The sequence below is a fragment of the Hyla sarda genome, chromosome 9, assembly GCF_029499605.1.
Source record: "Hyla sarda isolate aHylSar1 chromosome 9, aHylSar1.hap1, whole genome shotgun sequence".
Classification (NCBI taxonomy): domain Eukaryota; kingdom Metazoa; phylum Chordata; class Amphibia; order Anura; family Hylidae; genus Hyla; species Hyla sarda.
Window position 1 is genome coordinate 19,703,398 of NC_079197.1, and position 144,179 is coordinate 19,847,576.

General features: G+C 44.9%; 2 protein-coding genes across 8 annotated transcripts in view; one reads left to right on the top strand and one right to left on the bottom strand.

Moving 5' to 3' along the window:
* The first annotated feature begins 7,129 nt into the window (after positions 1–7,129).
* Positions 7,130–58,599, top strand: ADAMTSL2 (ADAMTS like 2). Of its 7 annotated transcripts, none has more exons than XR_008847887.1 (20): positions 7,130–7,381; positions 12,101–12,219; positions 12,907–13,049; positions 16,572–16,647; positions 17,865–17,967; positions 19,962–20,107; positions 20,223–20,346; positions 21,270–21,350; positions 21,449–21,624; positions 23,246–23,576; positions 24,196–24,541; positions 32,719–32,822; positions 37,842–37,968; positions 39,547–39,760; positions 48,429–48,584; positions 51,134–51,304; positions 52,061–52,237; positions 53,865–54,009; positions 55,816–55,985; positions 58,054–58,599. XR_008847887.1 is itself a non-coding variant. In XM_056539996.1 (19 exons), the coding sequence occupies exons 2-19, from the start codon at positions 12,103–12,105 to the stop codon at positions 55,932–55,934; spliced, it is 2,856 nt and encodes a 951-aa protein (XP_056395971.1). In that variant the 5' UTR covers positions 11,547–11,851; positions 12,101–12,102; the 3' UTR covers positions 55,935–56,430. The 7 variants fall into 7 exon arrangements, 1 of the variants encoding a protein (XP_056395971.1); XR_008847886.1 differs by lacking the exon at positions 7,130–7,381 and adding an exon at positions 11,547–11,851; XR_008847888.1 differs by lacking the exons at positions 7,130–7,381; positions 20,223–20,346 and adding an exon at positions 11,547–11,851 and having other exon boundaries at positions 19,962–20,102.
* A 12,263-nt stretch (positions 58,600–70,862) lies between these two features.
* FAM163B (family with sequence similarity 163 member B) overlaps positions 70,863–144,179 on the bottom strand; it is a 73,675-nt gene continuing 358 nt past the window's right edge. The window contains exons 1-3 of the mRNA XM_056538871.1: positions 143,248–144,179; positions 73,645–73,760; positions 70,863–72,965 (exon numbers count right to left, since the gene is read on the bottom strand). The exon at positions 143,248–144,179 is cut by the window's right edge and continues 358 nt beyond it. Coding sequence (XP_056394846.1) covers positions 72,579–72,965; positions 73,645–73,737 — 480 coding nt within the window. The 5' untranslated portion in view covers positions 73,738–73,760; positions 143,248–144,179 and the 3' untranslated portion in view covers positions 70,863–72,578. The remainder of the gene's footprint in view (positions 72,966–73,644; positions 73,761–143,247) is intronic.

Below are 144,179 nucleotides of genomic sequence, written 5' to 3' on the forward strand. Positions count from 1 at the left end.
ATTTATTGCAATACCCTCAATGTCACGCTTTACCCAGGAATCTGAGATGTATGGCCCTCAACATGTTTCGCTGTAACCACTGCATCATCAGGGGGCTGGAGAGGTAATGGACATTCATTGCCTCTCTAGCCTCATGATGACGCTGTGGTTATAGAGAAACATGTCGAGGAGGGAATGATAACATATTAATATCAGTTTAATCTGTATGTTCAGTGATGGAGGACTGCAGCTTCCGCTCACTAATTTAGACATATTTAACCCCTTGTCATACATTAATACAAACTTAATACTAATCTGAATATTGGGTTGAAATTTTTTCTTTTTGGAGATCACCTTATAAATGTGATTTATTTTGATGTAGTATAATTAGGGTTTTTTGACCCCAAGATTTAGGCCTAGGGGTTTGAGGTTTGTTTCCTGTAACTTACCATCCCTCTGGGGGTCAAGAAAATTTTTAAACTAGAGACAGCTACAGCAGGTGCACAATGTGAACCCCCCCAAAACGCAGCCGTTCAATTGTCAATTTTTCTACTCTTGTGAGGGTGTCAAAATAGGGTGGGATATTTAAGAGGAGGCAATCCTTGTCCACTCGTGTACCAAAATAGTGGCCAAAAAATTCTGACAAGTGCCTACAAATGGAGAGTGAGGGGGTTGGGGGAAATTTTACTTTTCGTCATTTTGTAATATTAAGTTGATGGCTGCTTGCACCCTATAGATGCCAAGTATATGGCACATTTACTATGGGCACTGTATAAACCAGCATTTATTAGGTATATAAGGAACTATAGTACACCTGTAAATTCTGGATGGCCTTGAAAGTACTGTATCTAGTATCATTTAACGGGGTACTCCGGTGAAAAATTTTTTTTTTTTTTTTTTAAATCAACTGGTGCCAGAAAGTTAAACAGATTTGTAAATTACTTCTATTAAAATTTTTTAATCCTTCCTGTACTTATTAGCTGCTGAATACTACAGTGGAAATTCTTTTCCGTTTGAAACACAGAGCTGTCTGCTGACATCACAAGCACAGTGCTCTCTGCTGACATCTCTGTCCATTTTAGGAACTGACCAGAGTAAAAGGAAATCCCCATAGCAAACATATGCTGTTCTGGACAGTTCCTAAAATGGACAGAGATGTCAGCAGAGAGCACTGTGCTCATGATGTCAGCAGACAGCTCTGTGTTTCAAAAGGAAAAGAATTTCCGCTGTAGTATTCAGCAGCTAATAAGTACAGGAAGGATTAAGATTTTTTAATAGAAGTAATTTACAAATCTGTTTAACTTTCTGGCACAAGTTGATAAAAAAAAAAAAAAAAAATTTTTCACCGGAGTACCCCTTTAAGGGGTGTTGGGATAAAGGTTTACTGTGTAAGGTTACGTTCAGACGAGCGGATTTACAGCGTATTTTATGCTACAGATCCGCCGCTGAAGGACTTCTGTATGGTGGCTTTACATGTGCCTGCTCGGAGAGGCAATACGCCGCTACGTGCAGACACACTGAAGCAATGTGCGAGTCGCCGCGCATGCGCGGTGTACTCACACACATCGCAGCTGCTCCCCCTGCTCTATGAGCTAGGCCGAGAGCTGACGCGAAGTGTGAGTACACTGCGCATGCGCGCGCTGACTCGCACATCACAGTGTGTCTGTTCGTAGTAGCGGATTGCGGACTGCTTCGAGCAGGGGCATGTAACGGCAGCATACAGAGGTCCTTCAGTGGCGGATCCGCAGCGAAATACGCGCTGTAAATCCGCTCGTCTGAACGTACCTTTAGGGTAGGTTCTCATGTAACCAATCAGCTGTGGATTTTGAGACTATTTGACTTCAATGGGTCCGCTGAAAACCAGTGGCAGATTTGTGGATTTTCAGTGGACCCATTGAAGTCAATGGTATCAAAATCTGCCACAGATTAGTTATGGGAATGTACCTTAAGGGCTTGTTCACACGGGTGGATTTGATTGGCTTCCCCCATTAAAACTTGCAGCGGGAAACAGCCCATGTAAAAGTTAAACAGATTTGTACATTACTTCTAATAAAAAATCTTAATCCTTCCAGTACTTATCAGCTGCTGTATGCTCCAGAGGAAGTTATTTTCTTTTTTAATTTATTTTCTGTCTGACCACAGTGCTCTCTGCTGACACATCTGTCCCTGCCAGGAACTGTCCAGAGATGAAGCAAATCCCCATAGCAAACCTCTTCTGCTCTGGACAGTTCCTGACATGGAAAAAGGGGTCAGCAGAGTGCACTGTGGTCAGACTGAAAAGAAATTTAAAAAAGAACTTCTTGTGGAGCATACAGCAGCTGATAAGTACTGGAAGGATTAAGATTTTTTTTATAGAAGTAATTTACAGATATGTTTAACTTTCTGCCACCAGTTGATTTAAAAAATGTTTTCCACTGGAGTACCCCTTTAAAGGGGTACTCCGCCCCTGGCATCTTATCCCCTATCCAAAGGATAGGGGATAAGATGTTAGATCGCCGCGGTCCCGCTGCTGGGGACCCCAGGGATCACCGCTGCGGCACCCCGCCATCATTTCTGCACAGAGCGAGTTCGCTCTGTGCGTAATGACGGGCGAAACAGGTGCCGGAGCAGAGTGACGTCATGGCTCCGCCCCTCATGACATCACGGCCCGTCCCCTTAATGCAAGTCTATGGCGGGGGCGTGACGACCGCCACGCCCCCTCCCATAGACTTGTATTGACGGGGCGGGCCGTGGCATCACGAGGGGCGGAGCCATGACGTAACGATGCTCCGGCCCCTGTATTGCCCGTCATTACGTGCAGAGTGATCTCGCTCTGCGCAGTAATGATAGCGGGGCGCTGCAGCAGCGATCCCCGGGGTCCCCAGCAGCAGGACCCCGGCGATCTGACATCTTATCCCCTATCCTTTGGATAGGGGATAAGATGTCTAGGGGCGGAGTACCCCTTTAAGGGGTTTTCTAAGGCTTTGTGTTTGATGGCCTAGCCTCAGTATAGGCCATCAATACCTCATTGGTGCAGACAAGTGGCAACTAGAGATGAGCGAACTTACAGTAAATTCGATTCGTCACAAACTTCTCGGCTCGGCAGTTGATAACTTATCCTGCGTAAATTAGTTCAGCTTTCCGATGCTCGGGCGGGCTGGAAAAGGTGTATACATTCCTAGGAAAGAGTCTCCTAGGACTGTATCCACCTTTTCCAGCCCACGGGAGCACCTGAAAGCTGAACTAATTTATGCAGGAAAAGTCATCAACTGCCGAGCCGAGAAGTTTGTGACGAATCGAATTTACTGTAAGTTCGCTCATCTCTAGTGGCAACCATACTGATCAGCTGAGTCGGCAGCCCATTAATCAAATGTTGGGGGCCCATCCTGAGAACGAGCCAACAATATCAAAGTCTCAGTAAACCCTTTTTAAAACTCAGTCTCACTACAGGTATCCTTATAATCTTCTTCCCGGACACTCATAGGGGGCAAGGAAACTGAGATAAGAGCAGCTGATCCGCAATATCTTCAAACTATGTGGAGACGAGTAGTCACTGGAGAGCCCCTTCCTTCTCTGAATCCTTGGTGTGGTCCATGGTCAGAATTTTTGGCTGGCCATATACATTAGATAGCAGTCGACTAATAGCTCGTAAGACTGACGGCTATTCCTCTTGGACACAAGGGCGTACGTACCATAGTGGGAGACTATGTGGCTGCTATGGGGCCCTTGGAAAGAGGGGGCCCCATCCTGGTTGTTTTCACTCATTGGTAAGAAACTACATGACTCCTTTCCCCAGAGAACTGCATTGTCAGCAAATTAATGGGGGGGGGGGGGGGTGTATTGATTAATGGGTCATGGGAAGAAACCTCGAAATGAACACCGGACCTGTCTTGGGGGGCAAGATCAGACGTCACTTTGATGTTTGCTATGGGTTCCAATAATTTTTTCCCCAACATCTGCTGTCAGTAAGAGTGGGGACACCCACGAACACTTTAGATCAGTGGTCTTCAACCTGCGGACCTCCAGATGTTGCAAAACTACAACTCCCAGCATGCCCGGACAGCCGTTGGCTGTCCGGGCATGCTGGGAATTGTAGTTTTGCAACATCTGAAGGTCCGCAGGTTGGAGACGACTGCTTTAGATGGTCAACTGATTTCGAGGATATTGGCCGGTTTAGCCAAAATTCTTCTAATGTATATGGCCACATTTACTGATCAGAATTTGGTAGAGGTGTGTATGCCGGCGTTGTCATACTCACAAGATATCAGGGTGCTCTTTGGTAAACCATTTAGGAGCTGCTTTAGCTGGGCCTGTTTGTGACAGGGTGGGGACCCCGTTGTCATTAGAGGTTTTACGGGTACGTTCGCACTAAGCAAATCAAGAGGAATTCAAAAAATTTAAGGGCGGAAAAAAGAATTTTCTTTTCGCACGAAATTTGCGCAGAATTGCGCATGGAAATGGGGGAGAAAGAAGTGAAGGGTTTTTCAGCCATTTCTGCGCGAATTCCGCACAAATTCTGCGTGAAAACGATGTCGGGTGGAATTTTTTTTTACCATTGACTTCTATTGATTTCTGCTCGCGGATTCCGCTTGAAGAATGGACATGTTCTTTCTTCAAGCGGAAAGGAATTCAGCGTCGGAATTCCACTAGCAGAATTTCCGATGTGTGAACAGGACAGCGGAAAAAACATTAAAGTCAATGGGCAGAGGAGAATTCAAGAGGAATTACTCAGTGTGAATGCACCCTTATAGGGGTACTCCGGTGAAAAGCTTTATTTATTTTTTATTTTTTTTAAATCAACTGGTGCCAGAAAGTTAAACAGATTTGTAAATTACTTCTATTAAAAAAAATCTTAATCCTTCCTGTACTTATTAGCTGCTTAATACTACAGAGGAAATTCTATTCTTTTTGAAACACAGAGCTGTCTGCTGACATCACGAGCACAGTGCTCTCTGCTGACATCTCTGTCCATTTTAGGAACTGTCCAGAGTAAAAGGAAATCCCCATAGCAAACATATGCTGCTCTGGACAGTTCCTAAAATTGACAGCAGAGGTCAGCAGAGAGCACTGTGGTCGTGACAGAAGAGAAATCCAAAAAGAAAAGCATTTCCTGAAAAGTACTGGAAGGATTAAGATTTTTTAATAGAAGTCATTTACAAATCTGTTTAACTTTCTGGCACCAGCTGATTTAAAAAGTTTTTCACCGGAGTACCCCTTTAATACAGTTTTCCAACTTGCATATGATTCTGCCGCAACACGTTGCAATTTTGATTTATAATACAAATTTTAAAAAATTCTAAATTCAGATAAATCATGTGATAAGATTTGAAATAGAAAACTGGTCATGATTTAATACAGTTTTCCAGCCAGGTGCCCCCAGCTGTTGCAAACCTACAAGTCCCAGCATGCCTGGACAGCCGAAGGCTGTGCGAGCATGTTGAGAGTTGTAGTTTTACATCAGCTGGAGGCACCCGGATCGGGCAACACTGATTTACTCTATGCTTATGTGCCACTGAATGCATTCAGATGGTTGCTTGGCAACAAGGCCTATGGCTATCTGCGTTTTTTTTTTGGGCAACATGGCGCACAAATTCTTAGCATAAAGGGGAGATTTATAAAAACCTGTCCAGAGGAAAAGTTGCTGAGTTGCCCATAGCAACCAATCAGATCGCTTCTTCCATTTTTGAAAAGGCCTCTGAAAAATCTGAGTGGTTGCTATGGGCAACTCAGCAACTTTTCCTCTGGACAGGTTTTGATAAATCTTCCCCATAGTGTGTTTCAGATGGCCAAAATTTTCTATGAGGAAAATGGCTAAATTCCAGCTAATTGTACAGTGCAACATCACGTTGCCATTTGGAGCACGAAACTGCGCACCTGGCGGGCGGGCTACATCTTCCAAGGTGAGCGATACCGCCGAAAAACAAGCAAAATTATGGAAAGTGACTGTGGGTAGGAGACTTTGCAAACTGGAGATGGGGGGAGATTTATCAAAACCTGTCCAGAGGAAACGTTGTCCAGTTGCCCATAGCAACCAATCAGATCGCTTCTTTCACTTTTGAAAAGGCCTCTGAAAAATGAAAGAAGGGATCTGATTGGTTGCTATGGGCAACTGGGCAACTTTTCCTCTGGACTGGTTTTGATAAATTTCCCCCCTGGGTGTTGAAGCCCATGGCTAAAGCACCAATGGCTCCAACCAGTGTGAACATGTGACCCATAGAATGAAGTTGGACATGAATCCTCCTTTTAGACTGTGTTCACACTTGGTGTTTAATGAACAGAAAATAGCAGTAAAATGGCGGCAGTAACTATCTTGACAGCCTTGGATAGGGGATCACTCCTTTAAAGTTAAAGTTGCGGACATATGGAATAGTCAATGATAAAGTGGCAACTCAAACCAAAAGTCGCAGGTTCCCTTAGTTAGCAGGGTTGTTCACTTTAAAGTAAAGTAGTGGCGTGGGTTTTACACAATTACAGGCGCGCGCGTACCTTAGTAATTGTCCCCCAAAATGCCTAACATCCACAGTCTTTTTAAGGAGGTTGTCAGGGAGCAAGTCCCTAGCAACCAGTCTCGCTTATATCAGTCAGGTCAGTTGGGGGAAGACATTGCCTTTCTCTAACTATTGTTGCAATAGTAATATATATATATATATATATATATATATATATATATATATATATATATACACATTTATTTATTAAGATCTCCTTTAATTATTACTTGAAGGAATAATTTGCTTTCTTTTAGGATAGGGTCACAGAAGGCACACAGGTGTCACACAGGTGTATTTGACACTGCAGATGAGAGTGAGCTCCCTGCTGCAGCTGGCTAGCTCTGTGTGTCGGCTCGTGACTGCCTGCGGGAAATTCGCCGCTATGAGCGGGCACACAGAGCTGCAGGAAGCTCCCTCTGCAGTCACTCTGTGACTGCCTGCAGCGTCAGATATACGCTGCGAATGCGCTGTGTGTTGCGCTATCCTTAAGGGGATGCCCAAATTAAGCTGATCATAGTTAGTAATGTGTGCTGTGTGTGTGCTGTGGTTTAACCAGGCCATAAGGGCATGCCTAAAATGTGCGCAATGTCTGCACAGAAAAGACGGTTGGACATCCTGCACATTTGAATAATCCAGGGGGCGTCAGGAGCGCTGAGAAATGCAATGTCTCATAGACCGAACCGAACCAACCGAAATCTGCAGATAGTCTATTCTCTTTACAGATGCCGTATCGTGTCGGGATTTCCGCAGCAACATCTGCCTCGGAAGTTCCACCGTGTGAACAGTGCAGCAGAATCCCATTGAAATCAATTGGACTCTGCAGCAACGGAATGTCCATGCAGAATATTCTGGCGGAATTCCACACGGACATTCCGCTGTGTGAACATACCCTCCCTGCAACTTCCCTGCAGCATCCCCAGAGGGAAAATGAGGTATTACACCATAGTGACTGAAATCAATAGCCAGTCCGTGTGTAAGCATGGATTTGCCATTTGTCTTTGTTGCTTCTTTCTGCTGGGGCTTATAGATGAGGGTTCTGACCCCTTCCCACTCAGACTACCCCCTAATAATATGTGAAAATGGGATTTCTAAACCAGACAAGCCCTAGAAGTGTTAGTGATGTTTTTATGACCCTTTGATGTATAACATGATAGATTTGTGAGGGAGCGCTGTCAATGTTCTGGATGTGACCCTTTAGATTTTCTTTCTGACCCCTGTCCTACATGGGACCACCCTAGAAGTTCACTATATGACTTCATCATTTTAATAGGTTCCAACACGTTTCGCTTCGAGCAGCACGCTCCAAGAAGAAGAAAATTGGACAGCGCTCCCCTAGAATAATATAGGAGCAGAGTCTTCAGCCATTCCAAGATTTTTTGCTTCACACTTAATAAATTGTCTGAAGGATCCCCACTTAATGGCCCTACAACAATATATTGTTAACAACATTGAATGGTTGTTCTTTTATAGGTTCTATCCCCACTAGTTAATCCGTGTGTATACTGTTCCTTCGGTGGAGGTTGCAGCCAGCTCCTTAAACTGTGGCTGCTCAATTCTCACTCTTTCCTCCTTGAAAGTTCATGTTAGACATCGCACTAAGCAGTGTTTCTTGGCCCCGTCCCAGATATGTCTGGAAGACCTAATGAAAAGCAAGTGTGGGAAGACACTGAGACACCTGTCCGCTGAGGAAGCGGCCAAAACCTCTGGGCTGAAGTTCATCAATGAATTAGTGTGCTTCTCAAACAATCACTTAGGAAAAAAGACGCAATAAGGGGCTACGGTGGTTTAATGCTGACTGATGGCGAAATGTTTGCTGGTTTTATGGGCTAGTGGAAAGAGGGGTATTAGTTTTAAAGGAACACTGGAGCACAGAGACTGTGGGGCAGATTTGACTGGATGTGCACCAGATTTTCAGAAATGGCGAATAGCTGGTTGTGAATTTGGCGCAATACACTATTGTGGTAGAGGGCGTGATGCAGGGCAGATGGAACTACCCTAGGGGCAGATGGCATCAACCTCTTGTATTTGTGACGCCAGGGCATGGTTTATCCTTAATACCACCTGAAGGTATACTGCTGGATCCTGGGCTAGGCACGGGGGGCAATAATGACTCCGACGCCAAGTTACGGACAACGGTAGCTTTACTGAGTGACAGATGGAACAGTCTATACAGTTCAACCAGGCCCACGGAGGTGACCAGTGATATCAGAGACCGTAATGGCTTGCTGGGACTTGCAGAAGATTTGGACAATTTTAGTGCAGGCCACTCTGACTTGACAATAGATGACTGTGACTGACTTGACTTGAGACTGACTAAGCTGTGACTGTAATTTACTTGTAGACTTGAAGGCTTGTGGCTGCAGGACGGACTTGAGGCCTCCTATGGACTCCAGACAGACTCTAGGACTTGACTGCACTGGATCTCAGCAAAGACTTAACTGGAAAATCAGGAGCATAAGGGATAGAGCTCCACCCAGGGCTTATATAGATAGGGGAGACTAGGAGGGGTCCCATAGGTCACCCTTAGGTCACATGGTCACTGATACCTCACAGGGTTACACTCACATGACAACTGGTGATCACATGTTAACATTTCTTAAAGCAATAACACTCATATACATTTTACAGTATAACACATGGCAGAAAGTATATATACACATAAGGGGACAGGTGTCGGGGGCCCAGGGGACACTGCAGGGAGGCTGCCTGATAGGGCAGCAAGGGTACAGGGGTATAACTCCTGTACTGGGCCACCACACTATAATAAAAAGGGGTGTCATGTAGGAGGATGAAGTTCGCTGCTCCGGACCTTCCTCTGTTAGCCAGAGAGCTAAGAATAAGTGGCATCTGCCACGGCCATGTACATTTTTGTCCCACATTCAATTAATTGGGCATCATGCGGGGAAACTTTCCTTAGCAACATTGCTAACACAGTATGTCTGATGCCTTTTGAGCTCTATAGGTCAGCATCAATCTACTGTCAGACAGGGGTGTAGCTATAAAGGGTACAGAGGTAGCAGTCGCACCGGGGCCCCAAAGCACATCTTCCCTATAAGATACCAGTAATATAATTAACACACGAGGCCCTGTTGCAAATTTTGCATTGGGATCCAGAAGCTACAAGTTACGCCTTTGCTGTCAGGTCAGGCACCAGCCCCTTCAGCCTTACACCGGGCATAACACAGTGTATCAGTTTTCCTCCTCCTGGCAGCACAGTGCCCTTTGTTAGGTCCACCACTAATGGCACCACTAGTGCCCATTCTCGGCCAGCCAACTAAATTTTGAATAGGAGACCCTAAAAATTCCAACCTCTCTCCAAACAGGGATCAATCCAGTTAATGCTTATTCTAATGACATGAAAGCTTTTTTTTCGAGGAACACTTGAAGAATGACCATTTGTTCTGATGATTCGGGGTATTTCATGGGTGGAGGCGACGCTTCACACCGCGAGATGATCCTAATGCGCACATGTTTGTTTGCTTGTTTTGAGAGCTGATGTACGGAAGTGCTTGTCCCATGACACCACCTCCCGACTGAATGCAGTCTGTGTTAAGGCTGGCCTCGACTCCTCCATGTAATAGTAGGATTTGTTTCCTAGTCAAACATGCTGTGGCCGGAGATGAAAAAGTGACCCCAGGGCTTTTTACCTCAGCTGGGTGTTCTATGCCAAAGGAACAGATTATTGCACATCTGGCCTAGATCTTTCCTAAAATCTACAAGTGTTTCTAGGTTGTCGTTGATGATTGTCTAGTTCCCTATTATTTTTTTATTTCTTACACTTTTTATTTTATTTTTTAAAGTAAAATAAAAACAAAACAAGAAAAATTCAAGATCTGCTCCTTGGACTTGGACACTTAAAAAGTACCTGTCACCAAATAAACTGTTCTCAACCACCTCAGGCTATGTTCCCTAACTACTCCAAACTCCAAAAAGCTGTGTATCTTACCTTTCTTCTTGCTCGCATAGTGATATCTTCCAGCAGGAGAAAGTGGGCGTTTCCCAGCAGTCATGACATCACTGAAGCCTGCTGGGGGACAACTTCTGCCTTCATATGGTTGCAGTACTGTGATGAATAGAAGACCTCAGGCTCTGTGCATGTTTTAGTATGTGCAGATTTCATTGAGGCTCTCCTTCAGCTGTCAGTCTGTGTGGCTTTTGTGAGAATCTGTGGAGCTTTCACTTTCTGTGCAGCTGTCAATCAAGCTCAGTGCAGAGAAACACTTCCTGAGTTTGGACTGAGACCAAACTCACTGTATTAATTGTGGCAGGGAAAAGAACAGAGCCACCCAGTGGCCATTTTTTCTATTACATTTTAAACATATTTAGGTTGATAATTTTTAAAAGCAAGTGAATAGGAACACTATATTAAAAGTTTTATTTGATGACAAATTATTTACTTTGTCAAGGGATGGGTCACTGCTCTGTTCTCAATGGGAGTGGAGTGGTACCCAGCACCCTGGTTATCTAGGCCTTCATAGCTAGGTATTGGCAGGGCTTAGAAAAAAAAATAGGTTTAAAGTTTTAGGGGGGTGTATGGGGGTGGCCAGTTGTCTAATTTTAAGTGTGGCTGATGTTCAAGGAGTTGTCTGGGCACTGGTTGGTGGGTTATGTCTGTTGGCTAGTGACTGGCTTAGTGGGCAGTTCCAGCAGGGTAAGCAGGTCATCAGAATCAGAGATCACTGGGCACAGGAACACCATTGTCTGGGGACAGGTTGGTGGGTTATCTCTGTGGCTAGTGACTGGCTTAGTGGGCAGTTCCAGCAGGGTAAGCAGGTCATCAGAATCAGAGATCACCGGGCACAGGAACACCATTGTCTGGGCACTGGTTGGTGGGTTATCTCTGTGGCTAGTGACTGGCTTAGTGGGCAGTTCCAGCAGGGTAAGCAGGTCATCAGAATCAGAGATCACCGGGCACAGGAACACCATTGTCTGGGGACTGGTTGGTGGGTTATCTCTGTGGCTAGTGACTGGCTTAGTGGGCAGTTCCAGCAGGGTAAGCAAGTCATCAGAATCAGAGATCACCGGGCACAGGAACACCATTGTCTGGGGACTGGTTGGTGGGTTATCTCTGTGGCTAGTGACTGGCTTAGTGGGCAGTTCCAGCAGGGTAAGCAGGTCATCAGAATCAGAGATCACCGGGCACAGGAACACCATTGTCTGGGGACTGGTTGGTGGGTTATCTCTGTGGCTAGTGACTGGCTTAGTGGGCAGTTCCAGCAGGGTAAGCAGGTCATCAGAATCAGAGATCACCGGGCACAGGAACACCATTGTCTGGGCACTGGTTGGTGGGTTATCTCTGTGGCTAGTGACTGGCTTAGTGGGCAGTTCCAGCAGGGTAAGCAGGTCATCAGAATCAGAGATCACCGGGCACAGGAACACCATTGGATAGGTGTATCAGGCAGGTATTTGCTTTAAAATATATTTTTGCAGCACCCGGGGTCCTTTCTAATAAGAGTATTTGTGGAACCTTAAAGAGGGAAGAGTTGTTTAAAAGTTTCTATCTGACTAGAGCCCAAGTATTGCTGAAATATTTCTTATTGGCCCTATCTGAGATCCAGTATAATTGGGGAAAACAAAGATACAATATATAACGGACAACTATACTGATATCACTTGAAATAGTCTCACCAATTCTTTTTGTTTTCTTCTAGAAATGATCTTTACCTATAGGAACCTGCAACCCGTCCTATTTATTACCAGTCAAAGCCTGAGCAAAGCATGGATCCCTGTTCTTATTCTTCTAGGAAACGTCACATTTTCTATCACACAAGTGAGTATATCTCCTAGACCCCTTAAAAACGGCCTCAATATGTGCATGGCCACGGCCTGATAGTCCTGGATTGAATACTTTAAGTTCAATAGCATTCGGTATTTCCTGGTGGCTTACTGGAAATGAAACAATGGGCTTATGCTCATATACAGGAGCTGATCTGAACAAGCAGAGCTATACTGAGGGTAAAGAAAGCATCGTAAGCCTCTGACATCTTCAGAAAAGTTGTACAAAGTGGAGTTTTGACTAAGAAGAACTCCAATAGTCATGTTGGGTTAGCTGGAGTTATTTATTACTGTCTTATGGTAATTAAACCAAGCTAAAACATTCCATTTGGGCAAATGCATCACGATGAATGCTCAAGGTCTAAGGACTATACAAGGTATATGTTAGCTCAAGGTACATCACTATTGATGGTGTCATTGGCCTTTAAGGCCAGATCTGTCCCACTGTGGAACAGGGGCTGCACATGATGCAGCTACATCCCCAACTGTTATGTAGAACACTGTCCGACAGTGTTATTTGTGTATTCTATGGTATGGTTATTGGTTACATTGTTTCATTGTATTATTTGACCACTTTATGGCACATCAAGGGGGCAATCGATAGCACTGCACAGGGCACCGTTTAACCTCCTGCTTTCTTCTTTTCTCTTTTCCTTATACTTTGGACCCAAATGCCCATCAGGACATTGCTCAGGCATCTAATAGCCTGGAGGATGGGACAGACGTGACAACGTTCTGGTGGGGAGAGTGGACGAAATGGACTGCTTGTACTAGAACCTGCGGAGGAGGTGTAAAGTCTCAAGAAAGGCATTGCCTTAGACAAAGGTACGGAGGCTTAAAGGAGTTTTCCAGTTACTAAAGATGATCTTTCTCTTAACTTAGTAAATATTGAACTAAATTATTTCAAATAGCAAAATCCACGGCTTCTCATAGATCCAGTGACAGTGACAAATGGACGGAAGTTCTATTAAGGCACCAACCATGCTAGTTATAGGTGCTGAATACGCTTGGGGGTTGCTGGGGGCAAGACTGGATGAAGTTAATATTGGGGGGGGGGGGTCTTCATGAACTGTTTGAGGTCACAATTGAATGAGGTCAAAACTGTTTGAGGCCCTGGGGATTTTATTTGCCCCCATCCACCTCCAGAAAGGCATGCTAGATTCTACTCCTTTTCTCCCTGACATTGGGAAATTGACATGCTTCGCAGAGGATATGCCAAAATTTATGGCCTTGTCACAGGGTGATTTGCAAAAAGTAATAAAACTGTCTTATTTTGGTGCCATGACAAGGCACAAAACAAATGTATCTTTTTCCATTTAAAAATCATAATTTCTCACTGACAATTGAAGTAGCCCATAAATACCAACCATTACCTATCAACAATTTACTGTGGCTTACTACTAGTCATGAATAGAAAAGGTTCAGAGAGAATTGGTCAGATAGAAGACACTGCCATTAACACTTTCTAGGACAACACAGCAATTGTACATTTCTTATGGAACAAGAAAAGACCATGTATCACTTACAAAAAGTTGGCTCTGCCAAAGAGGGAGGGTAGAATACTATTACCTTTCATCCGAAGCTATAGCCTCGCTACATTATTCTGTTATATTAAGGATTGGCTTCATATCACAAACCATTAGTCCAACTTACCCTTGTAACAAGAACTGGCAGCTCCATGGGGTCCAAAAATTGTTTTACACATGAAATATTCACATTTCCCTAGACACATTAACTGGAAAGCTGTCAAATAATGTATATACAATTGCATTACAGTAAATTCCTGCTTTTGCTCTGGGCTGACAAACTAAGTTATTTGGACAATGGAGACAGATAGGAATACAGTAGTAAAACAACCACAAAAAGGAGCCACAGGCCTGGCACAAATCCAGTTTGTAGTTTGACTTGAGCAGATAAAAGGTTCAATCTTTATAAGGCTTTTGATTTTAGTAGTCTTGAAATCCAACGCGTTTCAGGTAATAAAACTTCTGCTTTATCGGGTACAGAAAAAAATAAAAATAAAATAAATATGTATATATACTGTGTATATATATATATATATATATATATATATATATATATATACAGGGTGTACCATTTATATGGATACATCTTAATAAAATGGAAAAAAAGAGATGTTTCCAGCACGGACTTGGTGTATGAGTAAGGCTAGTTTGTCTGGCTGAAACGCGTCACTTTATCCTGTTCTTGTTGGTACCTGAATAAAGAAGTTCATATTTGCACAAAGTCCGCACTGGATACATCTCTTTTTTCCATTTGGTCTCTTCTGGTGCTGGGTCGCACCTGTCCGTGCACGGACTGGAAGCATATCAGGGGTTCTTTTCACCTTAATAAAATGGGAATGGTTGGTGATATTAACTTCTTGTTTGTGGCACATTAGTATATATGACGGGGGAAACTTTTCAAGAAGGGTGGTGACCATGGCAACCACTTTAAAGCCAGACATTTTGAATCCAACTTTTGTTTTTTCAATAGGAAGAGGGTCATGTGACACATCAAACTTATTGGGAATTTCACAAGAAAAACATTGATGTGCTTGGTTTTAATGTTACTTTATTATTTCATGAGTTATTTACAAGTTTCTGACCACTTATAAAATGTGTTCAATGTGCTGCCCATTGTGTTGGATTGTCAATGTAACCCTCTTCTCCCGCTCTTCACACACTGATAGCAACACCGCAGGAGAAATGCTAGCACAGGCTTCCAGTATCCGTATACACTGCTATATACTACTATATACTCCACAGGAGAAATGGTATCACAGGCTTCCAGTATCCGTATACACTGCTATATACTACTATATACTCCACAGGAGAAATGGTAGCACAGGCTTCCAGTATCCGTAGTTTCAGATGCTGCATATCTCGTATCTTCACAGCATAGACAATTGCCTTCAGATGACCCCAAAGATAAAAGTCTAAGGGGGTCAGATCGGGAAACCTTGGGGGCCATTCAACTGGCCCACGAACGACCAATCCACTTTCCAGGAAACTGTTCATCTAGGAATGCTCGGACCTGACACCCATAATGTGGTGGTCACCATCTTGCTGGAAAAACTCAGGGAAAGTGCCAGCTTCAGTGCATAAAGAGGGAAACACATCATCATGTAGCAATTTCGCATATCCAGTGGCCTACATGATGATGTGTTTCCCTCTTTATGGACTGAAGCTGCACGTTCCCTGAGTTTTTTCAGCAAGATGGTGACCACCACATTAAAGGTGTCAGGTCCGAGCATTCCTAGATGAACAGTTTCCTGGAAAGTGGATTGGTCGTCGTGGGCCAGTTGAATGGCCCCCAAGGTCTCCCGATCTGACCCCCTTAGACTTTTATCTTTGGGGTCATCTGAAGGCAATTGTCTATGCTGTGAAGATACAAGACGTGCAGCACCTGAAACTACAGATACTGGAAGCCTGTGCTAGCATTTCTCCTGCGGTGTATATAGTTGTATATAGCAGTCTATACGGATACTGGAAGCATGTGCTAGCATTTCTCCTGCGGTGTTGCTATCAGTGGGAAAAGTGGGAGAAGAGGGTTGCATTGACAATCCAACACAATGGGCAGCACATTGAACACATTTTATAAGTGGTCAGAAACTTGTAAATAACTCATGAAACAATAAAGTTATGTTAAAACCAAGCACATCATTGTTTTTCTTGTGAAATTCCCAATGAGTTTGATGTGTCACATGACCCTCTTCCTATTGAAAAAACAAAAGTTGGATTCAAAATGGCCAACTTCAAAATGGCCACCATGGTTACCACCCATCTTGAAAAGTCTCCCCCCTCACATATACTAATGTGCCACAATCAGGAAGTAAATATCACCAACCATTCCCATTTTATTAAGGTGTATCCATATAAATGGCCCACCCTGTATATATATTATAGGGCAAATAAATGCCAAAAACAAATAAAATATTACAAGTTATATATAAATTTATGGGGATAGTACGTGATCCATGGATTTATTCTGATGCCATATTTTGAGTCAGAAAGCAATTCTTCCCCCGGTATGGGGCAATAGACATCAGCCTCATTAGTTTTTTTTTGCCTTCCTCTGGATCAACACAATAGGGGCACAATAGGGTTTCAGGTTGAACTTGACTCTTGTCTTTTTTCACTGAACTACGTAACTATGTAAATGTGTGTGTATTTTAAGAGTTTTTGGTGTTTTCTTTGCCTTTTAAAACCAACACCTGATGTTCATTTTATCAAGCACTGCTGCCATATTCCATACAGAGTGTTGCGATGTATTTCTACTCTTTAAAAAAAAAATGTAAAAGAAAAACAATGGACCATACCTGATATCACATTTTTATATTTCCAGGCGGAAATCTCTCAGTTCACTCGGGAATAAGAACTGCACCGGGACATCCAAAAGATATCAGCTCTGTAAAGTCCAGGTAAAGAGCTAAATATCTCCACAAGTAATGATGATGTTGAGTACAGCGCCACTCTTGCCAATAGGCTGTTTCTGGTATAGCAGCTCGGCCCTCGTTTAAGTAAAGCACCACACACAGCCCATGGACAAGGGTGGCCCTGTTCCATCCAATGTTGCATGTAGCAGGATAGTAGTTTCTCTTAGCTTTAAGCTGCTCACATTAGACGGTGGGCAGCGAGACCTAACCAGCCTGTCTAACCAGCAGCTATTCCTCAGAACTGCCCTGGCTCGGCTGAGCATGGATATGGGGAGTAAGCTGCTGCCAGACTTCTCCGGCCAGGACTTAGCTCACCTTGGAACAAAAGGATCAGGCTTGTTCAAATTCAACAGCCCAGTCCTTTGTTTCTGCTAAAAAATTCAGACACCCCCTTTACACATTAGATAGTTGGTTAGTCCTGGTTAAATTGGTGGGTTCAGACGACATTAAAGGGGAACTCTGGTACATAACATCTTATCTTCAACCCTTTAGAAAGGGGATTAGTGTCTGATCGCAGGGGGTCCAACCATTGGGACCCCCACGATCTCCTGCCGGCGCCCCAGTTTTTCTCGTGCACACAGCGATCTCCACTCCATGCAAAGACACTGTCAACCACCGCACAAAGCTGTGGTCAGCCCATCCCCTCCATGTATCTCTATGGGAGAGCCAGAGATACACAAGCGCTGTAGACAGGGGTTCAGAACACAGTAGTTCCACAGTATTTACTAAGGTTTCCCTACATTTTGCTTTTTTTTTACACATGTTCTGATCTGTCTGGTTTTCCTCAGCTCAAATCCACTCCATTTTTTGTGGAAACCTTAATAAATATGTTGGGTTTTTGTGAAAATTTTGGGGACACGCCCCCTTTTCCTACAGCTTCGCCCCTTTCCCAATGACCACGCCCCTTTTCTGGGTTTTCTCAGTAAAATGGAGAGTAAGTCATTTTTTTCCCCCAATTCTGGCGCAGACGAATTTTTGGCGCAATGCGACAGAATCTGGCGCACAACCCGACAAAACAGGGCCAATGTGTTGTGTCCAGTACAGACCCATAGGGGAGGAAGATGAAACAGGAGTTAAAAGAACGAGCCACAGGGTCATCCTCCGCTCCCTTAGACATTAGGAATGACCCAGTTTTTTAGCCTGGCGTGTTCCTTTAAGAGAATGATGAAACTTGGTGATCTCCGGAGTGTATTTCATTGCAGGAATGTCTGAGTAACAGCAGGAGTTTCCGAGAAGAACAGTGTACATCTTTCAATTCTCACGTGTATAATGGAAAAACCTATCAATGGAAACCACTCTATCCCGGTGAGTGTCGCTGCGTCTGTGATTTAAAAGAGGAAAGCCATGAAATTACCAGGTCCTCTGTACATACTGCATGGAGGGACTCCAAGTCTGAAGAAGCCATTTACCTCGGCCCTGTTAAACCAATGACCTCATTACAGTGCACATTTCCATATGGGAAAATCCCAGTCCCATTTTAATGACATTTAATGCGATTTTAATGCCTTTACACACTTCTGTGGTGAGGACTGTACACACACTTAAGCACGTGGTGCTGAAGGCAAGAAACACTCATTGACTCTGCTGAATCTGTCCGGTGGCTTTTAATAGTGTTTGCTTTTGTCGAAAAAAAATAAAAAAAATCCTATTAATTTAGCTTCCATCATGCCTTAAGGTAAAACCAAAATTTTAATTCTGGGAGGAGCATTCTGTTTGCCCAGACACCCACCGGATGACAACTTTTTGGCATATATTTCATGCTTAGAAAATTAGCTGCCAGTTTTCAGCCTCACTCAACCACCGGTCTGTAAAGAAGTATAGTCTTGTTGACGTTAAAGGGGTACTCCACTGGCCAGCATTCGAAACTTAATGTTCCGAATACTGTTTTTGCGTGGCCGGGGTCAGCCACACCCCTCAATGCAAGTCTATGGGAGGGGGCGTGACGGTATTCACGCGCCCACCCATAGACTCGCATTCATGGGGCGTGGTGAACCCCGGCAGCGCAGCACCTGCTCTTGACAGTTCCTGACATGGACAGAGGTGTCAGCAGAGAGAACTGTGGTCCTGACAGAAAAGAAATCCAAAAATAAAAGAATTTCCTCTGTAGTATACAGCAGCTGATAAGTACTGGAAGGATTAAGATTTTTTTTAATATATGTAATTTACAAATCTGTATAACTTTCTGGCATCAGTTGATTTTAAAAAAATCAACTGGAGTACCCCTTTAATACTGCCACACCTTGACCACCACTACCATTGCCACTGACTAATGACTGACTAGTACTGCTATACTGAATACAATCTACTATATAAAGGACAATATTCCCAGGTATAGTGAGAGACCAACAGGCAGATGGGTAGCAATGTTCTTTTTGGAGAGCAGCTGCTTTCTTCTTGTAATCCTGCCATGCACACCCTTGTTGTTCAGTGTCCTCCTGACGATGGACCCATGAACATTAGATAAAGAGAGAAAGGCATTAAAGGGGTAGTCCAGTGCTGAAACACTTATCCCCTAATCTAAGGATAGGGGATAAATTTCAGATCGCGGTGGTCCGACCAATGGGGCCCCCCGCGATCTCCTGTACGGGGCCCCGGCTCGCTGGCCAGATAGCGGGTGTCGACCACTGCACGAAGCGGCGGCTGACACGGCCCCTCAATACATCTCTATGGCCGAGTCGGAGATTGCCAAAGGCAGTGCTCCGGCTCTGCCATAGAGTTGTATTGAGGGGGCGTGTCAGCCGCCGCTTTGTGCGGTGGTCAACACGCCTCCTTCCCGCGGGCTACCTGAGCCCCGTACAGGAAATCGCAGGGGGGGGGGCACCGCTTGAGACCCCTGTGATCTCAGCTGCGGCACCCCAGACATCCGGTGCACAGAGCAAACTTTGCTCCATGCCGGATAACTTGCAATGCGGGGCGGAGGCTCGTGACGTCACCGCCAGGCATTGCTCGTGACATCACGGCCACACACCCTCAATGCAAGTCTATGGGAGGGGCGTGACAGCCTTAGACTTGAATTGAGAGGGCGTGGCCATAATGTTACGAGCAGTGCATGGCCGTGATGTCACAAGCCTCCGATGCTGCACCCGACGCTCTAAACGAACACCGATAAGACATCTTATCTTATCGCTGTCCTTTGAATAGGGGATAAGATGTCTACGGGTGGAATACCCCTCTAAAGTAAGAGAATGATAACCAGTTCATATGTAGAACCAGAGGCTCTAGTCCATACTTGAGTAGTTGATAAAGCTTATATGTTGTTGTGACCCTGTTTGGACTTATCTAAAGATGGTGTGTTCTAGATGACTATGTGCACATCTCCAGCAAACCCTGTGACCTGCAGTGCACTACGGTTGATGGCCAGAGACAACTCATGGTCCAGGCTCGGGATGGGACATCCTGCAAATACAGTGACTATCGAGGGGTTTGCGTGTCTGGAAAATGTGAGGTTTGTTGAAACATTACCACAGAACAGTGGCCAATTTTTTTCTTTTTTGAAGCTTTCAACAGATGCACTTTGTGCTGCTCGGTCCATATTGTGTTTACCGTTCCTCTCTCCCCAGCCAATTGGATGTGACGGGGTTTTGTTCTCCACCCACACCCTGGATAAATGTGGTGTCTGCCAGGGAGATGGGAGCAGCTGTGTCCACGTCACTGGGAATTACAGGAAAGGAGCTTCCCATCTTGGTAAATGGTTGGAGGTTATCAGCATGCATGCTTCTGTTTCTCCTTCTCAGATATTGATGTAGAAACATTTTGGAAACACTTTGGGAACCTTCAATCTCAGGTTCCTATTTCTGCCCTCATGGGGCAACGGGAGTGGGCCTGGGAGAAAAAGAAGTAAAAAGAGGCAATGGTCACAGATCTAATCGATAGCTATGGTTTTGTAACGGGACAACTGGGACCACGGTAACATGGCTTGTGCCAAGAGAAGGCTTAAAGTACTCCGCCCCTAGACATCTTATCCCCTATCCAAAAGATAGGGGATAAGGTGTCTGATTGCAGGGGCCCCGCCGCTGGGGACCCCCACGATCTGCCTGCTCCACCCGGTGTTTGTTTAGAGCATCGGGTGGAGCGTTGGAGGCTTGTGATGTTGCAGGCATGCCCACTCATGACATCCCGGCCATGCCCCCTCAATGTAAGTCTATGGGAGGGGGCGGGATGTCTGTCACGCCCCCTGCCACAGGCTTGCATTGAGGTGGCGTAGCTGTAACATCACAAGCGGGCATGGCCGCGACGTCACAAACCTCAGCCCCGCATCGCCAGTCATCCGGCATGGAGCGAAGTTCTCTCTGTTCACCAGATGTCTGGGGTACCACAGCTGAGATCGCCACGATCAGACATCTTATCCCCTATCCTTTGGATAGGGGATAAGATGTCTAGGGGTGGAATACCCATTAAAGGAAGAGGGTTTGAGAACTACAGTTGCCTATTGTATATTGTACTACAGACAGTGTAAACATTGACTGACCAAGATTTCCATTGATTTCTATTGGAGTGATGGTGCTGTTAAATGTCTCATTGGTCAGAGAAATCATGGAACTCATTCCTTTGACCACTTTGAGCTCCCAGAAACACTCGAACCCAATATCAAATTTTGTTCCTTTTAGGCTATGCCCTAGTGACATACATCCCCATTGGTGCAAGGGATATCCAGATAGTCGAACGCAAGAAATCTGCAGATGTCTTAGGTCAGTAAAAATTCTGAATATGCAGCATGTGGACCTGTATATCGAGGTCTATTAAGTGTTTATGTTTTTTGGGTCATCAAACAACTTTGTGTCTCAAGCTGTTGCAGATGAATCTGGATATTACTACTTTAATGGCAACTTCAAGGTTGACACCCCGAAAAATTTTAATATTGCCGGCACTGTGTTTAAATACCGAAGACCTATGGATGTGTATGAGACCGGAATAGAATATATAGTAGCTCAAGGACCGACCAACCAAGGCTTGAACATCATGGTAGGTCATGTACAGTATGTGTTGTGCTGTGTCCCACCTCTGTTGTCGTTGTCAAATGGAATAGTTGGAAGATGACCACAGACAGGTCCTATTGTGTCATGTAAGAGGAGACTTTTTGGATCTTGAAACATTTACATTTCCTGCAATACAGCGTGATTCCTGCTGTGCTGCTTAGGGATATGGAATGTATTGACAATACTAATACCTTGTCTATGTCCCTTCCTGTGGTCACGTGCAGCCATGACATCATCAAGTTTGGCAATGTTCAGCCAAGTCTTGATGTTTTTACAGAAGTCAGAAAACATGGTAGAAATACCACATGACCAACTCTATTTCCCTCTATTAATACACATAAAATCCACATTTATGAGTCTTACACAAGTTAAAAAGTTATTTGGGAATCTCCCTTACAGAGACTTTGTTCTTGTCGGCGGTCAGATTGTCAGACTGGGTGTGGCGTTATGTCCGATCCTTCTCGCATGACTGTACCCCTTGCCCCTTGAAATTGATCCCTATAGACATCTTAGAGGACAACATTGCAAACTTAGATCTCTCTACTTGGAGGTCCTGAGGGATAAAAACGTTTCACGATTTATATGATGCCCCTCAGTCCCTCCATTTTGATCACTTGAAATGTCAATATACGGTCCCCAACTCGGACTACTATGAATTTTCCGTGATTAGGACTAGACCCCTATGTAAGCAAAAGGGAATCTCTTTCTATTACTTGCTACTAGGTTATAAGGCGGTGTTCTCCAATACGGCTGTATACCAAAAGTGGTCATCAGAGCTCCCCTCCGAAATCACCCAATGGCAATGGCTTTGGGCCCTCGCAGATATATACAAGCTGTTCAAAAGCACACACCACCAAGAGGCAAAGCTAAGACCTTTTTAAGGTGGTACTGCACCTCTTCTAGACTCCACCGTGTCTTCCCAAACTGCCCTTCGCTATGTTGGAGGGGCTGCGGACAGGAGGGTACCCTTCTACACATTCTCTTGTAGTGCCCGACACTGAAGACACTTTGGCACAATGTAGGTTCCTCCTTGTTCTGCTCCCCAGTCACCCTACAACTCCACCTGGCCCTTGCAATGCCATAACATTTCTAAGTTCTCTAAAGTGTGGGATACTTGGCTCACTAGTAATCACTGAAGATGTTGACCAACCCTACCCTCCCATACTATTTTACCCTTTCAATTCATACTTGAATTCATGTGTGTCCTACTCACCCCTCACTTCCAATGCTACGGTATGGTCCTACACCATACAAAGTTTCCATTCTGTACTAATAATAAGCTGTTCACCTGGACAGCCGCATACTTGCTATGTTATGTTTTTCTTTTTCTTTTTTCTTGCTGTTTACATGGTATTTTACTGCTCCACCTGTCAAGCTGACTCTATTAGTTACCTGGTGAGCTAACCTGGGTTTCCTGTGGCCGATAATATTGTGCTTCTCTTAGCTCAATGTCTACCCTTGACAGCTTGGTTGTGTTTTCTTATTGTTATCATTGAATATTTCTGTGACTTATCTTGTGATGATAAAATGAAAAATGACTTCAATAAAAATGTATTGAATAAAAAGTTATTTGGGACCATAATTAACCCTTCTGTATCTCTGCACAGGTATGGAACCAAAATGGCAAAAATCCTTCAATCACTTTCCAATATACCCTCCTCAGGAGGCCACATTCTCGGGTCACTCAGCCAATCTATTACCCCTTCTCAGACTCTGAGAGTGAAGAAAGTAAAGAGTTTGACGAGGACTTTACATCTCAGAACAGAAGTATCAGCAGTAATGTGCAGAAAGGAAGAACTAAAGCGGAAACTCCAACCTTTGGAATACCAAATTCAGGGGAAAATGCAAGCCCGGTCAATGAGCAGCACACAAATGAAGTGTATGAAGCAGGAGAAGCCATGGACTGTGAGAAGAAGGCAAAATGCAAAGCAATAAAAGGTAGTTATTTTATTTGAATGGGTTGTATGCTTTAAAATGGGTACTGTCATTAAAATTTTTTTTGCTGTTTCACCCCTTGGTAATGAAAAATGGTAAATGAAAAATCTTTCTAATGTACTTTGTTTAAAAAAAAGTTTTCTATGTTTTATTTGTGTTTAAAAAATCTGCCACTAGGTGTCTCCCTACTTGTTCAGAGCACATGTCCCCCATCTCTTGCACAGAATTTGGACTTCTGCTGGCCTGGCAAAAGTCCAAAATCAGTAAATGCAGTCTGGAGTGCTGAGGGGGGTTCAGCCTTAGCGAATCATAGCTCATCTCACACACTAAACTGCTCTGGGCTGTGTGCAGCAGAGTGAGGGAGGAAGTTCTCCCCTGCATGGCTTCAGATGATGTCACGCCTGCTGGGGAATGCCCCTTCCCAGTCTGTGAATCTGACTGAGCAGAAAATACAGAGCAATATCAATGTAGAAAACTAAAAAATAATAAAAATAAAGGCAGGGGGTGATTTATCGTGATGGGACAGTGAACTAGGAGGATTATAAAATTTAACAAGATCATGACAGGTACTCTTTAAGAGTTCTACATGGCATTTACATGATCTGTTCCCTTCTTCATATAGATTTGAGCACAAACAAGACTACTTACATCACAGACACTGGAGACCAAGACTCCTCGCACAGATTTAGCTCCAAGGAGTTTCTCCCTGGTAATGTCATTGCCAAGAAGATTTCCAGCAAAGCCTCAGGATCCAGGGAGACTTTCCATCACCTCAACAAAAGTCTTGGAGAACCTTTGAACTCTGTGGAGGCCAACCTGGACAATCTGTATCCTGATTATGAGGAAAATGAGGAAATGGCTACATTCGACTTGAACGTCACCTTCTTGGAGTTGAGCATCAACACCTCAGCTGAGACCCAATTGACCAACGCAACAGTTCCTTCTACAAATCGTACCCAAAAAGTGAGGTAGGTGAGCTCAAGATTCTGTTGAGATTCTTTTTATCCTCTCATTCTGTGTCATCATTTTGTAAGTCTAGGAACCTCCACTGAGCATACTATACAGGTGTGGCCTACATTGTCCTACTTTATGTAAAAAATTTAAAGAGTTGAGTCTACAGCAGCTTTACATGGAGACGGTCTATGGTCTTCATACTAGAGAAGCTGGCCTGAGGGCCGGTTCTGCCTGTAGGCAAAATAGGCAGCCTCCTAGTGTGCCGTCTTGATGGGGGGGGGGGGGGGGGGCGCCGCTTTGCCTGCCACAAGAAAGTTAGACAACCAGCATCCGAACCACTCGCTCAGCCAGCATGGGGCGTGTCAATTTTGGCCAATGGGTGGAGTCAAGAGGGCGGCAAAATTAGTTTTTGCCTAGGGTGGCAAAAATCCTTGTACAAGCCCTGGCTGGCCTAGTAGTCCATGTGCCTCATGAAATGACATGGATGAACCAACGTGGTAATTGGTGGCAAAAAGTGGCTTATTGGGGTCGAAATGTTAATTATTTCAACCTGTTCCCCCCAAAGAGCTCCTATTTTGTTAGCCAATGAATAAAAGTCCCACTGCGAGTTCTGCAAGGTCAGCTGAAGCCTCTGTATAGAGGAAAATACACACATTTGGAGGGAATTATCCTTCAACTGGGAAATTTAGAAACTTACTGGGTTCATTATATATACACATATATATTGAAATTGGTATAATGTTGTTGATAAATCTTAGAACATAAGTGAAAACTGATTTCTATTTTGTGACTTACAATTTAGTACGTGATATAAAAATCCATAATGCACGAGAGACTGTTCACTAAACCGTTTACTAAAAATTAGACCATTATCTCGGAGAGGCAACTCTTTAGTTTGCCGCCACTTACTGTACCTCACATAATAGCCGGGATAATTCTTTCCCCCAAGTTACAAAGAGGCTTCTGTGCAGCAAGACAGTCTAGACAGGACATTATTAGGCTGATTTTTTTTTTTTTACATTTAAATAGCAAGTTACGTTCCTCGTGGAATGCAAGGCATAGGTGTCCCGCTTAAGAATGTGAGACTGTTTGTCATTTCTTAAATAAAACATGAGACATGAGAGACGCAGAAATGCCCGGCAATATATATGCCGCGCGGAAACCGACAATAACCATATGCTGCCTCAAAGTTCTAAAGACCCTAAGGGCCTGGTGTCATTCATAACACATCAGAAGACGCCTTGTTGCGAGACAGGATTCTATCAGCAATGGATATTTGAGATTGCACTGAATAGGGGCCCCATATAAAATCATGATGGGTCCTCATGAGTTGTGCTGGTTCATGACACTACACTCTCCATCCCAGGCTGAGGGGGCCTATAAATAATCATGAAGGGTCCTCATGAGTAGTGCTGGTTCATGACATTACACTCTCCATCCCAGGCTGAGGGGGGGGCCTATAAATAATCATGAAGGGTCCTCATGAGTAGTGCTGGTTCATGACACTACACTCTCCATCCCAGGCTGAGGGGGGGGCCTATAAATAATCATGAAGGGTCCTCATGAGTAGTGCTGGTTCATGACACTACACTCTCCATCCCAGGCTGAGGGGGGGCCTATAAATAATCATGAAGGGTCCTCATGAGTAGTGCTGGTTCATGACACTACACTCTCCATCCCAGGCTGAGGGGGGCCTATAAATAATCATGAAGGGTCCTCATGAGTATTGCTGGTTCATGACATTACACTCTCCATCCCAGGCTGAGGGGGGGGCCTATAAATAATCATGAAGGGTCCTCATGAGTAGTGCTGGTTCATGACACTACACTCTCCATCCCAGGTTGAGGGGGGTCCTATATATAATCATGAAGGGTCCTCATGAGTAGTGCTGGTTCATGACATTACACTCTCCATCCCAGGCTGAGGGGGGCCCTATATATAATCATGAAGGGTCCTCATGAGTAGTGCTGGTTCATGACACTACACTCTCCATCCCAGGCTGAGGGGGGCCCTATATATAATAATGAAGGGTCCTCATGAGTAGTGCTGGTTCATGGCACTACACTCTCCATCCCAGGCTGAGGGGGGCCCCTATATATAATCATGAAGGGTCCTCATGAGTAGTGCTGGTTCATGACATTACACTCTCCATCCCAGGCTGAGGGGGGCCCTATATATAATCATGAAGGGTCCTCATGAGTAGTGCTTGTTCATGACATTACACTCTCCATCCCAGGCTGAGGGGGTCCCTATATATAATCATGAAGGATCCTCATGAGTAGTGCTTGTTCATGACATTACACTCTCCATCCCAGGCTGAGGGGGTCCTTATATATAATCATGAAGGGTCCTCATGAGTAGTGCTGGTTCATGACATTACACTCTCCATCCCAGGCTGAGGGGGGCCCTATATATAATCATGAAGCGTCATCATGAGTAGTGCTGGTTCATGACACTACACTCTCCATCCCAGGCTGAGGGGGGGTCCTATATAAAATCATGAAAGGTCCTCATGAGTAGTGCTGGTTCATGACACTACATTCTCCATCCCATCCTGAGGGGGGCCCTATATATAATCATGAAGGGTCCTCATGAGTAGTGCTGGTTCATGACACTACACTCTCCATCCAAGGCTGAGGGGGTCCCTATATATAATCATGAAGGGTCCTCATGAGTAGTGCTGGTTCATGGCACTACACTCTCCATCCCAGGCTGAGGGGGTCCCTATATATAATCATGAAGGGTCCTCATGAGTAGTGCTGGTTCATGGCACTACACTCTCCATCCCAGGCTGAGGGGGTCCCTATATATAATCATGAAGGGTCCTCATGAGTAGTGCTGGTTCATGGCACTACACTCTCCATCCCAGGCTGAGGGGGTCCCTATATATAATCATGAAGGGTCCTCATGAGTAGTGCTGGTTCATGGCACTACACTCTCCATCCCAGGCTGAGGGGAGCCCTATATATAATCATGAAGGGTCCTCATGAGTAGTGCTGGTTCATGACATTACACTCTCCATCCCAGGCAGAGGGGGGCTCTATATAAAATCATGCTGGTTCATGATACTACACTATATCATATTCGTATATGGGCACAATGAAGTTATGGGGCCCAGTGCAGCTTTCCCCAATGACTAGAAGTTTTATTGTATCTTTTTTCATAGTCTCTGAAAACCAGACCAAAGGAGAATTTCACCTACCAAAAGGATAGTAGTTTGATCGGTGAACAAACATTGGGCACACTTGACCTAAATGAAGGGCATGTGATAGCATGTGCCAACTAATGGAAGGGGCCAGGTTGTTGAAGACTTTCTACATGGCTTTTGGGTGAGACTGAAACTTGTAGTACCCTCATTATGGACAAGCTTAATTTAAGCCTTTATTGCCCTATAACTGTAGGACCATTAGTAAGAAATAGACAGATGCTGGAAACCCCAGAACTTGTCTCTGGCCTGAATCCACAAAGTGCACTTCTTTTTTAGGATTCTATCTGTGTTAATGACAGATTCAGTGGGACACAGCTTATTTTTGGAGTCCCTCAGACGGGGTACACTGTACAGGGAACCGTGGTTTCTTTATATGAAAGCTTTCAGGAGACCCAAATTCAAATAGTCTAACTAATAATTTCATGACGTATGTAGACCGAGCACCATTCATGAAAACCTGCAGAGCGCCCGGACCCGAGGATTACAGGCTGCTCTCTGTAGGTCATTTTTATTGGCCCGTGGTTTTAACCACACTGTAAAAATAACAAAGGTGAACTTGTCCAAAACTGCGAACCTACTGAGGCATGGAAACACGTGATCCTACATATGTGGGATGAAATATACTGTACATACACTGTCTCTGAAGGACAAGGACACAATGGGCAATTCTGCTGGGCCTCCATTCTCTAATGGGGTGGGATGGACCCCCAAGAGCAACCGGACAGCTCCAGCTCCACACTGAGTGGTTTTCCAACAATAACGAAAATTGAGCAGTCATAGGGGTTCTCCAGGATTATAATATTTAGTGTCTGTTCTCTATTTTTAGGACAGTCCATCATTGGCAGTCTGCACCCCAGTCGATTGGCACAGTGAAAGGCCCCAAGTGTTTATGCAAACTGCTGTGCCTGGTACTAAAGATCACCTAAATTGTTTGAATGGTATGAGTGGCACTGCTAGGCACAGCTGCTAATACCGACAAACCATTTAGCCAAAACAATAAATAGGACATAACACTAGCAGAAGCATCATGGCTCCTTTATTGTTAGGAATGATGGGGGTCCATGAGGTTGGCGCCTCAAAGATCAAACATTGAGAGCCTATCCCCCACCATGTCCTCTCTCCCTACCCCCACTCTAACTATTCTCTTCACCTGCCTACCAGACAGTTAAATTATACTTTACCATGACATAGGTCTGGCAGCAGGATGCTTAAAACTCCTGGGAAATCTCTGCAGCTTGAGAGTAACACAATCAGGAGGTGTACCGGAAGTGCCATAGCATTACCCTTGGGCTGTGGAGAAGTGCAATGGGAAATGCAGGGAGTGCAGGGGCTTCAGGACACTGGAAAAGCTGGATGGCATGCAGATTGGGCAGTGCTGGGTACTCAGCTATATATATATATATATATCATAGCCAATGCTAAATAAAAATTGAGGATGCAATTTCGCTTACTATAAGGCCCTATACAAAGAGACAGGAAAGTAGGTTTACCACATATGCCATTTCCTTTTGTGAGCCCATGCAGCCAAGCAAAAGACCAGAGAAGAGTCATATGAGACATTTACCTGAGCAATGGAGGGAATGTAATGTATGAAGTCTAACCTCCTGACTATATATCAATACACACATGATAATACCTTACGAACTCCCAATGCAAGAGAATAGGATATTTATAATTTTCTTAAGATGTCAGTCATAAGGAAAAAACTAATGTTTAAGTGTATATCACTAAACTTAGGTGCACAGACTGTTAATCTCTAGAGTCCCCAGCATTATACTTTGCTTCAAACACCGTCTTCAAGTCAGGCAGCCAAAACAACACTTGACTCCAGGCCCGCACCTGCTTGCCAAAAAATTTTTTTTTTCGTTCTCTTCCCTTTTTGGCATCAACTAGTCCAGTAAAACACTGCGGGATCAATCCAGAGGGAAAGAATAGGTTTTGTTTTATAAAGCTGGTAATTTTACTGAAATACAAGTGCACACCCGCCTAGGGCCAGATGGGACAGAGAAAAAAAAAATACATGAAAGTCTTCTGCAAAAATGATGTTTCCTCAAGGAGACAGAACAAGAACGAGGATGAGGGTCCAGCTGCTCCAAGTGTCCATTCTGTTGCTGGTGTTATGACTGGTTACGTCACACCCAGGTCTGGATTTACAGTCACTTCACGTCTCTTAAAGGAACACTCCTGGCAAAACTGTTAAGCCTCATGCAGGGCCTAAGAGGGTGGAGCATGCCGCCATCTTAGGCCCAAAGAGAATATCCATGTGCCACACACCACTCTCTTAGTCCTGCATGAGACATAAGGTAGTTGAGTGTTCCTCTAAAGGAGGTGTCTGGTATGAAAACCTTTAAAGATTTTCTGAGTTAAGATAGAGAAGTACTTCATTCTGCACCATCACTGGCTGGCTGGAAAAAAGAAGAGTTATAAAGAGGGTGAAGGAAGAAAACAAAATGATCCAGCACTTGACGAAATCCACAGCTTTATTCAATCCTCCATAAAAACAGCATGGCAACACACAATTCACAAGGTATGTGCAATCTTGACGCGTTTCGAGCGCATGCGCTCGAAACGCGTCAAGATTGCACATACCTTGTGAATTGTGTGTTGCCATGCTGTTTTTACGGAGGATTGAATAAAGCTGTGGATTTCGTCAAGTGCTGGACCATTTTGTTTTCTTCCTTCATTGTTGGACACACGGAGCCTGGGTGAGGACCCGCGCACGACATTAGGAGGGTGAGCTGGATTTTCCTTTACTTTCTTATAAAGAGGGTATCTGGAGAACTGAATACTTTATGCAAGGTTACTCCTCAGATTTCAGCTGATCACTGTGATCGTGTCAAGTTTTCAACAAAAAAATCTAACAGTAACAAGAAAGGGAGGGAGGAGGGAAGGGAGGATAGAAAGAAGAAGAATGAGGGTGGGGGGGGGGGACAAAGGTGAGGCATCAGTACAGTGATAATACATAAAAAGGACATTTAGCCTCCAAAACATACCACTCCAAGCAATAGATCATATAAACAGGTAGTCCAAAGAAATAAAGGTGTACCATAACACAAGATGCAAAACAAGATGTAAAAGAACATTTCCATAATATAGAGAGACGGATGTCCAGCCTCCGGTCTACGGAAAAACGGTAGCTTAGATGTATGATGACAATAGACAATAACATGTTCACCTTGCTGGGTCACAGAGATCCAAACCTGGAATCAAACTGAGGTTAAAAAAAAAAAAAAAAAGGGATAGGGGGATCCCGGGGACCTGGGGTAGTATAAGCAAATAAGGTTCTCATCATATAATGGTTACAATATACAATGTCGTCCTGGGACCAAATTATATTGTAACTTGATAGATCACTCTACTTGATAATCCAAATACGGTCATGTTTTAAGTTGTACTCTATTTAAAAAATGCATCATGTATATCGACTGATCCAATATGGTGGAATACACCTGGACATATGGGAGTACAGTATGGACTCATAGATCTACAGTAGACTTATGTTCTCCATTTATAAGTTCATGAGACAAGATGGAACAGTCTCACTAGTCATCCAGTTTCTTCAACCGGTTCCCCCGGTCAACCAGATCAGTCTAGACAAACCTATAATACCAATGGAAGAATAAGAAAAATTTCTAAAAATGTTGTCTTTCAGGATTGGGCTTTTCGAGGTTGTACATTTCTGTAATTTGTTTTCCTGTGTTGTATCCACATATATATATTTTTTTCTCATTTCTCTTAAAAGCCTGCCTCTCCCCCCAATCAGAATGTGGGGTTCTCCCTTTAGAAGACCATCCACACCCCCTTGGTATTGGTAAGGGTGGGATGTTGAATTGAAAGGCCCTTAGCGCCTGGTAAGAAATAAGACATTGCGAAAGCATCATTGGTAACAACAGGCTGTGGTCATTGGGGGTAAATATTGTAGCCTGTGAAGATATAAAATCTTATTGATAGGGGGTCTATATAGTGGGCTTTTATACCTCTGTATAGGAAGTTCTGCATGTTATGACTACATTTGTCTGGTAAACGCAGACAGAAACTGCATGAACGGTGCAAAAATCCTTCACATAATAATAGGCTTAAAGGGTGGTTCCATTTTGGGAAACGCTCCTTAAATAAAAATCTCCCCTCCCTGTACTTGAATAACAGGGCATTTTTCCCATAAACTCTGGGACTCTCTCCTCCTGCGCTGCAGGGGCCCTTGAAGACATTGAGCCTCTACAAAGGAGACGCGATGTCATTTCAATGTCCCAGCGCTGCTCGTCTCTGCGCTGAGATGATGAAATCCCATTGCGTAGAAGAAATGAAACAGTAACCTAAAGGGGGAAATGGGCCAGCAGAATGGCCCACTGTGCTTATTTTTGGATGTCCTCTTTTTCCTTTGTGGAGGCTCAATTTCTTCAGGGGTCTCCTGCGACACAGTGGGGAGGGACCCCTGTTATACAAGTATGGGGAAGGGAGGTGCTTATTTTAAAGGACAGTGTTTTTAAAAAACAAATGTCCTTTAAAACCCTCAAAATGTATCTGTAGAATGCAGATAAGACAAGCATACGTTCATTCGGTTTCTGTTCATTCACAGCGGCCAGTCGTGGCTCCAAGTTCTTATGAGTCACTCGTCCCTGTTTGACCGATAAAGTGACGAAAGCAGCCATTTTTGTTATATTCTGATCTGTTTCTCTACTGGGTCTTTTTATCCCATTCTCTCTTTTTAGACTTTGGAAGCTCTGCTTCTAACCAGGCTGGGGATTCTACTTGGGGAACAGGACAGGTATGTTTTGAATACCCAAAACCAAACACCCTGAGCACACCCCTCAATAAGCTATATGTCTGTATAATGTATCTCTGTATGTACCTATAACCAATAAACCCAACCAGTAACCAAGTGACCGTGAAGCTAAAACTGTAAACGTACTGTCTGTGTCTTTAAGAGTGGTGACCTTTTCATGGTACCAGAAGCTTATATTCCTCTGTTTTATCTGTCGATAGAAAAGGGCCAAAGTTACTGAGGAAGGTTCAGGGGATAAGCGCAGTGGACATGTACCGATGGAAGCTGTCTTCTCACGAGCCATGCAGTGCCACGTGTACCACAGGTTTGTAGCACATAAATATCTTGTACTACCCATTTATTTGTGTGGTGGCACTGTTGGGAAACTGAACAGTTGTTACCAGGCTCCTCCTACCCAGATCATTGATTGTCGGTGATCCCAGAAGCAGGATGAGCCTATCATTCAGGGACCTTGCTAACGAAAAAAGATTGTCCAAAGAGGAATCACTGCATAACTGGGTATCCAAAAGTCCATAAAGTGTCCCAGTTATTTAGAAAAACCTTCGACATTTCAGACAGAAATGCCTAAAGTTTTCAACGCTTGGGGTCTGAGTGTTCAGTTGATAATAATAATTTGCATACATGGACATATCCTATACATATATATTAGGGTGTCATCTTTTCCATAAACTTAACTTTAGATTGGAACAAAAAAAAAAATGACCAGACAATAATGCTGTGTAAGAAGAATTCAGTCTACAGCTGCTTGGCACAGCGCCCCCTTGTGCCTGTAGGGTGAAATAACTTACACAGAGTTGGCTTAGGGTGCATAAATACACACTACCTGTTCCCAGCTACTTGGCTTCCAGTGCCCTGTGGTAAGATAGGCTCAGCAATATTTCCACTGGCAGAGCGGTAGGAGGGCACAGCCTGTGACTTCAGACAAGGCTCTTTTGTGAGTATCAGACCTGAAGACACTTCATGTGACTCCCCGTCTGCAGGAAGGCTGCTCACTCAGTGCCATGTCCTGTCCTCCTGAGTGCAGACTTATACCGTATAGTAAAAAAAAAAAAAAAAAGCTGACTATGAAGACAGACACTTTCCACCACTTTCCAGACACTTTCCCACTACCTTCTACTGCCCTATAAAACCCTCATTTTGGAAAGGCACAGTGTGCTGAATTTCAGGAATTATTGGATTTTTTTCAACAATTGAGAGCCAAGAACCGTCCAGGATTATTCTCATTATCCCCATCACATAGTGTGTTGTGCTGAGCGACTGTGTGTGCAGTGTCACGCTATAGCACATGTCTGACAGTCCAGTATCTGAATCAGCAGGGAGTTTATATTTTACATCCACTATTTATTAGCTACAAACACCCCAATGGTGTCTCTTCCACTTTGGAGGACCTGGCCTGTAATTCTCCATTTTCCCTGTGGTGGCACTGCAGTGAAATGAAACACTTGCTGCCAGGTTTCCACTGGCCTATTCCACTTACAACTTGTAGGCTCAGTGATCAAAATCTAGGCCTCACGGCCTTCTGGGTCAACCAAGTAGACTCTATTATAATTCTCTGTGAATGAACAGATATTAGAGCCCAAGTTGAATTTTTAATAGTACTGTTTCCCATTTGCGTCTAATCTCTCGTCCATAGAGGGCAGCATAATCATAGTCAGTGCTTGTAGGGTAAAGATACTCCAATATATTGCCACTGACATCCAGGCCCAGAAATATACATAAAGAAACTGTATCACCAAGACTTTTTGTTTTACTGTTTAGAGGCAGATACTGAAACATGTTCTTTTTTTTTGTTTCTAATCTGTTTCTGTTTTCTGATTTTTTTTTTACATTTTTGGTGCATTATTATGGAGTCCTCTTGCCTGAGTTTTTAACAGCATTTACCATAGAGATATGCTTTACAACAATCCCCACCCATAAACATAGGCAACAATAGACAGGGGTTGTCCTATTCACATAAATAGGAAATGTTACTGTGCATACTCAGTGACCTTTGCAAAGGTCATTCTACAGGGAGGGGAGGCTGAGTTCCTACTGTCTTCTTTTTACACTGGTGTCATACAGATCACTTTACAGCAGCCTTCTCCTTATATTCACAGACAAAACAGAAAGTCTCATCTTGGTTTTAGGCCTAGTGGTGAGAATGTAAACTGCTACATTTCAGGATTCTTTCTACTATAGATAGTACCACTAGAAGAGCAGTGCAGGAGAACCACTGTACAATACGTATGAGGTGGTATAAAATACCGTAATGGCTCTTCACATATAAACTATCCACCTCTAGCTTATGTTGGTGCTCAACAAAGGAGTGAGTTCTACAGGTCATATCTGGTGGTCGTGCCCCCTGATGATACAAGATGCAAGAGGATCTGTTGGAAATGATGTCCACTGATTTCATCTTAGTTATGGATATGGTTACTTTGGGTAGACCTTCACACATTTCCGACCTGCTAAATCTAATTTCCGCTAAGAAGTTGCTCCCCTCGAGATGGAAGCCTATAACACCTCAGACTTTCCGAGTGGATCAACGAGATAAATATGCAGATTCAAGGAAATAGTCATGATAAATAACGGCAGGTGTGGTCTCCATGGAGGACTTTGAAACACTATGGGGGAGATTTATCAAAACCTGTGCAAAGGAAAAGATGCCCAGTTGCCCATAGCAACCAATCAGATCGCTTCTTTCATTTTTGAAAAGACCTCTGAAAAAATTTAAGAAACGATCTGATTGGTTGCTATGGGCAACTGGCCAACTTTTGCACATATTTTGATAAATCTCCCCCCTTTGTTTCTAATCAGGCGTAGGAATTTAGATAGAGGCCGATGTAAGGAGAGTAGAAAAAGAAACAAAGGCGCTCCATAGTAACACAACACAGAAAATGGTTGGTTGTGTAACCACATCAACCACCACAATGATAATCACGTGTAGAGGCAAATGTAATCCGGTCCTGCACAGATAATGCACAAAAACTGGAAAGACTTCACAAGGAATAGCAGGTCTGGAGCGGCGCTGACTGGAACCACCACATCAGAATAAGTAAAACGATTTTTATGTCTCCATAATACAACACATTTCTACGCATATATGCGGCTTCATCAGGCATGACAAAGGGAGTTGCAATGTACATTATATAGCAAGATAATAACCCTATCAAAAACAACAAATGACCAGATATGCAAAGTACATTAAAGAAAGATGCAGGCATGCAAAACAAAAAACGCACACCTGCATTCACACCTGTACAATGAACACTAAAAAATATATACCGGTATATACATTTTCAACAAGTAACCTTAAACACACCATTATGCACATTTAAAACAGACATATAATATCCACATAGAGGTAACTTATTTGTCTCCTCACATAAAAAATATATAATAAATATGAAAAAAAATATCAATATATATTTATTATTTTTTATTATTATTTTTTTTATTTTATATTATTTATAATAAAAAATATTATTTAGTATTTGATTCTGATGTGGTGGTTTCATTCTGCAAGTCCTTGTGAAGTCCTTCCTGTTGATGTATAAAAACAAGAGAGAGCGCTCCATAGCGTAAAACCACCCGGCTGAACGTGGCAAAAAGATTGCTTTTAATAAGCCTCACACAATGGTCAATGTGGGTGAGTAATATGGTCCGGTCTGCAGCCTCCCAACCAAGTAGACAACAAATGGGGATCGACTTCCAGAGGATGACGGGTCTCCATGGCGCTGACCAAGGACGAACACGTCAGGTGAGTAAAAAGGGATTTTATTGGGATAATGCAATTCGTTTCCCTGCCCGAGCGCAAGCGCCTCGAAACGCGTTGCATTATCCCAATAACATCCCTTTTTACTCACCTGACGTGTTCGTCCTTGGTCAGCACTGTGGAGACCCGTCATCCTCGGGTAGTCGATCCCCATTTCCTGTTGATGTAAGGAGTGAGCTATCCTATCTGGTCCTCTTCCCCCCCAGAATCATTATATATACCACAGGTTCATTACAATAGAAGAATCATGAAGAGACGGTACACTCACCACGTAGCGTAGAAAGATGACTTTAATCTTGCAGTCAGCAACAGTTCATTACACAACGAGGCAGAGGGGGGGGGGGGGACGCTCCGGAGGAACGCTGGGTCAGAGGAGCATCAACGATCGTTTCGGTCTGGGTTGGACCTTCTTCCGGACCGTTTCGGTCCGGGTTGGGTCTTCTTCCGGCCTCCTCAGGAGGCCGGAAGAAGGTCCAACCCGGACCGAAACGGTCGTTGATCCTCCTCTGACCCAGCGTTCCTCCGGAGCGCCCCCCCCCCTCTGCCTCGTTGTGTAATGAACTGTTGCTGACTGAAAGATTAAAGTCATCTTTCTACGCTACGTGGTGAGTGTACCGTCTCTTCATGATTCTTCTATTGTAATGAATGGACATTGTTGCTTCTATGACGTAGAGACTCCCACAGCGTACACACAACACTTAAGAGCAGAGGTATAGTCCGGCGGCATAAAGTTGTGCTTCACATATTGGATAGGTAGTGCCTGGTGCCCCTCTATAGACTGTATATATACCACAGGTTTTGCATAAATTAATGTTGTTCAAATGCCAAATTTAATCCCATTTTACCTCTAGCAAGTTATTGTGGATGTTATGGTGGGTTGTTGGGAGTGTTACTCTATCCTTAGTTTTTTTGTTGATTTGTTGAAAAAAGAGAAAGGTCATGAGACTCCCCTTGGAGAGGAGCCCAAGTCTTGGTTGGCCTCACCAGCTTTCATCTCAGTTGGAGAATGTCTGTATCTGCATTTTAGCAAAGAAAACAATGGGGGAGTTGTAAAGGAAAGCAAATTTAGGCTCTTCTGTCCTTGACTGTCCTTGACTCAAGGGGGACCTGGATGCTTTTCTGGAAAAACATAATATTACAGGTTATAAATACTAGATTTATGGGGATAGAGCGTTGATCCAGGGATTTATTCTGATGCCATATTGGAGTCGGGAGGGAATTTTTTCCTCTGTCATGGGAAAATTGGCATCAGCCTCATTGGGGTTTTTGCCTTCCTCTGGATCAACATAGTAAGGTTTTAGATTGTACTCGGTGGACTCTTGTCTTTTTTCAACCTTACAAACTATATTACTATATTACTGTAAGACCCAACACTATGGACCCATTGTGTTCTTTTTTACCATGCCTGCAATATATAAAAAAAAAAAGATAAAACACACACACACACATATATATATATATATATATATATATATATATATAGTTTTTTTTATCTAGAAATCAAAAAAAATATTTTGTTACATTTAAATTTTTTTGGTTTGTTTATTCCTGATTGTTTTCCCATCATAGGCGTGATGTCAAACTACGCCATGTGCGTGCGATACGATGGAGTAGAAGTGGACGACTCACACTGTGACGCATTGACCCGTCCCGAGCCCGTGCACGAGTTCTGTGCCGGGCGGGAATGTCAGCCAAGGTACACACTGTAGTAAACACTCATTTGCAGATTGCTTCGGCTGCCACGTTCCAGGACCAACCTTCTCACAACTTCCAGATGGAGGCGGCCAAAAATATCATCACTGCATTTTTGAAGGCTTCTGGTAGAAATGTACTGAGTCATTTGGTGATGTGATGGATACCGAGTCATGACTCTACAACACATTGCTGCTTTATGTCAGGGCACTATCTGATTTTCCAATGTAGCAGAATTAAAAATAAGGTGTTTTTTTTTTTTCTTCCCTGAAATAGAAAAAACTAAAATATTCCATGTCCTAAAAATAATACTCCACCCACATTACACAATTCTCTACTTGTTGTTTGTTATTTTATCCAAAATTAATAGATGAAGTCATTTCAAAATGTTATGTGTGACAACCACTCTCAATGACTGACAAGCTGTCTAAGCCATTGATACAAAAACATCTGACTACTACATATTTTTGTTTGGTTAGTTTCCTTTGAAATGTATCACAAGATGACCATGACTGAGGTAGACAACTAGTTATACCATACTAGATATGCCATTCACCTCCTGTTCTTGAAGGCTCTGACCACTGGGATCGCTGGTCCTGAGAACAAGAGGGACGGTCTTGGGACTGGTCACGCACCATCATTCCCCAAACTTAAAGTGTACCCATCATATCACTCAGTACCTAATCCTGACCATGTACATCAAATTTTTATGTGTCTAGCACCTTTATTTATTTTGTTTATTACACTTTTAATTTAGCTCACTAGTCTGAATTCCTCTCAAAGGGAGGGGGTGTGGCCTCACTGTGCAGGTCTCCGCCCCCTACCTCAGTATGCTGTCTGCTCACATCTCCCCTAGCATTATCAAAACTACAACTCCCAGCTTGTCCTCACTGACAGTAGCGGGACACACGCTGACAGTGGGAGGATTTTTCCCCCAGGTGTGTGCCCTGCACTCACAGCTGTCAATCAAGGAAGTGTGTCCATGACATAGGTGATGACGCATGGACACAGCAGGATTAGTATGTGTCCAAGCAGGCAGGGGGGGGCAGTTGTTTGACTGGCTTTTCCTGTATGAAATACTGAAAATTTTCAAATGAAAGTAATTGCAAAGTCTATTGGTTATACATGCTTTACAACATATCAAAAGTGTTTGTATCTGACGGTGCCCATTTAAGTTCTTGGGACTCATTTGATACATTTGGACATGTATCAGACTTTTGTGGCTTACATAGTCGATTGGAACAGGGAATGGATAACAAGGTTGATGCATTCATCACCCATAGACCTTTGGCCCCCACTATAGGAACACTTTGAGAGCATCAACATTTTGTTGGGTATTACGCTCTTGAAGTTCAGGAACAGAAACATTTTAGTTTTTATGGCCTTTGATTTGCATGATATTCATGGTCAATTTTAGGCATGCAAACTGGGCAAATTGCCTAGTGCCTTCTTGTTCTGGGCGCCTTGAAGAAGCAAAGGAGCCTCTTAGTACCATATAGCATTGTAGGTGGAATTATTTGGAAGTTGAATGGAATTCTGTGTTCATGTTGACCAGAGTAATGTAGTTCTCCATTGTTTTTAGGTGGGAGACAAGTAGCTGGAGTGAATGTTCGCGGACGTGTGGTGAGGGCTACCAGTTCCGAATTGTCAGATGCTGGAAAATGATCTCTCCTGGGTTTGATAGCTCAGTGTACAGCGACTTATGTGATTCTGCCGATATCACTAAACCAGATGACAAGAAAGTGTGTAGAAACCCAACATGTGGACCCCAATGGGAAATGTCAGAATGGTCTGAGGTAAACGTTATCGCCACATTACTACAATTATAGTGTTTATTTTTTAAATTAACTGTAAAGGGTATTCCCATTGCATAATGTTATGGCCTATTGCTAGGATAGGCCATAACATTAAGATCACTTGTGTTCCAACCTCTGGGAATTTTGAAGATGCCAAGAACGAAGAGGTAGCCTCATGGTCATCTACTGTAGCGGGAACTGAAACACTGCTCTATTCAATTCCCTCCATGGTAGGTGGATTCAACACTAAGCTAATACTGTGACTCCTTCATTCTGAGGATTTGGGGGGTCCCAGGAGATAGATTCTCACCGAGTGATGGCATCTCAGTGAGTAGTGGGAAACCCCTTGAATTGTAGACATGTTGTCTTTAAAGGGGTACTCTGATCGCTGGGGACCACTGCGATCTCCCTGCTGCACCCAGCGTTCGTTTAGAGCATCGGATGCAGCGCTGGAGGCTCGTGAGGTCACGACCGCGCCCCTCAATGCAAGTCTATGGTAGGGGGCGTGACGTCCGTCACGCCCCCTCCCATAGACTTGCATTGAGGGGCGTGACCATGACCTCACGAGCCTCCGCCCCGCATCACCAGTCATCCGGCACTGGATGTCTATGGTGCCGCAGCCGAGATCACAGGGGTCCCGCCTTTGGATAGGGTATAAGATGTCTAGGAACGGAGTACCCCTTTAATACAGGATTACAGTAAATGTCTATGATTATTACTACAAAAACATTCATCCTCACTTCAATGCACATTAAAAGCATGTACATCATGTACGGTGAGTATGCTTTTGAGAAAACATTAAGCGTAGGGTCACATGTGCCGTGTTTTGCTGCGTATTTGCTATTGCACATTTTCCTACCTATTGAAGTCAATGGTTAGCAAAATATGCAGCTGATTTTGCTTCTCATTGACTTCAATGGGTAAGAAAATACACAGCAGCAAATACGTAACAAAATACGGCACGTGTGACCCTACCCTAAACGGTTATTGCCATCTTGGCCTATCATCATTAGGATGATCAGAGAAGATCTGACCTCCAGGACCCCCACTTACATAGCTACATAGTACGGTTGAAAAAAAGACATGTCCATGAAGTTCAACCAAGGATTTCACAGGTTTCTACATATGCATTAATGTTATTTTGTTCTAAGAATGTATCTAAGCCTGTATTTAAGCCCTCAATTATTCCTGCTGTGACCAGTTCCTGAGGTAGACTGTTCCACAAATACAAAGCTCTTATGGTAAAGAAGGCTTGTCCAGGGGTCAAGTCCTTGCGAAGAAAAAGTGTGGGAACTCACCGATGATTTCAACTCAAGGGCTAGTCCTGCTAATGGAAACAGTGTTCCTGCTGTGGAAAAAGTTCAGGAACTCAGGTCCCACGCGTTTCATGCAGGACTTGAACCCCGCTTGTCACCCCTGGAGACAAACCTTTTTTTCTTCAGATGGAGGGCTGTACAGTATCTGTGCAAAAGACAGCAGAACACACTGAGTGCTGAATGCAGTAATGAGGTGGTTATGCTCACCTTTTGGGATTGTGTGTTAGACCAACCACCTCTTATAGCGTATAGACACGGTGCAGCCACCGGGTATCGGCGATGAGGAAACCCACGCCGATCAAAGGATACAATGGTAGAAGAAACTTCAAAAAAGGATCCGGGTTTCAACGGCGCAATCAGTGTTCAAAGATTTCACAGTACACGTAGAATTGTGAGACTGTTCATTTATTAAGCCAACAAACAAACGCGTTTCGAGACTAGCACTATCTCTTTCTCAATGTTAAAATGGCCATTTTAACATTGAGAAAGTGACAGTTCTAGTCTCGAAACGCGTTTGTTTGTTGGCTTAATAAATGAACAGTCTCACAATTCTATGTGTACTGTGAAATCTTTGAAAACGAATTGCGCCGTTGAAACCCGGATCCTTTTTTGATGTTTCTTCTACCATTGTTTCTTCAGATGGAGGGAGTGCCCCCTTGTCTTTTGAGTGGGGTTTACCTGGAGCAGTTTTTCCCCATATTTTTGTATGAGCCATTTATATACTTAAATAGGTTGATCATTTCCCCCCTTAAAAATTTGAAAAGATTTTCTAAAAATTGCAGCAATACCTTTATATATCATTGTGACTTTCCCGCATTTTCTGCTTACTTTTCCATAACATCACAAGAACAATTACCTTCAAAAGAAGTTTACAGCGCCCGGACTGCACAGTCAGCACTTTCTGCACTCCTGCCAGCTCCATTTCTTCTCCCGCCAGCTGCAGATGCATGAATCCGAGGGACTCCTGCCAGCTCCCCAAAGGGATGAGAGCGGGTATTACTCTGTGCCCTCGTATAATTGCAGCCTGGCCTGCCTAATAATATTGAGTTCAGAACACAGCCTTGTACAGGTGACCGCTGTGTTTGATCTGTATAAGGTGCAACTGTGCGTCTCCCATGGCGAATAAGACTTGCACGCATTCCTTTAGCCACTGGGCACCATTACCAGCTAAACTAATCTCATTTTTGATCAGTCTGAAGCTCGGTGCCAACTGGCAGAGCATGAAACAAGCTATTACAGAGTGATCTGAACAGCATTAAAGGCCGTGTGAAGTGTTTGAGAAACGCGTCGGTCACACGCTGCCCTGTTACAGAGCCTAACACCAATGTGTTCTCCCCAGGAGATGATGTCTTTCTTATACAATTGCAGTCTATGCCCATGCTGGTGTCGGTTTGGGTGGCAGCTATGCAACATCTTGGCTAAGTACAAGGAAGAATAGGTCTTTCTAGGCTTCATTCACACCACGTTTTTGCAATGCAGTTCCCGTATACGTTTTCAATTTGAAAACCGTACAGAACCGTATTGAAAACCGTATGCCAAACGATGCATCCGGGTGCATCCGTTTTGCGTCTTGTACGGTTTTGTCAGTTTTTTTCCCTTACCCAAAACTGGGTAAAAAAAACATATTGAAACCGTATACACTTTTTTTTTAACATGGGGGTCAATGGGAACCGTACAGAACCATATGTGCGTACGGTTCCATCTGGTTTTTACCATACGGTTTTTGACTTCGCACAGTTTTTTTTTTTTGGAATTTCAATCAAACAAGTGAAACTTTATTCATAATGGAGTGAAAAGTTTTTCTTATACAGTGATCCCTCAACTTACAATAGTTTCAACATACAATGGTCTTTTCTGGACCATCGTAACTTGAAACCCTACTCAACATACAATGTACGGACAGTCAGGATCTGTGAAACGTGTCACAACTGGAGGAACCGACCAATCAGAATGGGCATTCACTGGTAAATCACCTGTATTACTGAAGTGCATGCACCGACTGGCGGTCTGGTAGCGCCCCCCGCAGTACAGGGAGGAACTACAAGTTCTGTACTACTCCTTACCTGTGCCAGGGTTAGCTGCTCTTTTGGACACGAAGTAAGGACGGCTCCATTTAGGACACTGTGTGTACTGTATAGGACCCTGAAAAAGCTCCTGTCCTCTACATAAACCATTGTTTCCCAACCAGGGTGCCTCCAGCTGTTGCAAAACTACTACTCCCAGCATGCCCGGACAGCCAGTCAGTTACCTGAAATGACAGGTACGCTATAAGAAAAGTGCACAAAAGTGCCGCACTATAGTCATTTCATAAAGCACTGGAGGAACACTTTAAATAACAGATACTTGAGCATTTTGCGAAGTGATCTCACACCTTAAACCAGATGTCTTGGCGGAGGATAAGTATGGGGCGGCTCGGCTGTCTTTTCTTCTGGAGACTAATTGTACTTGTAGGTAACATTAGGAGGGAACGTTGTCTGGAGGTACAAGGCAACCCACAGGCAGGACGCCATGTTTTCAGGTAATGGGTGTCTCTCCCAGTAAACCTTGCCTTAGTTTTTCCTCCTTCTCATCTTTCCAGAGAATCCTTCTATCCTTCTACACGTACTAAAAACTCCGCCAGACGCTGCACCCACCTCCAGAACTGATTGTTCTGCACGTACGGCCGGGAATGTCTTGTTTCTTAAAGTGCACCTTGTTGAAATAAAAATAAAAAAGCAGCATAGCCTCTCATAAGGCAATATAGTAGTATGAAGAGTTGCTGTAAATAATGTATGTATGAACCTCATGTGGGGAACTGCGATGTGTACAAGACACAACCACATATTAAGGCCTCCGGATGATAAGTGCCGCAGCCCTCCTGGTATCGGCAAGTGGGTAGACACATTGGGGGAGACTTATCAAAACCTGTCCAGAGGAAAATTGGCTGAGTTGCCCATAGCAACCAATCAGATCGCTTCTTTCATTTTTGAAAAGGCCTCTGCAAAATGAAAGAAGCGATCTGATTGGTTACTATGGGCAACTGGGCAACTATTCCTCTGGACAGGTTTTTTATAAATCTCCCCTTATTGACTTACAGATAGACCCGCGGCACAATCCACTAGATAGTGCTTGAACGAACAGTGATCCCTCAACTTACAATGGCCTCAACATACAATAGTTTCAACATACAACGGTCTTTTCTGGTCCATTGTAAGTTGAAACCAGATTCAACATACAATGTTATGGACAGTCCAGATCTGTGATACCTGTCAATGAACTGACCAATCAGAATGGGCATTCACTGGTAAAACTCCTGTATTACTGAAGCGTATGCACTGACTGGTGTCTGGTAGTGCCCCCTACAGTACAGGGAGGTATTACATGTTCTGTACTCTTTACCTGTATTACTGAAGTGTATGCACTGACTGGTGTCTGGTAGCGCCCCCTACAGTACAGGGAGGTATTACATGTTCTGTACTCTTTACCTGTACCAGGGTTAGCTGCTCCTTTGGACACCAGGTGAGGACGGCTCCATGTTACTTTTTTAGGACATTGCGTGCACTGTACAGGACCCCGAAGAAGCTCCTGTCCTCTAAATAGACCAGTGCTTCCCAAGCAGGGTGCCCCAAGCTGTTGCAAAACTACAACTCCCAGCATGCCCGGACAGCCTTTGGCTGTCCGGGCATGCTAGGAGTTGTAGTTTTGCAACAGCTGGAGGCTCCCTGCTTGTGCAAACATTGACATAGACAGTGATTTCCAGCTCCCAGCAGATCTTTATTACTTTTATATGTAAGGATTTGCTTTATCTATATTAGTTATCTACTTATTTTTCTTTAATTCTCACTTTTTCCTATTTTTGGATGACATTTTGGTGACTTCAGAACCAATTACCAGGTTTCCATAGAGTTCTGGTCTCAACATACAATGGTTTCAACATACAATGGTCGTCCCAGAACCAATTAATATTGTAACTTGAGGGACCACTGTACTCCCATTGGTTATATGCAACTTAATTTTATTGTAATACACTATACACATATCAAAACCTGTCCAGAGCAAAAGCTGCTGAGTTTTCCATAGCAACCAATCACATCGCTTCAGCCGTTGGCTGTCCGTGCATGCTGGGAGTTGAAGTTTTGCAACATCTAGAGGGCCACAGTTTGAGCCCACTGTTCTAGATGGTGGCCATGGACCACACCATGCTCTCCGTGAGGGCCACAGTTTGAGACCACTGTTCTAGATGGTGGCCATGGACCACACCATGCTCTCCGTGAGGGCCACAGTTTGAGACCACTGTTCTAGATGGTGGCCATGGACCACACCATGCTCTCCGTGAGGGCCACAGTTTGAGACTACTGTTCTAGATGGTGGCCATGGACCACACCATGCTCTCCGTGAGGGCCACAGTTTGAGACCACTGTTCTAGATTGTGGCCATGGACCACACCATGCTCTCCGTGAGGGCCACAGTTTGAGACTACTGTTCTAGATGGTGGCCATGGACCACACCATGCTCTCCGTGAGGGCCACAGTTTGAGACTACTGTTCTAGATGGTGGCCATGGACCACACCATGCTCTCCGTGAGGGCCACAGTTTGAGACCACTGTTCTAGATGGTGGCCATGGACCACACCATGCTCTCCGTGAGGGCCACAGTTTGAGACCACTGTTCTAGATGGTGGCCATGGACCACACCATGCTCTCCGTGAGGGCCACAGTTTGAGACCACTGTTCTAGATGGTGGCCATGGACCACACCATGCTCTCCGTGAGGGCCACAGTTTGAGACCACTGTTCTAGATGGTGGCCATGGACCACACCATGCTCTCCGTGAGGGCCACAGTTTGAGACCACTGTTCTAGATGGTGGCCATGGACCACACCATGCTCTCCGTGAGGGCCACAGTTTGAGACTACTGTTCTAGATGGTGGCCATGGACCACACCATGCTCTCCGTGAGGGCCACAGTTTGAGACCACTGTTCTAGATTGTGGCCATGGACCACACCATGCTCTCCGTGAGGGCCACAGTTTGAGACCACTGTTCTAGATGGTGGCCATGGACCACACCATGCTCTCCGTGAGGGCCACAGTTTGAGACCACTGTTCTAGATGGTGGCCATGGACCACACCATGCTCTCCGTGAGGGCCACAGTTTGAGACCACTGTTCTAGATGGTGGCCATGGACCACACCATGCTCTCCGTGAGGGCCACAGTTTGAGACCACTGTTCTAGATGGTGGCCATGGACCACACCATGCTCTCCGTGAGGGCCACAGTTTGAGACCACTGATCTAGAATCTTCATCCTGTTTTCTTATCATCCCTTGCAGAATGGCTGCTGCATATATTTTTTTCTTTCCTATTTGCGCTACTATTTGGATATCAGAAGACATGAGAGCCCTGAGCATATCCCCCTGTCTGATTATTTCCTCGTCTTGAATTAATTTGCACCATACTCAACAACCGGCTCCTCAGAAGATACGGAGCCCGAAAAGCCGGCCAATTACTTCTCATAATATTTTAGTTTTTTAAGTGGTAAAGTTTACGGGCTACAAAACCTTTCAAGCCTCCAGTTCCTTTGATATGCACTTCCTTATTTTTAATGGTATAGATCAGTGTATCTTAAGTCATTCTTGAAGATACCATTATATGCATTCATGTAAATAAATATTTGAATTGCAGTTTGTTAAAGGGGTACTCCGGTGGAAAACATTTTTTTATTTTTATTTTTTTTAAATCAACTGTTGCCAGAAAGTTAAACAGATTTGTAAATGACTTCTATTAAAAAAAATTTACCCTTCCAATACTCTTTAGCAGCTGTATGCTGCAGAGGAAATTATTTTCTTTTTGAATTTCTTTTTTTGTCTTGTCCACAGTGCTCTCTGCTGACACCTGATGCCCGTATCAGGAACTGTCCAGAGCAGGAGAAAATCCCCATAGCAAACCTATGCTGCTCTGGACAGTTCCTGACACGGACAGAGGTGTCAGCAGAGAGCACTGTGGACAAGACAAAAAAGAAATTAAAAAAGATAAGAATTTCCTCTGTAGCATACAGCTGCTAATAAGTAATTGAAAGGATTAATATTTTTAAATAGAAGTCAATAGAAGGAGTACCCCTTTAAAGGGTTATTCCGCCCCTGGCATCTTATCCCCTATCCAAAGGATAGGGGATAAGATGTTAGATTGCCGCGGTCCCGGTGCTGGGGACCCCGGGGATCACCGTTGCGGCACCCCGCCATCATTAATGCACAGAGCAAGTTCGCTCTGTGCGTAATGACGGGCGATACAGGGGCCGGAGCAGCGTGACGTCATGGCTCCGCCCCTCATGACATCACAGCCCGTCCCCTTAATGCAAGTCTATGGCAGGGGGCGTGACGACCGCCACGCCCCCTCCCATAGACTTGTATTGACGGGGCGGGCCGTGACGTCACGAGGGTCGGAGCCTTGACGTAACGATGCTCCGGCCCCTGTATTGCCCGTCATTACGTGCAGAGCGAACTCGCTCTGCGCAGTAATGATAGCGGGGTGCTGCAGGAGCGATCTGACATCTTATCCCCTATCCTTTGGATAGGGGATAAGATGTCTAGGGGCGGAGTACTCCTTTAAGTAGAGTCGGATCAGGGTTCCTTCAAAAAAAAAAAAAAGTTAACACTTTTTGAGAAAAAGATCTATGGTGGAACTAGAGTACATAGGTGTCTCATGAGCAACCAGAGAATGAAGCGGCACTCCAAGAAGGATTCAATACAAAATGGTGTTTTATTCACCCATAAAGTACAGATGCAACATTTCGGTCCACAATCCGGACCTTTCCCAAGCATGCGAAAGGTCCGGATTGTGGACCGAAAAATTGAATCAGTACTTTATGGGCGAATAAAACACCACTTTGGATTGAATCCTTCTTGGAGTGCCGCTTCATTCTCTGCTTGCTTGAATTTTGGAACTGAGAGCCCTGCACTCTGCCTATCCATCATTGTTTATACTTCTAGGTGTCTTATGAGGAGGCGAGACCATTTCATGTGGCACCATTGGGGAGGGTTCACAATATTTTGGTGCCTATGGTGAAGGGTGGTTATCCGGCCAAGAGCTCATCTGACCAATAAAATCATCATCTACTCACTGAAGGCCACGTTTCACACCCCATGCATATGGTCCCCAAAGTCAACAAAAGGTTGCGAACCACTGTCACTAAATAGATGACAGATATCTATATGGTTAATATATTATCGGTTGTTGTCACCTAAGTTTACCGGATATGGGTTTTATTTTCCAATCAAATATTGACTTGACCCGATGTTGTTAGGATCCATTAACGTAAACTCCGGGTCAATTCTAGAGGGATCCAAAATATTTAAAACCTTTTTGGTCTATTTTTCAGTGTACAGCAAAATGTGGGGAGCGCAGCATTGTCACCCGAGACGTGCGCTGTTCAGAAGATGAAAAACTCTGCGACCCGAACACCAAGCCACCTTCAGAGAAGAACTGCACGGGACCTTCCTGTGACCGCCAATGGACCGTATCAGACTGGGGACCTGTGAGTGCTGACAGCTTAACCAATTTTTACCTAAATTACATTAAGTTGCATGGGTTAAAGTTCAACCTTGTTACCACAGGCATACACATAGTGAGACAGTATAATACCATCCATAAATAAATAAAGAAAAAACATTTAAAGGGTACTCCGCTGCCCCAGCGTTCGGAATATTTTGTTCTGAATGCTGGGTGCGGGCTGCGGGGGTCGTAACGTGACAGCCACGCCCCTCGGATGTCACACCGCGCCCCTCAATGCAAGTCTATGGGAGGGGGCTTGGCCTCCTCCCATAGACTTGCATTGAGGGGGCGTGCATGACGTTACGAGGGCGTGGCTGTGTCATCATGACCCCTGCAGCCCGCACCCAGCATTCGGAACAAAATGTTCCGAATGCTGGGGCAATGGAGTACCCCTTTAAAGTAGTTCTTCCAAGGTCGTAATGGTAACCTGTATCCATACCTTGATGTGTTGATGGCCACCGCTAGTGGTTTAAGATATTTTATGCCTTAGCAGGATCTCATATGCCCTGTTTTGGATCTGCCCTACTATGGCATTATATCACTCCTTGAGGATCCTCCTTATATTAATAGGTAGTCGGGATCGACCGATATCGATCTTTTAGGGCCAATACCGATACTTTGTGGACTTTAAGGCTGATAGCCGATAACTTATACCGATTTTCCGGTATAAGTTATCGGCTATCTCAGCATATCCCCCTGACCCCATCCCTTAGTCACACCACTGCACCCCCCCCACCGCACCGCCCTGGCCAGAGACCGCCGCCGCTGCCCCATTGCCTCCCCCATTACCAATTTTATAATTACCTGTTCCCGGGGTCCACGCTACTTCTGGCTCCAGCGGTGTCCTGAGCTGTCACTGTGCGCACTGACGGGGACGTCGCGTTGAGGACATCACTCGTCATTGCACACCGCAGCACACAGCGTAATGCAGGACACAGCAGGAGACAGAAGTAGCGTGGACCCCGGGAACAGGTAATTATAAAACCGGGGATGGGGGAGGCAATGGAGCAGCGGCGGCGACAGTCTCTGGCCGGGGCGGTGCGGTGCGGAGGAGGGGGGGTCATTGTGGTGAGCGGGGAATTATCGGATTATCGGCAAGGTAATTGCCGATACCGATAACGTCCAAAATCTTGATTATCGGCCGATAATATCGGCCAAACCGATAATTGGTCGATCCCAAATAGGTAGAGGAGAATAACCTACCAGACCCCGCTGTCCCTGGCATCTTGGCCTTGGGATTTAAAAATAAGGCATTATGAAATTCATCACGTTTACTCCCATTTTCACCTCAAACTGCTTAGATCAGCTAAGGCTTATCCCCCAATGTAATTGGCAACTTTAGCTGCCTTTGATCTCCTGTGTATGACCAGGACGTATAACATGGCCCCCGATGTATGTAAAATATATGCTGGTTTTACAAGACATTTCACATGTCTGGATATCTCTACAGAACAAGCACGAGCGGTTGATCTTGTGCGTTATCAGGCAGCGTCCACAACCAGCCCCAGAGATGTGAATAGCTCCATGCATTATACTCATGCGTTGTACATGATTTACATAGAGAAAAAAAGGAAGCAGTGATCAAACGGAAGCCATATCTCCTTCTCCAGGAGCATTTCTGTCCATTTAGCTGTCGAGAGAAGCAAGGAACAGAAGTCGCGGTAGCCTGAGATGGCAAATGTTCTCTTTAGAAATTGCATCCCTTCTGGTGAAATGATGTTGGTCCATTAAAAGATTTTGCAATCTACAAATAATCCAGTTATCTTCAAGCAAAATGCAACTTCTAAATCTCTTCTAAGGGCATTTAATTGAAATCGCTAGGCAACAGATCCCAGCCCGGCTGCCTATTTATAGTGGAAATTGATGAGTTCCAGGGGAGGTAGAAAGAAGGGATGGAAGAGGCAAAAGCCCATGAGGATCTGGTGGTTAGATTTTAGGTGGTTAGGTAAAACCTCTCTTCGTTTTGTATGCATTGTTTCACATAAAAAGTCCCCCGGCCAATGGACCCAGTTATTTGAGTGGGACAACCTAGAACAAGTCTGTGTAGCCTGCAAAAGTAGTCTACTATACCAGATAGAACTTACCATAACCAGTATTTGAAACTACATGAACTCAAACAGTAGTCACCCAAAGTGGTTGACAAAATGTACCTTGGAAAACACACTTAAGTTGTCCATTCACATTGGTTGGAAAATCATCAAACCTTGGCTGACTATCTTAGGATAGGATTTATAGAGGTCAACTCAATCCCCCCCAATGGCAGAACATTGGATTGGGCTTATTGGATTTCAACATGGTCAATCCTGTGTTTCATTGGAAGAAAAGTGCAGCTTATTTCTCTCGCTCTAGTGAAAACAAATCCATCCTCAGGACTAGCTATAGAAATAGCTGTTGACCAAATGAGTATTCAGCCAACAGTTATCCAAGGTATATAGGGAACCTAAATAAGGATCAGGATGAAAGGTCAATATTCATTTTAAAAAGTGAGATTTATGTCCATTTTGTTGCTCTTCATCCCTCTTCTCCCCACAGTGCAGTGGATCTTGTGGCCAAGGGAAGATGATAAGACACGTGTACTGCAAAACCAGTGATGGCAGAGTGGTCCCTGAGTCCCAGTGCAATCTAGAGACAAAGCCATTGGCCATCCATCCATGTGGGGACAAGAACTGCCCTGCGCAATGGGTGAGCCAAGACTGGGAAAGGGTAAGTTCATCGACTTGTGTATCACAGGCAAAACATGAGGTTGATGTAACAGAAACATTGGCCCTGATTAGTGTTGTGTAGTTTTCAATTTTTTTTCCACGGTATTTACTAAGGTTTCCCTACATTTTGCACTTTTCCCTACGTTTTGCTTTTTTTTTTTTACACATGCTCTGATCTGTCAGGTTTTCCTCAGCTCAAATCCACCACATTTTCTGTGGAAACCTTAATAAATATGTTGGGTTTTTGTGAAAATGTCGGGGACGAGACCCCTTTTTGGAGATCACACACCCACTTTCCTAGATGACCACGGCCCTTTTCCGGGTTTTCTCAGGTAAATGGAGAGTTAGTTGGGTTTTTTCAATTCTGGCGCACATTCTGGCGCAGACAGAAACTCTTTCGCAATGCTCCAGAATCTGGCACACAACCCGACAAAACATGTCGGGTTTACAATAGTAAATGTGGGCCAATGTTCAGGCATTTCTGATTGGTGAGAATGTCTTCCTAATGTGACGATAAAAGTACATGATATACCCCCATACGGCCTATGGCAAAGCTGGTACCAAAAGGGCCTCTAGTGGATTTGCCATTCATTTAACAAGGGACCTGAGCACAATGAGATACAGATTTACTCTAAGCCTATAGGCACATGTTGATAGTACTTGGTTGCTCAGACATATATACTAGCATCTTGTGGGGTTCACACAACTACTAGTAACCCTATTATGAGTTTATTTTGGGTTCACTCCTTTCCTGCAGTGTAACACCACCTGTGGCAGGGGAGCAAAACAACGAGTGGTCCATTGCCTTGAAGTGGCCAGTGGTAAAGTCAAGACTCGCAACCCTTCCGATTGTGACATTGCTAAGAAACCTGCGGAGGAGAGCACCTGCTTCGAGCGACCATGCTTTAAGTGGTATACTACGCCCTGGTCTGAGGTAGGAGACCCTACTACTCTAAACCCTCCACATAAGAGATTTTCAGGCCTCTATGGACATCACAGGGTATCATGCACACGGACTGTTCTTTGGCTGCCAAGAGATGATTAGATTTGGGGTACCGATGCCAGACACAGCTTTACTGCACAGCCTGGCCGGGCTTCACTTCGGTCTTCAGCTGCCAAGATCTAAACAGTGTGCAGCTTGTTTTGGGATACGTCTAATTAACCCCTTGTGACTAGGTTTGTTTTACTTTAGTGTTGAATCCACCAGGCAAGTGCAAACTTCAGCAGTATCGGAATATTACGAATATTAGCAATATTGTCAGATTAAGGTCAAGTAAAGCTTTAGAACTCCAGATTTTGCATAGTGTGTGGACAGTAGATGTTTCCTGAAGATCTACTTAAAGGGGTATTCCAGCAAAAAAAACCTTTTTTTTATATATCAACTGGCTCCAGAAAGTTAAACAGATTTGTAAATTACTTCTATAAAAAAAATCTTAATCCTTTCAGTACTTATGAGCTGAAGTTGAGTTGTTCTTTTCTGTCTAAGTGCTCTCTGATGACACGTGTCTCGGGAACCGCCCAGTTTAGAAGCAAATCCCCATAGCAAACCTCTTCTACTCTGTGCAGTTCCCGAGACAAGCAGAGATGTCAGCAGAGAGCACTGTTGCCAGACAGAAAACAACAACTCAACTTCAGCAGCTGATATTTATTGAAAGGATTAAGGTTTTTTAGTAGAAGTAATTTACAAATCTGTTTAACTTTCTGAAGCCGGTTGATATATTAAAAAAAAGTTTTTTTTTCCTGGAATACCCCTTTAAAGAAGATGTCCAGTGCTAAGAGTTTATCCTCTATCTGCAAGGGCCGAGTCAGGGCCCCCTACGGGAGAACGTGGGGGGTCCCAGAGGATAGAGGATACATTTCTTAGCACTGGACATCTTCTTTAAAGGGGTACTCCGCCCCTAGACATCTTTTCCCTTATCCAAAGGATAGGGGATAAGATGTCTGATCTCGGCTGTGGCACCCCAGACATCCGGGGCAAGGAGTGAACTTCGCTCCCTGCCGTATGACTGTCGATGCGGGGTGGAGGCTCGTGAATTCCAGGCCATGCCCCGCTTGTGACGTCACGGCCACGCCCCCTCAATGCAAGTCTATGGGAGCCGTCACGCCCCCTCCCATAGACTTGCATTGAGGGGGCGTGGCCTTGACGTCACAAGCGGGTGTGACCGTGACATCACGAACCTCCGGCTCTGCACCTGACACTCTAAAAATACGCCGGGTGTAGCAGGAAGATCGCGGGGGTCCCCAGCGGTGGGGTCCCCAGCAGCGGGATCCCCGAGATCAGACATCTTATCCCCTATCAATTGGATAGGGGATAAGATATCTAGGGGCGGAGTACCCCTTTAAGAAACTCCTAGATGGCCACCTGCTCTTCTTTTAAAAAACCCCAATTGTAGATCTACGAATTTTGCCACCACTAAAGACATGAAGCACTCAATATATAAGAATAGAAATGTTTCTGTGTTGCTGGTATCTTCAAATAGATCAAAAATAGTAAATGGATGACATCAATGCACCCTTTAAAGCCAGGTCACTTCTTCACAATGAGCTTTTTGACCTTGCAGTGCAGCAAAACCTGTGGGGTTGGAGTCCGGATGAGGGACGTCAAGTGCTTCCAGGGAAGAGACATAGTTCGTGGCTGCGATCTCTTGGTAAAGCCAATTGGGAAACAGACCTGTGACCTGCAGCCTTGCCCTACTGATCCTCCAGGTGAGTCCTACAGCATAATTTCCAGGGTAGTAGGCTTACCAGTTGCAATGTCCACCTCCACTTTTGGTCCACCTCCATTTTCACATTGCTATACATGTTGACAATGACTATAGCTACCTGTAGTCATCAACCTTGCATCCAAGATGGTTCATCTCCATTGATTTCTCATGAGGGGCACATAATGGTTATTGTCTTACTGCCCCCAACAAAAAGAGAAGAACCAAAACTATAGATGGATGCCCATACACATTAGGTGACATTTGGTGGGACCAGCCAACTATCTAGTCTGTATGAGTATTCCAGGACGACCATTATATGTTGAGATTATTGTATGTTGAGACCATAACTCTGTGGAAACCTGGTAATTGGTGCTGAAGCCCCCAAAATGTCATCCAAAAATAGGAAAAAGTGAGGATTATAGAAAAATGTGTAGATAACTAATATAGATAAAGCAAATTCTTATATATAAAAGTAATAAAGATCTGCTGGGAGCTGTAATCACTGTCTATGTAGAGGACAGGAGCTTCTTCAGGGTCCTGTACAGTACACAGTGTCCTAAAAAAGTAACATGGAGCCGCCCTCACCTGGTGTCCACAGGTACAGGTAAAGAGTACAGAACATGTAATACCTCCTTGTACTGTAGGGGGCGCTACCAGACACCAGTCAGTGCATACACTTCAGTAGTACAGGTAAAGAGTAGTACAGAACATGTAATACCTCCCTGTACTGTAGAAGGCGCTACCAGACGCCAGTCAGTGCATACATTTCAGTAATACAGGTAAAGAGTACAGAACATGTAATACCTCCCTGTACTGTAGGGGGCGCTACCAGACACCAGTCAGTGCATGCACTTCAGTAATACAGGTAAAGAGTAGTACAGAACATGTAATACCTCCCTGTACTGTAGGGGGTGCTACCAGACACCAGTCAGTGCATGCACTTCAGTAATACAGGAAAAGAGTAGTACAGACATGTAATACCTCCCTGAACTGTAGGAGGCGCTACCAGACACCAGTCAGTGTATACACTTCAGTAATACAGGTAAAGAGTAGTACAGAACATGTAATACCTCCCTGTACTGTAGGGGGCACTACCAGACACCAGTCAGTACATGCACTTCAGTAATACAGAGGTTTTACCAGTGAAATGTCCATTCTGATTGGTCAGATCTTCCGGCCATTGACAGGTATCACAGATCTGGACTGTCTGTACATTGTATGGTGAGTCTGGTCTCAAGTTACAATGGTCCAGAAAAGACCGGAATATTGTAACCTGAGGCCATTGTTAGTTGAGGAATCCCTGTCAATAGGTTTGATGAGTAATGTTTGTATGAGATCAGTAAAGTGGTTGTCATCTCTCAATGTTTGGCCAAAGGGCACTTACTCTTTGTGATCCCTCAACTTACAATGGCCTCAGGTTACAAAATGTTCGGTCTTTTCTGGACCATTGTAACTTGTTACCAGACTCACCATACAATGTACAGACAGTCCAGATCGGTGATACCAACGGCTGTCCGGGTATGCTGGGAGTTGTAGTTTTGTAACAGCTGGAGGTCCGCAGTTTGGAGACCACTGGTAGATAGCTTCAGTCTAATTTAAAATATGAGAAAAATCGAGATTAGATACATTGAATCCTGCAGGGATACCTGGAGTATGTCAGGGCCAGTCATTTGTACATAATTGCCTATTATATGACGGGATGCTCTGCCTGGATGCCGTATATCTTATTTATTCCAGTAATTTCGGAACTAATAGGTTCATGCACATTGTCTATCTGTATAACAAGCTCTACCCCTCTTTCCTCTAGATGACAGCTGTCAAGACCAGGCTGGAACAAATTGTGCTTTGGCCATTAAAGTGAATCTGTGCAGTCACTGGTACTACAGCAAGGCCTGCTGCCGGTCCTGCCGCTCTGCCCATTCATAGGAACTTCCCTCTGTGAGACAGAGACACTGCAGGCAAAGGGATACGTGACAGGTACCATGACACTAGGGGGCGCACTGACATACCCAGCCTGTAAGCCCCCAGAAATACTATACCCCCTGGGCACGTAGGGGGAGATTCATCAAAACCTGTGCAGAGGAAAAGTGGGCCAGTTGCCCATAGCAACCAATCAGATTGCTCCTTTCATTTTTAATAAGGCCTCTGCAAAATGAAAGAAGCGAGCTGATTGGTTGCTATGGACAACTGGGCCACTTTCCTTTTGCACTGGTTTTTATAAATCTCCCCCGTAGGGCACCAGTTATACCAATACAGGACCATAGTGGTTGGCTTCGAGGCATGATGCAACGGTTCAGTCATTCCGGGTAACCCCCCCCCCCCCCATAAATCAAAGGTGTTCAAAGGATTTTTGCTGTCTTGAAAGGGTTAAAGGGGTACTCCACCCCCTAGACATCTTATTCCCTATCCTAGCTGCTGGGGACCCCCGGGATCTCGGCTGTGGCACCCCGCTTTCATTACTGCTCAGAGAAAACTCGCTCTGTGCGTAATGACGGGCGATACAGGGGCCGGAGCATCGTGACGTCATGGCTCCACCTCCTCATGATGTTGTGGCCCGCCCCCTTAATGCAAGTCTATGGGAGGGGGCATGGTGGCCAACACGCCCCCTCCCATAGACTTGTATTGAGGGGGCGGAGCCGTCACGATGCTCCGGCCTCTGTATCACCGGTCATTACGTACAGAGCGAGTTTGCTCTGTGCAGTAATGATAGCGGGTGCTGCAGCTGAGATCCCAGCGGGACCCCCACGATCTAATATCTTATCCCCTCTCCTTTGGATAGGGGATAAGATGTCTAGGGGCGGAGTACCCCTTTAAAAAAAAAACATTCTGCTTTCTTTCTGCAAACGGCGCCACCTCTGGTCATGAGCTGTGTCTAAAGAAACCCCCTTGTTCAAATGGAAGGGGATATCAGGCGCAGCCAATGAACCGAGGCAGCACAGTTTTTTGGTTAAAAAAAAAAAGTTGAAAATGTCAAAAAAAATATTTAAAAATCCAATTGACTTGTACATTGTGGCTTTTTACGTGGGGACGTCTCTGGACCCCGAGGCTTGCACTCATCTTGTGGTTAGGTTACTAACGCATACAGTGATCACTGACGTGATCCATCGTTTTACTTCCATATATATAAGCTTTTTAATATCTCCTTAGGCTTCTAGACACAAGTTGATTTAAAGGGGTACTCCGGAGTGGGGAAATAGTTTCAAATCAGCTGGTGCCAGAAAGTTTTACAGGTTTGTGAATTACTTCTGTATAAAAATCTTAATCCTTCCAGTACTTATCAGCTGCTGTATGCTCCAGAGGAAGTTGTGTAGTTCTTTCCAGTCTGAGCACAGTGCTCTCTGCTGACACCTCTGTCCATGTCAGGAACTGTCCAGAGCAGGAGCAAATCCCCATAGCAAACATATGCTGCTCTGGACAGTTCCTGATACGGACAGAGGTGTCAGCAGAGAGCACTGTGGACAGGAAAAAAAAAGAAATCCAAAAAGAAAGGAACTTTCTCTGTAATATACAGGTGCTAATAAGTACTGAAAGGATAAAGATTTTTTAATAGAAGTAATTTACAAATCTGTTTAACTCACTGGAGCCAGTTGATTTTTTATTTATTTTTTTAACCCCTTTAAACAAATGTACATCTCTCGTTCTGATATTGGACTGTTCTCTGCCGGGGAATAGTTTTCAGACCATAAAACCCCTCCTGTTTTGAAACGTTACGAATTTTACGGGGTCTAACATAGTATTGTAGATCTGGTTGAACCTTCCAAGATTGTACCTGGGTTATGTCTGACGGGCCTGATCCCGCTTAGCTGGTGCCCCCCCCCCCCAAGGTAGAAATAGTCCTTGCCAACTGGTGCCAAGGTTCAAGATGACCTCTTGAACCTTTGAGATATTTTTTGAGACATTTTTTTGGGCTTGTATTGGAAGTGTAGGGGTCCTCATACGTGCCTCCTATAACATACTGTGATTTATATGTATTGTATGCATAATGTGGGGGGGAAAGGATTCGACAAAATATGATGTATTTTATGTTTTTCACACTGCACTTTAGTACATCCAGCCCGACCACCACACTTGGGGGCTTCAAAGATCACCCGCTCGGTGGAGTACTCAAGGAAGTTTAGGTGGAACTGTATCCCAAGAGAGTTTTATTTGCTTTCAGGCTGAAGAAAATAGACCCATGCTGCTTTGTCACAATATGTATTTTCTAATTTATCCTGTGTAATTTTATCAGAGACTTTTACCACGGACGGTCGACCTCTGGCGCTGCCGCCATTGCGGAACTTCGTGAGGCCAGCTAAGCTATTGGGTGTGATGGCGTTTGGCAATAGCCAGGAGCCCAGGGGTCATCCAGTCTGACCTCTAACGCATTCCACATACGGAAAGAAGTTTAGTTATTGTTCACATGAACTTGTAATATGAAGGTGTATACTTTTAGAATGATGTATCCGTACATACAACAGTTATTCTCGTGAGCTGTACAGAATTATAATCTTATTACAGACTGACTAATCTAAGGGTCCAACCCTCGATGGGCATCTTGAAGGCAACGACTCAAAGCTTCTTATAATCCACTTTTTGTCCAATGATTTTTTTTTAGAGATGAGCGAACTTACAGTAAATTCGATTCGTCACGAACTTCTCGGCTCGGCAGTTGATGTCTTTTCCTGCATAAATGAGTTCAGCTTTCAGGTGCTCCCGTGGGCTGGAAAAGGTGGATACAGTCCAGGGAGACTCTTTCCTAGGACTGTATCCACCTTTTCCAGCCCACCGGAGCACCTGAAAGCTGAACTAATTTATGCAGGAAAAGTCATCAACTGCCGAGCCGAGAAGTTTGTGACGAATCGAATTTACTGTAAGTTCGCTCATCTCTAATTTTTTTTATTAAAGGGGGTTATCCAGGAAAAAAAAATGTTTTTATATATCAACTGGCTCCAGAAAGTTAAACAGATTTGTATATTACTTCTATTAAAAAAAAATCTTAATCCATTCAGCACTTATGAGCTGCTGAAGTTGAGTTGTTCTTTTCTGTCTAAGTGCTCTCGGATGACACCTGTCTCGGGAACCGACCAGTTTAGAAGCAAATCCCCATAGCAAACCTCTTCTACTCTGTGCAGTTCCCGAGACAAGCAGAGATGTCAGCAGAGAGCACTGTTGCCGGACAGAAAACAACAACTCAACTTCAGCAGCTGATAATTATTGAAAGGATTAAGATTTTTTTTAATAGAAGAAATTTACAAATCTGTTTAACTTTCTGGAGCCAGTTGATATAAAAAAATGTTTTTTCCTGGAATACCCATTTAATTGTATCCTTCCAACCACAGTGCCACACCTGTCCATAGGTTGTGTACGGTATTGCAACTCCATTGGAATTAAAGGGGTACTCCACCCCTAGACATCTTATCCCCTATCCAAAGGATGTCTGATCGCATGGACCCCTACGATCTCGGCTGCGGCACCCCGAGCATCTGGTGAACGGAGCGAACGGAGCGATGTGATGGCCATGCCCTGCTCGTGATGTCACAGCCACGCCCCCTCAATGCAAGTCTATGGGAGGGGGCGTGACTTACGTCACGCCCCCTCCCATAGACTTGCACTGAGGGGACGTGCCCGTGACGTCACGAGCAGGGCATGGCCGTGACGTCACGAGTCTCTGGCGCTGCACCTGACGCTCTAAACGAACACCGGGTACAGCAGGGGCGGAGTACTCCTTCAATAAAGCTAAGTTGCAGTACAGTGTTCAACCTTGTGAATATGCGTGGTGCTGTTTTCAGAAGACAGCAGTCATATTTTTGTAATCTGGGACAACCATAGAAAGTGAAGTTCTGACTGGGATCCCCAGCTACCGGCTGTGATCGGTCCCTATGATGAGTTTGTCATAGGGATATGGATTGGATTAGAGATGAGTGGATTTACAGTAAATTCGATTCGTCACGAACTTCTCGGCTCGGCAGTTGATGGTTATCCTGCATAAATTAGTTCAGCTTTCAGGTGCTACGGTGGGCTGGAAAAGGCGGATACAGTCCTAGGAAAGAGTCTCCTAGGACTGTATCCACCTTTTCCAGCCCACCGGAGCACCGGAAAGCTGAACTCATTTATGCAGGAAAAGTCATCAACTGCCGAGCCTAGAAGTTCGTGACGAATCGAATTTACTGTAAATTCGCTCATCTCTAGATTGGATCTAAACTACCATCCACATCAATGGGGAAGTGTTGTCATGGGCCCATCGTGGACGTGAAGCTGCAGGTTTCAAACTTGTATCTTCAATTAGTGATATTGGCACGCAAAAAAAAAATTATAATAATTATTAAAAACAAAAGAAGAAAAAAAAAAACCATTGAGCATTGCCTCCAAGATGCATTCAACAGGGTCATATATGGCAACTCAGATATATCGAAATTTTTCATCTACGCTTTTTACTAAAGAAACTTGCCTGGACTTTGTATCGGAGCAGAACGAGCTTTCATTGCAGTATATTTGCTATAAATAATTCACTTTATTCACATATAATGGTCCTTTATGGTAACTTCTGTGTACATTGCAATAAACATTGGTATTTATAGTACTCGGCCTGCCTTCTTTCTTCATACATGCTTACCTTGGTTATGGGTGTCCATACATCACGAGGGTTATATAAGAAATGACTGTGCTGTCGGCCCAGCTGTTTTTTTTTTGCAGTTCGTGTGACCCCCATTGACTTTAATGGTAGTTATAGTAATGTGATATTCTCTGTTTCTGCACCTCTTTACAAGCGGTGCTATGATAGAAATACAACTCTTATTATTATGTAAACTGCATAAGGCTGGGTCCACATTACGTTTTTGCCATACTGTTTTCAATCTGTTTTTCTAAAGAAAACCGTATGGCAAAAAACAGATGGAACAGTATGGAAAAAAGTAAACCGTATGCGTTTTTAAACAGTATACTGTTTTTAAAAGTGCATACAGTTCCGTCAGTTTTTATTTTAAAAAAAACATACGTTTTTGAAAATGCTGTCCATTTTTAATGGGAGGGGTCTTGGGTGGGGACTTTAGGATTCAAATGCGCATGTGCAAAGTAAAAACGTATACGTTTTTCCCGTATGGAACCGTATACATGTGCGTTTCCCATTGACGTCCATGTTAAAAAAAAAACGTATGCGGTTGCAGTACAGTTTTTAAACAAAATTGTGGTCAACCACGGTTTTGACTCCGGTTTAAAAACCGTACTGCAACCGCATACGTTTTTTTTAACATGGACGTCAATGGGAAACGCACATGTATATGGTTCCATACGGGAAAAACGTATATGTTTTTACTTTGCACATGCGCATTTGAATCCTAAAGTCCCCACCCAAGACCCCTCCCATTAAAAATGGACAACATTTTCAAAAGCGTATGGTTTTAAAAAAAAATAAAAACTGATGGAACTGTATGCACTTTTAAAAACAGTATACTGTTTAAAAACGCATACGGTTTACTTTTTTTCCATACTGTTCCATACGTTTTTTTGCCATACGGTTTTCTTTAGAAAAACGGATTGAAAACAGTATGGCAAAAACGTGATGTGAACCCAGCCTAAGGCAGCATGTTTGGCTGTTTTGGCTTCCTGACCACCTTCGGTAACCCTAGGCTGGCAGGGGAAGAAGCCCCTCACCCCTGAGTTAGGTGCAGGTTCAAGAGGTAAAACCCGCATTTATTGGATGTGGATGTGCCATAAATGTTCAGTGGAAACACTTCTTTAAAAAAAAGGGTATTCGGCTTAAAATTTAAATAAAGAAAAGTACTATTTTTTCAACAAACAGTGGCATTCTTGTCCATTGGGCGTATCTGGTATTTCAGCTCAGCTTCAAGCACTTGAATGGAATAGGAGATGCCCTATTACAGGGAAGTTATTCCCTCGAACTTCCCTTCTCCATTTCTGTAATACACACCTCCAGATCAAACCTTAAAACGCAAGTCCAAAGCTGCAATCCTACCAATTCGGCACAGACCAGTGCAGAGAGACTCGGCTGACACATGGTGGTACAGTCACCAAGGCAACCATGAAAAACCCAGCGAGTTCCATGTACAAACCATTTTCGGACGAACGGGACCCGAGCACAGGACTTGCATATAATTGTCTCGTTGACTGTACCGCCTAGTGGCGTCTCACTGTACCAATCTGTGCAGAGAAAAACATACTTGCTCCTGCTCACTGCTCCCCTCCATCCAGTTCCCTGATGATCCTTCTTCTTACTGCTTCCACAAGCTCATGAGGCAGGACCTGCCCCGTCAGCCAATTACTGGTACAGTAAGAAGAAGGTTGGGGGAGCAGGCTGAGGCAAATGGGAGCTGCATGGAACTGGGGTAAGTATGCATGCCTTTTCTTTTCTATTAACACCCCCAGGCTGTATTACCCTTTTAATAGATGTTGAATTAAACAGAGGCAGTCTTTGTTTAGAATGTTGGATGTGGTGTTGGACCCTCAAATTAAGGTTCAGGAAAGTTAAGAAAAATACAAATGCCCCAAAGCCACCACAAAACCTGTTATGTGTCCCCTGTAGTTATCCATCTAGTTTTTGTAGCTCTTGTGGCCCCTGAAGTCTCCTTAATATTCTTTTTTCTTGGCTTTCAGCTTAGACTACAACTCCCAGAAGTCAGTGCGGCTCTGTGTAATAGCTGCCAGCCAATTGCTTTTATTTACTATCTGTGTGCATGCTGTGTTGTTGTCAGCAGCACACACTACATGTCTTTTCTTTTAAACTATCCTTCCCCCCAGCAATAAATCATGTTATGCTCTGAATGGCAGCAGTCAGTGATTAGATCTACAGCAGGAAAAGAGCAGCGTTATGTGCTGAAAAGACTTCTCTGCCGGCAAAATCCTCACACAAGGAGAGGGAGGGGGAGAGGGAGGGGGATGGGTGGCTGTAAAGCCAGAAATCACATGGTGTTTGTCTTCCAGGAGGCTAGGGGTTAGGTCTCAGTAAGGGGTTTACACAAAGACAAGCAGGATCTGAATATGATGTCTTTCTCTCACCTGCATGTAAGTGACAGCTGAAAGAGGGAAACTGCTCTATATAGCTAATGAATGATAATTAGACAAATAAATAGGTTGGTGAGATGGAAAGGATGGGCTATGGGTTTAGTTCCCTGGAGTACCCCTTTAAAGAAGCTGAACCGGCATCAGACAGAGTATCCCTAGAAAAAACATCACACAAGATCAGTCTTTACAAAATCTCCAAATAGTCATTTATTTCAATTCATTGTCTGTGTGTCCTGAAATATTCTACAACAAATTAACAAATGTGCATTTTTTGTTTATTGTTGTGAAACATAAATTTCCATAGGCTGAAATAAATATATTGAGTATAAATAGAATAAAAGCAAGCAATGACCAAATGGCAAGAAAAATAACCAAAATAGCTTGAGTTGCCTATACACGATGGAAGCACCATTTGGTGAGATGTAGCCAGATTCCCTACAATGTAGTCTCATGTACATCCGGGAGGGCAGCCTATCCATTCAGAAGGAACCAGAGACAGAGCCCAGTCTATAGTAAGAGTGCAGCCTGTCATTTTACTGCTAGACCATAACCATCTTTTCTCCAGCAACCAAAGGAATTACTGAGAGACCAACCTAATACCCAGCAACCAGGAGAATAATTAGAACTCCTGCCTATCTATTTTCCAGCAACCAGAGGAATCACTGAGAGTGCAGCCTATCTAACCTCTAACAACCAGGGAAATCCTTAAAGGGTTACTCCGCCCCCAGACATCTTATCCCCTATCCTTTGGGATATCTGAGATGTCTGTTACTGTGCAGCTGTGTGTCCCTGCTATCTCTGTGCAGCAGAGATTATTTAGAACGCTGGGTGCGTAGCGGCAGGGTTCTTGAAGTCACGGCCACACCACTCGTGATGTCACGCCACACCCCCCAATGCAAGTCTATGGGAGGGGTTGTGGTGGCGGGACGTGGTGTGACGTCACAAGGGGCATGGCTGTGATGTCACGACCCCCGCTGCCCACTCCAAGCATTAAGAACAAAATATTCCGAACATTGGGGCACCAGAGTACCCCTTTAAGAAGGCAACTTGTCTATTCTCCAGTAACCACAGGAAACTTTGGGTATGCAGGTTATCTATTTTCCATAAAACAAAGGAATCATTAATAGTGTGCAGCCTATCTATTTTATAGTAACTAAAATAATCACTGAGAGTGCAGCCTATCTGTTCTCCAGCAACCAGAGGAATGACTGAGAGTGCAGCCTATCTGTTCTCCAGCAACCAGAGGAATGACTGAGAGTGCAGCCTATCTGTTCTCCAGCAACCAGAGGAATGACTGAGAGTGCAGCCTATCTGTTCTCCAGCAACCAGAGGAATCACTGAGGGTGCAGCCTATCTGTTCTCCAGCAACCAGCGGAATCACTGAGAGTGCAGCCTATCTGTTCTCCAGCAACCAGAGGAATCACTGAGAGTGCAGCCTATCTGTTCTCCAGCAACCAGAGGAATCATTCAGTGTGCAGCCTTTATATATATACGCCAATGGCATAGTTTAGATAGTTTAGATACAACAACATTACCATTACTATCTATTTACTATGAAGAGGAGAAAGACTATTATGTGTAGCCTATCCCTGCTATGGAAACCAAAGTTGCTCTATAGAAGCCAGATATATAATTCAGAGAGCAGTTTATCTAGTAGTGGTTTGACGGACGGTATAGGCTGCTATGTAATGTCTTTAGATAGCTCAAAAGACTGTTCTCTCATTGATGTCTCTGAACTTTGACACCCCTAAGCAAAGCACTAGGAAGCGGAGCTATCATTGACCTCAATCTATTGGTGGTCTTTGAGCCACAACTATCATTGAGTTTAGGTCTTTGAGCCAGAACTATCATTGAGTTTAGCCAATCACTGAACCAAGATTAAGTATAGCCTATCGATGGACTAGAAGACAGAACCATAACTGACTTTAGACAATGACTGCTCCAGAAACCAAAACCATCACTGAGATTGTTTTATTAATGGACTACGGTCAGAACCGTCCCTGAGCTTTGTCTCCCCTTGTCCACATTTTCTCGTACCCTTGGTTGACCTTGATTTCATCCATATGTCTAGCCTAATAATGGCTTAGGAACTAAAGCTATGAGTGAGTTAAGGCTAGGAGGAAGAAGCAGTAGCCAGAACAATCATTGAGCTTAGCGCACAAGGAACCGGAACGCACAAGGAACTGAGTTAAGGGGGTACTCCGCCCGTAGACATCTTATCCCGTATGCAAAGGATAGGGGATAAGATGTATGATCACGGTGCTGCACCCGTTTAGAGCATTGGGTGCAGCGTCGGAGGCTCATGACGTCAGGGCCACGCTCTGCTTGTGACGTCACAGCCATGCCCCCTCAATGCAAGTCTATGGGAGCCGTCACGCCCCCTCCCATAGACTTGCATTGAGGGGGTGTTGCCGTGACGTCATGAGCCTCTGCCCCGCATCGCTAGTCATCCGGCAGCACGGAGCGAAGTTCGCTCCATGCATCGGATGTCTGGGGTGTCGCAGCCGAGATCACGGAGGCCCCCAGCTGCGGGAACCCTGCGATCAGACATCTTATGGATAGGGGATAGGATGTCTAGGGGCAGAGTACCCCTTTAAGCTTTCCATGCCCTAAGCACCTGTGGCCCATCTAAAAGTCCAAAACTCTCTAGGAACCGGTGACATCACTTTAGCCAGACTGATGCCCCCCCCCCCCCGGAATGGGTAGGCTTAATTTTTCACGTATATTGCTTCAGCCCAAAAAATGTCTGCCTTCACCATGTAGAGGCAACAGATACATCTTTGAAGCCACAGAGCTCTTCATAAAGCAGCACAAATGATTCGTCTTCTAAAGTAGAAAATGCACAATTCACGTTCCTGAGCAAACAGTGAGACTGCGAGCAAGTCACACACCCCGAACACGACCTCCACTGACATGAATGAAAGATGCATGAAAGACCATATCAGTTCCATCGTCACATGAGACGGCGAGGCGTTGACCATTGCGAGGCGTTGACCATGATACTGTGAAGTTTTTCGACAGTCCGGTGAATTATACATGGGCTTCATGTCGACTCAGATCATTTGCCAACACATTTCTGGTTCGTGGCGGATTGGTCAATGTATTTGAAGGGTCAATGTCCCGCTCCCGTTCTGTAGTGATTGTAGAAACAGGATCCATAAATCTGCACCTACCCCAAGTCCCATACCATATTAATACATTTTACAGATACATTTGACCCCATTGGATTCTTCCGAGGCTTTTCCGCTAAACATATATTATTTTATATTATTTTCAAGAAAACTCCCTTTTTATTGCTAAGTTTGTCACTCCGGTGACTTTGCTGCTGAAAACAGGAGTCAGTAAGAAAGAAACTCTGGACTGTGGGTCATGTAATGTAGGCCATGAGATGTCAATGACTGGCCCCAGATTAACATTTCACCACTAGGGCCAGTGTGAGTGTAATGGATCTTTTCGGAATAGACCCTAAGTCTTGGGGCGTTACTTGGTACAGACTTTCCCATCAGATTAAACCAAAAAGAAGTCAAATCATGAAATGCAAAGGATCTCCATCCCATGCTCCTTACTATGGGAGACCTTAAAGGGGTAATCGGCCCCTAGACATCTTATCCCTTATCCAAAGGATACGGGATAAGATGTCTGATTGCGGGGGTCCCGCCGCTGGGGACCCCAGCGATCTCGGCTGCGGCACCCCAGACATCCGGTGCATGGAGCGAACTTAGCTCCGTGCTGGATGACTGGCGATACGGGGCGGAGGCTCATGACATCACGGTCACGCCCCGCTCGTGACGTCACGGCCATGCCCCCTCAATGCAAGTCTATGGGAGAGTCTATGGCCCTCTCCCATAGACTTGCATTGAGGGGGCGTAGCCGTGAAGTCACAAGCGGGGCGCACCCGTGATGTTATGAGCCTCCGGTGCAGTACCCGACTCTCTAAACAAACGCCGGGTGCAGCAGGGAGATCACGGGGGTTCCCACCAGTGGCGGGACCCCCGCAACCAGACATCTTATCCCCTATCCTTTGGATAGGGGATAAGATGTCTAGGGGCGGAGTCCCCCTTTAAAAATCTCCAGTGCCAACAATGGTCATTGAGGGTTCTAAACAGGAATCAAGTCCTGCAGGAACACATGGGAACGGAGTGACTGCACTTTTTCCACCGCAGGAACACCATTCCCATTAGCAGGAGTCCTGCAGGACCTGCCCTTGAGTGGAAATATTAGGTTTGCACACTTTTCTTTTCCCAGGACTTGACCCCAATTCTAAATGAATGCCCCATCTCCACCACACTTTTAAAAGTATTGTGTGAACATAGACTTATGTATACTTGGACATACTAGGCCTTGGTTGTGTTACTGCAGAAAACTGGAGAAGATTCCTGCTACTTTTGGAACTACATTTTTCCGATGGTATCTGCTCACTTTTTGGCAAATAAATAAAGATGCTCGTAGCCCATGATTTTTTTCATCTGCTGATATCTAACACAATGACCAAAGACAACGTGGTTGTGTCCCACCAAAAATATTCAGTTCCCCCTCACCTCATACTCAGTGGTTTACTTTTATGATCAAATGTTCATAAGATCTACAAAAAATTCAGATACAATAAAAAAGTAAGACATTGTCACAACCAGAAAACTTCCCTTCTTACACTACACACATGGACACGGACCAATTGGGAAGACATATTTGAGGTACGTCCGGCCGGCCGGCCTTCGACCCTTTGTTATGGGCTTCTCAGGGGAGATTTATCAAAACCTGTCCAGAAGAAAAGTTGCCCATAGCAACGAATCAGATCGCTTCTTTCATTTTTAACAAGGCCTCTGCAAAATGAAAGAAGCGATCTGATTGGTTGCTATGGGCAACTGGTCAACTTTTCATCTAGACAGGTTTTGATAAATCTCCCCCATTGACCTTCTTTACCACAGCTGGGCCCATTTGGAAGAGGCTGCCCAAATCAAGCTTGCCCCATTGCCCTATACAGAAGAGCAAGAGGGTTCATAGCAGGAGGGTTGTCAACAAACATTGGGCCGGAATCAGCACCGGCAGGGGGCACCATTTGGTTTGCTTCTATTTACGTTCCTGTCAATGGAAAGTGTCATAAAAGTTCCCCATAGGGATGACTAAGCTGGCATCGCCTTTCACCTGACAGACATCACGGTCCGGACTCCATGTACCGGGGCTCTGTTATATTATAGATGAAGCTGGTAATTCTGCTCCACAGAGTTGTACTGAAGTGTAACTAGAGATTACCATGCGGGGAAGGATGACTGACCTACAATGACAAACAGGCCCCTTACTTAAGGCAAAGCTGGCCATAGGCCTAACACAGCTATCCGGACAATAATCCACTTCAGAGCAGAGAGGGCCAGTTATTTCTAGTCAGATAAGTGGCTACTGAACACCACCGATGCCGCTTATCTCAAGGAAATGGAGAAATCATGGTCTACTTAAACTAACATATTGCAGGCACCCAGATATCCAGGCCCCGGACCTGCTGTGTTGTAGGGGCCGTACTGTTTGAGGCAAGGGTACTCCACTGCCCCAGCGTTCGAAACATTTAGTTCCGAACGCTGGGTGCGGGCTTCGGTGGTCGTCATGCCCCCCGTGACGGCCACCACACCCCCTCCCATAGACTTGCATTGAGGGGGCATGCCGTGACGCCACGAGGGGCGTGGCGACCCCCGAAGCCCGCACCCACCTTCCGGAACTAAATGTGTCGAACGCTGGGGCAGTGGAGTACCCTTTAAAGGGCATGTTCACCTTAAAAGACAAGATATAGCATATATTTGTGAACACTTTATTTCCTTTTCCGCACAGTATATCACTTGTGAGAGCACAACTTTATGCTCCAGAGCTGCTTTTCCGCATACAATAGGGGATCGGTTGTTTCATATCTAACTGGAAGTTCTCAGCATTGGAGATAAGGCAGATTAAAGGGTGATAATGGGGGTGGTGGGGGGGGGGAAGGGACTCGTTCACACTAACCACAATTCATAAGCAATTATTCCTGCCATCCCTTTCTGACAACACTATTATGGTCTGGAATATTTTTATAAACTATATACAGGGAATTCCTTTATGATGGCCATACACAGAAATTAGCTGCTGATCAAACTTTGATCCCCCAATACACATGCATGCTCAGCCTGGCCAAGCATACATGTGTTCTGAATTGGCACAGGGGGAAAAGCCACTTGTAGTCCGCTCAGGCGGTGGCTTATCTCCCCAAGAACATGGGATTGGGCAATTAAAATTGAACATGCCCGATCCTTCAATCCAAGATACTCCTTGCATTTGGAAAACTTTCAGACTCTTTCAATTTTTTCCTTTTTTTTGTAGTTTTTTTCATATTCAAAAGTTTATTGAGATATAAAGAATAACTCAGGGTACAGAAAATAAAACAGGGCAAGAGAAAACAAGGGCTTAAGAAGCAGCCTCATAATTAGGAACAAACACAATTTTTTATTTTATTATGTTGCGGCCTTGTTCTAAAATAAAAAAAAATTTAAATTCAGGTTTTCCACCATCATTCTGCCCTCAATACCCCATAAACACAAAAGTGAAAACAGAATTTTAGATACTTCTAATTTATTTCTCTAAACAAAAAAACAAAAAAACAAAAAAGAGAAACTAAAGTATTCCCTTTGCTATGACACTTAAAATTTAGTTCTGGCTCCTCCCATTTCTCTTATCATCTCTGAGATGTTTCTCCACCTTGGTTGGACTCACCGGTGGTAAATTCATCTGAATGGACAGCATTTGGGAAGTCACAGCCCTGTCTATATAGGGTCTCACAGGTGACAATATATATCAGAGCAAAAACCAAGACATGAGGGGGAAAAGAACTGCCTGTAGAGATCAGAGACAAGATTGTGTGGAGGTACAGTTCTGGAGAAATGTGTAAAAATATTTCAGCTGCACTGAAAGTTCCCAAAAGAACAGTGGCCTCCATAATTCTTATATGGAAGAAGTTTGGAACAACAAGGACTCTTCCTAAAGCTGCTCACCAAACTTAATATTTTGGGGGAGCTTAGCCTTGGTAATACAGATGACCGAGAACACAATGGTTACTGAAGCTTCTCTTCAATAAAAGACACATGAAATCTGTCTGGAGTTTGTAACAAAAAGCCGACTGTGAGAAACAAGATTCTCTGGTCTAGGGAAACCACAATTGAACTTTCTGGCCTCAAATCTAAGCATCATATCTGGAGGAAACCAGGCCCTGCCCATCACCTGCCCAATACCATCCCTACAGTGAAGTATGGTGGGGGCAGCATCATGATTGGAGGAAACTAGGCACTGCCCATCACCTGCCCAATACCATCCCTGCAGTGATCATGGTGGGGGCAGCATCATGATTGGAGGAAACTAGGCACTGCCCATCACCTGCCCAATACCATCCCTACAGTGATCATGGTGGGGGCAGCATCATGTCTGGGGGAAACCAGGCACTGCCCATCACCTGCCCAATACCATCCCTACAGTGATCATGGTGGGGGCAGCATCATGTCTGGAGGAAACCAGGCACTGCCCATCACCTGCCCAATACCATCCCTACAGTGATCATGGTGGGGGCAGCATCATGTCTGGAGGAAACCAGGCACTGCCCATCACCTGCCCAATACCATCCCTACAGTGATCATGGTGGGGGCAGCATCATGTCTGGAGGAAACCAGGCACTGCCCATCACCTGCCCAATACCATCCCTACAGTGATCATGGTGGGGGCAGCATCATGTCTGGAGGAAACCAGGTACTGCCCATCACCTGCCCAATACCATCCCTACAGTGATCATGGTGGGGGCAGCATCATGTCTGGGGGAAACCAGGCACTGCCCATCACCTGCCCAATACCATCCCTACAGTGATCATGGTGGGGGCAGCATCATGTCTGGAGGAAACCAGGCACTGCCCATCACCTGCCCAATACCATCCCTACAGTGATCATGGTGGGGGCAGCATCATGTCTGGGGGAAACCAGGCACTGCCCATCACCTGCCCAATACCATCCCTACAGTGATCATGGTGGGGGCAGCATCATGTCTGGAGGAAACCAGGCACTGCCCATCACCTGCCCAATACCATCTCTACAGTGATCATGGTGGGGCAGCATCATGTCTGTAGGAAACCAGGCACTGCCCAATACCATCCCTACAGTGATCATGGTGGGGGCAGCATCATGTCTGTAGGAAACCAGGCACTGCCCAATACCATCCCTACAGTGATCATGGTGGGGGCAGCATCATGTCTGGGGGGGAACCGGGAGACTGGTCAGAACTGAGGAAAAGTTGAACGAGCAAAGTACAGATACTATGCATAGCAAAATGGCAGAAGATCCCCAAATCCATCCAGGTGTATAAACCTTATGGCCTCATCCCCAAGAAGATTGGAGGCTGTGATCCCTGCCAAAGAGGCTTCACCTAAGTCCTGAGTAAGGGGTTTGAATACTTGTGTCCATGTGAAATGTTAGTTTTTCCTTTTTAATAAATTCGCAAAAAATTCCCCAATTCTGTTTCTCCTTTCTCATTATGGGGTATTGAGTGAAGAATAATGGGGGAAACTGGGATTCTGTTGGTACTAGAAAAAGTCCGCAACATCGCAAGGTAACAAAATGTTAAATAAGTGGAAGGGTCTGAAGACTTTCCGAATGCCCTGTATGCTGGTGGGGGTAGCAGCATATTTTATGTTCTGGACACTTTTTATACTTTTCTACGACCATTTGATCATCCAGAACATTTGATAATTCAGGTGGTGGTGATACCGGATTAAAGGAATGTCGCTGTATACAGATTTCAGCAGATACATAGACACCTATAGAGTCTAAAAAAAAATTCTGACGTATGGATATAACTTAAGTAGCATGTTATGGCTGGGAGGAGCCTTCCAAAAATGTATGTGCCCCCTTTTTTTCTGTGCAAATTTTCTTAATTCTATCTCTGACCTGTAGGTAGCGCCTATTGCTCTTGCGCCTTACAAAAAGTCCCCTCCTTCTCCACGTCCCCATTGCATAAATATCTAGTCACTATTCCCGTCCCGGTGACCGCATCCAAGTGGCACAAAAAATGTCTGTGACAATATTTTGACATCATGTCCCCTTTTGTCACACGTAAAAAGTACAACACACAGCATGTCATTAAATATAGGGTACAAATAAAGTTTTGTTGAAAAAAAAAATTCAATACTGCGGCAGGGACTTAGTGCCACCATTTTTTTTTTTTTTTGCTTACTGTGACGTATTATATACTTCTATCAGGTCTAAATACATTCATTGTTAAAAAAAAAAAAAAAAAACACTCTTTGCCGATACTTCTCATCGGTGGCGAGACTGAAGCATGGACGGGGAAAAAAACTGTTGTACTGTGCGTTTCACGTCTTAAAGGGTATTTTTTGCACAATATCAACCACAAGAGGGAGACAAAGTTTTCCAAAAATTTTTCATGGTTTCAGAAAAAAGGAATAGAGAAGAAAACAGATGGCGGTGATGATGATGTATAGGGAGGTGGTACCGAGCAAAGCCAAACATGCCGAGGACAGGAGAGGGGGCGGCGTCCGGCCAGGAGGTGGCGCTCCGCCCTCATACATCCGTGCTGATACTGCGGCTCCGGGAAAAAGCCTCCCTCATAGCAGACAGGCGGTTGGGGTTGAGCATCTGCAAATTGCTCAGGTTAACCGGCAGTTCGATTTCTTCCTGGCTGATCGCTTTGTAGGTGATGCGGTCGCCGCCATTTCGGATTTCGTCCGGTGGGTGCAGGAGGAAAGCCGGCGGTTCATTGTGGGAGCAGCCCTGGCACACGCTCCTGCAGTGCTGCGAATGCTTCTTGTTGTAGGGGGAGGCGTAGATGGACGGGCCGTTGGCTAACACTACATTCCGGTTGCAATGTACCGGTGGGAATCGGGAATGGACGGCAAAGTCTGGCTCTTCCTCATCCTCTTCCGAGTCCTCCTTCTTGCAGCAGTAATACTGAGAGAATGAAATACGACAGAATCAATAACTTTACTTAACATTTCCACATTGTAAAGGAACAGTCTACAGCAGTGGTCTCAAACTGTGGCCCTCCAGATGTTGCAAAACTACTACTCCCAGCATGCCCAGACAACCGATGGCTGTCTGGGCATGCTGGGAGTTGAAGTTTTGCAACATTTGGAGGGCCAAAGTTTGAGACCACTGGTCTACAGTGTTTCCAGGAAATGTAACTCAGGATCAGTACAGGATAAGTAATGTAATGTATGTACACAGTGACCTCACCAGCAGAATAGTGAGTACAGCTCTGGAGTATAATACAGGATATAACTCAGGATCAGTACAGGATAAGTAATATATGTACACAGTGACCCCACCAGCAGAATAGGGAGTACAGCTCTGGAGTATAATACAGGATATAACTCGGGATCAGTACAGGATAAGTAATGTAATGTATATACACAGTGATCTCACCAGCAGAATAGACAGTGATCTCACCAGCAGAATAGTGAGTACAGCTCTGGAGTATAGTACAGGATATAACTCAGGATCAGTACAGGATAAGTAATGTAATGTATGTACACAGTGACCCCACCAGCAGAATAGTGAGTACAGCTCTGAAGTATAACAGAGGAGAAGTAATGTATGTACAAAGTGACACAATCCCAAACCTACTTACTTGTAGCCGGCAATAGCAGAGAACTGCAATAATACAGAGAAGGATAACAGTCGCTAATATTCCACCGGTGATGACCACAGTCCCGGCTGTCATTCGACCGTCTCTCCATTAACCACCTAAAAGATAGAAAGACATTGTTAATAGAGGACGATTCATAAGACACAAGGCCACACAGTGTCCGGACAAAGTGTTCATATCTTGATGGCATTGCTATAACTTCTTCTTAACCAAGTTAAATCCATAAGTATGGTCAACCGGCTATAAACTTCTCTATTATAAGAAATTGCTTTATCATTGTTTTATCATTATTAGCTATTGTGGTTGGCATTTCAAAAGTCCAAGGTTATGAACATCTTTAAAAGCATTTTTTTTTATTCCTGTATTCTACTTATTTTGATGAAAAAACAACACTTTCCCCATAGGTTTTTATGAAACATTTTGCTCCATTTCCTTATGCAGCCTGCATATTTTCACATACATTGCAGGCTGCTCTCTCCTGTTCAAAAAGAAAGTTCTCAGTCTCCAGGCTATCTGTTCCTTCTCTTTTTTTTCTGCTTACATAGTACCTTGTAAACCCAGTGCCTTAAAGAGATACTCCGCCCCTAGACATCTTATCCTCTATGCAAAGGCTACGGGATAAGATGACTGGTCGCGGGGGTCCATCCACTGGGACCTCCGAGATATATTCAGAACGCTGGGTTTGGGCAGCCATGGCGTCACGTCACGCCCCCTCATGACAGCATGCCACACCTACTCCATTCATGTCTGTGGGAGGGGGCGTGATGGCCGTCACGCCCCATTCCACAGACATGAATGGAGGGAGCGTGGAATGACATTGTGAGGGGGCTCCGGGTGCCTGCATGGAGATCGTGGGGGTCCCAGCAAACCCCGGAACCCCGTGATCAGACATCTTATCCCTGTGTATCTATCATCATCTCATATCTAGCTATCATCTATCTATCTCATATCTATCTATCTATCTATCTATCTCTATCTATCATATCTATCTCCTATCTATCTCATATCTATCTATCTATCTCATATCTATCTCATAGCTATCTATCTCATATCTATCTATCTATCTATCTATCACATATCTATTCTATTCATTCTGACCCCCTATCTCCATCCCTTACTACAGCGCCACTATTTTTATCCAGCATTTCTTGCTTAGCCTATGGTGGTTCATGTGCCCTGTTAGTGATTTCCTCTAGGGGGCGCCATCAGGTGATGTTGCCTTGGCCTGGGTATTAAGATACAGGGTTAGGAAGCAAGCTAAGGGTCCTTTTAGATGTCCAGACAATGGCTCGATATAAGGGCCGACTGACTGCATCCAAGCTGTTTGGTGTTTGCTGATCCCCGATGGCTTGTGCTGCTGATATTTATGTCCACGTTTGGATTTTCGGTCTTTGCCCCAAGTGTAGGAAGACCCAGCTATGATTCCTCCTGTCTTCCCGGACTCTACGAATCCGTCATTGAGCCATTTCGATTACAAGGAATACTCTAAGAATGACACGTACACCCCGCCTTATATATGACAAATGTAACCTCATTCCCTGTAATGGTAGGAACAGACCAATAATAAAGGTGACCTTGAGAATGGAAGGACATCTCTATACAAATTGTTAGAACTGGATGACATGACAACCCTTGACCTTCTTGACTTGAAGGTCAGAGGTTAAAGATGCCATTTCATCAAGATGACACCTAGTAAATGTTATATACGGGTGCAATGAACAGCTTCCATTTCATCAATCTGCAGGACTACCATGAAGAAAGACAACTAAGGGGCCGCTCGACCCCCCTGTTATTTGAAGGGGCAATATTGGTATAGGAGCAACCTAATAAAGTCTATAAATTCAGCTCATGAATACAAATTTCATAGAAGACTACGGGGAGCAAGTGTCAAAGGGATTGGCTGCCAGAATATGTGGTATTACATGGCGGCAAATAGAATAAGGGACTTTTCATGTAGCCATATAGGGCATATGGTCAGGTTTTGCCTCTATGGTCACATTCATAGACGCTGGCGTCCCTAAAGGCCAACCCAACTCTTGTCCACTAATCTACTAGAGGATCCTCCAGTGGGTTCAGAATATGATCTGACAATAGGCTCCAAAGGTCCAATAGAACCATCGAACAATAGTGTGCACTGTGCTACGATTTGCATCCAAAGTCTTAAAGTATGAATACATATGTACAGAGATCCCTCAACTAACAATGGCCTCAGGTTACAATATATCGGTCTTTTCTGGACCGTTGTAACTTTAAACCAGACTTACCATACAATGTACAGGCAGTCCAGATCTGTGATACCTGTCAATGGCCAGAAGAACTGACCAATCAGAATGGACATTTCACTGGTAAAATCCCTGTATTACTGAAGTGTATGCACTGACTGGTGTCTGGGAGTGCCCCCTACAGTACAGGGAGGTATTACATGTTCTGTACTACTCTTTAACTGTATTACTGAAGTGTATGCACTGACTGGTGTCTGGTAGTGCCCCCTACAGTACAAGGAGGTATTACATGTTCTGTACTCTTTACCTGTATTACTGAAGTGTATGCACTGACTGGTGTCTGGTAGCGCCCCCTACAGTACAGGGAGGTATTACATGTTCTGTACTACTCTTTAACTGTATTACTGAAGTGTGTGCACTGACTGGTGTCTGGTAGCGCCCCCTACAGTACAGGGAGGTATTACATGTTCTTTACTACTCTTTACCTGTATTACTGAAGTGTATGCACTGACTGGTGTCTGGTAGCGCTCCCTACAGTACAGGGAGGTATTACATGTTCTGTACTACTCTTTACCTGTATTACTGAAGTGCATGCACTGACTGGTGTCTGGTAGCACCCCCTACAGTACAGGCAGGTATTACATGTTCTGTACTTTTTACCTGTATTACTGAAGTGCATGCACTGACTGGTGTCTGGTAGCGCCCCCTACAGTACAGGGTGGTATTACATGTTCTGTACTCTTTACCTGTCCCAGGGTTAGCTGCTCCTTTGGACACCAGGTGAGGGCGGCTCCATGTTACTTTTTTAGGACACTGTGTACTGTACAGGACCCTGAAGAAGCTCCTGTCCTCTACATAGACAGTGATTTACAGCTCCCAGCAGATCTTTATTACTTTTATATGTAAGGATTTGCTTTATCTATATTAGTTATCTACTTATTTTTCTTTAATCCTCACTTTTTCCTATTTTTGGATGATATTTGGGGGGCTTCAGAACCAATTACCAGGTCTCCATAGAGTTATGGTCCCAACATACAATGGTTTCACCATACAATGGTCATCCTGGAACCAATTAATATTTTAACTTGAGGGACCACTGTGTATAGAGGTTACCGGTAATTGACTTTTGTTCTTTTCTCCTATCATAGCAAAAAAAAATTGAGAAAAATGTGCTAAATTTTTCTATTGTAAGGTAATGGAAAACATATCTTTGCACAAATTCTTAGTCCGATCTCTTCTGTATAATAGCTCACAGTAACGTCTTAAGCCTAAAACAAGACATCAACTCATCTGCCAGAAGAACATGCCCCTGGGGGAAGCAACTGGATGCTTCTCCTTATGATGAATGCTTTCCTGCGCGTCCACTGGCTCCGTCCATGCGTGATATATAGACCTCCTGCGTCACGGTGGTCCGAACCTGTTTCCTTCTCTCCATTACTCTCTTGCCAGGGCTGCGCTCAGCTTGTAATACTGGCATAGTGTGGAGAGGGAAGGACAAGATTAACCAAGCAGTCCTTGGCAACCATCAGGGAAGGTCCACATCTGCTATTATGGGAGCAGACAATGATCCCTGTGTGCAGCCTGACATCCACACACCGCCTACAATTTCTCCGCACTATTTTTAATATTAGGTTTCTGTCTGTAAACTAAAAGTGAATAAGACGTTTCTCCAGCTCTGGGGCGTCACGAACCTGAATAACGCAATCCACTCCATGTAATACTAAATGACCCCCAGATTGTATAACCATCAGCACTGATGTTATATACAAGGTCACCACAATGACGCAAGAGTATAGAGGTCCAGAGTGGTCACCTGGGGTCTCAGTCCTGTCTGTAGGCAGCTTATGGACCTCCCCTTTAAGGAGACTCTGTCAGATTTAGACTGCCGGGGTCCCTGAGTAAAACACGGCCTTATGTTTCTTTATAGCTGCCATAAATCCTATATAATCCTTGTAAATCACTGCGGACTACTGAGCGTGCACACTCAATAGACCGCCATATTCAGAGGCTGTTCCAGTCAACCTACCTGGCAGCGTTTTGTCAATAGTGGTCTCAGACAGGACGCTCCCAATCCTTTCTGCAGCTACTGCGCATGCGCCGCTTTCAGGGTTCCCTTTACCCTATACCCCCTCAGACCACCTTACATCTTGCGTGGCTGCCCAACGCACAAAATGTTGATTAACAGGGTCATAGTGACAGGGGCGTAACTATAAGGGGTGCAGAGGTAGCAGTCGCACAGGGGCCCTGATGCCCAAGGGGGCCAAAAGACACCTCTTCCCCCCCCCCACCAATAAGAAAACACCAGTATTATAGATGGCGCACATTAGATACTGGATTTTGCGTTGGGGCCCTGAAACTATAAGTAAGGGTGCATTCACACCACGTTTAGCTAATACGGTCTCCATATCAGGCGGGGAAAGGTCAAAACAGGCCACTACATATCCCCGCCGGACCCGGCTACAAAACCAGAAACGGTGCACAAATGAGTCGACCGGAGTCACTATCTGACTCCGGTCGACTCATTCAAATGAATGCTATATGGGCCGTTGGAGTGAAAAAAACTGTGACCCGTAGCGGTATGTGACCTGAGCTCTTCTCCGTGCTGATCGCTGTTAGGGGTGGGGATTAGGGTTAGGGTTTAGGATTAGGGGTTAGAATTAAGGGGTTAGGATTAGGGTTAGGATTAGGGGTTAGGATTAGGGTTAGGATTAGGGGTTAGGATTAGGGTTAGGATTAGGGGTTAGGATTAGGGTGCGTTCACACTGAGTAATTCAAGAGGAATTTACTCAAGTAATTCCTCTTGAATTCTCCGCTCCATATTAAAGGGGTACTCCGGTGCTTAGACATCTTATCCCCTATCCAAAGGATAGGGGATAAGATGCCTGATCGCGGGGGTCCTGACGCTGGGGACCCCCAGGATCTTGCACGCAGCACCCCGTTTGTAATCTTGCACGCAGCACCCCGTCTGATTACCGGCGACCACAGGGCCGGCGGCTTGTGACGTCACGCTCCGCCCCTCAATGCAAGCCTATGGGAGGGGGCGTGCTAGCTGTCACGCCCCCTCCCATAGGCTTGCATTGAGGGGCGGAGCGTGATGTCACACGGGGGCGGAGGCGGCACCGCGATCAATGCTGCACGCTATTAGCCACGGGCAGTTGTTAGAGGCCGGGCCCGACCCACTATGATGCGGGGCCACGCCGTGGCCCCACGTTATAGATCGGGAGCGGACTCATGACGTAACGTTACTGCACATCTTCTCTGCCCATTGACTTTAATGTTATTTCTGTTGTTCTGTTCACACTGCGGAAATTCTGCTAGCAGATTTCCGACGCTCAATTCCGTTCCGCTTGAAGAAAGAACATGTTCATTCTTCAAGCGGAATCCGCGAGCAGAATCCAATAGAAGTCAATGGTAAAAAAAAAAATTCTGCCCGACATCGTTTTCACGCCGAATTCGAGCGGAATTCAGAAAAGTAGATTAATTAGCCTCCTCCTTCATTCCTCTTAATTTCCGCATGCAAATTCCGCTCTAATTCCACTTGATGGAAAAGGCAACAATTTCCTGACCGAAATTATTCCTCTTGAATTCCTCAGTGTGAACGCACCCGTAGAAGTTAGGATTAGGGGTTAAGATTATGGTTAAAGGGGTTGTGCACTGCCCTGCCTTTCCGAGCTCCGCGCACAGCGTCCGGAAGTTCATTACTCCGAACGCTGTGTGCGGGCTTCCGTGTTCGCGGCTGCCGGGCGTGACGTCACGCCCGGCCCCTCGTGACGTCTCGCCCGCCCCCTCGTGACGTCTTGCCCGCCCCCTCAACGAAAGTCTATGGGAAGGAGGCACGACCGCTGTCAACCCCCTTCCCATAGACTTTGGTAGAGGGGGCGGGCGTGACTTCACGAGGGGGCGGGCGAGACGTCACGAGGGGTCAGGCGTGACATCACGCCCGGCGGCCGCGAACACGGAAGCCCGCACACAGCGTTCGGAGTAATGAACTTCCGGACGCTGTGAGCGGTGCTCCGAAAGGCAGGGCAGCGCACAACCCCTTTAAGATTAGGGTTAGGATTAGGGTTAGGATGAGGGGTTAGGATTAGGGTTAGGATTAGAGGTTAGAATTAGGATTAGGGGTTAGGATTAGGGATAGGGGTTAGGATTAGAGGTTAGGGTTAGGATTAGAGGTTAGGATTAGCGGTTAGGATTAGGGGTCAGGGTTAGAGTTAGGATTGGGGGTTAGGATTAGGGGTTAGGGTTAGGGGTCAGGGTTAGGATTAGAGGTTAGAATTAGGATTAGGGGTTAGGATAGGGGTTAGGATTAGGGATACGGGTTAGGATTAGAGGTTAGGGTTAGGATTTGCGGTTAGGATTAGTGTCAGGGTTAGGATTAGGTTTAGGATTTGCGGTTAGGATTAGGGGTTTGGGGTCAGTGTTAGGATTAGGGTTAGGAGTGGGGGTTAGGATTAGAGGTTAGAATTAGGATTAGGGGTTGGGATTAGGTTAAGGATTAGGGGTTTGGATTAGGGATAGGGACTAGGATTAGAGGTTAGGGTTAGGATTTGCGGTTAGGATTAGGGGTCAGGGTTAGGATTAGGGTTAGGATTTGCGGTTAGGATTAGGGGTTTGGGGTCAGGGTTAGGATTGGGGGTTAGGATTAGGGGTTAGGATTAGATGTTAGGTGTCAGGGTTAGGATTAGGGTTAGGAGTGGGGGTTAGGATTAGAGGTTAGAATTAGGATTAGGGGTTAGGATTAGGGGTTAGGATTAGGGCTAGGGGCTAGGATTAGAGGTTAGGGTTAGGATTTGCGGTTAGGATTAGGGGTTAGGGTTAGGATTAGGGTTAGGATTTGCGGTTAGGATTAGGGGTTTGTGGTCAGGGTTAGGATTGGGGTTTAGGATTATGGGTTAGGATTAGATGTTAGGGGTCAGGGTTAGATTTAGGGTTAGGAGTGGGGGTTAGGATTAGAGGTTAGAATTAGGATTAGGGGTTGGGATTAGGTTAAGGATTAGGGGTTAGGATTAGGGTTAGGGATTAGGTAGTGAGAGAGAGATGGCTGTAAAGCAGAAAAGGGTGTCCCTGTGCGGAGGGTCACATTCTGCCACAGGTACGCAGCTTTCTTCATTACACCGGGTCCGGCAGGGATACGGCAGCAGTCAGTTTTGACATTTCCCAGCCGGATCCGGTGACCGAATTAGCTAAATGTGGTCTGAAGAAAAAAAAAAACCTTGGAAGAAACCTCTAGGGAACCATGACTGGAGGATTGCCCTTTCCTTGGGTTTATCAGCAGTGTTTCCCAACCAGGGTGTCTCCAGCTGTTGCAAAACTACAACTCCCAGCATGCCCGGACAGCCAACGGCTGTCCGGGCATGCTGGGAGTTGTAGTTTTGCAACCGCTGGAGACATTTTGTTTGGAAAATCACTGTTTTACAGGCTTTCGAAGTATTTAACGATTCCGGAGATGACCTGGAGAAGTGGCGTGTCCCGAGAGAGAAGACACTGTCATGTAGCTACATCCGAGCAGTCGACTACGCAATGACTCCGAACAACTCATCCGTCCCCGGAGCCCTGACTTTTTATACCGCTAATATACTCATTTTGTCAGAAGCAGCAGTGAAAGAGGGGGTGACATATCCACCTGCCGGGACCAGCCAGAGTGACCTAATATCGATACCACCCGTCAGCCTAATGCAAAGTGACAGCGCTGCTGCCGGGAAGCCATCTGAAAGCTGCCAGAGCTATCTCCTAGACTCCCCAGTGACACCAGATCCCCAGGTCTACACAATGATCATTCTGGTATAAAGAGACTATGCGGCCTACGGGAAATTAACCTCAGGTTTTATAAAGAGAATTGGAGTTGTATAGGATAAGAAAAAAAAACACAACTTTTTTTTTCCCCCAGAAACAGCGCCACTCCTGTCTATAGGCCATGCCTGGTATTGCAGCTCAGTCCTATTCACTAGATTTGAGGCTGAACTGCAATACCATGAACAGCCAAGGGGAGATGGCGGCGCTATTTATGGAGGGAGCACGGTGTGAGTGGCTGGTGCAGGAATAAATTAGGGACTGTCCCCGTAAATCTGCGCTGCTCACAATACACGATGGAAATGAAAGGAAATAATACCGAATCAAGTGAATGATCTCATTTAATTTCTATTATGTCTTTCTAGTAAAATCAGCGTCTCTAGCGCCGAAATAAAAGAGGTCGTTCAGATTCGGGATTGAATTTTGTAATTACGTTTTTTTTTTCCTTCTTTTTTTTATGTGCAAAGAAACGGACGACTGCTTCCCTCTAGTGTTCAGCGGTGAGAATGCAGTCACATAATACAGGGCCAGTGTTTAGGATGAGGTATAGAATGGGGCACAACCTGTAGATTGTTGGGGTTCGGAATTTGATGTGTACATATAAGATCCAATCAACAAAGTAAAATCAGATCCAAAGGGGTTAATGAAATGTGACACTTTAATGCGTTGGAAATTTTACAATGACATCTAAAATCGAGCCCCATTTACACTGCAAAATATTTCACTTGCCATTTCTTCACACATTGAGATGCTGTGCTAGACAAAGTGCCCCCATAATTGTGATAGAAGGCGCGCATCCTTAATGACAGTGACAAAAGACAATGTATCCCATTGATGAAAATAGTCACAGTGCCCCCATAACAATAACTGCAGCCACAGTGCCCCATAACAATAACAGCAGTCACAGTGACCTCATAACAATAACTGCAGCCACAGTGCCCCATAACAATAACAGCAGTCACAGTGCCCCATAACAATAACAGCAGTCACAGTGACCTCATAACAATAACTGCAGCCACAGTGCCCCCATAACAATAACAGCAGTCACAGTGCCCCATAACAATAACAGCAGTCACAGTGACCTCATAACAATAACTGAAGCCACAGTGACCTCATAACAATAACTGCAGCCACAGTGACCTCATAACAATAACTGCAGCCACAGTGACCTCATAACAATAACAGCAGTCACAGTGCCCCATAACAATAACAGCAGCCACAGTGCCCCCATAACAATAACTGCAGCCACAGTGCCCCCATAACAATAACTGCAGCCACAGTGCCCCCATAACAATAACAGGAGTCACAGTGCCCCTATAACAATGACAGCAGTCACAGTGCCTTCATAACAATAACTGCAGCCACAGTGACCTCATAACAATATAAGCAGCCGTAGTGCCCCTATAACAATAACTGCAGCTACAGTGACCTCATAATATAAGCAGCCGCAGTGCCCCTTTAACAATGACAGCAGTCACAGTGCCTCCATAACAATAACTGCAGCCACAGTGCCCCCATAACAATAACTGCAGCCTCAATGCCCCCATAACAATAACTGCAGTCACAGTGCCCCATAACAATAACTGCAGCCACAGTGCCCCCATAACAATAACTGCAGCCTCAGTGCCCCCATAACAATAACAGGAGTCACAGTGCCCCTATAACAATGACAGCAGTCACAGTGCCTCCATAACAATAACTGCAGCCACGGTGACCTCATATCAATATAAGCAGCCGTAGTGCCCCTATAACAATGACAGCAGTCACAGTGCCTCCATAACAATAACTGCAGCCACAGTGACCTCATAATATAAGCAGCCGCAGTGCCCCTATAACAATGACAGCAGTCACAGTGCCTCCATAACAATAACTGCAGCCACAGTGACCTCATAACAATATAAGCAGCTGTAGTGCCTTTATAACAATAACAGCAGTCACAGTGCCCCTATAACAATGACAGCAGTCACAGTGCCCCCATAACAATATAAGCAGCCGTAGTGCCCCTATTACAATATAAGCAGCCTTTGTGCCCCTAGCAATAATACCAGCCACAGTGACCTCATAGCAATAACTGCAGCCACAGTGAACTCATAACAATACAAGCAGTCGTAGTGCCCCCATAACAATATAAGCAGCCGTAGTGCCCCTATTACAATATAAGCAGCCTTAGTGCCCCTAGCAATAATACCAGCCACAGTGACCTCATAGCAATAACTGCAGCCACAGTGAACTCATAACAATACAAGCAGTCGTAGTGCCCCCATAACATTATTAGCAGCCACAGTGCCTCCATAACAATAACAGCCACAGTGCTTCATAATAGCAATAATAGCAGCCACACTATCCCCATCACAGAAATAACAGCCACAGTGTCCTCATATTAGTTATAACAGCCACAGTGCCCCATAACAATAATAGCAGCCTGTTTTTGAAAGAAATTGGCTCTGGTTTTATATTCCACGATAACCCCTTTAAAGGAGTATTCCGGTACATAAAAAATTATCCCCTATCCTATGAATAGGGGATAAGTCTCAGATCACAGGGGGCCCGACAGCTGAGACCACCTGTGATCTCCCATATGGGGCCCCGGCAGTCCACAGCAAGGGGGTATGTTCGACCACTGCACGAAGCGGCAGCTGACACCCCCCCTCAATACAACTCTATGGGAGAGCTGGAGCGCTGCATTGGGCAGAAATCCAGGAAAAATTGATTTAACCCTTATCCACAGGATAGGGGATAAGCAGGTGATCACGGGTGGTTCCAACCGCTGGGACCCCCGCAATCTTCAGGACGAGCCTCAGCTCTCAGTGAGGAGCGCATGCTGCAGACTGCATTCATTTCTATGGGAGCGCCGAAAAGACCCAAGTCCAGCACTCGGGCATCATCACCACTCCCATAGAAATGAATGGACAACACACCGCCCCTCACTGAGAGAACCAGAGTCCTGTCCCGGAGATCACGAGAAGTCCCAGCGGTAGGACCCCCGCGATCAGCTACTTGTCCCCTATCCTGTGGATAGCGAATAGGTTAGTATAGTATAAGTATAAGTAGAGTTCTCTTTTAAGAAGGTCTTAATACTTCTACCCCGCTATCCGTCTCTGGGTTGCCACCATTCTTGCCCAAAAAATACTGGCCATACTAATTTGCATAATTAATTATATATGTGTGACATCACTGTGGCATTATTTATGCGTGACATATGGGGGGGAAATTTTGTCCTATTCTGACCCTGTGGCGGTGTGGCAAGGAAAGGGTGTATTTCCCTTGCTAACTCTGGAGAATCCACCTGTGGCCTGATTAATGAGGTATCAGGAAGGGAAGTGTGTTTAAAAGGAAAGGAAACAGAATAGTTGGGGTCTCCCTGGGAAACAGTATACTGGCTGTTAGAGGCGGAGACACACGGACCCTGTTTAGGTAACACGCAGAAGGTGCTGTGAGTGGTCCAAGAAGTGGTGTGAACTGTGAGTAACAGGAGACACGTGTAACTGGCTGAGGGAAGCTCACCAGTTGGTAGTCAGGGCATGCTGATCTGTGTAGTCAGTGACCAGACGGTCTAGGACTTTATTTTGTTCCTGTTTATGTTTTGTTTTACCTGCAACCTGTGGAAATAAATCTGTCGAGGAGCCCGACTTGTATGCGGAACTGTGGTCTGTGGTGTTATTGTGAGGAACGTGTCCCGTGGCAAGTGACCAGGACGATCCCAGAGCTAATCCCCAAGGAGGAATCCTTACAGACCCCTATAACTTTTTTTATTTCTCCTTATACCTGTATGAGGCACATTTTTTGCGCCCGATCTGTAGTTTTGAACAGGACCATGTTTGTTTTGATGTGATGTTTTGATCGCGTTTTTTTATTAAATCCAGGAGTTGCAGTTAGTTACTAACTACAACTCCCAGCATGCCCTGATACAGCCTGTGGCTCAGCAGCTGCCCCAAACAAAAACTACAACTCCCAGCATGTTGTATTATATATCAGTATATAGTATAGCTCAGTGTTTCCCAACCAGGTGCCTCCAGCTGTTGCAAAACTACAACTCCCAGCATGTTGGACTATATAGTAGTACATAGTATAGGTCAGTGTTTCCAAACCCGGGGTGCCTCCAGCTGTTGCAAAACTACAACTCCCAGCATGTTGGCCTATATAGTAGTACATAGTATAGGTCAGTGTTTTCCAACCAGGGGTGCCTCCAGCTGTTGCAAAACTACAACTCCCAGCATGTTGGCCTATATAGTAGTATATAGTATAGGTCAATGTTTCCCAACCCGGGGGGTGCCTCCAGCTGTTGCAAAACTACAACTCCCAGCATGTTGGACTATATAGTAGTACATAGTATAGGTCAGTGGTTCCCAACCCGGGGTGCCTCCAGCTGTTGCAAAACTACAACTCCCAGCATGTTGGACTATATAGCAGTACATAGTATAGGTCAGTGTTTCCCAACCCGGGGTGCCTCCAGCTGTTGCAAAACTACAACTCCCAGCATGTTGAACTATATAGCAGTACATAGTATAGGTCAGTGTTTCCCAACCAGGGGTGCCTCCAGCTGTTGCAAAACTACAACTCCCAGCATGTTGGACTATATAGCAGTACATAGTATAGGTCAGTGTTTCCCAACCAGGGGTGCCTCCAGCTGTTGCAAAACTACAACTCCCAGCATGTTAGACTATATAGTAGTACATAGTATAGATCAGTGTTTCCAAACCCGGGGTGCCTCCAGCTGTTGCAAAACTACAACTCGCAGCATGTTGGTCTATATAGTAGTACATAGTATAGGTCCGTGTTTCCCAACCCGGGGTGCCTCCAGCTGTTGCAAAACTACAACTCCCAGCATGTTGGTCTATATAGTAGTACATAGTATAGGTCAGTGGTTCCCAACCCGGGGTGCCTCCAGCTGTTGCAAAACTACAACTCCCAGCATGTTGGACTATATAGTAGTACATAGTATAGATCAGTGTTTCCAAACCCGGGGTGCCTCCAGCTGTTGCAAAACTACAACTCCCAGCATGTTGGACTATATTGCAGTACATAGTATAGGTCAGTGTTTCCCAAACCTGGGCTGCCTCCAGCTGTTGCAAAACTACAACTCCCAGCATGTTGGTCTATATAGTAGTACATAGTATAGGTCAGTGTTTCCCAACCCGGGGTGCCTCCAGCTGTTGCAAAACTACAACTCCCAGCATGCCCGGACAGCCAACGGCTGTCCGGGCATGCTGGGAGTTGTAGTTTTGCAACAGCTGGAGGCACTCTGGTTGGGAAACACTGGTATAGTATATGGTGCAACATTCCGGGAGTTGGAGGATCGGTTGGATACATTTTTAATATAAAAATACCGGCCAGGTGGCGACCCTATCCATCTCCCATTGGCTGTATCCTCAGCGCCCCCTATAGACGGCCTCAGTACATCCTCCATCCTATGAAGAGAATAGGATTGTGCAGTCTATGGCAGAACAGCTGGAGAAGACTAAGCTGAATTCTTAATTCCTCCCCCTGGACCCCAAACAGTTTAAAAGCTTTATTACATGCGGAGTGGGTCCTGAGAGAGAACTTCACACCCTCCTCCCAGCGCCATCCTACGACCTGAGCGCAGCTCCAGCACATCCTGGCTCCCTCTCGCCATAATTCACCATGCATCAGCGCGCAGCTTTCTTCATTCCCCGCACTGTAATTCAATTCTAAGAGCCCATATATCAGCTCCCCAAGGCTACCTGCAATGTAATGCGGCGCTGACCCGAAATGCATCAATACTCGCTCCTTCCCATACGTTTCTTCAGCACATCCGCAGGTACAGGCAAATTACTTTTACTCTAGTCTCAATGGGACCCCCGGCTCCCCCCGGACTATCAAACATTCCAGCTGATTCGAGGTGTCAGCTGGATCCTTTAAAGGGGAACTCTGGAAGAAAAAATATTTTATTTTTTTATCAACTGGTGCCAAAAAGTTAAACAGATTTGTAAATTACTTTTTTATTAAAATATATATATATATATATATATATATATATATATATATATATATATCTTCATCCTTCCAGTACTTATTAGCTGCTGTATACTACAAAGGAAATTCTTTTCTTTTTGGATTTTCTTTTCAGTGCTCTCTGCTGACACCTTTGAGGACATTTTAGGAACTATCCAAAGCAGCATAGGTTTGCTATGGGGAGTTTTCTCCAGCTTTGAGCAGTTCCTGACACGGACAAGAGGTGTCAGCAGAGAGCACTGTGGACAGACAGAAAAGAAATCTAAAAAAGAAAAGAATAATTTCCTCTGTAGTATACAGCCGCTAATAACTACTGGAAGGATTAAGATTTTTTTTTTTATAGTAATTTACAAATCTGTTTAACTTTCTGGCACCAGTTGATTTAAAAAAAAAAAAAAAGAGAACCCCTTTAAATAAACTGGTGCCAGAAAATGATAAAGATTTGTAGAGATTTGTAGAAATTCGATACCAGCGACCAAACACAGGTAAGTAAAGTATAGCAGTAACTAGGCTAACTCTCTGCTGCCCTTGTCTCACTTTCAAAGAACCAAAAATCCCAGAATACCCCTTGAAGTAATTTTAAAGGGTACCTCTCATCAAAAAAATTTTTGATATATTATAGATTAATGTATGCAGAATAACTTTACAATTGCATGTTATTAAAAAATATGCTTCTTTCTATTTAATTTTCCACTTTGAAGAAATGACCACTAGGGGTCTCCCTACCAGTCCTGGCAGCAAGCATTTCAGACTCATGCTGGAGTCCTAAACACTACGAGCTGCCAGTCTGCTTTGTTCACAAAGGAGAACACTCAGAGCTGCCAGCCTGCTTTGTTCACAGCCTGTTTGGCTGTGAACAAAGCAGGCTGGCAGCTCTGAGTGTTTAGGACTCCAGCATGAGTCAGAAATGCTTGCTGACAGGACTGATCGGGAAAAATACAATAGAAAGAAGCATATTTTTCATTAACATGCTATTGGAAAGTTATTCAACATTCATTAATCTAAAATATATCAAAAGTTTATTTGATGAGAGGTACCCTTTAAAGGAAATCTGTCGTAAGTGTCACCTGCACTAACCTGTGACAACTATACTTACTTGGTCCTGTTCCAGGCTCTGGTTCTCCAGTTATCCTCTTCGGTAACTTCAGGCCAGACTTGGAGCTTGGACGGAGCTTAGTGACGTCATCGCTGTTGTTCTCTGTTGGGTTGTCACTAAGCTCCGCCCATGCTCCAAGTTGGGTCTAGAGCTGAAGATACCAAAGAGGATTGCCGGAGAACACAGAACGGGCCCAGGTAAGTACCATTGTCATCAGTGTCACTTGCACTACCTGTCTGTGCCGACAGGTTAGTGCAGGTGACACTGATGACAGATTTCCTTTAAGAACAAAAAAAAGGCAGCTTTCTTCCCCTGCTTTTTTAATACTTTCCTGAAACAGCGCCTTTTTTGTGCATGGTCAAGTCTGGTATTGCAGCTATTGCAATAGCAGACACAGTCCATGCACAAAGATGGCATAGTTTTAGTAACCAAAAAAATGTTATATTATTTTTTTGGACACTGCCTTTGTATCTTGTCTTTCTTCTGGATGTATTAACCCCATGCATGCTGCACTAATGCGCAGCCATCTCTGGATGAAGACCTCTTCTCATAAAGGGATGGGCAGGTCTGAGAGCGCCTTCCCATCTCCTGACCCACTTTCTCCATGTTTCCAATGATGTTCCATATGGTCTGCTTTTTGCATATTATATAACACTGCGGCCCCTCAGGCCCCTCCACTTTATCCACTTTACACAGTTCCTCTGCCTACAATTACGTAATAAAACACATAAAAGCAGCTCAGATCTCTCATCATTCTCATTGCTGTGACCCCTCCTGTCAGAAGTGACTCAAAAATGTCAGATAAGACAACAGCAACAAGGAGGAGAAAATGAAATAGCAACTCTGCCCAAAATGTACAGTGGTCCCCCAAGTTACAATATGAATCGGTTCCAGGATGACCATTGTATGTTGGGACCATAACTCTATGGAAACCTGGTAATTGGTTCTGAAGCCCCAAAATGTCATCCAAATAGGAAAAAGTGAGGATTAAAGAAAGATAAATAGATAACAAATATAGATAAAGCAAATCCTTCCATATAAAAGTAATAAAGATCTGCTGGGAGCTGTAATCACTGTCTATGTAGAGGACAGGAGCTTCTTCAGGATCCTGTACAGTACACAGTGTCCTAAAAAAGTAACATGGAGCCGCCCTCACCTGGTGTCCAAAGGAGCAGCTAACCCTGGTACAGGTAAAGAGTACAGAACATGTAACACCACCCTGTACTGTAGGGGCGCTAGCAGACACCAGTCAGTGCATACACTTCAGTAATACAGGTAAAGAGTAGTACAGAACATGTAATACCCCCCTGTACTGTAGGGGGCGCTACCAGACACCAGCCAGTGCATACACTTCAGTAATACAGGTAAAGAGTAGTACAGAACATGTAATACCCCCCTGTACTGTAGGGGGCACTACCAGACACCAGTCAGTGCATGCACTTCAGTAATAAAGGTAAAGAGTAGTACAGAACATGTAATACCTCCCTGTATTGCAGGGGGCGCTACCAGACACCAGTCAGTGCATACACTTCAGTAATACAGGGGTTTTACCAGTGAAATGTCCATTTTGATTGGTCGGATCCTCCGGCCATTGACAGGTATCACATATCTGGACTGTCTGTACATTGTATGGTGAGTCTGGAGTCTGGTATCGAGTTACAATGGTCCAGAAAAGGCCATTGTATATTGAAACTTTTATTGGTTTTATTGGGAGACAGCAGAGTGTTTACCGCTGCAAGTTTAAATGGGGCGGGCTCTCCGTGGCAGATTTTCGGCAGCGGAATTTTCTTCATTTTAGCTCCATAATTCCAGCGATCACTGTAATTATTTTAGGGTCTGTATCTGCTTAGAAGGTCTGTATTTATACTTTGGAAGATCTAGTCTGGTGTCTGTATTTAGGTGGTCTGGTTTGTGGTCTGTATTATTTCAGGGGGTTTGGTCTGAGGTCTGTATTACTTTAGAGGATCTGGTCTGTGATCTGTAAAATGGGGATCTGGTCCACAGTCGGTAATGCTTTAGAGGATTTAGCATGAGGTCTATATATAGGGGATCTGGTCTGTGGTCTGTATTAGGGGTCTGCTCTGAGATCTGTATTTGTTTAGGGGATCTGTCTGGGATCTGTATGTTAGGGGGTGGTCTCTTCCAAAGTCTGGTTTGTGCTCTGTATTTAGAGGTCTGAGTTGTGGTCTATATTTAGGGGGTCTATATGTGTATATGGGTCTGGACTTGGGTCTGTAATTAGGGGGTCTGGTCTGAGGTCTGTGTGGTATGGGGGTGTGATCATGCTGGAAGTTGTAGTTTTGAGACCGCCGGCGGTACCCTGGTTGGTAAACACTGTCCTAAAGCATAGCACTCAGGCCCTCCTGTGGTCAGTGGTGGGACTGCAGCTCTACTGTATGGTTGGGCTCACTGGTTATACCATTTGGTATCTCGGCAAGTAACGTGAGAGCGGCTCCATGGAGCTGAGCAGGTGTCAGGCCGGCGGCGCAGATGTTTTCCAGCCAAGTCGTACGGATTTAAAGAGATTATCACTAGTAACAAGACGGCTAAAACAAGGGCTCAGATTAGATTTGACTCGAACACCGGGCAGCTGCTCTATAAAGATGCGGCCACGGACCAACACAAACATCTTAATCTCATCAGATGACAAAGTGCGGCAAGATATCGCCATAGCGTATACACTGTACCGCCACAACACCCTGGGGCAGGAGAAGGCCTCCACACCTCCATCTCTTATCCTCTAGTCTGAGACGACACATCTAGGCTCTTCATGGCCCTTGCTCGCTTGGGCCAGCTACCCGCAGGCAGTGCCACATCACCAGGTGCAATACAATACACTTTCTGCAAGAAATTCTGTGTAATCCAAGTTAAAGGAATTGTGAATTAAAAACAGCGCCACTCTTGCGCATAGGCCGTGTCTGGTATTGCAACTCTGCCTCTTTTAAAGGGGTACTCCACTGGAAAACATTTTTTTTTTTTTTGAATCAACTGGTTTGTAAATTACTTCTATTAAAAAAATCTTAATCCTTCCAGTACTTATCAGCTGCATAGAAGTAATTTACAAATCTGTTTAACGTTCTAGCCCCAGTTGATTTAAAAAAAAAAAAAAAATGTTTTTCAGTGGAGTACCCCTTTAAGTACAAATGGCAATACCAGACCCAATCCATGTGAGAGGCGTTGTTTCTAAACTGTCATATCACAGAAAAAACGAATGCATCTATATGTTACTCACAAAGTTATGGAAATGCTTTACAGGTCTTTTTGTATGTGTCTTTTGTAAAGTTGCTGTTACTTTGCCGTTACCCTGGTACCTCCTGGGGTTTTGTTGTTAATTTAGCTTCTGTATTTGGCTCACTGATTTCTTTGTTTTGCTACTCACTCATTCTGACATCCACTGCTCAGGAAGGGGCCTGTCCGAGGCAAGCACTGAGCGCGCCCTCACTCACCATGCATTCACTTACTCCCTGAGTCTGCTGTGCTGTGTCTCTTTATTCAATCACTGCAGGCTGCTCTGTAACCCCTTATTTTCAGTTTTCATGCTGGAATCTGATAGACAGAACAGGAGGAGTGCACAGAGGAGTGCTATTCTCGCTCTCGCTGTAATGTATACCTCTATGTAATTTTAGCATGGTTGCCTAGGATTATAAAAACAGTACCACACCTATTTACAGGTTGTTTTTGGTATCGCAGCATAGCCCAATACTCCATGCCTCATAAAACAGGTGGGAAGCAGTTTCTGGTTTAAAGCAGCTATGTTATTCTAACCTTAAACCACCACTGTTTTGGGTTTAAATAGTTAATGACCCATCATAATCCCTTGACAGCCCCCGTAGTCCCTTGACAGTCCCCCCCTCAATGTAAGTCTATGGGAGGGGGCGTGGCAGCCGCCACGCCCCCTCCCATACACTTGCATTGAGGGGACGTGGCGTGACGTCACGGCCCCCGTAGCCCGCACCCAGCGTTTGGAACAAAATGTTCCGAATGCTGGGGCAGTGGAGTACCCCTTTAAGGTACCCATACACTTAAAGGGGTATTCCAGGCAAAAACTTTTTTTTTTATATATCAACTGGCTCCGGAAAGTTAAACAGATTTGTAAATTACTTCTATTAAAAAATCTTAATCCTTCCAATAGTTATTAGCTTCTGAAGTTTTTGTCTAACTGCTCAATGATGATGTCACGTCACGGGAGCTGTGCATGATGGGAGAATATTCCTTGCATGATGAGAGAATATCCCCATAGGAGCTGGACAGCTCCCGGGATGTGAGTCATCAGAAAGCAGTTAGACAGAAAACAGCAACTCAACTTCAGAAGCTAATAACTATTGGAAGGATTAAGATTTTTTAATAGAAGTAATTTACAAATCTGTTTAACTTTCCGGAGCCAGTTGATATATAAAAAAAAGTTTTTGCCTGGAATACCCCTTTAAGAAGAAAGTGGATGAGAATGAATGATTTCAACTAAAAGGATTATTAGGTCTAATTTAGTGTTACAGGGTTGAGTGGCAAAAATTCCCACCCAACACTTCTCTGACAACATCATCTGTCAGGAGAGCGTTAAAAGGCCCCATACACCCTATACAGTCGGGAGAACCTGCCAGAAGTGGTGGGTTTGGCTGACTTTTGCATAAGATGTATGGGCACCTAAATGACCAGGATAGACTGAAGATGGCCATAGCCATTGGATAATAGTAGGTTAATGGTTGAACAACCATTGAACAAACAACAAATGGTCATTTCACACATGTAGCCATAGATATTTTAGTCCATCATACAAGATCAATGACCACGGGGTGAAGTAGTACAAACCATCTTTCTGAGGATATTTTTAGAATATCCTGAGAATATTCTTTTCCGAAAGTATGTTCATAAAATTTCAGGCACGGCCGACTTCTTTTCAGTCTGTCATCGGTCCAGTAAAAAGTTTGTTTGTGGTTAAAGGGGTACTCCACCCTTAGACCTCTTATCCCCTATCCAAAAGATAGGGGATAAGATGTCTGATCGCGGGGGTCCCACCGCTGGGGACCCCCGCGATCTCCCTGCTGCACCCGGCGTTTGTTTAGAGTGTCCGATGCAGCAACAAAAGCTCATGACCTCACGGCCAAAACCCCCTCAATGCAAACAAACTCCCATAGACTTGCTTTGAGGGTGGGTGACCGTGACGTCACGAGCCGGCATCTCCAGTCATCCAGCAGGTAGTGAGGTTCGCTCCGTGCACCGGATGTCTGGGGTGCCATAGCCGAGGTCACGGGGGATGCCCAGTGGTGGGACCCCCGCGATCAGACATCTTATTTCCTATCCTTTGGATAGGGGATAAGATGTCTAGGGGTGGAGCACCCCTTTAAATTGCACCCCTGTACCTGTCAGGCAGCCTCTATACAGTGACCCCTGGGCCCCCCCTGCACCTGTTCCTTTGTATATCTGCTTCTATGCTATAAAGTGTAATGTATATAAAATGTGTTATGCCTTTAAGAACTGTCATGTGATTGTAACCCAATGAGGTACCAGCGACCATGTGACCTAGTCTCCCATATATAAGCCCTGGGTGGAGCTAGCTCAGTCTCTTATGCTCTTGTATCCTGAGAAGCAGTAAGGTCCAGTCCTGCTAGAGTGTATCTGGGGTTCAGAGGAGGCCTCAAGTCTACCACGCAGTCACGGATCCACAAGTCCACTACTCCCCAGGTCCAAGTCAAAACCTGGTAAGCTACAAATGGGGTATAGTCAGTCTCAGTCAAGTCAGTCCATGTCAACCTGTCTCAAATCAGTGTGGCCTGCATCAAATTGTTCAAGTCCACTATAAGTCCCAGCAAGCCCTGTGGTCTCTGGAGTCACTGGTCACCTCTGTGGGCCAAGCCAAGCTGTATAGACTGTTACACCTGTCTGACTCAGTAAAGCTGCCGTTGTTCCGTAACTTGGCATCAGAGTGATTATTTGCCTCCGTGCCTAGCCCAGGATCCAGCGGTATTCCTTTGGATGGTGTAGAGGATAAACCACGCCCTGGTATCACGAACACAAGAGGTTAATGCCATCTGCCCCTAAGATAATTCCATCTGCCCTCATCACACACTCACCACACAATATTTCAGGACCTTCACGGCAGGTATCTTCCCATCTATTAGCGACACTACTTCCATTTCTTAGCCGGTGAGACTCAGCTTCTTCCATTTAACTTAATCAATGAGACGCCGCTTACAAGACAGAGATGTGCAGCACAGATAGGACACCCTACCGGGCTACTTTATCATAACATAATTCCTATGACTTTTCACTGTTTATAAATCCAATACTATAGATCCAAAGACTGAAAGCGTAAAAGGCTAAAGCCGGCAGGATGCAGTCGCTTCACCCGTAAGACAAGACAGACTTTCCTCCTTCCGAATGTCATATGAGGTCAAGACAACAGGCTGGGGAGCTGCCAGCCACCATTATACTTGTGTTGGGTATAGGTGGCGTTGTAATCCTGGAAATCACCTATTGACAGATTAAGCAGCTCTCTTTGACCTGTGAAAGTCGATCTAGTTTAGGAACAATCACTAGAAAGATTAGGGTAGACAGCCAAGGAAGAATCTTTTTTTAACCAGAGGACAGAAAAAGCAAAAGGACATCTGAGAATCCCCAGAGGAGAGTAAGAAAATGGCTTTATGGCAGGATGGATGGATTTCCGTCTACTCAGCCATAGCAAACACACGGGACTCGTTAACCGGGAAAGCCCAACATTCAAATATGGCTTTTCTTTGAGACATAGTAATAAAAATGTGAAAAATGTATGCTTCTTATTCCTCAGGAAAGGCCAGAAATGTGCCCCTCACCTCTGAATATAGAAAATTATGTTTCTGACTTCTTTCGTGATAAAAAATGGTTCCATGTCTATGTCGCTGGTATCCTAGGGCATACATACTATGGAGACAAACCATGATGCTGCCAAGGGCCCTCGGAGAGAGGGGGCCTAGCATTGGTTTGTCCCATTCCTTTTGCTACTGGTAAGAGACAGGAGTCTGCTTACTAGGGAATAAAGGGATGGGGTTATCATGGGTTGGATTTGGGGGGGGGGCATATTCCTATGTCTATTGTACACGAAAAATACAGCCATAGGTCCCCCACTGACCCAACAGAGGCCCATAGACCCCACAGGTTATTTCCCCAGATTAAAAACGCATGTGTAAATGTGATGCCAGGAATTGGTGGTGGGGGGGGGGTCTGTTAGCTGGAACCCCCCTCCATCCCCATTCCAGAATGGGGCACTAACTCTTCCCACTGCATGGAGTGTTGGTGCTTCTTGCTTTGACTATGGGAGCACTAGAGATACCCGAGCGCTGTATTCTAGTATCCATTCTAGTAGACAATGAATGGAGCACATGCTAGCCCACTGCTCCAAGGAGGCCTAATACTATATCGAGGCACAGGAGGGGGCTTTACCACTATATGGAGGTACAAAGTGGACACTTTTACTGTGTGACAATAAAGATGAGTTTGTATAGAGGTGAGGATGGTACTGTCACCAGGAGCCTAAAATGTTTGTCTGGCAGATCCTGCATGAGACATATCGCGGTCAAAAGAAGTCTTCATGACGGTCTGGGCAAGATGGAGAAGAAAGAAAAAAAGGTAACGACACCAAACAAAAAAGATGTTACCCATGTTCACTTAGAAGACGTGACAAATGTGAGTCAATGAAAGTATATGCAGTTTACTATTAAGTCTACATGGTCTGTATGGAGCAGATATATACCATTATATGGTCAAAGTATCGGGGGGAATGTTTCTTCCTTGTATACTGGTATTTTTTTTTTTTTTGTAACATTGGTCTCAGTATCCAGGATTTGGTCAGTGTGATAATATTTCTCTTTGTATATTGGTATCATTGGTAATATTGATCTCAGTATACAGGATTTGGTCAGTTAGCAGACACTCTTTCAATCATTGTAATGGGTCTCCTTTCCTCTATGTACACCACTGCTGGCAATGAGTAGTTTAGTCCATCAGTTCCTGGCTTCCAGACAGCAGATAGGTATATAATAGATGTGAGATAGTACCGATAGATAGTTGATAATAACTTTAAAGATAACATAAAATTCCTGTAATTTATTCTGATCCTATTACTGATGTTTAGGATAAGACATGAACCGAACATTGATGCAGTGATGTGCACTGTGTAGGCATCCAGGCCTGGGATGATCCGACAATCTCTGCTGTTTGCTGAACACCCATCCTGGCAGGGCCCCGTGCCCTCATCACAGTAGACCCCCACATTACCATGGTCCTGCCAGGCACTCAGATCAACTTAGTCATGGTTCTGGTTGCTGGAAGGGTCGGCCCCTCATGCACAATGACATGCGAGCTACGAATTATCTTTAAAGGAAAAGCCAGAGCTCCAGCGAGATGTCTGACTCTATATTTTATGGCTTCATTACCTCTCCTGCTGTGTTATCCTCCCATCCTCCAGACCATTCTCCACCAGTAAATATATCTTTGTGAAAGTGCAAACCTCTGCTTACTATTCATCTTCCAGACAGAGGTCACAGAAAGTAGGACTTTCCCTCTAATGTCACCCAACTATTTGTCAATCCCCCGAATCAGCAAGAGTTTTATGTCATCTATAGGCCGTATCACTACAGTAAGGGATATTTTCTTCCATGCAAACACGCAGCCTTTCATGGCAGATTGTCGCAAAAGTAAAATTAATTCAGAATTACCATTAACACCCCCCCCCCCCCTTAAAAATGTTTTAATAATAATAATAATAATAATAATGATAAAGAAATGAATATATCTATCTATTTCATATCTATTAATCTATCTACCTATACATTTATAATTTTTTTATATGTTGTCAAGCCTCTTGGACCCAACAAGACTGAACGTCATATACGTTGGAAACATAAAACAAGAGAACTAAAGAATTTCAAAAATGTAAAACAATACAGGTGATTTGTAAAACATATAACACGTATATTAACAGTGTCTTATATGGTGCCAAGGAAGAGTTGGTTCTCTCCATTCATATGGGCAATGTGAACCTAAATGGGGCATTGCACACTGGCCAATGGGTCAAGTAGCCCATCTGTCCTTCAAGGAAGTGACCATTCAATGAGCCCTCCTGTTCGAGGGTATCAGGGAAATTTGGGGCGATGAATCATGTCCAATGACATCGGAGGACAAGAGGACAATCCCCATTTTCTACTATTCTGGGATGATGGGATGGGTTGGCACAAGTATCTGTATGGTGGACCCTCTTAAAGAGCATTCCACTATTTAAAAACGTACCCCCTATCCTGTGTTAAAGGGATACTCTGCCCCTAAACATCTTATCCTCTATCCTAAGGATAGGGGATAAGATGTCTGATCTTGGAGGTCCTGCTGCTGGGCACCCTGCGATCTCCCTGCTGCACCCAGAATTCGTTTAGAGCGTCAGGTGCAGTGCTGGAGGCTCGTGACATCACACCCCCTCCCATAGACTTGCATTGAGGGGGCGTGGCCGTGACGTCACAAGCCTTTGCCCCACATCGTCAGTAATCAGGCATGGAGCGAATTTCGCTCTGTGCACCGGATGTCTGGGGTGCCGCAGCCGAGATTGCAGGAGTCCACAGGGATCACTAGAGATGAGCGAACTTACAGTAAATTCGATTCGTCACGAACTTCTCGGCTCGGCAGTTGATGCCTTTTCCTGCATAAGTTAGTTCAGCTTTCAGGTGCTCCCGTGGGCTGGAAAAGGTGGATACAGTCCTAGGAGACTCTTTCCTAGGAATGTATCCACCTTTTCCAGCTCACCGGAGCACCTGAAAGCTGAACTAATTTACGGAGGAAAAGTCATCAACTGCCGAGCCGAGAAGTTCGTAACGAATCGAATTTACTGTAAGTTCGCTCATCTCTAGCGATCACACATCTTATCCCATATCCTTTTGGATAGGGGATAAGATGTCTAGGGGCGGAGTACCCCTTCAAGTGTCTGTTCATGGCGGGGGGCAACCGCTCCATTGTCCACGGGAGTGCCGAAGATACTCAAGTACACTGCTCAAGCATCTCATAGACAATACATGGAGCATGTGCCGACACACCCCTCCATGCTTAAGGGAGAACCCGACCCGCGTTCGGGAGATCAGAAATTTGTTCCCTTTGCGATCAGAAACGAATCCCTTGTCCTGCGTATAATTTTTGGAATACCCCTTTAAATATGTCAGCCCCTAATTAGCAGTGACGATTGGAAACGTAGATTGAGGTTAACGCATACATTCTTGGACTGCACAATCCTTTTATTTTTGTGGCGCCCATTTCCACCCTCTGACCCTTGCTCAGTTATATAAACCCTCCCCGGGTACGTGCTCAGCACAAAGGTCCATCCCGATTTTAGTAGGTGGTAACGTGAAGTATCCCTCGGGCCGGCTAACCAAGATACAGAAATACAGCTGGAGAAAAAAAAATAATTAGAGCGCGGAAATGTAATTACGGGAGAGAGTAATATTTTCACTGCTGGGCTGCAGCTGTTATCAGACGTCCTCGCCTCTATTATGTCTAATTCCTCCCAAATGGTCCGGATTCAAAGCACAAAGCGCTCGCCTGTGGACCGACACACAACAGATACAAGACACAGAGAGGATGGTGGCCGTCCTTATGGGGCCTAGATATTAAATCTTAGAAGGATTTCAAAAAAATCAAGAGTCGCCACCTGGATGGTATTTTACCGACACAGCCGGTATTTTGGCGACCCTGCCGGTATTTATCCAACCAATCCTCCAACTCCAGGAATGTTGCACCATATACTATATCAGTGTTTCCCAACCAGAGCGCCTCCAGCTGTTGTAAAACTACAACTCCCAGCTTGCCCGGACAGCCGTTGGCTGTCCGGGCATGCTGTGAATTGTAGTTTTGCAGCAGCTGGAAGCACCCCTGGTTGGGATACTCTGACCTATACTATATACTACTATATAGTCCAACATGCTGGGAGTTGTAGTTTTGCAACAGCTGGAGGCACCCCTGGTTGGGAAACACTGATCTATACTATATACTACTATAATAGTCCAACATCCTGGGAGTTGTAGTTTTCGTTTGGGGCAGCTGATGAGCAACAAGTTATCCAGGCATGCTCAGAGTTGTAGTTTTGCAACAGCTGGAGGCACCCCTGGTTGGGAAACACTGACCTATACTATATACTACTATATAGTCCAACATGCTGGGAGTTGTAGTTTTGCAACAGCTGAAGGCACCCCTGGTTGGGAAACACTGACCTATACTATATACTACTATATAGTCCAACATGCTGGGAGTTGTACTTTTGCAACAGCTGGAGGCACCCTGGTTGGGAAACACTGACCTATACTATATACTACTATATAGTCCAACATGCTGGGAGTTGTAGTTTTGCAACAGCTGAAGGCACCCCTGGTTGGGAAACACTGACCTATACTATATACTACTATATAGTCCAACATGCTGGGAGTTGTACTTTTGCAACAGCTGGAGGCACCCTGGTTGGGAAACACTCACCTATACTATATACTACTATATAGTCCAACATGCTGGGAGTTGAACTTTTGCAACAGCTGGAGGCACCCCTGGTGGGGAAACACTGACCTATACTATATACTACTATATAGTCCAACATGCTGGGAGTTGTACTTTTGCAACAGCTGGAGGCACCTCTGGTTGGGAAACATTGACCTATACTATATACTACTATATAGTCCAACATGCTGGGAGTTGTACTTTTGCAACAGCTGGAGGCACCCCTGGTTGGGAAACACTGAGCTATACTATATACTACTATATAGTCCAACATGCTGGGAGTTGTAGTTTTGAAACAGTTGGAGGCACCCTGGTTGGGAAACACTGACCTATATTATATACTACTATATAGTCCAACATGCTGGGAGTTGTACTTTTGCAACAGCTGGAGGCACCCCTGGTTGGGAAACACTCACCTATACAATATACTACTATACAGTCCAACATCCTGGGAGTTGTAGTTTTCGTTTGGGACAGCTGCTGAGCCACAAGCTGTATCAGGGCATGCTGGGAGTTGTAGTTAGTAACAAACTGCAACTCCCAAATTGAATTAAAAAAGTGATCAAAAACTCACATCAAAACAAAAATTGTCCTGTTAAAAACTACAGATTGTGGCGCAAAAAATGAGCCCTCATACATCCCCGTGTAAGGAGAAATAAAAAATTTATAGGGGGTCAGAATAGGACAAAATTCCCCCCCCCCCCCCCCCCCCCGTATATGTGTATCCTGTGATGTCACGCATATATAATTAATTATGCAAATTAGCATGGCCGGTATTTTTTTTTGCAAGAAAGGTGGCAACCCTAGCAAATGATGGACCACTGCACAGAACTATTCCCAAGGCCTAAGCTAAATTCTGAGACATTAAAGGGGTATTCCAGGAATTTTTTTATATATATTATATCAACTGGCTCCAGAAAGTTAAACAGATTTGTAAATTACTTCTATTAAAAAAATCTTAATCCTTTCAGTACTTATGAGCTGCTGAAGTTGAGTTGTTCTTTTCTGTCAGTGCTCTCTGATGACACCTGTCTCGGGAACCACCCAGTTTAGAAGCAAATCCCCATAGCAAACCTCTTCTACTCTGTGCAGTTCCCGAGACAAGCAGAGATGTCAGCAGAGAGCACTGTTACCAGACAGAAAACAACAACTCAACTTCAGCAGCTTATAATTATTGAAAGGATTAAGATTTTTTAATAGAAGTAATTTACAAATCTGTTTAACTTTCTAGAGCCAGTTGATTTTAAAAAAAATTTTTTTTCCTGGATAACCCCTTTAAAACTATTTGTGAGGCTTGGTAAAAACACACGGGCTGTCGGAATGCGGATATACAATCGGCACACAATTTCACCTTTATAGCATGAACTGGATTTCGAGGAGGGCTGTATACCATTTACGGGACAGGCACTGACAGTGGCGAGATCCTGGATGGTTAACTTGTGCCATCTCAACCATATACACATGTTGTTTGTTCCGAAACGGTCAGTCATTGCCCTTGTCCATGCTTCAACCATCCCACCAGGAACAGGCCAGACTAAACTGGCAGCTCCCTGTGGTTTTTAACCCCTTCATCACCAGGCACAATTTTACATGGCCACAGATCATGCTGGACCGTTAGGACATTTGTAGTCTATGGGTGGTTGGCAATTTGTACAAGTTTGCTGTATTTTTTTTTTCATTTTTTATTACGAAGTACAAAAAGACTGGCCGAATTTAGTTGATCATGCCAAACACTTATTTTTTCAGGGGATCACAGGCCCAAAAAATCAGATGCGGCAGATCACATTTTTGGCACACATTAGTCTGCCATCTGTCATCACGAGCAATCATTTGGTGGGTCCTTCCTAGCTATTTTAGCTGACCATTAACTCATGCGTATGACCAGTTTAAAGGGCTACTCCACTGCCCCAGCGTTCAGAATATTTAGTTCCGAATGCTGGGTGTGGGCTTCGGGGGTCGCCACGCCCCTCGTGACATCACACCACGCCCCCTCAATGCAAGTCTATGGAAGGGGGAGGGGTGGACGTCACTTTCCCTCCCATAGACTTGCATTGAGGGGTCATGGTGTGACATCACGAGGGGCATGGCTACACAAGGGGCGTGGTGAACCACCGAAGCCCGCACCCAGCGTTCGGAACTAAATGTTCCGAACTCTGGGGCAGTACAGTATCCTTTTAAGACCCTGTGTTGCAGGAACACAACCCAAGATGTTGGGTCTACCGTTGCCTAGACAAGGATAGACGGAGTGATAAAAGGATGGGGGAGCAGCAAGTTATCTTTTGTTCAATACAGAGATTCCACAGTGTCCCTGGACCCTGGTTGTGAAAGTTGTACTCAGGCGTCCACTGGTATCATACAAGGACAGTGATGACTAATCATGACATCATCAGTGACATCACACTGAGGTTACATCATTGACCATGAGCTGGCATTGGACCTCATTTACGACACTAACAGCTTCCCATGTGATGATGGGCCCAGTGGGCACCTCAGGTATAGGGGACAGGTGTAACTTCATCTTCTGCGGCCTACTGTATACTCGTAAACACAGAAAAACTATGCTCGCTCTGAAGGTGTGTAGATCTATACAGGCTATGACACCCTCTTAACCAGTTTGTTGTTATTTACACAATTTCTTTTTATATATATATTTTATTGCAGGGCAGCGGAATACGTGAATCCACAGGAAGGTTGTGAAGATCATTGTAACCACAATCCCCGGAGGTCACTTTACACCTCGGCCTGTCACTGGTGTCACTCCTCTATTGAACTATAAAATAATATATCTCTGTGTTCATCTGGGAAAACAATAACCAGCAGGCTATTTTCCGGATCAATTTAACAAGTCCCTTCAGTAGAGGGGGAGGGATGCTAAAAGCCAGAGGATGCCCTTTATTGATGTCCCCTTAATGACAGTGAGCGTCTCAATTGCATTATATGTAGAAGCCGTATTTGATGGTTAATTTACCATATGTGAGCTCCTACTACGTGCCCCCCAATATTCATCAGGATACCAACTATGGGTTTACCAGAAAGCAGTGACATCACTAAGACACTAGTGACATCACTAAGACACTACACATTCAAGAGAACACAGAATATCACTTTCAGGAATCAGTAAGACAATGGCCCTCATTTACTATTGCAAACCCGACATGTTTTGTCGGGTTGTGCGCCAGATTCTGTCGCATTGCGCAAGAAATTCTGACTGCGCCAGAATTGAAATAAATCCAACTAACTCTCCATTTTGCTAAGAAAACACGAAAAAGGGGCGCGGCCACCAGGGAAAGGGGGCATGGTCTCCGAAAAGGAGCGTGTTCCCAACATTTTCACAAAAAAACAACAAATTTACTAAGGTTTCCACATAAAATGTGGTGGATTTGAGCTGAGGAAAACCAGAAAGATCAGAACATGTGTAGAAAAAAACAAAATGTAGGGAAAGCGTCTTACAGTAAAGAATCTCTGTCTGTGATGATGATGAAGCCTTCTTTCCTCTAGATGTAGAGGATGCCCCCTTGTCATGGTTATCGGCCTAGGTATAAAAAGATCACTAGAAAGATCTCTATAATGTCCATTCATATATTTGTACATTGTGATCAGATCGCCCCCTTTTCATCTTCAAGAAAATGCAGCAAATCATCTGTATCCAGTGGGATGAGAGACACTTCATATTTATGAGGATGCCACTGAGGCACTGCCAACCTTCTGGTACCAGTGACATTACCGAGTTACTTCATGAGGACACTGCCTACCTCCTGGTACCAGTGACATCACTGAGATACTTCATGAGGATGCTGCCTACCTCCTGGTACCAGTGACATCACTGAGATACTTCATGAGGACACTGCCTACCTCCTGGTACCAGTGATATCACTGAGTTACTTCATGAGGACACTGCCTGCCTCCTGGTACCAGTGACATCACAGTTTCTTCATGAGGACACTGCCTATCTCCTTGGTACCAGTGACATCACTACATCACTGAGATACTTCATGAGGACACTGCCTACCTCCTGATACCAGTGACATCACTAAGTTACTTCATGAGGACACTGCCTACCTCCTGGTACCACTGACATCACTGAGATACTTCATGAGGACACTGCCTACCTCCTGATACCACTGACATCACTGAGATACTTCATGAGGACACTGCCTACCTCCTTGGTACCAGTGACATCACTGAGATACTTCATGAGGACACTGCCTACCTCCTGGTACCAGTGACATCACTGAGTTACTTCATGAGGACACTGCCTACCTCCCAGTAACAGTGACATCACTCAGTTACTTCATGAGGACACTGCCTACCTCCTGGTACCAGTGACATCACTGAGTTACTTCATGAGGACACTGCCTACCTCCTGGTACCAGTGACATCACTCAGTTACTTCATGAGGACACTGCCTACCTCCTGGTACCACTGACATCACAGTTTCTTCATGAGGACACTGCCTACCTCCTGATACCACTGACATCACTGAGTTACTTCATGAGGACACTGCCTACCTCCTGGTACCAGTGACATCACTGAGTTACTTCATGAGGACACTGCCTACCTCCTGGTGCCAGTGACATCACAGTTTCTTCATGAGGACACTGCCTACGTCCTGGTACCAGTGACATCACTGAGATACTTCATGAGGACACTGCCTACCTCCTGGTACCAGTGACATCACTCAGTTACTTCATGAGGACACTGCCTACCTCCTTGGTACCAGTGATATCACTGAGTTACTTCATGAGGACACTGCCTGCCTCCTGGTACCAGTGACATCACAGTTTCTTCATGAGGACACTGCCTATCTCCTTGGTACCAGTGACATCACTACATCACTGAGATACTTCATGAGGACACTGCCTACCTCCTGATACCAGTGACATCACTAAGTTACTTCATGAGGACACTGCCTACCTCCTTGGTACCAGTGACATCACTGAGATACTTCATGAGGACACTGCCTACCTCCTGGTACCAGTGACATCACTGAGTTACTTCATGAGGACACTGCCTACCTCCCAGTAACAGTGACATCACTCAGTTACTTCATGAGGACACTGCCTACCTCCTGGTACCAGTGACATCACTGAGTTACTTCATGAGGACACTGCCTACCTCCTGGTACCAGTGACATCACTCAGTTACTTCATGAGGACACTGCCTACCTCCTGGTACCACTGACATCACTGAGTTACTTCATGAGGACACTGCCTGCCTCCTGATACCACTGACATCACTGAGTTACTTCATGAGGACACTGCCTACCTCCTGGTACCAGTGACATCACTTAGTTACTTCATGAGGACACTGCCTACCTCCCGGTACCAGTGACATCACTCAGTTACTTCATGAGGACACTGCCTGCCTCCTGATACCACTGACATCACTGAGTTACTTCATGAGGACACTGCCTACCTCCTGGTACCAGTGACATCACTGAGTTACTTCATGAGGACACTGCCTACCTCCTAGGTACCAGTGACATCACTGAGATACTTCATTAGGACACTGCCTGCCTCCTGGTACCAGTGACATCACTAAGTTACTTCATGAGGACACTGCCTACCTCCTTGGTACCAGTGACATTACTAAGATACTTCATGAGGACACTGCCTACCTCCTGGTACCAGTGACATCACTGAGTTACTTCACGAGAACACTGCCTACCTCCTGGTACCACTGACTTCACTGAGTTACTTCACGAGGACACTGCCTACCTCCTGATAGCACTGACATCACTGAGTTACTTCATGAGGACACTGCCTACCTCCTGGTACCAGTGACATCACTGAGTTATTTCACGAGGACACTGCCTACCTCCTGGTACCAGTGACATCACTGAGTTACTTCACGAGAACACTGCCTACCTCCTGGTACCACTGACTTCACTGAGTTACTTCACAAGGACACTGCCTACCTCCTGGTACCAGTGACATCACTGAGTTAGTTCACAAGGACACTGCCTACCTCCTGGTACCAGTGACATCACTGAGTTACTTCACGAGGACACTGCCTACCTACTTGGTACCAGTGACATCACTGAGATACTTCATGAGGACACTGCCTGCCTCCTGGTACCAGTGACATCACTAAGTTACTTCATGAGGACACTGCCTACCTCCTTGGTACCAGTGACATCACTAAGATACATCATGAGGACACTGCCTACCTCCTGGTACCAGTGACATCACAGTTTCTTCATGAGGACACTGCCTACCTCCTGGTACCACTGACTTCACTGAGTTACTTCACAAGGACACTGCCTACCTCCTGATACCACTGACATCACTGAGTTACTTCATGAGGACACTGCCTACCTCCTGGTACCAGTGACATCACTGAGATACTTCATGAGGACACTGCCTGCCTCCTGGTACCAGTGACATCACTAAGTTACTTCATGAGGACACTGCCTACCTCCTTGGTACCAGTGACATCACTAAGATACATCATGAGGACACTGCCTACCTCCTGGTACCAGTGACATCACAGTTTCTTCATGAGGACACTGCCTACCTCCTGATACCACTGACATCACTGAGTTACTTCATGAGGACACTGCCTACCTCCTGGTACCAGTGACATCACTGAGTTACTTCATGAGGACACTGCCTACCTCCTTGGTACCAGTGACATCACTAAGATACATCATGAGGACACTGCCTACCTCCTGGTACCAGTGACATCACAGTTTCTTCATGAGGACACTGCCTACCTCCTGATACCACTGACATCACTGAGTTACTTCATGAGGACACTGCCTACCTCCTGGTACCAGTGACATCACTGAGTTACTTCATGAGGACACTGCCTACCTCCTGGTGCCAGTGACATCACAGTTTCTTCATGAGGACACTGCCTACGTCCTGGTACCAGTGACATCACTGAGTTACTTCATGAGGACACTGCCTACCTCCTGGTATCAGTGACATCACTAAGATACATCATGAGGACACTGCCTACCTCCTGGTACCAGTGACATCACAGTTTCTTCATGAGGACACTGCCTACCTCCTGGTACCAGTGACATCACTGAGTTAATTCATGAGGACACTGCCTACCTCCTGGTACCAGTGACATCACTAAGATACATCATGAAGACACTGCCTACCTCCTGGTACCACTGACATCACAGTTTCTTCATGAGGACACTGCCTACCTCCTGGTACCAGTGACATCACTGAGTTACTTCATGAGGACACTGCCTACCTCCTGGAACCAGTGACATCACAGTTTCTTCATGAGGACACTGCCTACCTCCTGGTACCAGTGACATCACTGAGTTACTTCATGAGGACACTGCCTACCTCCTGGTACCAGTGACATCACTGAGTTACTTCATGAGGACACTGCCTACCTCCTGGTATCAGTGACATCACTGAGTTACTTCACGAGAACACTGCCTACCTCCTGGTACCACTGACTTCACTGAGTTACTTCACAAGGACACTGCCTACCTCCTGGTACCAGAGACATCACTGAGTTAGTTCACAAGGACACTGCCTACCTCCTGGTACCAGTGACATCACTGAGTTACTTCACGAGAACACTGCCTACCTCCTGGTACCACTGACTTCACTGAGTTACTTCACAAGGACACTGCCTACCTCCTGGTACCAGTGACATCACTAAGTTACTTCATGAGGACACTGCCTACCTCCTTGGTACCAGTGACATTACTAAGATACTTTATGAGGACACTGCCTACCTCCTGGTACCAGTGACATCACTGAGTTATTTCACGAGGACACTGCCTACCTCCTTGGTACCAGTGACATCACTAAGATACATCATGAGGACACTGCCTACCTCCTGGTACCAGTGACATCACAGTTTCTTCATGAGGACACTGCCTACCTCCTGGTACCAGTGACATCACTGAGTTACTTCATGAGGACACTGCCTACCTCCTGGTACCAGTGACCTCACTGAGTTACTTCATGAGGACACTGCCTACCTCCTGGTACCAGTGACCTCACTGAGTTACTTCATGAGGACACTGCCTACCTTCTGGTACCAGTGACATCACTGAGTTACTTCATGAGGACACTGCCTACCTCCTGGTACCAGTGACATCACTGAGTTACTTCATGAGGACACTGCCTACCTCCTGGTACCAGTGACCTCACTGAGTTACTTCATGAAGACACTGCTTACCTCCTGGTACCAGTGACATCACTGAGTTACTTCATGAGGACACTGCCTACCTCCCGGTACCAGTGACCTCACTGAGTTACTTCATGAGGACACTGCCTACCTTCTGGTACCAGTGACATCACTGAGTTACTTCATGAGGACACTGTCTACCTCCTGGTACCAGTGACATCACTGAGTTACTTCATGAGGACACTGCCTACCTCCTGGTACCAGTGACCTCACTGAGTTACTTCATGAGGACACTGTCTACCTCCTGGTACCAGTGACATCACTGAGATACTTCATGAGGACACTGCCTACCTCCTGGTACCAGTGACATCACTGAGTTACTTCATGAGGACACATCCTACTCCCTGGCACCAGAGACATTCACTGCTAATACTATAAAACTACTAAAGAAACATGGAAAATAAAGACAATTTTCTCAGCATTTGCGCGCTTGGACTCTGAAAGGGTTCAGCAAACGGTGGGAGCAAGAACAAAGTTCACATCAATAGCAACAAACTCCACATCCCCATTCTGTGCACTGAATAGACCTATAATCACAGATGAATACTATTTAGATGTGGTTCCAAATTATTTTTAGAAATTCCAAAGAAAAGTATAAAAAGGGAATGAAAAAAACAATGAGAACTTGGTTTGAAAGCAAAGAACGACTGCAAGAAAAACATGTTAACTTTCACAAAGGCTTTGGCGAAAATAAGATTTATTTTAGTCTGGGTTGTTATGGTTCTTCTGGGGGTGTACCTGGGGGGGGGGGTGACAGGACATACAAAAAGAATCAAATTCTATTAGTAAACCTGAATTCAATTTAAAGGGGTATAACAGTGCGTAAAAAGGTATCCCATATCCACAGGATAGGGAGTAAGTGTCTGGTTATGGGGGGCTCCAGAACGGGGCCCTGACTCTCCCAACTGCATGGTTGGGTGGGCACACACTCCATGCATTGTCTATAGCAGTGGTCTCAAACTTTGGCCCTCTAGATGTTGCAATACTTTAACTCCCAGCATGCCGTTTGCTGTCCGGGCATGCTGGAAGTTGAAGTTTTGCAACATCTGGAGGGCCACAGTTTAAGACCACTGGTCCATGGATATAGGTACATCAATGGGTACATCGCTGGTCCCACACTTGCCATTTTTAGACAGATATTTTGTAATCAGACCAGACCATATATATGTATATGTATCAGATCAGACGATACTGCCATATAGTGCTATATAAAGTTCACATAATAGATGGCCAAACAGTTTTCATAACCTACTGCAATTCAATTACATAATACCACCACACACTGCTAAATAATACTGCACAATTTTAGACTGTGTGGTGGCCCAGTACGGGATGTGTTACCCCGTACCTTTGCTTCCCTGTCTGGCAGCCTCCCTTCAGTGTCCCCTGGGCCCCTTGTACTTGTTTCCCCCCTGTATATATGTTTTGCTATGTATTATAATATATAATATGTTGTTGCTTTAAGAAGTGTACCATGTGATTGTTACCCAGGAGGTACAAGTGACCAGGTGATCCCAGGGGTGACCTATGGGCTCCCTGCTAGTCTCCCCTATATAAGTCCTGGGAGGAGTTAGCCTCGCTCTCTTTGATCTCTGCTCTTCTGCTAAGCTGAGGTCCAGTGCAGTCGCCTAGTGTGTGTGTCCAGAGTCATTGGAGGCCTCAAGTCAAGTCTGCAGCCACAGTCAATTGCAAGTAAGTTACAGTCATAGCTTTGTCAAGTCAAGTCAGTCCCTGTCAGCAACTGTCAAGTCAGCATGGTCTGCATTACATTGTCCAATCCTACTACAAGTCCCAACAAGCCCTTAAGGACTCTGCATCACTGGTCACCTCCTTGGGCCGTGGCTGAACTGTATAGACTTTACCATCTGTCTAACCTCAGTAAAGCTACCATTGTCTGTAACTTGGTGTCGGAGCATTATTGCCCCCGTGCCTAGCCCAGGATCCAGCAGTATACCTTCAGGTGGTAACGAGGATAAACCATGCCCTGGCGTCACGAATACAAGGGGCTAATGCCATCTGCCCCTAAGGTAACAACATCTGCCCTCATCACACCCCGTTACCACAGCTGCATCTGAGAACCCTATCCTCAGTTGTCCCACTAGTAGATGTAGCCCTTGGAAACTGCTCAATCAGCCAGCCCATAAAACAGACCCTGAAGCTACCAGATTTTGCTTCTAGTTTAAAGATAGGGTTTCACTTCTTTTTGGAGACCCCAATAACAACCTAGACCCCCTTAATTTCTGAGGCTGTCATTGGGTGAAACCTCTGGAGGAAACATTTCGGACTATCACCTGGCATAGAAAGTGGGCACAGGAACTATAAGGAACTAGTATGGGTCAACTGGCATGTGCCACAATAAAAGGCAACAATTTAAGGTTTATGGCAGGGGTCAAGTCCGGGCAAAAAAGTGTGGGAACTCACCCAAGATTTCCACTCAAGGGTTTGTCCTGCAGGACTCCTGCTAATGGGAACGGTGTTCCTGCAGTGGAATAAGTGCAGGAACTCAGTACCAATGTGTTCCTTCAGGACTCGAGCCCTGGTTTATGGGCACAACCAGACACCAATGGCCATCTACTGTCAGCTAAAACTATGGGGGAGATTTATCGAAACCTGTCCAGAGGAAAAGTTGCTGAGTTGCCCATAGCAACCAATCAGATCGCTTCTTTCATTTTTTTAAAAGCCATCTGAAAAATGAAAGAAGCGATCTGATTGGTTGCTATGGGCAACTCAGCAACTTTTCCTCTGGACAGGTTTCGATAAATCTACCCCATAGTTTTTGCTGACAGTAGATGGCCATTGGTGTCTGGTTGTGCCCATAAACCAGGGCCCGAGTCCTGAAGGAACGCATTGGCACTGAGTTCCTGCACTTATCTCCCCCTATGTTTCTATAAACCTACCACGGTTTTTGGTCCGGGTGAAAAAACGTATTTAAGCCATATTTGTTGTTTTTAACATGAGAGTCAATGGGAACCGTGTAGAACTGTATGTGCTTACGGTTCCATCCAGTTTGCATACGGTTTTTGAATTTGCACATGCGCAATGCACACCGAATGTTTTTTCTTGGAATCTCAATCAAACAAGTGAAACTTTATTCATAATGGAGTGAAAAGTTAAAAACATTTAATTTTTTTTTCTTTAAAAAAACGGATGCAACCGGACATCATTTTTTAAATCGCATACGGTGCATTTACACCACGTTTTTGCAATACAGTTGCCGTATCAGGTTTTTAATTGATTCCTCAAAACCGGACTAAACTGTATCAAAACGTGTGTACAAATTTTAACCTGTATACGGTTTGAAAAATGATGTCCGGTTGCATCCGTTTTATAAGAAAAAAAGGATAAGTTTTGAACTTTTCACTCCATTATGAATAAAGTTTCACTTGTTTGACTGAAATTCCAAGAAAAAAACTGTGCAAAGTCAAAAAACGTATGGTGCAAACCGGATGGAACAGTACGCACATACAGTTCTGTACGGTTCCCATTGACTCCCATGTTTAAAAAAAACGTATACGATTTCAATACAGTTTTTCACCCGGACTAAAAACCGTGGTAGGCTACGATTTTGGGTACGGGAATAAAATGGACAAAATCATACAGGATGCAAAACGGATCCAAATGGATGCATCGTTTGGGATACGGTTTTCAATGGAGAGTCAATGCATACTAGGGGTGTGAATCGCCAATAATTTGGCGATTCGATTCGAATCGCGATACCAGGGTGGCGATTCGATATATCGCGATATTCCCTATTAAAAGCTTGGGAAAACTTATTCTAGCTGAGAAAGAACAAGATCCTGCGAGAGTTGTCCTGTGAGTGCATACGTTCTCCTTCCTGTTTGTTCTGAGTCTGTAGTCTCGCGGTAGCAGCCTGCGAGTGGGACAGAGCTGATAACAGGTACACTGCCAACTAGTGGTCAGGAGTTTAAGTGTTATAAAAAAAATTAGACAGACAAATAGGACTGTGACTCAGTGAGTGAAATACAGTAAATGTTAATTATAATAATTTATTAAAAAAATCGATTCTCAGAATTTTAAAATCGATTCAGTATTGCGGAACAAAAAATCGCGATAATCGCGCAAATCGATTTTTTCTTACATCCCTAATGCATACGGTTTTCAATACAGTTCTGTTCGGTTTTCATATTAAAAATGTATACGGGAACTGTATTGCAAAAACGTGGCGTGAATGCAGCCTAAGCCAGAGATGCCTCCATGGAAATATCATTAAAGGGGTACTCCGGCGCTAAGACATCTTATCCCCTATCCAAAGGATAGGGGATAAGATGCCGGATGCCGGATCGCGGGGGATCACCCCCGTGATCTTCCATGCCGCACCCCCTTAGAATCAGCCTCCGTCACTATGCTCCGTCCCAGTGATCGCCAGTAATCAGACCCGGAGCGAGCACGCTCCGGGGGGCTGATTCTAACGGGGTGCGGCGTGGAAGATCACGGGGGTCCCCAGCGGCGGGACCCTCGCGATCAGGCATCTTATCCCCTATCCTTTGCATAGGGGATAAGATGTCTTAGCGCCGGAGTACCCCTTTAATGTGTGGCTCCGATAAACTGCATGCCAATGGAGGAATGACGATAAGGGCCATAAATTGGGCTATTTTGGGCTGGTAGTTATGGTTTTGGCCAGCTTTAGAGTAAATAGGAAGCAGAATTGTTACGCCGAGCGCTCCGGGTCCCCGCTCCTCCCCGGAGCGCTCGCTACACTTCCCTCACTGCAGCGCCCCGGTCGGTTCCACGGACCCGGGGCGCTGCGTTACCACCTCCGGCCGGGATGCGATTCGCGATGCGGGTAGCGCCCGCTCGCGATGCGCACCCCGGCTCCCGTACCTTACTCGCTCCCCGTCAGTTCTGTCCCGGCGCGCGCGGCCCCGCTCCCTAGGGCGCGCGCGCGCCGGGTCTTTGCGATTTAAAGGGCCACTGCACCGCTGATTGGTGCAGTGGTTCCAATTAGTGTTTACACCTGTGCACTTCCCTATATCACCTCACTTCCCCTTCACTCCCTCGCCGGATCTTGTTGCCCTAGTGCCAGTGAAAGCGTTCCTTGTGTGTTCCTTGCCTGTGATTCCAGACCTTCTGCCGTTGCCCCTGACTACGATCCTTGCTGCCTGCCCCGACCTTCTGCTACGTCCGACCTTGCTTCTGTCTACTCCCTTGTACCGCGCCTATCTTCAGCAGCCAGAGAGGTTGAGCCGTTGCTAGGGGATACGACCTGGTCACTACCGCCGCAGCAAGACCATCCCGCTTTGCGGCGGGCTCTGGTGAAAACCAGTAGTGACTTAGAACCGATCCTCTAGCACGGTCCACGCCAATCCCTCTCTGGCACAGAGGATCCACTACCTGCCAGCCGGCATCGTGACAGTAGATCCGGCCATGGATCCCGCTGAAGTTCCTCTGCCAGTTGTCGCTGACCTCACCACGGTGGTCGCCCAGCAGTCACAACAGATTGCGCAACAAGGCCAACAGCTGTCTCAACTGACTGTTATGCTACAACAGTTACTACCACAGCTCCAGCAATCATCTCCTCCGCCAGCTCCTGTACCTCCTCCGCAGCGAGTGGCCGCTTCTGGAATACGACTATCCTTGCCGGATAAATTTGATGGGGACTCTAAGTTTTGCCGTGGCTTTCTTTCCCAATGTTCATTACACTTGGAGATGATGTCGGACCAGTTCCCCACTGAAAGGTCTAAGGTGGCTTTCGTAGTCAGCCTGCTGTCTGGAAAAGCCCTGGCTTGGGCCACACCGCTCTGGGACCGCAATGACCCCGTCACTGCCTCTGTACACTCCTTCTTCTCGGAAATTCGAAGTGTCTTTGAGGAACCTGCCCGAGCCTCTTCTGCTGAGACTGCCCTGTTGAACCTGGTCCAGGGTAATTCTTCCGTTGGCGAGTATGCCGTACAGTTCCGTACCCTTGCTTCAGAATTATCCTGGAATAATGAGGCACTCTGCGCGACCTTTAAAAAAGGCCTATCCAGCAACATTAAAGATGTTCTGGCCGCACGAGAAATCCCTGCTAACCTACATGAACTCATCCATCTTGCCACTCGCATTGACATGCGTTTTTCCGAACGGCGTCAGGAGCTCCGCCAGGATATGGACTCTGTTCGCACGAGGCGTTTCTTCTCCCCGGCTCCTCTCTCCTCTGGTCCCCTGCAATCTGTTCCTGTGCCTCCCGCCGTGGAGGCTATGCAGGTCGACCGGTCTCGCCTGACACCCCAAGAGAGGACACGACGCCGCATGGAGAATCTCTGCCTGTACTGTGCTAGTACCGAACACTTCCTGAAGGATTGTCCTATCCGTCCTCCCCGCCTGGAAAGACGTCCGCTGACTCCGCACAAAGGTGAGACAGTCCTTGATGTCTACTCTGCTTCTCCACGTCTTACTGTGCCTGTGCGGATGTCTGCCTCTGCCTTCTCCTTCTCTGCTGTGGCCTTCTTGGACTCTGGATCTGCAGGAAATTTCATCTTAGCCTCTCTCGTCAACAGGTTCAACATCCCGGTGACCAGTCTCGCCAGACCCCTCTACATCAATTGTGTAAACAATGAAAGATTGGACTGTACTATACGTTTCCGCACGGAGCCCCTTCTAATGTGCATCGGATCTCATCACGAGAGGATTGAACTGTTGGTCCTCCCCAATTGCACTTCTGAAATCCTTCTTGGACTTCCCTGGCTTCAACTCCATTCCCCAATCCTGGATTGGTCCACTGGGGAGATCAAGAGTTGGGGGCCCTCTTGTTCCAAGGACTGCTTAAAACCGGTTCCCAGTAAACCTTGCCGTGTCCCTGTGCTTCCTCATGTAACCGGTCTCCCTAAGGCCTATATGGACTTTGCGGACGTTTTTTGCAAAAAACAAGCTGAGACTCTACCTCCTCACAGGCCTTATGATTGTCCCATTGACCTCCTCCCGGGCACTACTCCACCCCGGGGCAGAATCTATCCTCTGTCCGTCCCAGAGACTCTTGCCATGTCTGAATACGTCCAAGAAAATTTAAAAAAGGGCTTTATCCGTAAATCCTCCTCTCCTGCCGGAGCCGGATTTTTCTTTGTGTCCAAAAAAGATGGCTCTCTACGTCCTTGCATTGACTACCGCGGTCTTAATAAAATCACGGTTAAGAACCGCTACCCCCTACCCCTCATCTCTGAACTCTTTGATCGTCTCCAAGGTGCCCATATTTTTACCAAACTGGACTTAAGAGGTGCTTATAATCTCATCCGCATCAGAGAGGGGGATGAATGGAAAACGGCATTTAACACCAGAGATGGACACTTTGAGTATCTGGTCATGCCCTTTGGTCTATGCAACGCCCCTGCCGTCTTCCAAGACTTTGTTAATGAAATTTTTCGTGATCTACTATACTCCTGTGTTGTTGTATATCTGGACGATATCCTGATTTTTTCTGCCAATCTTGAAGAACACCGCCAGCATGTCCGTATGGTTCTTCAGAGACTTCGTGATAATCAACTCTATGCCAAAATAGAGAAATGTCTGTTTGAATGCCAATCTCTTCCTTTTCTAGGATACTTGGTCTCTGGCCAGGGACTACAAATGGACCCAGATAAACTCTCTGCCGTCTTAGATTGGCCACGCCCCTCCGGACTCCGTGCCATCCAACGTTTTTTGGGGTTCGCCAATTATTACAGGCAATTTATTCCACATTTTTCTACCATTGTGGCTCCTATTGTGGCTTTAACAAAAAAAAATGCCGATCCCAAGTCTTGGCCTCCTCAAGCGGAAGACGCCTTTAAACGACTCAAGTCTGCCTTTTCTTCGGCTCCCGTGCTCTCCAGACCTGACCCATCTAAACCCTTCCTATTGGAGGTTGATGCCTCCTCAGTGGGAGCTGGAGCTGTCCTTCTACAAAAAAACTCTTCCGGGCATGCTGTTACTTGTGGTTTTTTTTCCAGGACCTTCTCTCCGGCGGAGAGGAACTACTCCATCGGGGATCGAGAGCTTCTAGCCATTAAATTAGCACTTGAGGAATGGAGGCATCTGCTGGAGGGATCAAGATTTCCAGTTATTATTTACACCGATCACAAGAACCTCTCCTACCTCCAGTCTGCCCAACGGCTGAATCCTCGTCAGGCCAGGTGGTCTCTGTTCTTTGCCCGATTTAATTTTGAAATTCACTTTCGGCCTGCTGATAAAAACATTAGGGCCGATGCTCTCTCTCGTTCCTCAGATGCCTCTGAAATTGAACTCTCTCCTCAACACATCATTCCTCCTGACTGCCTGATTTCCACTTCTCCAGCCTCCTTCTCTTCGTATCCCTAATGCCTTTCACGTCTCTCTTCTTAAACCTCTCATCCTCAACCGTTTTTCTCCTAAATCTGTTCCTCCCACTCCTGTTTCCGGCTCCTCGGACATCTTCTCTGTCAAAGAGATTTTGGCCTCTAAAAAGGTCAGGGGAAGAACTTTTTTTTTAGTGGATTGGGAGGGTTGTGGTCCAGAAGAGAGGTCCTGGGAACCTGAGGACAATATCCTGGACAAAAGTCTGATCCTCAGGTTCTCAGGCCCCAAGAAGAGGGGGAGACCCAAGGGGGGGGGTACTGTTACGCCGAGCGCTCCGGGTCCCCGCTCCTCCCCGGAGCGCTCGCTACACTTCCCTCACTGCAGCGCCCCGGTCGGTTCCACGGACCCGGGGCGCTGCGTTACCACCTCCGGCCGGGATGCGATTCGCGATGCGGGTAGCGCCCGCTCGCGATGCGCACCCCGGCTCCCGTACCTTACTCGCTCCCCGTCAGTTCTGTCCCGGCGCGCGCGGCCCCGCTCCCTAGGGCGCGCGCGCGCCGGGTCTTTGCGATTTAAAGGGCCACTGCACCGCTGATTGGTGCAGTGGTTCCAATTAGTGTTTACACCTGTGCACTTCCCTATATCACCTCACTTCCCCTTCACTCCCTCGCCGGATCTTGTTGCCCTAGTGCCAGTGAAAGCGTTCCTTGTGTGTTCCTTGCCTGTGATTCCAGACCTTCTGCCGTTGCCCCTGACTACGATCCTTGCTGCCTGCCCCGACCTTCTGCTACGTCCGACCTTGCTTCTGTCTACTCCCTTGTACCGCGCCTATCTTCAGCAGCCAGAGAGGTTGAGCCGTTGCTAGGGGATACGACCTGGTCACTACCGCCGCAGCAAGACCATCCCGCTTTGCGGCGGGCTCTGGTGAAAACCAGTAGTGACTTAGAACCGATCCTCTAGCACGGTCCACGCCAATCCCTCTCTGGCACAGAGGATCCACTACCTGCCAGCCGGCATCGTGACAAGAATATTGATGGGGTGAGATGAGATGCATTCTGCATCTTCAGATATTAGGGAAGTGTGTCTGAGAAGATGGATGAGGTAGGCAGCACATTGACTTGCATTGCCTCGGGACAAATATCTCATCCAAAATTTCTTCTAAGCAATATGGGATTTTGCGCTGATGACACAGACGACAAAAGCTGAAAGAAAGGTCTGTTGTGAGTCATTGCCGGGAAGACAACCTAGAAGGAAAAACCTCTGTGCTTCTGCTTATCCAGCACTATTTGCACTATTCGTACATCCGATTGGTTCAGATGGAATATTCTCTGAATAGATGAAGTAGTCTAATAAATTGTCTTTACGAACAAAGTAAAATGAAGCTCAATCTTTTATACTGGCTGAATACCATATGTAAACTCTATTATCTCGGTACTTAATCTTCATGACTCTTTTAGCTAATTTTCCAATCTGTTTAATTCCATGGGAGATTGGAGTGGAAATAGAAGTAGAATGGAATACTTTATTCTTAAAGGATTGTGAAAAAACACTGTTGCTAGATAAAGGGGTTTTATTGTGAACCATTTTACCCAAAGTTCTTACGTAGACAATTTATTGGGAAGATTTTATCCTAAACGTCCTCTAGACGCCCTGATAGGAGGTCAATATGTATAATTCTCTCTACGCAATTGGTGCACATTGCCTTCTACAGAGAGTAGAGAAGCCTGTAGAGAAACATGTAGGCCAATGGGTAGAAGATTTATAAGCCAATAGGGCCTTTGGCAAGTTGAGTAACAATTCGTATGGGCACAATTAGTAGCTGTCACCCAAACCTAAAATATTGGTAGAATTAAGAGACTTCACGCAAAAGGAAATGAAAGGGGTACTCAACCACTAGGCATCTTATCCCCTATCCAAAGGATAGGGGTAAGATGTCTGAACACGGGGGTGCCTCACCTGCGGCACCCCAGACATCCGGTGCACGGAGCGAAATTTGCTCCGTGTCGGATGACTGCCGATGCGGGCAGAGGCTCATGACGTCATGCCCCGCTCATGACGCCACGTTCATGCCCCCTCAATGCAAGTCTATGGGAGGCATTGCATTGCATTGAGGGGGCATGAACGTGGAGTCACGAGCGGGGGGTGACCGTGACGTCACGAGCCTACGGGACTGCACCCGATGCTCTAAATGAACAGCAGGGAGATCGCGGACGTCCATTAATTTGGTGGCCTAAGAGGCCTCTAACACACACCATACTTCATAACCATTGGATGAGCCTATTCAGCCAAACAGTGGTGAAGTCACCACGAATGAGCCTGCCACTCCTAGAGGAAAGATCTAAGTGGATGTGCGGCTATCTCTTGACAAGGACCAGGTGGATGCTTTGTCTTAGAGGTGGAGACCAAATGATTTGCCCAAGGGCCTCCACTAACCTTCATCTGGCCCTGCTCTTTAACAAATACTGAAGGGCCAGTGTGAAGCTGATAAGTCAGACAACAATAAGAGGAGTCACTTAGGTTCTACAGGCATCTCCCAATATAATTTCCTGTGACATGTCCTAGCTGCAGAAATACTGCATACCCAATGCTTTCTCTCGGAGAGATTTATCTCTTTCCACCACTAGATCAGCTGTAAATTTCCCTCACTGAGAAAATAAGCCTGGGTTATTTAGTGTATTTTGCCTACTCGGCACTGAGATTTTATCTTTACAGAGCACGGGAATCAATAGTGAGGGACGAATCTCAAGTCTGGAGACGACTGCGGGTTGGTTGGGGCCATATATGTTCACCTTAATCCCATTAGTAGATGAGACGTAGCTAGGCTATTCGGATTCAGGTCACTGCCCTATTCATGTCAATATCATAGCCAAGGTAAAGTTGCCTATTGGCGTCTCCCCCTCCCCCAATTCTAGCACTGTAAACATGATCCATGAGTCCCCTCTTCCTCTAGTTTTGCCTCTAGGTAGACAGAAAACAGGTAAACAGGGATCTATGCTGGTCCCCAAATAAGTACCCAGGAATGAAGGCAAGTATCTAGGTCAATGTTGTTAACAAGAGCTCGGGGAACATGAAACGCGTTGGAATCTGAATACTGCACTGTCTGGACCTATTTTCATATGACTGAATAAAATGAAGTAAGGAATAGTTGTATTCGAAATGCCCGACATTTACTATAATTCTTTCAACTATGTACAGGTGGTACATAGTTGAAAGAATTATAGTAAATTTACAGAGGTATTTTGGATTTTTGAGACAGGGGCAGTAGAGTTAGTTTAGTTACTTATATACTTCATTTACCTGTGTTTGGTGGCTGGTATCACATTTCTTTGTCTATCTTTTTCCCAGAATTTCAGCCTACAAAATGAGCATTGTCTCGGACCTTTCCCAGCTTGCTGTGTGGCCCGAAACAATCAACACAAGTCAGGTGCTGAAAGGGGGCTTGGCTGCTTTGTCTGTTGTGTGTGAAGCCGCCCCCTGATGACGTTATCGGTGCACATGTGGGGTGTTTATTCATCATCACACAGATCCTTGAAACAAAGGATCCTGGGGATTGTAGTCTGAGGGAGGCTACCGAAACCGGAAGTAGTCAGTTCCCAAAGACAAGCCAGCAGCGTGATGGGGGGGACACAAGACATGGCCATTTACCACCAACACAAGCACAGATCTGTGATAAGTATGTCCATTTTTTTGTATGATACATAACTACTAGTTGACCCTGGTACAATTAAGATGTCACTTCTCATCGGGACAACATTCACACCGCACACTCTAACCGTACTTCACTGCACGTCGTGATGTCGAGAGTGGTCACCGCAGCTGTGACAGCGGGTCGTCAGCATGTTACATGATGATATTTCTCTATGAGGTATGGACCATATCGATCTGGATACAGAGAAGAAATAATGGCCGCATATCTTACATTCACCCATCGACCACAGTCAGAGCCAATAATTGATTGATACATGGATTCTATTCACCTTCCAGCATCTCCTTTCTGTTCCTTGAATATAGGTCGATACTAGTGGTCTTCAACTTGCGGACCTCCAGATGTTGCAAAACTACAACTCCCAGCATGCCCGGACAGCCAACGGCTGTCCGGGCATGCTGGGAGTTGTAGTTTTGCAACATCTGGAGGTCCACAGGTTGGAGACCACTGGTCTATACAACCACACTGTTCATTTTGCTCCAGCCACAAAGGCAGAACAATATAAATTTCCTCTCTATTCCCCGAAATGTCTTCTCTTGAATTAAATGTCTCCCGCAGCTCCGCTTAGCATCACGCAGATCCTATAATTCCTCTCTACAGTGACAACCCATAACTCACATAACAACAGCCTATGCACAACAATATGTAAGGAATGACAAATGCGGAAACATAGGCGATTCTTCACCGCGTTCTGCACCGCAAGGAGGAGAATGTTTCAATCTCTTATCCTGACTATGACATATGCATTTGCTTTTCTAAATGCAATTAGGCAGGACCTTGGCCTTTGCAATAAAATGCATGACCACCCCATCCACAGCGCACTGACAGGAGGTGAGTAATCATACCAATGCGTCTGCAAATATAAAGCAGCTATATACCTATATACCCCCCCCCCCCATCACATGGATGTCCTGATCCTTCATTATTGTGACATGAATTCCAGTTCTGCAATATGGGTTGGGTATAAAGTCATTGTATCCACAAAACACAACAATGATAGTCCCTGTAACTGGTCGTCACCGATGACACACTAATACATGGCGATCAGACAGAAGTCATTTAATACTCTTTGTTTATTTTTTTGTTTTTTAAATCAACTAGTGCCAGAAAGTTAAACAGATTTGTAAATTACTTCTATTAAAAAAATCTTTATCCTTCCAGTACTTTTTAGCAGCTGTATGCTACAGAGGAAATTCTTTGCTTTTTGAATTTCTTTTTTTTTTATCTTCTCAACATTGCTCTCTACTGACACCTCTGTCCGTACCAGGAATTGTCCAGAGCAGGATAGGTTTGCTATGAGGATTTTCTCCTGCTCTGGACAGTTCCTGATACGGGCATCAGGTGTCAGCAGAGAGCAATGTGGACAAGACAAAAAAAAAAAAAAAAAGCAAAGAATTTCCTCTGTAGCATACAGCTGCTAAAAAGTACTGGAAGGATAAAGATTTTTTTATAGAAGTAATTTACAAGTCTGTTTAACTTTCTGGCACCAGTTGATTAAAAAAATATATATGTTTTCCACCGTAGTACCCCTTTAAACAGATTTGCTAATCATTTCTATTAAAAATTTTTAATCCTTCCAGTACTTTTTAGGAGCTGTATACTACAGAGGAAATGCTTTTCTTTTTGGATTTCTCTTTTGTCACGACCACAGTGCTCTCTGCTGACCTCTGCTGTCAACTTTAGGAACTGTCCAGAGCAGCATATGTTTGCTATGGGGATTTTCTCCTGCTCTGGACAGTTCCTAAAATGGACAGCAGAGGTCAGCAGAGAGCACTTTGGTCGTGACAAAAGAGAAATCCAAAAAGAAAAGCATTTTCTCTGTAGTATACAGCCCCTAATAACTACTGGAAGGATTAAGATTTTTTAATAGAAGTAATTTACAAATCTGTTTAACTTTCTGGCACCAGTTGAATAAAAAAATATATATATTTCCACGGAAGTACGGAAGACTGAAAAGCTGGGCAGAATATTATAAGGTCCTTTTCGTGTTTGAACTAGTGGGCACCACCATGGGCACCTATCCAGATGGATCCATTATGGACCTATACGGATGCACCTATTGTAATATAAATAATTTCTCGTGGCGCTGAGGTTTTTTTTTTTGTATGTCATCAGAAATTGCTGCCGGTTATAGTCATGTGACGACGTGGCGCAGCCCCAACGATGCGGGCTTGCACTTTTACACGCCAGAAGCCATATCATCGCCTTGTTGCTCCTTGTGCTGTTCTTCACACCTAACAGGTATGTATGCATTGAGACATTAAAGGGGTGTTCCAGGAAAAAAACTTTTTTTTATATTTTATATTTTATATATATATATATATCTATATATATATATATATATATATATATATATATATATATCAACTGGCTCCAGAAAGTTAAAAAGATTTGTAAATTACTTCTATTAAAAAATCTTAATCCTTTCAGTACTTATGAGCTTCTGAAGTTAAGGTTGTTCTTTTCTGTCTAAATCCTCTCTGATGACACCTGTCTCGGGAAACGCCCAGTTTAGAAGCAAATCCCCATAGCAAACCTCTTCTGAACTGGGCGTTTCCCAAGACAGGTGTCATCAGAGAGGATTTAGACAGAAAAGAACAACCTTAACTTCAGAAGCTCATAAGTACTGAAAGGATTAAGATTTTTTTAATAGAAGTAATTTACAAATCTGTTTAACTTTCTGGAGCCAGTTGATATATATATATATATGTATATATATATATATACAGTATATATATATATATATATATATATATATATATATATATATATAAAAGTTTTTACCTGGAATACCCCTTTAAGTATATAAGATATCTCTTTATCCACATCAACAACACCCCTGAGGACGCTGCATCTTAACAAAACACGTCGGGCCTTGTTTTGAACCAGCACTGGTACATTGGCATTTTATTGCTGCTCCCCTCTAAAACTCTAATTGGTATCTGTTATTGTCAGCACTTTATGTACTTGGTAGCTTGGTCGAAAAAGTTGTATATCTACTCACTACTCTAGATTGCTCAGTGGGTACCTTGTTTTCACCCTTCCTTAGCACTGCGCACTTTATTTATTTGTTTGTGGTGATATTTTAGATCTCTTTTAGAATTCTTTACAGGGTGGAGTCCATGGGAATTTGAGCAGCTTATCAAATTTTTATGTTGTATGAATGTTCTAGAGCAGTGGTCTCAAAGTGTGGCCCTCAAGATGCTGCAAAACTTCAACTTCCAGCATGCCCGGACAGCCAACGGCTGTCCGGGCATGCTGGGAGATGAAGTTTTGCAACATCTAGAGGGCCACAGTTTGAGACCACTGTTCTAGAGGATGACCATGTTTGGATGCCCCCAATAGCACCCCTATCATTTTTAATGAGCTTCTCACCATCTCATTTGGCATCAGTATTATGAAGACATCTGCTTTTTCTACGACCGCCATGTAGTTAGTTATCGACAGTGTCTGGACAGAAAGTTAATAGCATAAAGGTCTCCGGATGACGCCTTTGATAACTATCGTAAATATCAGCGTATTGTGGTGAGGGTGTGATGAGGGCAGATGGAATTACCCTAGGGGCAGATGGCATTAACCCCTTGTGTTCGTGACGCCAGCGCATGGTTTTATCTCTTCCCCACCCGAAGGTATACCGCTGGATCCTGGGCTAGGCACGGGGGCAAATAATGACTCCGACGCCAAGTTACGGAACAACAGCAGCTTTACTGAGATAGACAGGAGTAATAGTCTATACAGCTTAGCCAGGCTTAAGGAGGTGACCAGTGACTTCAGAGACCTCAGTGCACGCTGGGACTTGTAGTGGACTTGGAAAATTTGATGCAGGGCCACACTGACTTGACAGAGCTATATCTTGACTGACTTGACTTGGACTGACTGGACAGACTTCACCCAGTTTGTAGCTCACCAGATTTTGACGTTCACCTGTGGGGCAGTAGACTTTTGGGTGCGTGGCGGCGCGGTAGGCTTCAGGCCTCCTCAGGACACCAGACACTCTCTCTCAGGACTTGACCTCACTGTACTCAGCAAAGACTTGGACTAAGAGACTGAACTAGCTCCACCCAGGGTTTATATGGGGGAAACTCTGGAGAGGTCCCATAGGTCACTCTATAGGTCACATGGTCACTGGTACCTCCCTTGGTTACAAGACATGATTTAAAAGGTACATAGCACTATATACACTTTACATTGATTATCATATTCACGGAACATAGGTACAGGGGGGCCGAGGGGTCACTGAATAGAGTCCACCTGACAGGGCAGCAAGGGTACAGGGGTGAAACTCCTGTACTGGGCCACCACAGTAAGGCTCTTTAAATGAAACAGGGCAGCGTTTGATCGACAGCTCGGTTTAACACGAGCGAATAAATCCGTCTGATTGTCAAATAAACAAACCTTTGTATAGTCTTTTTTTTATTTTAATCTTGCTAAGTGGAGCGCCCAGATCAGTGCCCGGCTGTCTAGATGGCTATCTAGCTACGCTCTCTTAAACATCGCTAATATAATAATGGATGTTTTGCCTCTGATAACAGAATCCTTCCGTCTCTCCGGCTTCCTTCGGGACTTTTTTTTATCGCTGGCCAGAGAGAAAAAAATATATATATAATAAAAAGCGTCTCGTGGCCTAGGAAACTGGACACTAAAGCTCTTGTCTAATCAATTATGCTGACCATAATTTAACATACGCAATGCTTGTACCATAGGGAGCGGGCGCTACATCCACAGAATATATTACAGGTTCACTGCGAGGAGACGGCCGGATGGAGGAAATACAGACGTTACCAGGTTATCATAACAGGCCTGCGCTTAGTCCCTTTATCCTAACTGCTGGGGTGCGAGGCTGGTCATGGACATAAGATAGATGGCGCCAATTTCAACAGTTTTTCACGATTAAAGAGGGTGGCACAGACACTGATGGCATATCACTAGGATGTGCAGAAATCGGCGCTGTTTTCGAGTCAGGCTAAGGTGGCCATCCGCACAAGGCCAAGATTAGGGTGTAGGTTTATTTTGGGTGCCCCATGGTGGGCAAGGTCTATTCTTAACTCCTCCCCTTCTCAAATGTTAATTCTGGACATAAATAGGGGACCTACCTAGCAGGAACTGATTAATAAAGCCAAGTGCCAAATGAAGCCCCTGCCAGCGCTAATTGTATGGCAAAAGCATGCTGTACTGAAGTTCAGAATTAAAGGGGTACTCTGCTGCCGTACACTGGAGCCGGCGCCGGGGGCTCGTTACGTCATAGCCCCCTCATGACATCATACCCTGCCCCCTCAATGCAAGTCTATGGGAGGGGGCGTGACGGCCGTCACGCCCCCTCCCATAGACTTGCATTGAGGGGGCGGGATGTGACGTCATGAGGGTGCGGGGCTATAACGTCACGAGCTCCCGGCGCTAGCTCCAGCGTTTGGAACAGTTTGTTCCAAACGCTGAGCAGAGGAGTACCCCTTTAAAGAGTACCTCTCATGATCTTGTTAAATTTTATAATCCTCCCAGTTCTCTGCCCATTCACGATAAACCACTCCCTGCCTTTATTTTTATTATGTGTTACTTTTCTACCTTGATATTGCTCTGTATTTTTTGCTCAGTCTCAGTCACATTCACAGACTGGGAAGGGGCGTTCCCCAGCAGGCGTGACATCATCTGAAGCCATACAGGGGAGAACTTCCTCCCTCACTCTGCTACACACAGCCCAAAGCAGTTCAGTGTGAGATGAGCTATGATTGGCTGAGGCTGCACACACACCCATCAGCACTCCAGACTGCATTTCCTGATTTTGGACTTCTGCCAGGCCAGCAGGAGTCCAAAGTCTGTGCAAGAGATGGGGGGAAATGTGCTCTGGACAAGTAGGGAGACACCTAGTGGCAGCTTTTTTAAACACAAAACATAAAAAACTTTTTTAAACAAAGTACATTAGAAAGATTTTTTATTTACCATAAGGAGTGCAATAGCAAAAATTTGTTTTAATTAGAGTGCCCATTTAATGTTTTCGGCAGCACCCGCATCTCCACCCAGCAGGGCATGAATAGTGCCTCCATTCTGGGGGGGATGTAACTCCATGAGCTTGCGGCAGCCCCCCCCCCCCCCCCCCCCCCCCACTGCCAACGGCTGTCCGGGCATGCTGGGAGTTGTAGTTTTTCAACAGCTGGGGGCACCCTGGTTGGGAAACACTGGTATAGTATATGGTGCAACATTCCGGGAGTTAGAGGATTGGTTGGATTGCATGGCTGGTATTTTTTATATAAAAATACTGGCAGGGTGGCAACCCTAGCTGCAACACAGGTGGCCAAACCAGCTCAATGAGCTAAAGCTTCACAGCATTGTACCCATTTAGAGACAGATGTGGCATAAAGGTCATTTCACAGCACTCGCTGAGCCCAGTTGAGGGTCATTGGGCCATGAAACTTGCTGTATAGTCCCATAATGTGAATCCCAGCCTGTGTTGTGTCTTCTGCCCAGTATAAACCCGAAGAACCTTGATTCGTCCTCTTCTGTCAAGTTGCAAAACATTCTACAGGCCCAATCTTGCATAAAGCCTGTCTATGGCCACCTAAGCTTCCCCAGAAATTAACCCACAGTGCAGCCTTCCCTGTATACACATCCGCGCAGTCCCAGCTGGCTGCAGACGATAGCAGTTGTATAGCTGCGGCAGCTGGAGATTGTTGGGTGACCACCCCTGGCCGGCAGCATCTCCAATATGCTGCAGGATGAATCACGGGTCTCATCGCATCTGTAGACATGTGTCCCGCTTAATATGTATTAGTCTGCATTGTTTACATTGTCTTGGCTTATGCTTTCGGCTGCTCCCACCAGCACACATAGGGGGAGATTCATCATAACCAGTGTAGAGGAAGAGTGGTGCAGTTGCCCATAGCAACCAATCAGATCGCTTCTGATGGCCGTGATGTCACAAGCAGGGCGCGGCCGTGACTTCATGAGCCTCCAGCACTGCACCCAACACTCTAAACTAATGCCGGGTGCAGGAGGGAGATTGCGGAGGTCAACAGCGGCGGGACCCCCGCGATCAGACATCTTATCACCTATCCTTTGGATAGGGGATAAGTTATCTAGGGGCGGAGTACCACTTTAAGGGGGTTGGATGAGGTTAAAAAAATGACTGCTTTCTTCCGTATATAGCGCCGCTCTTGCGTATGGACAAAGTAAATGATACAATACCTAACAATAGGCAAGCGTTGCTCCATAGCACGAGTCAAAATGGTCCCCACTTTGGATTCCTGGTTCTACAATAAGGTATTAGGCTTGGAGCAGCAAGAAATGGGAGTTTTTAGGTAAATTACGATGATCTTCCCTTGGGACTTATTTTATTTCAGTGTACAGCTGGTAGTTTATATATATGTATCTCGCAATAAACTTCACGCAGTTTCTGATGTGCATCGGTGAGACATTGATAGAATTGAGCATAAATGCTGCGTCATGTGAACAGTGATTAGAGCTCTCTCTGGCCCCCCGGGGGGCCACGTGCCAGAAGAAGAGCTAATAGTCTCAGCCGAGCAGAAACACATAGACACAGATCAGCGGCAACAGTGTCGTCATTTAACGCTGCTACGTGTGCAGTCACGAGTAAGGAGAAGATAGTTATTCAGGCCGAGTGAACGCAACACGGCGCTGCTACAAGTTTCACACTCATTTTTTTAATCACTATAAAATAACAGTCACAGGACCCCCATACAGTGTCAGCCACAAGACCCCTATCCAGTCACAGGACCCCTATACAGTGTCAGCCACAGGACCCCTATATAGTGTCAGCCACAAGACCCCTATCCAGTCACGGGACCCCATACAGTGTCAGCCACAAGACCGCTATCCAGTCACAGGACCCCTATATAGTGTTAGCCACAGGACCCCTATACAGTCACAGGACCCCATACAGTGTCAGCCACAAGACCCCTTTCCAGTCACAGGACCCCATACAGTGTCAGCCACAAGACCCCTTTCCAGTCACAGGACCCCATACAGTGTCAGCCACAAGACCGCTATCCAGTCACAGGACCCCTATATAGTGTTAGCCACAGGACCCCTATCCAGTCACAGGACCCCATACAGTGTCAGCCACAAGACCCCTTTCCAGTCACAGGACCCCATACAGTGTCAGCCACAAGACCCCTATCCAGTCACAGGACCCTCATATAGTGTCAGCCACAAGAACTATATCCAGTCATAGGACCCCTATATAGTGTTAGCCACAGGACCCTTATCCAGTCACAGGACCCCCATAGAGTTTTAGACATAAGATACCTATCCAGTAAAAGGACCCCCATACAGTGTAAGCCACAAGACCTATATTTAGTAGTAACAGGACCCCTATATAGTGTCAGTCCCAAGACAACTATCCAGTCACAGGAACCCCATATAGTGTCAGCCACAAGACCTATATTTAGTAACAGGACCCCTATATAGTGTCAGTCATAAGACCACTATCCAGTCACAGGACCCCCATACAGTGTTAACCTAAGGACCGTACCTGAAAGCTGCAGAAACACAAACAGTGTCAGCCACAGGATCCACATACAGTGTCAGCCTTAGGACCCCCAACACAAATGACCCCATAAAGTGTCTGCCACAAAACCCAAAGAATCTCCATATAGTGCCAGCAAGAGTTCCTCATATAGAGAGATAACCAGAGCTCCCCCATACAGTGACAACCCAGTCCATTACAGGGCCCCCCATACGGGGGCAGAGGTCACTAGCAGCACAGAGATACTTGTTATCCTACATGTTGTACATTTCCCTACTAGTATTGGTAACAGTGGGGGGGTGGGGGGAGAGGAAGAGTGGTGCAGTTGCCGATGGCAACCAATCAGATCGCTTCTTTTATTGTTTTAAAAGGCCTCTGAAAAATGAAAGTAGTAATCTGATTGGTTTGCACCACACTTACTCTACACAGGTCTATAGGGCCATTACTAAGTACATTCAAGCTGCAGTCTATAGGGCCATTACTAAGTACATTGAGGCTGCAGTCTATAGGGCCATTACTATGTACATTCAAGCTGCAGTCTATAGGGCCATTACTAAGTACATTGAGGCTGCAGTCTATAGGACCATTACTAAGTACATTCAAGCTGCAGTCTATAGGGCCATTACTAAGTACATTCAAGCTGCAGTCTATAGGGCCATTACTAAGTACATTGAGGCTGCAGTCTATAGGGCCATTACTAAGTACATTGAGGCTGCAGTCTATAGGGCCATTACTAAGTACATTGAGGCTGCAGTCTATAGGACCATTACTAAGTACATTCAAGCTGCAGTCTATAGGGCCATTACTAAGTACATTCAAGCTGCAGTCTATAGGGCCATTAATAAGTACATTCAAGCTGCAGTCTATAGGGCAATTACTATGTACATTCAAGCTGCAGTCTATAGGGCCATTACTAAGTACATTGAGGCTGCAGTCTATAGGGTCGTTACTAAGTACATTCAAGCTGCAGTCTATAGGGCCATTACTAAGTACATTCAAGCTGCAGTCTATAGGGCCATTACTAAGTACATTCAAGCTGCAGTCTATAGGGCCATTACTAAGTACATTGAGGCTGCAGTCTATAGGGCCATTACTAAGTACATTGAGGCTGCAGTCTATAGAACCATTATTAAGTACATTCAAGCTGCAGTCTATAGGGCCATTACTAAGTACATTCAAGCTGCAGTCTATAGGGCCATTACTAAGTACATTCAAGCTGCAGTCTATAGGGCCATTACTAAGTACATTCAAGCTGCAGTCTATAGGGCCATTACTAAGTACATTGAGGCTGCAGTCTATAGGGCCATTACTAAGTACATTGAGGCTGCAGTCTATAGAACCATTATTAAGTACATTCAAGCTGCAGTCTATAGGGCCATTACTAAGTACATTAAAGCTGCAGTCTATAGGGCCGTTACTAAGTATATTCAAGCTGCAGTCTATAGGGCCATTACTAAGTACATTCAAGCTGCAGTCTATAGGGCCATTACTAAGTACATTGAGGCTGCAGTCTATAGGGCCATTACTAAGTACATTGAGGCTGCAGCCTATAGGGCCATTACTAAGTATATTCAAGCTGTAGTCTCCAGGGCCATCATTCTCTCTAAAACCCTTTTTCTTACAGAAGATGTGGATGTCAGTGCGGTGTTAAAAGACCTCGGCTTATACAGCAGGAACAATAGATTTGCAGCGCCGTGATGGATTACGCCAATCTTTCAGTCCGCCTGCCATCCCTTTTCCTTCCCTCCACCCGAACACTAGTCATTCCCCGGCTCAAATACAGAAATCAAACTAATGTGCGGATTTCCTAGCAGATTATTGCAATCTTATTTTCTCCTTATGTCAAGGCTCGGCCTTTGATGGCAGCTTAAATCACAATATTACTCTGATCCACGCTCAGATCATGAAAGGCGGCACCACTCATGTTGATGTATACGGAACGTGTGCCAGGCAGCGCCCGCAAAATAACACTTAATCCTGAGAGGATACAATGAGCGGAAGGAGAAGAAACTGTGGTGGCCCAGTACAGGAGTTGTTACCCCGTACCCTTGCTGCACTGTCAGGCAGCCTCCCTCCAGTGTCCCCTGCCCCCCCCCCCCTGTTCTACTGTAATTGTATATTATCCCCTATGTTATGTATATAAGAATGTTGTATCTTTAGGAAAGGTTAACATGTGATCACCAGTTGTCATGTGAGTTGTCATGTGATTGTTACCCAGGAGATATCAGTGACCAGGTGACCTAAGGGTGACCAATGGGACTCCACCAGAGTCCCCCCCCCCCCCATAAAAGCCCTGGGAGGAGTCTCTTCTCTCTTAGTTCCTGAGTCTTTGCTGAGGTGCAGTCGAGCCTAAGAGTCTGGAGTCATAGGAGCCAAGTCAAGTCTACAGCCACAAGTTACAAGTCTACAATTAACTACAGTCACAGCTTAGTCTGTCTCCAGTCAAGTCAGTCACTTTCATCTATTGTCAAGTCAACGTGGCCTGCACTAAATTATCCAAAACCACTGCAAGTCCCAACAAGCCCTTAAGGTCTCTGAAGTCACTGGTCACCTCCGTGGGCCCAGCTACACTTTTCCACCTGTCTACCCTCAGTAAAGCTACCATTGTCCGTAAATTGGCGTCGGAGTCATTATTGCCTCCGTGCCTAGCCCAGGATCCAGCGGTATACCTTCGGGTGGTATTGAGGATAAACCACACCCTGGCGTCACAAATACAAAGGGTTAATGTCATCTGCCACTAGGGTATTCCATCTGCCCTGCATCACACCCCCCATACCACAAAACTAACAAAGCAAAACTCAAGAAATAACAAGTGCCATTCATCTCTACAGCGAAAGAACAAGGTTATATCAGCCTTTCGTGTTTTCCAAACTGTGTGTCTCCAGCTGTTGCAAAACTAAAACTCCCAGCATGCCCGGACAGCCCTTACCTTAAAGGACATCTGTAGTGCAATATAACTTATCCCCTATCCGAAGGACTGGACGGGGCCATGGCAGTATGCTGGAAAGGGGGCGTTCCATCCTTGCATGACGCGGCGGCCGACACCCCCCTCCATGTACCCCATAGAGCTGCAAGGACGGGGCGTGTCTGCCGCGGCTTTCTGCTGGGGACAAAAATGCACTTCCTGCAAACTGCCATGGCCCTGTCCAGGAGATTGCAGGGGGCCCCAGCGCTCAGACCACCTGCGATCTATAACTTATCCGAAGGATAGGGGATAAGTTATATTGCACTACAGATGTCCTTTAAAGGGGTGCCGAAGCCGAGATCCCGCTACTTGAATAGGGCATAAGATGTCTAGGGGCGGAGTACCCTTTATGGTTTTCCAATTCCGATATCCAATTCCGATGTTTTACCAACCCCACATACCGACCACTTTACATTTTTTATTTATTCATCTATAGGGCTGTATCAGGGCACATTTTTTGCACAGTGACCTGTAGTTTTTATCAGTACCTGTCACATTAGCAAATCCTTAACGATTCTCAGCCAATGGCTGTCTGGGCATGCTGGGTGTTGTAGTTTTGCAACAGCTGGAGGGACTCTGGTTGGGAAGCACTGGTATAGGGCATTATTAGTCTTTGTATAGTATTAGTATGGAGGTAATATTTAACCATTATATGGAGTATTATTGGTCTTTGTGCTGTGTTTTTAATTCAGTAAATGTTGGTAATATTAAGTTACTATGTGGTGATATCTGGTGACGACGTGTCACCATTATTTGGGATTTTCTACGCATATAAATCCTATTGAGTGATGATGATGATAAATATGTTGAGGCTTCGCTGTGGATTCAGCCTCTGGAGCGGCTTTCCTGTGAATACGTGGATCGGTGAGGTCACCGTGAGCATCCGTCATGTTGCTGTCTATTACCAGGGGCAAAGCAGGGCACGGGATCAGACTGGCAGGGAATGTGGACTCTCAGCATTTCCTCTGCCACGGGAAGACAACACAGCGCAGCACACTGCTCGTTCCTATAGTAATGCCAAGATGTAAACCAAACAGAAGGTTTTCTGATAGGGATAATAAAGGGGCTGTAGAAGATTAGAAAATAAGACAGTTTTTTTGTATTATAAATGGCGCCATTCTTGTCAGTAGGCTGGGTCTGATATTGCGACTCAGCCTTATAAGTTTGATATGGCTAAGCTGTAATACCGGACACAAGCCATAGATGAGAGTGGCGCTGTTTTTGGAAATAGGTGGACCTGGGCCAGCCATTGAAACTAGCCATCCCCATAGTCCCAGAGCTATCCTGCCCAGCAGGGAAGTATATACTTGAAGTAAACAAGTCACGATACATATGCAGTCTGATCTGGCAGCAAAATGTTCTAGAGCAGAAGGAGCTGAGAAGATTGATATATAGCTTTGCGGGAAAGAAAATCTGTATAACTTGTAATTTATTCATCTAAACCTCTGCTCATTCTAGGTTAAAGGGGTACTCCGGCCCTGAGACATCTTATCCCCTATTCAAAGGATAGGGGATAAGATGTCTCACTGCGGGGGTCCCGCCGCTGGGCACCCCCGCAATCTTGTATTTGCCACCCACCTGTTTGAGCTGCACGCCGCGGTGCCAGCTCAAAAACAGCCAGGTGGCGGCCACGGGGCCGGAGTATCGTGATGTCACGACTCCACCCCCGTGTGACGTCACCCCTCCGTCCCCGCCACGCACAGTTCAAACAGGTAGGTGGCGAATACAAGATTGCGGCGGTCCCCAGCGGCAGGACCCCCGCGGTGAGACATCTTATCCCCTATCCTTTGAATAGGGGATAAGATGTCTCAGGGCTGGAGTACCCCTTTAAACATTTTTTTAGGTCTTTATAAGTCAACTGATGCCAGAAAGTTAAACAGATTTGTAAATGACTTCAATAAAAAAAATCTTTACCCTTCCAGTACTTTTTAGCAGCTGTATGCTACAGAGAAAATTCTGTTCTTTTTGAATTTCTTTTTCGTCTTGTCCGCAGTGCTCTCTGCTGATACCTCTGTCCGTGTCAGGAACTGTCCAGAGCAGCATAGGTTTGCTATGGGGATTTTCTCCTGCTCTGGACAGTTTCTGATACAGACATCAGGTGTCAGCAGAAAGCACTGTGGACAACACAAAAAAAGAAATTCAAAAAGAAAATAATTTCCTCTATAGCATACAGCTGCTAAAAAGTACAGGAAGGGTAAAGATTTTTTATTAGAAGTCCTTTACAAATCTGTTTAACTTTCTGGCACCAGTTCATAAAAAAAAAAAAATGTTGTCCACCCAAGTACCCCTTTAAGGAGTCCAGTGGGTGGTCCTACAGAGTGGGGAGCAGTCACTTGTAAGCTGTTAACTGTCAATCATTGCTTAGACCACCCACTGGACTCCTATGTCCACAATGAGCTGGGATTTATTTAAACAAAATAGAAGTTATATTGAATCATTTCCCAGAAAACAATACATCCATCTGCTCAGCAACTCCAGCTCTACAACCAGATGCTGGTAGATTGGACTACATTGTTAATTTGAACGGGTCCCTTTAAAGTTAAAATCTATATTTTAATAGCTTCCAGGGTCAACTGGGCTTGTTAGGGTCCATTAAAATGTTGTCTCTATTTTTTACCATAGCTTTAAAAAAAAAAAAAAAAAAAAAAAAAGACCACTAGGGGTCCCCATACCATCCAGAACATAATACTGTCTGGCTGCAGCATCATCTTTGTCCCAGCTGAAGCACAGGCTGGGACAAAGTCCAGGAAGTGAGGAAGGGACCAGCACTCCTCTGTGCTCACTCCTGTCCTGTCTAATGGATGCAGTGATTGGATGAAGAGTCCCAGCTAGCCATGCAGAAAAGACATGTGTCAGCCAAATCTACCAATGTTGACTATGGTGGCCTCTCGACTCTCCCTCAGATGTGGGGAGGAGACGGAAGGGGCATGTTGGAGTCCAATTACCTGATCCTTTTAGTCTCTGGGAGATAAGTCGATACCAGAGATGCCTGGCAGCGGCTTACTCTCCTTCATACAGAACACATAAATTCTGGGCCAAGGCATAGGGGGGGGAGGGGGGCAGATTGGGAGAGATAGCTGTCATTTAAATAAGCTATAATACATGCATGGCCAGATTTAGGGAGTATCCAGACACATAGGGGGAGATTTATCAAAACCTGTGCAGAGGAAAAGTTGCCCAGTTGCCCATAGCAACCAATCAGATCTCTACTTTCATTTTTAACAAGGCCTCTGCAAAATGAAAGAAGCGATCGGATTGGTTGCTATGGGCAACTGGGCAAATTTTTCTCTGCACAGGTTTTGATAAATCTCCCCCATAGTGGCATAGAATATCCCACAGTGACACAAAATTCTATTTTATGAAGAAGAGGTTTTTTTTTGTGCATCTTTGGTCTACACAAAATGTATTTTTTTTCCAAAGATATTGAGAGAGATTTATCAAAACCTGTGCAGAGGAAGAGTGGTGCAGTTGCCCATAGCAACCAATCAGATTGCTTCTTTCATTTCCCACAGGCCTCTTTAGAGGCCTGTGGAAAATGAAAGAAGCGATCTGATTGGTTGCTATGGGCAACTGCACCACTCTTCCTCTGCACAGCTTTTGATAAATCTCCCCCATTATTTACTCGTAGTAGATCTATTGCAGACATTTCTGTGACTATAAAATCACTTCCTTCCCTTTGGGACCCCTGGAAACAGGCTGCGTTTTAGCAGGAAATATTCTATGACAGCGCATTTTATTTTGTCATATTTTTGGCGTATGATGGCGTGCTCGGAATGTCTTCTGTGCTATAAAGTATAAACAAGAAGCCATAAATGCGTCTCCTATGATGTGACGTTGAATGGTTAACTACAAATATCAGGCGCGACGACGCGCGGTGAACATTTTGTGGCAGAATAATGTGATTTTTGACCCAGAATTGGACTTTCATGTTCTACAAAATGAACTATTTGCAAACAGTGATTTACACAGATGGACTTCTACAGATATTTTATAGATCCGCCGCGGTTTATAATGACATCCAGCTCCCGTCTCGTAGTTTACATCACTCTACGACGCAACCTGAATGTCAGGAATCATTACCGGGGCCGCCATATATCACTGTCACTAATTTTCCCTTTTTATTACTGAATGTAATTATTTTCCTTCAGTCTCCGGCTCCTCTCGCTCTGCATAGGCAAAGGGGACGCGAGATTTAAGGCTAATGACTTCCATCTCTTCACTACTCCAATCTTCCCGATCCTCTGCCTGAATCCTAATGAGTTCCTATACAGAAGTATGGACGTATGTCATGTGGCGTCCAACCGGCCCCTTATTTTACAGAATTTTATGTTTTCGCTATTTTAGACCAGAAATCAGCAAGGGGGCATTTGTACAGAGACTGAGAGATGAACTCCCGCCACGGCGAGAAGATATACCAAGCTGATATATGTCGCTTTCTTCCCTCTGATGTTTCAAGAGGGCTAAAAGAAATATAATTCTTAACGTCAAAGCCAAAAAACGTCTTTAGTGTCCGTCCTAGAGGGATAAAAGCCCCTAAGCACAGAAGTTTCCCTTAAAAGAAAGCCATTTATCAGCCATTTATAAGTTATATTTGCTTCTGAAAATCCTCATCGATCACCCGATTCCATGGGGTCTGGGTTCATTGTTGCCAGAGGGACCTTCTGCTGGCTACATATTTCTGATGCAGCGGCCACTACAGGATAAATGTGGTATTACAGTATATGACCGCTATTCAAAAGAATGGCTGACTATACATGAAAACTAAAAAAAATGAACTACATGCCCTCTCCAACACCCCCCCTCCATGTGTATCTATGGGAGAGCCGAAGAAACAGCTTTCGGGTATCTCCTGCTCCCCCACAATGATACATGGAAGGGGGGCATCGGCCACTGCTTCGCGCTAGGGTCAACTTGCTCCCTACCTGAGAACTGCTGGGGTGCCAAGCAGGAGATCGCAGGGGGTCCTAGCGGTCAGATCCCCCCGCAATCTAAAACTTATTCCCTATTCCTTGGATAGGGGATAAGTTCTACTGCACTGGAGTACTCTAGAGGTAGCAGAGGTAGCAGTCGCACCGGGGCCCTGGTGCCTAAAGGGGGCTCCAAAACACATCTGCCCCATAAGAGACAGTATTTTACTTAGCATATGGGGTGCTGTTGCAGATTTTGCATCGAGGCCCAGAAGCTATAAATTACGCCTCTGGGGGGCACTAAAGGGAAACTGAACAGTTGTTTGCAGGTTCTTCCACAAATTATAGTTGATCAGTGTGATGTCCAGCACAGACAATGAACATGTTTGGGAAATGAACTTTATGTGCCCACACACCTCAGACTAAAGTGTTTGTTGGGCCAACAGTTATCTCTCCCAATTTCCCCCCGCCCATGAACATTAGCCACTTCCAAACGTTCACATTTCTCCTTTGGGAAGGGTAAGGCTAAGTTCACATCAGCAAAGTGCTCCATCCTGTTTGATGTTCGTTCGGCTTTTTGTTTTCTTGCACCAAGTGGAACCTGAATGTGTCGGAGCACAACGGACACCAACAGGTGCCAACAGGTCCCAATGACTTTGAGTTGGGGCTGTCGGGTTTCCCATCGGGAGCTTGCAGTATTTTTCTTGTCTGCTAAAGTCCCATAATTTTTACGGACTCGGTGACGGAGCTCCTCATAACAGAGCACAATGCTGAGGCGAACGAGGCCAAAGCCACAGCTCTGGCGCCAGCTTATCCCTCCCAGAACAATAAGGTTGTGTAAGAAATCCAACACGCCTGACTTTTCAGTGGAAAATCAGTAGACGGCCATACACCTTAGACAGTTGGGCGAATCTGCTGTTGGCAGCAGCTTCGTCTGATTGTCTAAATTGTCTAGAGAAAAGGCGGACATGTTGGATCTTTACCGGCCAACCCTATTGTTCTGGGTGGGATAAGTCGGCACCAGCTGTGGCTTACCTGTCCTCTTCCTATAGGAGAAACATAAACGTTCGGCCATGTCTAATGCTCATGTGCATGAGGAAGTCAGGAGAGATAACTGTTGGCCACTGTAGACTATAGTCTAATATGTATGGGCACATTGGGGGAGAATTATCAAAACCAGTCCAGAGGAAAAGTTGCCCAGTTACCCATAGCAACCAATCAGATCACTTCTTTCATTTCTAACAAGGCCTCTGCAAAATGAAAGAAGCGATCTGATTGGTTGCTATGGGCAACTGGGCAACTTTTCCTCTGGACAGGTTTTGCTAAATCTCCCCCATTTATTCCATATCCCAAACAAGTACACTGTCCACGCTGGACATACATTTGGGACATAGTAGTAGTCTGAACACAGTCAGCAACACGCAGAGCCGTACGCTGGCATCCCTTTTTGACATTTTGCAGTCGGGCAGCGCTACGTAAAGCTAAACACGTGGTCTGAATACAGCCTTGTATGCAAATGACCGATCATTGCGATCTACTGAGCAGTAGCTTAGCTGCGATTTGTATACTATAAGGTGTACAAAAACAAGATGTAAATAAGAAGAAAAAAGTTAATAAATAAGTAGGTTTTGAGTGCGAATGAAGGCTACAAAGCCAACCAAACCTTGTAAATCTGCTGCAATATGTGGACGTTTTCACAGGCCATACCAATACCCGGTCAGCCCACGTCCACCAGAGCACCAACAACTGTTGGCTCCACTAGATTGAGACCCTGGCTGGTCTTCTTTATTCACTATGCAAATACTATGACAAGCTAAATACCCAAATACTATAACAAGCTAACTACTATAACAACCAATTGAATTGCATCCAGGACAAGAATGTAGGTACTTCTAGTCATTCTAGTCACCCAAGCTCCATAGGAATGCACCACCCCTGCACCTCACTCCTGTGTGGGATGCGGAGCTGATTTATGGCTGCCTGTTATTTTGTTTATTCCACATAGTGTTTTATTACAGTATGACACATGTATATATATATATATATATATATATATATATATATAAACATTTATTTTTATTATATATATATATATATATCTATCAGCAATGACTTCATGATATTCACCTCCCTACTGCAAGAATCCAAATACCATACTGTGGTATGGGGGTGTGAGATGCAGGGCAGATGGAATTACCCTAGGGGCAGATGGCATTAACCCCTTGTATTTGTGACGCCAGGGCGTGGTTTATCCTCAATACCACCTGAAGGTATACCACTGGATCCTGGGCTTGGCATCTCCTGGGCTAGGCGACTCCGACGCCAGCTTACAGACAACGGAAGCTTTACTGAGTAGCCAGGCCCACGGAGGTGACCAGTGACTTCAGAGACCTTAAAGGGGTACTCCGGCCCTAAGACATCTTTATCCCCTATTCAAACGATAGGGGATAAGACTGTTGAGACCCAATTACCTCCTAGCAGGCTATAACTACCCCTCCCCTTACTACAATAAATAATTAAATAATAACTGACACAACAGCAATTTAACTTTTCCGTGGGTGGGGATCGGCCACAGCTTTATTTATAAAATTACTTATATAAATAACAATTTAACTGTAACAAAGACACCGATTGGCTTCTTACCAACCCGAGAGGTGCTGCCACACCGTCTTCTTACCGCCAAGCTGTGACTTACAATAAAAGAGATACAAAAAGGGAGGGAGGGCAAAACTCCGGGTCCTGGGCAGATGGAGGGGGGAAAGGAGGCACCCCAGCTATAAATACCCAGGGGAGGGCCCCTCAAAGCCCGGGAAACTATTAAACCCCTGATTGGTGCACTCCTTCCCCCCCACCCATGGGACATACCACTATAGCCACTGGCAAGTTTTACAGGCGGGGGAGGGGGCTAAAAACCTTGCCTATATATTTCTTAACCCCTTACTGCTCACCAGTCAGGGGGCAAGCTAGTTATGCACAGCTTGCCCCTCCAGATGCCTGATTGCAGGGGTCCCGCCACTGGGGAGCCCCACAATCTTTCATTCAGCACCCCACTATCATCAGCCTCCGGAGCAAACGTCACTCCAGGTCTGATGAATCACGATCACGGGGCCGGAGTATCGTGACGTCACGATACTCCGGCCCTGTGATTCATCAGACCTGGAGTGACGTTCACTCCGGAGGCTGATGATAGCGGGGTGCTGAATGAAAGATTGTGAGGGTCTCCAGCAGTGGGACCCCCGCGATCAGGCATCTTATCCCCTATCCTTTGGATAGGGGATAAGATGTCTTAGGGCCGGAGTACCCCTTTAAGGTCTATGAAGTCACTGGTCACCTCCGTAGGCCTGGCTACTGTAGACTTGTAGCTTGTGGCTGCAGGACGGACTTGAGGCTCCTATGACTCCAGACTCTTAGGCTCGACTGCACCTCAGCAAAGACTCAGGAACTAAGAGAGAGAAGAGACTCCTCCCAGGGCTTTTATGGGGGAGACTCTGGTGGGGCCCCATTGGTCACCCTTAAGTCACCTGGTCACTGATACCTCCTGGGTAACAATCACATGACAACTCACATGACAACTGGTGATCACATGTTAACCTTTCTTAAAGATACAACATTCTTATATACATAACATAGGGGATAATATACAATTACAGTAGAACAGGGGGGGCCCAGGGGACACTGCAGGGAGGCTGCCGGACAGGGCAGCAAGGGTATGGGGTAACAACTCCTGTACTGGGCCACCACAATACCACACTCTAATACAGTGTTTCCCAACCAGTGTGCCTCCAGCTGTTGCAAAACTACAACTCCCAGCATGCCCGGACAGCCAACGGCTGTCCGGGCATGCTGGGAGTTGTAGTTTTGCAACAGCTGGAGGCACACTGGTTAGAAAACACTGCTATAATATCTTAGATTGCAGCTACAATAATTAATGTTTTTTATTATTATTTACTTTTATAAAATTTTTATGTTTTTATTTTATTTTTTTACTAATTTTTTTTTTCTCTCTTTGTGCTAAAATAAATGAAACGGAATGGCGACATTTACCCGTCAGGTCACCGAGCAAAATGTAACCTTAGTCCCCCACATCCTATCTGATTCCTGAAAGCAGAATAATTCATGGAGGGGGACATAAATAATCTGAAGCCATGTATTTTATTGCAGTATGTGCTGACCTTTGCAGATAGACACGATACTGCCGGGCTTGTCTCTATTCGAGATTTAATGGCGGAAGGAAGGGGAACGCCAGGATGAGGCAAGAATTGGAAATTTTAACCTAATTAAACGTGCAAAAGTGATAACAGACAACAATAAAATTAAAAAATAAATAAAATATATTATTTATAATGAAGATCTACCCACTGCAACCGACCATAATGTACGGTATATGCCACTATAATACAAAATGGAACATTAAAATAATAGAAACATATAAATGTAAAAATAATTTTGTAATAAAAAAGACATCCCCTCTTCTCCATATAGGCCGGCGTTTCCCAACTGGTGTGCCTCCAGCTGTTGCAAAACTGTCCGGGCATGCCGGGAGTTGTAGTTTTGCAACAGCTGGAGGCACACAGGTTAGGAAACACTGATATAGGCCCGAATACTTGACATAAGGCAGGAGACGACACAAGAACCACTAATCAGATTTCTCATTGGAATGCTTGACACAGACCATTCATTTCCTGCAAAGTAGACAGGACCATTTTGTTGACGCTCATGACAAGAGGATTGAAGGACACTTCAACGCAATCCAAATACTAAGAGATCCACTCACACATGATAATGCTCGAACATAACCCTGCCTTGTGGATAGACGCCTAATAATATAACTATACATGTGGGCTTCCTAAATAAATAAAATAATAATAATAATAATAATAATAATAAAAAAATAAATTATTATTATTTTTATTATTATTATTATATTTAATATTATTATTATTATTACGAAAAATACTACCGGTATGTTAATAATTGGTAATAGTAATACAATAAAATTATTATTTTTTTATTATAGTTTTCAGATTATTTATTCATGTTGGTAAGTGTCAATAGTTTCATGAAAGACATTTTTTTATTTATTTATTTTTTATTGTACTATTACCAATGGTGCTAGAATAATTTTTTAAATATTTTATTATTATTACTATTATTATTATTAGAGCTGGTAGTATAATTATTCTTTTATTTTAATATTTTATTATTATTGTTATAGCTGGTAGTATAATTATTCTTTTATTTTAATATTTTATTATTATTGTTATAGCTGGTAGTATAATTATTCTTTTATTTTAATATTTTTATTATTATTATTGATAGAGCTGGTAGTATAATTATTCTTTTATTTTAATATTTGTATTATTGTTAGAGCTGGTAGTATAATTTTTTTTTTTATTACATTATTATTATTCTTAGAGGTGGTGGTATCATCATTATTATTAGTATTTTATTAGTATGAATATTGTTGTTGTTATTATTATTACTACCATCATTATTTTTGTAATTATTAGTAGTGAATTAGTATCATGAATTTACTTTAATTATTCTTAATATTTTTTATTATAAGAGGTGATAGTATTAGTGTATGTTTTTATTATTATTATTAGAGGTTATTATTAGAGATTATTATTATTACTATATATTATTTTAATTTTATTACTATTATTATTATTATTAATAATAATATATTTATTTATTGTGAGGTGAGAGAATATTAATATTTGTTTATTTTTTATTAGTAGTGGTGGTAGTGTTTTTATTATTATTTTTATTATTAATAATATTTTTCCTAATTATAAGAGATGAGAATATAATGAATATAAGGGTATTTTTTTAATTATTATTATTATTTGTGGTAGTATCACGATTTGATTATTATTATTTTTATTATTATTATTAATATGCTTTTAGCTAATATTAGTGTAATTTTAAAAAAATAATTACTAGTGGTAGAGATTTTATTATTACTATAACTTTTTTTACTACAAGAGAGTATCATGAATATTAGCGTCATTATATTATTAGTGGTGGGAGTGTCATTATGATGATCATTATTACTATCATTATGAGTATTTTATTATGATGTCATTGTTATGAGTGGCGGGGTGTCATTATTATTAGTATTATTATTAGTATAATTATTATTAGTATATTTTATGAAATATATCAAGTAACGCAGGACAAGGTCACGGATACAGCTGAATATCATAGGGATCATTCATGAAAGAGTTAAAGGCAGTTTTGCAATTACATAAAGGAGCACATGACTGACTTATTGCCCCTAATGTCTCACAGATGACAATGAAGTTTTATTTCCACCCCAGAGGGAATTCGACCGAGAGGAGGTCATTGGGGTGAAATTCTATGAAGGAATTTCATTTTGTAGACCAAATTTCCTGGAATATTATACATATATTATAGACATGAAATACATGGGACCAGCAGATCTACAGTGTGAGGTCACTTTCTATGGCGGATGTCCCAATCAGATGCCCTCCACCCCCCCCCCCCCCCATCCCCAATTCCCGCTACACATGGTGATTCTCACCTTTAAACAGTGGAATACCCTTGGCTGTTATGTGAGGTCCAGCATCCAGACCATGAGGCTGAAGCTTGGTGTTCTTGGCCTCTTAGTATGTAGACCTCAACCCTAGAAGCGTGTGGTGAAGGTGCTGAGAGTTTAATCTAGGGTCTTGGCAGGTAAGCAGCTTAGACCTGAGGAGCAGGGTCCATCCCGGTGCTGGGTGCATGGAAGGAACGGTGAAGTCTTCTTAGTCAACTACCGTACAAGTGGTGTCCAGATCCTATTGGATTCTTGGGTGAAGTGATGACTTTCTTGGAGTAGATAGAGTGTTGGGGTGCTGTACTCATGTGGTGTACCCTTGTAGCTCAGCTGTGAGAGGACTTGGGTGACTGGGTCATGTCTTGTTGGCTTTTTAGTTTTAGGGTGCAGTTTTGCAGGCAATGTTCTATTTCCAGCAGTATAATGCAAGTCATGCACAACCTGCAAAAAGTTCTACAGAGTCCATAACTTGTTTCCTACCTTCAGTAGAGTGGAGCTCAACTGACTGGTTGCAAAGGATTGTTAGGCTCTTGAGTTCCCATTGGTTCCTTGCCTGGGTCTACCACTACTTACAAATACTAAGAAGCTGTAAGAGTGCAGCTTATGAATGCCCTGTCCCTGGGATGGTCCTTTTGGTGGTCCCCAATGAAATGGTGTGATGCCCTGTCTTTGGAATGGTTGTTGGGGTGAGGTCTCCTCTCAAGTCTTGGAGGTTCTCCTGTTTTCAGTGAAAAGTTGGAGTGATGGTCTTCTTCAGAGAAATGTTGGGGGGGGGGGGGGGGTCTTAATCTACTTACAATAAAGCATTGGAGGTCTTGTTCTACCAGTTCACTTTGCAGTGAGGTTCTGGAAATATGTCCTTCCCAAAGAAGGTTAATGCCGTGTCTTCACCAATATTTTGGGGTCTTTGCTTGTCT

Excerpts from the sequence above, each read along its gene's own strand:
- ADAMTSL2 (XM_056539996.1), top strand. The coding sequence starts at position 12,103 with ATGATCTTTACCTATAGGAACCTGCAACCCGTCCTATTTATTACCAGT. Across the intron at positions 20,347-21,269 it reads GAAAGGAGCTTCCCATCTTG|GCTATGCCCTAGTGACATAC; the intron begins GTAAATGGTTGG and ends TGTTCCTTTTAG. Across the intron at positions 52,238-53,864 it reads ATACTACGCCCTGGTCTGAG|TGCAGCAAAACCTGTGGGGT; the intron begins GTAGGAGACCCT and ends TTGACCTTGCAG.